Here is a 144,179-nt window from a genome sequence, read left to right as displayed (position 1 = left end):
CATGGAAAATCGACAAACACCATATTTTCGACGACTTCAAAAAAGGCATTCAACATACCTAAAGGTTACCTAAAAGTTACCTACGTGCCGCGATGTCTGAATTAGTTTCCCCGGAAAACTAATACGGCTATGCAAGATGATGTTGCTCAGCGTCGTCAGAATTGGGAAGGACAAGGAGCTCTCCGAGCTGTTTGATTGGCGCTATTGGATTGTTTGGTAGTGCTCTCGAAGAACAGGAGTGAGAGTCGAGAGGCGAATCTTCTCCTCCACTTCAATTGAAAATTGCAACATTCCCGAATTTCTGTGGCAAAAATAAATGAATAAATAATTGGCGCGTACACTGCTGTTAGGTGTTTGGCCGAGCTCCTCCTCCTATTTGTGGTGTGCGTCTTGATGTTGTTCCACAAATGGAGGGACCTACAGTTTCAAGCCGACTTCGAACGGCAGATATTTTTATGAGGAGCTTTTTCATGGCAGAAATACACTCGGAGGTTTGCTATTGCCTGCCGAGGGGCGGCCGCTATTAGAAAAATGTTTTTATTAATTTTGCTTTCACCGAGATTCGAACCAACGACCTCTCTGTGAATTCCGAATGGTAATCACGCACCAACCTATTCGGCTACGGCGGCCGACAACTAGAACTTAGAATATTCCCACCTTCGCTTCCTTATAAGTATTCTCATATTCCTCTTGCTGCTCATTTTGCTAAAATATTTAACTCTTGTGTTGCCACCTAAAAAAATCTACCAACTCTGCCACCCGGGTACCCCGAGGACAATTGTTTGGGTATAAGTCCTCTATATCCCGAAATAGTGGTTTACTTTCGATAAATATTTATTTATTTATGTTGTAAGAACATATTTCTAACTGAATACATCAATAATGCGAGATACAGCAACTTAAGTACTCCTATATCAGGTATCAAACGCAGGCAGCTGCACCCTAAATTTTGTGAAGGCCAGGTGGATTGAGCTTGAAAGGTATGAAAGGATGATCATATTACACGCCGCATACGAGCAGCCACAGACAAAGCTGCACTGATGTATGGAAAATGCTGAATGCAAACCTAGCAACGATGTATAGACCAACTTGACCACTTGACTATTGATGAACAGCTTTTTCCTTATCGAGGAAGAACAAAGTTTACCCAATACATGCCATCAAAAGCTGCTAGGTACGGCCTCAAAGTATTTTGGGTGTGTGATGCAAGTAAGCCTATCCGCTGAAAGAGATTCTCTATGAAGGCAAGCAAGGTAATACTCGATAGGTGAATCAAGGAGAGCGAGTTGTGAAAGAACTTGTCGTCGCTTACAAAGGATCTGGCCGAAACATTAGCATGGACAGATTTTTTACAACGTTACCTCTGGCTAAAAGTCATCTTTCCTGGAACCTTACGATAGTTGGTACTTTGAAAAAAAAAATGAACGTACATTCCTCCAGAAATGAAATCATCGAATTTTAGAGAACTTTTATCAGCTCTTTTTGGCTTTCATGCACAGGTTACCATGTGTTCATACGTACCAAAGAAAAACAAAGGCGTAATCCTTCTTAGTACGATGCATTACGATGCTGTGATCTCTGATTTAGCACATCAAAAACCAGAAATGATTTTGTTTTACAACAAAACCAAGGCCGGCGTTAACACTATGGATCAAACGTGCATGAGGTATTCTACGCAACGGCGAACTTGCAGATGTCCGCTAGCTTTCTTCTACAATATGTTGGATATTGAATGTGTTGCTGCTTACGACATTTATTATGAAAATAATAATATGCTTTCCAACAAAAGCAACCGACGCAGAACCCTTTTGCGCCAGCTTTCAGAAGAGTTAGCTATGCCGGTGATTCAAGAGCGAGCTTCCAACCAGCAGGTTATGCGAAACCACGCAACGAGGCTTGCAATCGAATGTTACTTCGAAAAATCAGTAGCGGTGGTAGCAGCTGCTGACAACCAACGTCGAAACGTCACTGGCAGAAAAGTTGTTGTAGCATGACCCACTACATTTGCAATGAGCAACCTATTCGTACGCGAAGAAAAACAAGGAAGTGTTGTGCCGAGTGCGAGAAGCGCGTTTATGATGAGCACTCAGTAAAGATCAATAAATGTTTACATTGTGATCAGTAATTTTGAATTACGCTAAAGATTATTCATTAAGAATTAATTATTTATATGTGTTTCTCTATTTATTACTTTTATACTTTACATTTATTAATTTTTCACGTATTACTGACTGTGCAAATAGTGCAATGTCGATGTTTGTTTTTTTCGTAACAATCACATTGCAAAATGTAATAATTCTTGTTGTATACAGTATATTTATTCAATAAACAATTTAAAAAGAATATAATTTATAATTAACTAGCTGACCCGGCGAACTTTGTTTCGCCCTAGAGACAATAAAAAAGAGGATTTTTGATTTTATTCAGTAAATGTTTTTATTAATCAAGTATTTCAATGAAGCTTTAATAGATTGCATTAAGCACCTTGTGATACACGACATTTTTTGTTTTATTATCAGGTCACATATAATTGACAATGTGAGAAACATTGATTTTCTAGATGCAGACCACAAACTTTCAAGAATTGGCCTTGTGGTTTGTTAATGGTCATAGCGAATGCAAGACGGAACGGAAATTGAAGTCTATTTAACCTAAACGGAAGATCGATTGGGATCATCGGGATCCTCGGAATGAGAACTTCTTCACCTTCGAATTTTCCTTTGAGTATCGTCGCGTAAATCACATTGTTCATTAATTTATTTACCACCAAACGCGTACCATTGCAAAGTTTTGTTGGGCTTATGTTTCGAAGCATGATTACTACGGAGCCAACTTTTAGGTGTAAACTGTGCGCTGGCAAACCAAGCACATCCAAGGAGTTTAAAAACTCAATTGGATAGTTGGTGGCTTCATCTTCATTTGTTACACAGTCAATGGATTTGAATGAATGCATTGTTCCAATGATATAATTTAGAATTATGTAGTTTAGGTCATCTACATCTTTATTCTTAGCCGCTAAAATTGCTCGCTCACTCAACTATTCATTATTTTTGTAGTTATTAATGATGTTTGGGAATACTTTATTGATAATTTCGTCTTTCGATGAGACAAAGCTGCAGAAATTCTGAGGAAATGAAATCAATCCGCTCGATTCGTCGACAGGTACTCCACCATTACCGATAGTCAGTAATTGCTCAGAGAAATCTTCAGTAGATGTATCATTAAGTAATGCAACTCACATGTTTGTTGTCAGCTGAATTTTCTTCACATAGCGCCATAGATTCGATGATTTGAGGCAAGCGTTTATTTCGTCAGCAGCCGTTGATCTTGGAATTACTGGCAGTGTTTGGCAGAAGTCGCCAGACAGTAAAATCATTGCGCTTCCAAAACATGTCGAGCCATTGCGTATATCTTTCAATGTTCGGTTAAGTGCTTCTAATGCACGTTCATGCGCATTGTGCATTCGTCCCAGATGATGATTTTCGATGCTGATAAAACTTTGGTCATTGCTGAGTTTTTTGAAACATTACATGTTGGATCTTCAATTTTTTGAAGATTTAACGGCAATTTTAATGCTGAATAAGCCGTACGGCATCCTTCTAATAATGTGGCTGCTATTCCAGAAGAAGCAACTGCAAGCGCAATGTTGGATTTCGCACAAACAGTGGCTAAAATTACTGACATGAGGAATGCCTTACTAGTTCCGCCCGGGGCATCAAGGAAATATAAACCACCATTTCCATCATCAATTGCCTTCATTAATGTATCACAAACTTCTTTTTGTTGGCGATTCAACAGTGGTACATTCGTTTGAACTACTAAATCTAATTCCTGGTGATCATATTCACGTTCCCGTTCCAACTCTCGATTAAGTGCACCATTCATTTCACGATTTGGCGCTGGCATTCCTAACCTGACTAATAAACTACCGAACATTAGGTAACACATGGTTTTGATCAAGAGTAAAGCCCGATTATGTATCTCCTCATTCATCTCAAGATCCGGATTTCTGGAACTGACACGAATTTGATAAAAAATATTTTCTGACATATTATCCTTGTATTTATGCCATAGGTTAGATTGGTTCGATGGAAAGCATGCCGAAATGATGTGCATATCTGACTTGGAGATGTAGAGATAATGGCTTCAACGGTTGTCGTATCCCAATGGGTATCGTTTTCTAGTAAATTGTGTTCTTCACATGCAGTACGATATGTTGGGAGTATTGTACCATTAACAATCCATAGTGACTCAAATAACGTTGGCCCACGCACATTTACCAGCAACAACCGCAAATAGAAGCATTCATCATTCTTAGGATGAACTGTATACATACGGCCAAGAGCATCAGTAGAACGCACATCCGCAATGTTTCGTATCCTTCTTGCATTACGCCTTTGTCGGGAAAGACTCGATCGTCTTGGTCGCGGTATTTATAATGGTGATTCAAAGAGAATACAAATTACTGTGATTATATATTTCTGACAAAATTTATATTATCAAATTTTCTACTTAACCATAAACAAAATTACGCAAATGACAGCGTTTTGTTATTCCATATGAGATGCGTTTTTGTTACACCACATTTTATAGTGACTTCACGGAAACGCGTTCGAATGGGATAAAAAGTATCCTATGTCCATCTCCTGGTTCTAAACTACCTCTCCACCAATTTTCAGCCAAATCGGTTGAGCCGTTCCCGAGTTATAAATAGTGTAACTAACACGACTTTCTTTTATATATATAGATTACTAATACTTATTTACTTTTTATTTGTATAAATAAAGATATTTTCATGACAAAATACATGAATCTCGTGTTTTCTCTATAGGGGTACCCGGGTACCCGGATGGCTTATACATTTAATTTTTTTGAAATGCAAACATTTTTAGGCCAAGAATTTTTTCAAAATATATTTAATGCATATTTCGATACAAAATAAGTCAAATCATGGGGATCTATGAGGAGGTTGACCTATCTCTCATAGGAAAAAAGTTATTCAACAAAATGCACGCCGATGGGCACCCGGGTGGCAACACAAGGGTTAAATCGCATTTTCTACGACGTTGAGACAAATTTTAAACACAAGATACTACGTGTCAATCATCTTTCTAATAGATATACCATAATCTACTTTTGCTTAATCCTCTAATCGTCGCATTGCATTGGTGTGTCTATAGATGAGTCGACTTAACTTTCTTACAAAAAAATCAAGTTATAAGCAAATAAATTCTTCATTTTACTACTGGTATCATTTTGGTCCATGGAAGACTAGTATAATTTCTTCTATTAAATAGCAGTATCTGACAGTGAAGATTACATACTAGCATGTCTTTTCCTGCAGGGTATACATGAATGTATGCACCAATACGCCTACAAATGCGCTGTTGATTTCGATGGTAGAAATCATCCTTGTGGCAGCCGCGTTGATTTCATAATTTCCATGGTGTTAACCGCGAATTTAAGTGCAGTCATCGGCAATTATTGCTTTATTAAGTGAGAAATAAATAATTTGTGTCATGATTGAATGTACTGGCTATAAGCCTTTTAAAAACGAGTCTTTTTAAATATTTCATTATTTAAATTATTTATTACTTCCACTTTTCATTCATATTAAATAATTTTAGCTTCAAAGTTACTGGGTTTGTTAAATGTACTGAGCGGCTTAAATAAAATTAATTTCTTGCCTGGCTAAGCAAATAACATAAGTTAAGTTTGCAGTAGAAACGGTATTTAATATAAAAAGGGGGACCGATTGATAAGTAATGTGCCACGCCAAAGCACACTCGACTCTAACGGATGTGAATATTAAGTAATTGAATCGCTAAGTTTGGAAATCGTAAATGTTTCAAATCAGCATTACGAGCAAAAAAGTTGCTTTTTCTAGTGTTCGTCTGGGTAATGTCTTGGGTCCTTTTTTATTTTTTCTGTTTTCTTTTTATTAATGATGTTTCCTCTTGTTTCTCTAACAGCGCTTTCCTCCTGTATGTGGATGACCTGAAGATTCGTCATGAAATGAAATGCCTTAGTCTCCAAGCTGAGCTTGACAGCTTATAGAGTTGGTGTAACCGTTTTCGTCTATTTATGGACATTAGTAAATGTCACTCACTATACCACCTTCGGTAAATAAGTCAGTCCTATTCATACGTTTTAATGTATCTCCAATGAAATCAAGTAGTGAATTTAAATACTTGTATGCATACCATTTTTCAATACGACGTTGAGTTTTAGGTAGGTAGGTAGGTTGGGTAGTTGTCGTAGCGACACACTTAGACCTTTTGCAGGTCTATTCTGATACCACTGGAGCTTATCCTTACCCTACGTGTTCCTTTTCAAACCATCCGGTAGCTTTAATAAACGAGCAGAGCTTCGTTAGTTTTAGATGCGCTATGTCCGCTACATCGGTTAAAAAAGCTGTATCAAGAGTGCGCACCCTCCTCATAGCTAAGCTTTCACACTCACATAACATGTGTTTGACTGTTTCCTCTTCTTCTGTATTAAGACAGCTTCTACAGAAATCGAAGTACGGAAGTCCAAACCTTCTAGCATGGCTGCCTATTAGACAATGACCAGTTAATGCCCCTATCATTTTTTTATAGCTTCTCTGTTAAATCTTAACAAGTTTTTTGATCGACCGCCGTTCCAATTCGGCCATGTCTATCTGCTTAGTTTGCATGTTGTGAGGTTTTGCTAGCTTGTATAGGGTCCGCCATATAACTTTATGGAATTAAAAATGCTATAAAAAAGAAACTACTCAATATTTTTCCAAACTGTTTTTTTTATTCTGAAGTACAATCCTTCCGATTAATGATGGAACACAACTTCATTTATATGGCTGCCTCGGCTAGCCATGCACCATCCCATACGATCGGTCCAATTTTTCAACACATTTTCGATTGTATGCGGCTGTATTTCAGCTATGACATAGCGTATGTTGGTCTTCAGTGCATCAATTGTTGCTGATTTATTGGCATAACACTGGTCTTTGGCGGCACCCGGTTTGTCAATAAGCAACCCAGTTTCTCTTACTTTTTTCGCAAAGTAACGCACATACGGTTCATTCGGTGCTTTTCTTCTTCCCATTGACGTACGTAATTTTCGTACACATTCTGCAACATCTCCATGATTTTCAAAGTAATGTCGCAATATTTCCCAGCGTTCTTTGAGCGTATACACAACCATTCTCGTTCAGCGGAAGAATAAAACTAATTTTCTCTCAAACCAGATGACAGCTAAGTGTTACCATTCTTCAAATCATACCTAGTTCAAATCCGTAACGATAGATGGCGGGCCCTATATTTACCTTTTTGATGGTTTCCCTGTCTATAAGTAATTTACAAGTGGCTATAGGCATATATATCAGCGTCTTATCCGGTTGGAGATGGAGCGTTGTACCGGCTCGAGAAAGTTCATCCGCCTTGCAGTTCCCTGCTATATTTCTATGGTCTGGCATCCAAATAAGGTGCACTTTGTAGCGCTTAGATACGTCATTTAGAAATTAAAACATTCTAAGACTGTTTTTGACGAGTGTGTTTTAGATGCAAGCGCTTTTATTGCCACTTGACTGTCCGAATAAATGAATACTTCATTTGTGGATAATACTCTCGTTTTTATTACCGTAAGTCCCTGTGACTTCCGAGGGGATTCGGCTTTGTCTGCCCGTGGTTTAGTGTTTCGTATTACCACATTTTGTTTAGTGTTTCAAATCTAATTTCTAAGCTCTTCTTTCAGGATGTGCTTTCTAATGCCAATAAGGTATCAGATCCTTTGGTGCTAGTGCTACAACCGCTGTTCCCTCTACTATTTTTCCTAGTTTCTGTAAATGGACTTGTGGTTCGGGAGCCAGATGAGCACTACTTGATTATGCGCTACTAGGGAATTGTATTTCTCTCTGTACTCTAACAGTAACGATTATAAATATTTCATCAACTTTTTGCACTATAGCTCTTTGTGAGCTTTGCACTGCTGCAGGTCCCATACAACTCGATCGTTTGCAACTTTTTTTCCAATATTTAACCTAAGTTTATTGCTGTCCTCCTCTAGTTCGTCGGCCCATCGTGTTCTCGGTCTTCCTCGTGCTCTAGTGGTGAATGCTTTGGCTTCTACAATTTTCTTCTGCGGCCTCGTATCATCCATCCTGTTATATGATCCAGCTATCTTAAACGGTGTGCTTTGAATAAAAGTATAAATTTTCGCCATTTATAAGTTGTTCTAGCTCGTAGTTCCTCCATATACGCAACTCGTTGTGATATTTAATGGCTCCAAAAAATATTCTGAGCAGTTTTCGTTCGAAGGTTTGCAGTTTTGCTTTACCTGCTTCAATTAGCATCCGCGATTCAGCTCCACAGCATAAGGTGGGTCTAATGAGGGTTTTGTACAGAACCAATTTGCATTATCTGTTTAGTAGTTACGATTTGAAGAGTTTCATTAGTGACGCTTACGATTTTTCTCATCGATGGTGAGACTTGATGCATTATTTGTACTCAGTTTGCAGCCTTAGTAGGTTAAGGATTCCACGATTTCAAAAGAGAAATCGCCAATTTTCAGTTTGGCTGAAGTTTGCTTATTTTGTCTGGACCATGTGTATATTTCGTTGATTTTAATTTTTGATAGGGCGTGGATATTTTTACTGACAATTGATAGGTCATCCACGTGTGCGGATGGCTCAACATAGCTTAAGAATACGATACATTTATTATAGTGTTTTCTCCGTACGTTCAACTCTGCTTTCATACTGATAGAAATATATATAGGTAAGTATATGTGAAAAGTGCACATTACAAAGTATTACATAGAAAGCAACACTTCGATTGCAGCGATCGTTAGCGGCTGGGGTGCTTCCGCATACCTGCGACTAAAATCTCTTTGTTTATTTTCCTGCTTCCCCAATTGGACTGTACGTGACGTATGCCCAGCGGGCCGGGCAATAATCACAAATCATAACTCCGCTACAATGAACAGTAACAAAACAGAAAAAAACGACAGCTTGCACTTATCGAGCAGCCATTGTTGACTCCCGCTGACGCGTTCTGTAATGCTGCATGCTTTCCAGCAGCTTCCTTCCGTCTAACGCCACAGTTATCTCCATCAGCGGTGTGCGCATTCATTCATACACACAGATCCCCCCCGGAAAAATGAAAACACGCCCCAAACAAAAGAAAGTGTACGAAGAGTAAATAAATCCATTACGTGATGTTTCCTGTTTCCAGTTTGACCGTTGTTGCTGCTGCTGCTGCTGTTGTTGTCGCTCCCTCATTGCTTCGGGCAATTTTATTTCGTTATGTGTTGCGATAGCTGTTTTTATTGTTATTGCTGCGCAATGATATTTCGTATTATGGTTATTGGGCCAGTCTCATCTGTCCCCGCTTGCTGTGCAAATTTCTTGCTCAATTTGCTATCTCAATTGTTTGCGCTTGTATACATACATATATACCCGGTATGATGTGCATGGTATTCTTACTAAATATTTTTTGTATAGTAAGGTCAATTTGAGGATACTACTCCAAACCGCAAATATCCTTTGAAGAAAGTGTGTGTTCGATTATGGGGCTTGTTGTTGGTTGTTTGCATCAATCAGCAGCAGATACTCCGATGACCACGTAATTCGTATGCAGAAATTGACACTGAATCCAATACAAATAAATATACAGATACATATATATGCACAAAATGGAAAACAAATACATGCATGCAAATGTATGTTTGTATATGCGGCTGTGTGCGAAATTCTTGCGATGCAAAGGCGGAAATTGTGGGACGTTCGTATTTGATTGACTTTGCAAATTGCATCCTAAACACACACACACACACACTCATATAAATACATAAGTAATTACAAATTCTTGTTGCACCCCATTTCTGTCCTCTCAATCGAATCTCCAAAATTTCAGAGTGTACACTGCATTATAAAATCCCCGCAAACAGCTCATACCACTTCAACACCACGCACTTCATATCTATATTTTGTATAATATTTATTCATTTTTATACCCTCGATTATTGCCGATTCATCAATTCTGATCTATTCTGTTTGTAAGACAAATAGGAATAAGTGGCCGTTTTGTTACTTTCCAACAAGTAGAGGATTCCCTTACAGTGACAAGTCGTTGCTGACAGGCTGTGGCGGTCAAGTTTATTTTTAGTCAGTAACATAGGTATAGTCCAGTCAGTGCAGATGCCATGTAAATCGGACACCTCGAATATTAAAATGATGTCGTATTTCATACGCAATGGTCTTTCAAATAAAAATACAGGTCCTCAACCCTTCAACGGTTTAATTGTGTTTCGAAAAACCTTTTTTGACTGCTTAATTACAATATTTTCCAGCGAAGACGAGTTTGCTCGACATTAGCAAAGTAAAATTTTTCTGCCTGTAAAAGTAGCACTAAAAATCAAACGCTGCGTGTTGGTTTTCTGAAAATATAATTATGGCTTTGTTATTTCAGTTTAATACAAGCTATTCTGTATTAAAATAAGTAAGATTGCCAGACTAAAGAATATTAAAAAATTTACATTAAAAAATCTTTATTTGCCGTTTTGCAGGGGCAAAAAATTGCAGTTGATTCGTTGAATACTCGTAATAATACGAATGCGATTTTTAGTATCTTCACGACGAGTATACTCGACATGATGCGACAAATTTTCGTTTCGCTCTGACCAATATACTCGACATATGTAAACAGTTAAAGGGTGAATAATAAATAATAAATGCTTTAAAAATCTATTTTGCATAAAATTTGTTTTGCATTAAATTTTAATTATTGTATTTATTCTACGTTAATATTATAGTTCATTCTTCTACAAAAACTATATAAATTCAATGTCCGAAATTGTTTACTAATAATTTGAAAAATTTGCATCGAAATTTCATATTTTTAATCAGAACTTTTAGAAAAATTTTGGGTGTATAAAATGATAAATGATGTTGTATATAAATTAATTTTTATTTACACAAATAAAAATTCAAAAAAAAGAAAAAATAATAAAAAGATTGTAATTAATTATTTTATAAACAATTTTAAAATTGAAAATGTGGAAATTTCAAAAATAACAAATATTTTTTTTAAATACATTTTTACTAAAAAAATATTGAGCATTTTATAACTGGAATTTTTTATAAAGTGTTTTTGTTTTTTAAATTTTCGAAATTTTTTCAGTGCAATTTTTAAATTAAAAAAAAACAAAACAAAAAATTTCATAAAATTTTAAAATTGAAAATTAGAAAATGTGAAAACTAAAAAAAAAGAAACCATAAATCATTTAAAAAAAATTTTAAATATATTTTTTATAAAAAAAATTTCGAATTTATTTACATTTTTTTCATAAAATGCATATCCTAGAGGTACGTACACTTTAATGTAGAAAACGTCATCTGGGGCAAAACACATCAAATGTCCCCGCCTAAAAACTTGAGCGCTTCTATTGTTATTTTGTGAAGATTCTCTACTACTCTACACTAGTAGAAATTGAAAAAAAAAAAATGTAGGAGGAAGCATTGAGTGGTTGCGAAATTTAGTTTTTAAGTGCAGGTCTATTTTCCTTGAATTGTAAAAGAAGTGTCCACCTAGGAGAAAACGAAATAAATGTTTTCTATAGCATTTTGCCGTGTTTTTGGTTAATAAAAAATTCGAATTTTTTTTATAAAAAATTATTTAAAATTTTTTTTTCCAAATTAAAAATTTAATTAAAAAAAATTCGAAAAAGTAAAAAAAAAAAAATTAATAAAGCATTTAAACATCTTTTCACATTTAAAAATTTAACTGAAAAAATTTCGAAAAATTAAAAAGAAATTTTAATAAATAATTCGAACACGTTTTATAAAAAGCAAAAAGTTCACAACATTTTGTTTTTTTATAAACAATCACTAATTTGTTTTTTTTTTTGATGTTTGAACTTTCCATATTTTCAACCTTAAAATCTTATTAAACATGTTTTTCTTCAGATTTAAAAATTGAATTTAAAAATTTCGAAACATGAAAAACAATAAATCTAACTAAAAAAATCAAAGAATGCTTTCTATAAACAGCTCAAACAATTTTTTTATAAAAAGTTCAAAAAAAAGTTCAAGCCGTGTTTTTGGTTAAAAAAAATTAAAAATTTTAGGAAACTTTTAGCTTCTTCTTCTTGATTTTTAATTCGTTAGTGCATAAAATAAAATGCAAAAATCCAACACACAGAAATAAAATATACTCGTATAAAATAAAATGGATAAAAGAATGAAATAAATTTTTTTTACAATATTTGAAAAAGTACCTCTGTTTCCTATAAAAAATCATTAGAATGCGCATTTAAGGAAAGAAATATACCAAATTTTTATTAAATTACTTAGAGAACTTTTTATGCGTGACAAAAGGCAATTTGTGGGTGTGCGTTTTTTTTTAATAAATGGGTTATGGTTATGCATAATGGTCTGTATTGCAAAAAACAGACTTATAAAAATCTATCCTGGCACTTAAAACTTACATTAAGAGAATTCCTTAAAAAAATGCTGAAAGCACTTTTTTGTTACTTACTCCTTTTTCAAAAATTTCGTATGGTTTCTTCAGTGATTATCTGCTATTTTTTTTATTTATTTTTAATGATGAATACACCTCAGTGGCTTTAATTGGTATTCCGCAAATTCAATGACTTTTTAAAATATATGTAAAAAGGTTTTAAATGTTAAGAAGAGTTGAGAAAAGAAGATCCAATATTCTTGCATAACTTCAAAAGAAGCAAAAAATGAGATTTGCACTTTCAAAACATCAAATTTTACAAGAACCAACAAATTTTCAATAGCACTGAAATTTTTTTAGCTTTAAATGCAAGAATTCCCTTTATTTACCCCTTTTTTATATTAAAAGTTTTTTTTAGTTTACATTTTTGGTAACTCCTAAACAAAAAAACTCGCATTTTGGATATAAAAAAGCACCAAATGTATTGCGAAGCGCAAAAGGTTAGCGACACTGCACAACTAGACTATTGTGACGTCACACACTCTCTGATGGACACAATCTTGCTTCTATCATTCTTGGCTTCGAGCAACATAGGAATATTACTCAATGTAGGCTTTGTGAAAATGAGGCTACATTTCAGACTATACGCTTTTACTCTTAATTTAGACTAAAATCTTTTACTCATTTCAAACTGCGCGTCGTTAAATCTGCGCTGGTCGGTAATGCCATTGGAAACTCAGAACAGTAAAACAAATAAATAAGAACGTAAAACTTAAATTGCTTTATTTTTCATATGTACCCACCGTCTCCTACGCAACGAAATTGTGTTTCGAAGAATTTAATATATTTTTTCTCCTTGAAATACCTACATACGCACGCTCATATATTTCTACGTTTAGCGTAAATCTGCTCCCCCATGAACCACAGTCATGCGTGTGAGGCGGAAATGCTTTCCAATATGTGCCAGCCTTACCATGTGTGTTATGTATGTGTGTCGCCGTGACCTCCTCGTCTATGCTTGCATGTATGCAGAACAAGCATATCTGCATAAATGTCAAGTTAGATGACTTATGCGGTTTCCCAATATGACTTACTGTTGTTGTCATAGATTTTTGTTTCGTACTTGTTTTGCTTATTGTTTGCTGTTTTGCTATTATTTTTATACACGCGTACTTGGGTAGTACAGGGTATTACAATTCTGTTCAAATAATGGGTAAAAAGGAATTGAAATATATGTATATGGGCATATATAGGGTTTTCAAATAACAGGTGTTACCTATCGCTACCGTGAGATAATTATTGATTTTTTATGGCCGGAATTGGATGGTATTGATCTGGACAACGTTTATTTTCAACAAAACGGCGCTACGTGCCACACAAGCAACGAAACCATTGATTTTTTACAGGAAAAGTTTCCGGACTATCGAGGGCATAGGGCATCCACTTTGCAATTCGGTTATGGAAAATTTCATGAAAAGGATATTGTCTTGTAAGCGTGGCCGTGGTGGTCATTTGCCTGATCTTATATTCCATTATTAACGGCATACCTTCCTCTTTATAATGAAATAAACATCCGATCACTTATATTAAAAAATAGCATTTTTCTTTGAATATCAAAATAACACCTCTTATTAGATAACCCTATATATACCAAAATGCTTAGAGTGATTGAAGGAGTTGATTTAGCCATTCGTCCGTTCGTGCCTATCGTGCAAAAATCAATACACCACCTTGATCAAAAAGCTCTCGGAACAACCGCCAGGTGACGGTCTAAGTCAATTAATTTCATCTCGGTTTTTTTGGTAGTTTGCCACATCTAACATTCCTACCAAAATTGTTTACATGGTTTGACATTTGTAAAAGTTACACCGTCTTGAGTAAATCTACCTCTATCTCTGCCACGTTTTCGATTTTTAACAGTTTTAAAAATGTATTTGAACTTGCAACAACGAGTTTGTATTAAATTTTGAGTTCAAAATGGATTCAATGGTGCGAAAGTTTATAAATGTTGGGAAACTATTTCGGTAATGAAACTCTAAAGACAAACTCTAAAACATAAACGCTTCAGAGGAGTTCCTGAGTCCATCGAAGGTGACGAAGGTAGTGGCTGGCCATCGACATCGAAAACTGCTGAAATCATCAATAAAGAGAAAGAAAATTTGATATGCCGCATCAGAGACCTGGCGGATGGCTTAAACATTACTTATGGATCCTCTTAGAACTTTGTAGTTAATGATTCGGGTATGCGCCATGCTGCTGCAAAGTTGGTCACAGAGGACCTGAATTTCATGCAAAAAAGGCACCGCGTAGATATCACCAAAGATATGATTTCCAAGGCTGAGTCCAGTTCAACATTCATCAAACGCATCATTACTGGTGACGAGGCGTGAATTACCGAGTACAACATGCAGCCCAGACATGAGGCGAGGGAGTACAGAGCTCCGAATGAACGAAAACCAAAAAAATCAAGTCGTTTTCAGTCGAAAAAAAAAACTATGCTCACGGCTTTTATGGATTACAACTTTATTGCACATCACGAAGTCGGCTTTGATTATTGAGTTCTACTGATGTACTTCTTCTCTAATAGGTTGATTTTGAAAATAGATAGTGCCTCGCCCACTTTTGAGTAACAGCGCCCAAACTTGGTACGTGTATTTACTCATTCATTTAGATTTGTCACAAATATTCTTTCAGATATTTTTGCGAAACTCGGCAAGGACACTTTCCTTAATGCAAGGTACTTAACCAGTTAACTGTGTCGCTTCATTTAAAAAGTGACCACAAACGATGCGTGTGAGGAGTTCTGCTGAACTACAGGAAGGAACCGGAATCCAGACACTCGCTCGTACCAGCCTTTCTTTGCTTCTCTCAACAAGAATGAACTTGCTTCTTTCGCAGGCTTTAATTTTTGCTATCTCCATTTTCAGCCATTCTCGAGAAAAATCATTAGAACAGTGCACCTTTACGATGCCGTCCACCACGCTTTTACCCTCGAAAATCGGCGCGTCTTTCGAATGACCCTTAGCTTTTCAAAGATAGCTGTCAAGATTGTCTTGAGGCCCTTTAGACAATAGACCGTCTTGTTTGTCGGTATGTATCTCTACCGTTATTACTTTTGTTGCCACTTTCGCGAATGATTCGCCAGACGTTGGCGGAAGAGTGCCATTCGACATTTGATGTCTCTTCGCCTTTGTCTTGTTTGGTAAAGGTTTATCTGCCTTGGACTGGGTCGCGGATGCAGGCATTTCCGACTTCCGTCTTTCGACTTTCCAATTCTTTGCCTATCTCCCCTTCCCGGTCGTTGGCACATACCCCGTTTCGTTTCCGGAATAATGAAACGTTACTGAAAAATCCTCTGTTCTACCGCGCTTTCCCGTTTCCATTGCAGGTGTCAGGGTTGATGGAGCTTGAGTACTTGCCTTAGCTAATGCTTCGGCTTTCTTCGCCTTTTGTTTTCTTCGTTTGATCTGATTTGCGGATAAACCAACACCTGCGTTCGAATCTCCAGTAACTTCAGTCTTTTTACCGGTACTTACCTGATTCGCACCACGACTGACCGTTGCCAAAGACTTACTGGGTACCAGAGATCCATCTGAGTCTACCGACAGATTGTTCGCTATCTCAATATCCTCCACAACTTGCTTAGTTGCTTCGGATCGTTTCGTCGACGGTGTATCGCTCGCACCCACTTGGCTCTCCATTGACATAGCCAATGTGCAATTTTTCATTACTAGTAGTGCGCTTCCCCCGGAACCCTGGGTGTCAGTTCCGTTCATAAGACAATGTGGGGCTCGAAGCTGCACATCTGATGCCCAAGCCGTCGATTGCTCGACGGAAGGGTTTCCCAAAAGTGGGTTACCTCGTGCAGAAATATCCTTGGTTAGTCTCCTCAATAAAGAAAGGAAATGCATTTTGTATCTCCGCCAGGTAGTCGGTACGCTAATCTCCGCATAGAACTTGGGTGGCCACCAATTCCGCCGTTCCATGGATGGGTGGATACCCAATTTCTGTATGGGGCTGCCACTTAAGCCTCATCCCCGCGGCAAGGCTACCGACACGATAAAGTATTCGTCGGATACTATTTATTCAACCCTGGGCGCGGCTTTAGATTCGGATGGCTTTGTAAAAGTTGATTAGTAATATACAATATATAAATTCGTGTGCTCTACTTTAATACTAATGACCTCATCATGGAAATATTACAATATTTTGAAAAAAACTTTCATTTATTTATGAAAACCTTGCTCCGATTTGTTGCAGACCAGGCTTCGCAAAAAATTTAAACGGCTCTCTATTTCCTCCTCTGATATTCCACAGAGCATTTGTACCCAGATCTCTCATTTAATTGTCGTTGTTGTTCTCAGAGTCAGTTATACTGGAATCTGTTAGAATTTCAGAAGCGCTCTCTTCATCAGTAATGTTTTCAGAGGTCGTTGAAATTGCTTGTAAACGTCTTCTCTTCATTGTAGGCGAAATCATCATCGCTGTCGGAATTGTTCACTTTGAGAATAAAAAAAAAAAAAATAAAACCAAAATAGAAATAGTAATTTACAAATATTTTTCGCAGAACTTTATAACATTTCCGCACTAGAAATTCTAACGTTGCACTGCACTCTTTTGATAAGAATCAGTGACATGTGAAATATCCACTGATATAAACTTTTTTGGTACCCTTTAAACAAAAAAAGAAGTACATGACAAGATCCATTCATGATAGCCACATCAGAATCGGAAGTTATGCTTTTGAGTTTATGTAAGAGTTTAAATACTTAGGCGTAGTACTCAGCATAAATAAGGATATGTCCTTATCTATACAAGACCGTATTGAGGCAGCTAACACAGCATACTTTGGCCATATCAAACTTATGAAGTCTTTATTGATATCAAAGGATCAAAAACTCCAAGGGTACACAATTATTATATAATAAGACCGATTTTCACCTACGGCTCCTTAAAGTTAAGGACGTGAATTTACTGATGTGATTTGAAAAAAAAATTCTTAGAAGAATATTCGGCCCTATACGATTAGAAGACGGTATATACCATATACCATATACTTTTGAGAAAAACGCGTTTATAGGTTGAATACATGAAAATTCCTCTCCTAGCGCTCGAACGCAAAGAATAAAGATAAGAATAAGAGATAAGATAAGAAATACCTAAATTTATGTTCTAAACATTTTTTGACATATGCTTAAAGGATTATATTAACATTTTATAAAAAAAAAAAAAAAATTTCGAAATTTTACAGGTATCTGTAAGACCTTCTTTTTTTTTTAAGGAGGTTGAAATCAAAATGTCAGAAACATCTCACATACCAATGGTATGTGTCCGAAGACACAACAGATACCCGCGTCCAGGTTCCTCTCCTGTAGGCGTATGAAGGCTATACACCGTCGAAAGTCTCAATTACTCCCACTATGTTTATACGTGGTCCAAAGTAAAGGAGGCATCGGAAAGATTGCAGTAGTGTTATCATAATTCACTACCGTCTTGTCTTCTGTATGATACTGTATTGAGTGTTTCACTCAAACGTCTGTGCTTGTTGTCGGTTCGTCAGAGACTGTCCGCCTTCTCTGTTGTTGAAACGCTTTGCGTTCCCAATCAATACGGCGGAGTCGCGTCATAATCTTACCTGCAAACGGTTGCGTTGCCTCCCACTTACTGGTTGTGCACATATCTCGTATGAGGGTGCTGGAGGACGGTTGATGACCCAGGGCTTGCTCCAGTATAGCTCGTTCCTCTCTAAAGCGGTCGCAATAAAACATGACGTGTTCTGCGTTTTCGTCTGTATTCGGGCAGTTTGGACAGAAAGGGCTGTCTGCCAGCTTAAAACGGTGCAGGTATTCCTGAAAACAGCCATGTCCGCTGAGCAACTGTGAAAGGTGATAGTCGGTGTCTCCATGTTTTCTCATTAGCCACTCATCAACACGTGGTCTGAGTTTGTAGGTCCATCGTCCGCTTTGTGACTCATCCAACCGCTGCTGTCACCGGCCTATTGTCAGCAGTCGCTCCGCTGCTTTTTCTCCAGGTGTGGGATCTGTAAGACCTTGTCTTATGGTAGTACATCACAAAACAAATAAATTGAATTGAATAAATTGGATAAGCGCGTTTAGTAATTTTTTATTTTTCTATAGTGAGCAGAAATTTGTATTTTCATAGACTAAATTTATACACAAATAATTCAATATAAAGTTATAAAAAAGAAGAAAATACGACGTCAAATTGATGAATGTTAAACACAAGAAAATAAATACGACGCTAAAATTGTAATCGAATAGAAACCACTCCCGTTTTTTATTTGTTAAGATGAAATTTCACTCTGATGCTATGATCTGAAACTCTCATTGTGTGACTTCTCAAATGAACAGCTAGTTCAAATTAAATTTTACTGAAATCTGCGCTGGTATATAAAGCTCGCTTCAGACCGAACCGAATTTAGCATTCTTTACATGTTTCTGATATTTCATTCTTCGTATATTGCACGGGTTACTTATACGCCATGTTGGTTCGGTCTTATACTAGCAAAGTATTTGGTGTCGGTACAGGTCCGTTATTGGCCGTTGTTCGAATTCAATATGTTGTATTTTATGTTATTTGCTATGTCAGCTCCATGTACATATGTTAAGCTTATGTATTTTTATGATTATTAGAAGGCCATTACGCACTGCGACCAGAGCTGATCTATTGTGAAAGTATTTTTATGATAATATTAAGTGACGTGTGTTGAGATTGTGAGGAAAACGAATATAATTATCAGATATTAGCAAGGTAACTATCGCAGTTCAAAGCGGCAGGCTAATCATCTACCCTATCAGAAATTAAATAGATTAACGAAACCAACGCAAGACAAGTCTTGTCGAGGCCCTATGCTCCCGAGAGGAGTGAACAAGGAAAAAAAACTATCGTAGTTGACCATACGTGTGTCTAGTCCTTCTATTGTTAATCTGAAATCCATGACTTCGATTAATCTGCCATGAATACCAAAACAGAACGTTTGCGCGATATTTGGATTCAAAGATTATTACAAAAATTGCGTTTTTTCGCTTATGCGTCTACTTAGTTTAAATGCTACTTCAAAAGGACCGTTTGTTTTTTCTATTCTTAATTAAAGGATATATCAATTAACAAAAATCATCAATAACATTTGAACCAAGTACTGTGAGTTAAAAATGGCTGCTTGGTAAATGGTGAATGCTGAAAAATACCAACATTTTCGATAAAAGTATTGAATTACAGCTCATCACGCGTAGTGTTGCAAAGGCGGCCCTGTTCAAGGGCAACCTTCGTATAAATAACTCGAAATTAGCGCCTCACAAAAATTTCGTCACAATTGAATGAACTGTTTAGGGCTGTAGTCGTATAAAATTTGGTATACATTTTCATATCTAAACAACGAACCCATTTATTTGTTTATTTTCTTATCGTGCGCACAGAATTTGCGTGCATATGTATGTGTGTGCTTAGTTAAATTTGCTAAATTTGGCAATAAAGACCTCGACGATATGTAAATGCGAAGTTTTCATTTTTCCACTTCAAAAGATATCTCATCTACATAGAAAATTGTATAACATTACAACAACAACGCATTTTGCATGACATTTCCTATTTCATGCGGTAATAAAAATTACTTTACGTAGTGGCCTCATTTTTCGACTTTTCTCCCTACAACAGAGTTGTTTTCCTGTGTTCGGCTGTCTGCGCTGTGTCACGCAAAATTAACGCTTCGGCTGCGAATCCTCGCTGACAGAAAGAAAATTTATTTAAAAAAAAACAAGATTTTACAAAGTTTGCATGTAGGCGAGCAGCTGTGCTTACATCGAGTATCTCTGACTATTTCACTGCGTATTTTGGATGTCTCATTCATTGGGCTTGTGACGTACCCATCTATGTATGTATGTATATGTGCAAGTATTTACCCGAAATGCGTTCTTGCGGTAATCGAAAAATGTGACAACTCGAATTCCCCCTTGACACCAATAAAGCTAAAAACGCATTTCCTTTCGAATTGAAATTGGAGAGTAACATCGGTTGGGATATCGAGGCGAACAAGTAATGTCAGCAAGTCATTCAAATGAAAATTTCATTTTTTCGACCTTAATTTTATATGTTAACTGTTGGGGTTGCCGCACTCAACTCAAAGGGGGAATCAATTCGACGGCAAACAAATCGAAAAAGGGTACCTTTGTGCTTATCGACGTGTGCCATTTTACACATAGACGCATTTATTGGCAAAACAAAAATTATATTATCTATGCGGGTGTATTTTGGGTAATCCTCTGAAGGCAGTACTGGGATTTGCTACTTAACTCCATTTTCTCATCATTGTTGTGTTTATTAAGTGAAACAAATATTTCTAACATTTACATACATACATAACTAATGTGTCTGTGTGAGCTAGCTAAGCCCTGACGCGATGTTCCTTAACACATTAAGTGTCAAACGAGTATTAGTAAAGTGAGCATCTTTGTAGGAGATTGCCCTCAATAGACCTACGGGTCGTATACGTGACTATATGCAACGATGGTGAAGCAAGAACTTATCAACTGTTATTGTAAAAACTTTGTTTCCTCATGATTGAATTTGTTCAGTAGTTGAATATTAAATTGACTAAATACAAACTGTATAAGTCTTAGTATACAGGATTGGTTTGTTTTGGGTTATCTTGATTGGCAGTCACAGAAGGCGCTTCTAAATTAGGATAAACGATTGCCTAATTAGTTTTAGTCAATCAAAGGATTACGGAATGACTTCATCGCACCATACGTTATACTAGGGTGTAGTCAGTGCCATCGAGGGCGGCGCCAAACTTAGACTAATGGGTATAAGAGGCTAAGGCCGTCAAATAACCGATGCCACTGACGCATATTTGCAGACCTTCAACATCAGTTCGTTTGTCTTCCTCATTATTAGTATTTAAGCCAAGTATCAAACAGTTCGGATCAGTAATAGGCGGACATGAGAAATCATTTTTTCGCCTTTTTCGTTCTCAAAGTTTCTCCAACTACAGCATGAACAACGGCGCGAACAACAAGGAAACAAGGCCCTTTCGACCAAGTTCACAAACAACTTTGGTGCGTCGTAACAAGCAAGCATATAATAACAAACTAGCCACTAGGCCTCACCAGCTACTACGGTCACCCGTTATCCAAGCTTTCATGCACTTGGTATGATGTCTCTTTGCAAGTGATGAGTTTCTATGGTTAAAAAGAAAACTTAAATACAAAGTTCGGATTCGTCCAGCCATTTCCTTATTTGCTTAAATCCGATTTATTCAAATCTCAGTGCCAACACTCACCATTCTTTTACCGGCAGTCATTTTTTATCCGTGAGTCGAATCGCTCTCACGTCAGTATGAATCATCATTGTGTATAAATATTTTATTAGATTCTAACTGAGATTCCTGCTTGTAATAATGCCAATGTCAGATACTTTCATATATGGATTAGTGTGTTAGTTTATTGATGCCACTGTACGTGCAGAAGATGCATATCCTTGGGTGTTGAACACTAATTTCAGTAGGTTGATTGCTTTTTTATGTTTATGGTGTTATTTTTCGTTAGCTGCTGTGCTCGTTGCAAGCAATTTTATTGTGGTATCTTAATAAAATCATGCTTGTAGGCTTGCTTTTCCTTGAATGCTATTTTGTGCTATGAGTGTTAGTGTTATTGTTAAATTCTGTCCCCTACTTCGTTCTTGTAGTCGCTGAGTGCCATTGTCTATCCAGCGAGGCAAATTAGATAATGAGCAACACCCCCCCAGCCCACAGGGCTATCACTTGCCGTTTACCATCATTTGACACTTGCCCTTTCTCAATGCCCTAGCTTTGTTTCCCTCTGCCCATCAGTCAGTCAGCCAAGCAAAAAAATATAAATGACTTTACTGTTAATGGAAAATTTTTTAAGAACACAAATAGAAAAAATTCACTGATGCGCGTATCGCACAGACGCAAGCCACACCCACACAGCCAAGAAAGCGTTGGCTATAGCAAAGATTTTCACACCCTCAAATCACAAGCATTCAGGAGTTCATTGAATCGATTTATACTCATCAACAAAATATTTAAAATGAAAACAAAGAACAAAAACAAACAAGAAATCAAAAAAAAAAAAAGAAAAATATAGCTCGAAATTGCTCATTATTTGCCATTCCTCTTTAAACTTGAAATGAGTTCGGCAACTTGATGAAAATTATAAAAGAACTACAACAAAAGGAAATAATCGTACATTAAGCACAAAAGGCATTAATGTATGCAGCCATGAGTTTGTAGATGAATGCGTTTTTCAGACGTGATGCAATATGAAGCGCGTTCTCCCGAAAGTATGCTTCTTTTTCACATTTTTCATTGTGTACCACTCATTCTTGTGACATCAAAGTTCATTTAAATGCAAATGTGGATTTCGAGCTAAAAATCCATTCATGAACGATGGAACTAACCAAAGTTCGGCAAGTCGATGGTAGTTTATACTTTAAAATGCTATGAGTTTTTTTATAGTCTTACGATGTTTCATTTAAAATTTGAAAAAAAATCTGTTTGCATAGAAATGAGTAAAGCAATGACAGTAGAAATTCCGCTGGCGATGCAGCAGGAAATTCGTTACTCAATACTTTACGGCTTTTGACGTCAACTCAATGTGGAAATTTTCAATGAATTTCAAACTGCATATAAAACGGACTAGTTGTAAGTGCTATCAAAGATTCCACATTGGACATTTTTTGAGCGTCGAGAAGGATGTCCAAAATCATTGCCCGACGCGATAAATGTGGTGAAGCGAAAAATTAGTGGAGACCCACGAAAGGAACAGGAAGTGATATGTAATTGGAGTTGGATACTATTGCGAATATTGCATAATGACTTGCAATACCTAAAGAAATCTGCTCAATGGGTCACGAATTTTGTATTAGAGTCAAAAAGAATCTAAAGTAAATTTTGCTCAATATTTTTTTAAAAAATTCGAAAACAGGGAATCTAGCCTTTTTAGGTTCGAAACTCGATGAAAGACCAAAATGGAGAAAAAGTTTTCTCTAATAGCAGTCGCGTCTCGGCAGGCAATGGCAAACCTCCGAGTATATTTCTGCCATGAAAAAGCTCCTCATAAAAAAAATATCTGTCATTCGGAGTCGGCTTGAAACTGTAGTACATATATCCACTTTTATGTGATTGTAATAAGTGCTGAAACTTTGATTTTTTTAAGTTTGACCGGGTATATCACTGTATAACACGGAAACCTCAGTGTTTATTCGTCAATGAAACCATTTAGAAGCGCTTATGAAGCGTATAATAGGATAGTTCCGTAAGAGAGAAAAAATAGTATTTTCCTAAAACCTTGCTCCTAACTAAGGCTGGGCAATTACATGGGAAGTGATCTACTGTTTTTTCTTCTTCCTCGTCTCTACAATTTCAGCATTATTTATGCGAAAATACTCCTGTCTAACCTAAGAGAGTGCATACCTAACAGTCAATGACTGGTGACACAAGCCACGACCTTCGTGATGTTCTCTCTTGAGAGGTTGAGCAATTCTGCTAATCATTCCTTGTTCATTTGCGACCAAATTAGGCGGGTTTTAGCACAAGTATTGACTTGTTCGGAAAGAAATTTCATTTTTTCCCTACAGGATTTAATTGTATTTTTTTACACCTAACTTCACACTTAAGTCGCATTGCCATTATATGTTTTGACAGCTGATATAGCAAGACTTGTGTGTGAATAAATTTAATTGATTTTACGCAGTAGTTTTAGGTCGATGTGTATGGAGAAGATGTGTTGATAGTACGCCAGTACCAGAATGATTAATTTTTAAACCGCATCATTACTGGCGACGAAAAATGGGTTGTATAAAATAACGCCAGAATAAATCAACATAAAAGGTATAGGTTCCACCTCATACAAGTTTGGACACTAGCCAAAAGCTTTCACAGCTTGGATGGGATGTACTGCCACACCCGCCTTATTCTCCAGACCTGGCTCTTTCGGATTATTATTTGTTCCAAGCCAAAAAAACAACAAGCCAAAGATCACGTTAACCAATTTTTTACCAGCAAAGATCAAACATTTTATGAGCGTGGACTCATGCTACTACCAGACAGATGGCAAAAGGTGTTTTGCATCAGAATGGACAATATATTTTAATTAAATACAGTTAGTAACAGAAGTAAGTGTACACCGGATACGTTTTCAATTCTCCCCCAATCGATTCCTTCAAATAACCTAAGTTATAACAAAATTGTGTTTTATTTATATGATTGAAATACAAAAATCATATTTCATCCAAATAATGACAAAATTTTAAAAAGGAACAAAATTATAGCTTTTTATATTAAACTTTATAAAAATGCATGCCTCAAAAGTAAGTATACAGTTCATCATATTATTAATTTGTGAAATCAAGAACATAATTAAAATCAAATCCTAGTATTTGGTAGGTTAACCATTAGACTTTACAATCGCTTTAAGTCGTGATGGCATTGATTCCACCAAGTTTTCAGTTACAGCTGGTGGTATTTTATTCCATTCCTCTTGAAGGACGTTTTTCAGTTGTTTCTTGTTTCTAATGGGATGTTAACGTATTTGCCGCTTTAAATGTTTCCATAAATGTTCGATTGGGTTGTTATCCGAGGACTGTGGGGGTAATTTCAGCTGTTTTCGCACATTGTATAACAGCCACTCTCGTACAATGTTGGATGTGTGGTTGGGGTCATTATCCTGCTGGAAGATAAACTTTGCTCCCAGGCCCAATTTCGTAGCGCTTTCTTTTAAAATATTTTTCAAAATATTTAAGTAACCATATCGGTCCATAATATTTTCGATAAATACCAAGTTTCCAACCCCGTTCGCAGCCATACATCCCAAACCATCACAGAGCCCCTCCATGCTTCACAATGCTGCTCATATTGTTTGGATCCAATTCCGCGTTAACTTTTCTCCAAACTTATTCACGACCATTAAATTGGTTCATCATTGGTTCCGAAACGTTTGGTCATATTTTTCATGATCTTTTGCGAATGAAATCCGTTTACACCGATTGACACTACTCACGAAGGACTTTTTCCTAACACTGCACCCATGATAACCAGCACTATGCAAAACCCGGCGAATAGTTTGGGTGCTTAATTGTTTTCCAGTCTCATTTTCAACTTCAGATTTCAATTTGGGGGCACTTATTTTGGGGTTTGTCCCGATTTTCCTTACGACTAAGCGTTTTTCTCTGGGACTTAAGAGCGGCGGACGCCCACAACGCTCTTTATTAGTGGTGCCTCCCGCTCTTTTATATTTATTCACAAACTTTGGAACTGTAGCAAAACTCCTATCTATCAAACAACCGATTTCTCGCAATGATTTATGTTCCTTGTGATATTTTATAATCAGTTGTTTTAAATCATCTGAAAGCTCTTTTCCTCTTGGTGTCATTACTAAAAATGTCGCAAAAATTAATACCAAAAGTACTTCCATAAATTTTGGTACTCACTTTAATTATTTCCTTTTAATAGCCTTAACTTTTTTAATCAATACGTAAAAGTAAATAGCATAACATTTACTTTTACGTATTGAACAATGGTTTGCTGTATACTAACTTTTGTGACATAAATTTCGCTGGCATTAAAGACAAAGCAAAGCGGGGATAACGGTACCTAAAATTTACAGCTAAATTAAGGTGCATATGAAAGCTTATCCCAGTACTAAATTACCATGTGTAAAATATTTTGATTACATATTAAGGAAAGCGTTAGCGTCAAACAATTCCATAAATCAGGCTCCTGTATACTTATTTATGTTACTAACTGTATTTATTAATTCTACGAAGATCATCTATAATTTTCACCACAAAAAAACGATATTTCTTTCTGAACAACCCACTATTTTCTTCTCTCCATGACCATAATATTTTTTATCGTCTCTATGAAGGTTGCCATAGGATTTCCAGTATTTTCGAGCAGTGGAAGATTGTACCCTTTCTGGCTAGCTAACCGATATTGCAATTTCCTTCAATATCTCTAATTCCCGGAATCCATATAAGGCTGGCCTTGTTGATAGTGCTAATATCAATTAGAGCTGCGAGTCATTTGGTCGCCTTGAGGAGATAATAAATGCGGGTAATGCTGAAAATTACTGAAATTAATAGTGCTTATGTAAATAGCATAAAAAATTGTGAAAATTAAAAATAAAAAATTAATTTATCCTTTTATTTCAATTCAATTTACCGAACTTTTGTTAGTCTCCTCCTACTTACGGGCACAAATTTACATGTTGGTTTTGCACAGTGGGAACTTTTGAGAAGGAATAGGAGAGTGTCATACTGATAATGATAATGGTAACTAGCTTAGCTATTTTTCTTGATGGAAATATACTCGTACAAGGTGGTTTGCACTGTGCGCACTAAACTCAGTAAACGCATTATCAGTCTTCTTCATGAGGTTAAGGGGGGAGCCTGGTTTATGAGGTCTAAAAATTGCATCTCTTTGCGATTTTTTTTTAAGGAAAAAATTAATTTAACACTGCAAAGTTTTTTCTATCTTTTAATGAACATTTAAAAAGTATAAACAATTTTTGTACTGGTTAAAATAAGTTGAAAAAAATGTTTAACATAGAAATTAGTAGAGCACTGCAACGCTGGAGTTTCCAACTGGCGTACAAGATACAGCTCGTAATTACTATCTAAAGCAAAAAATTCAAATGGATTTCTAATTATCATGATTTTTTATTCTAGATGAACTAAGAAAACTGAGAGAAATTCCAAAATTTCAAATTTTTGGAGGTTTTGAAGAAAAAAATGCCTTTCTATAAAAAAAAATTTCACTTCAACTTGGTATAAAAATCGTGAAAAATTTTTTGTTATCTGTTTTGTTTGTTCAAATAGAAGAGAATTTAATACTGAAGGGAACAAGCTATGATTCATTTCAAAAGGTTCATTAGTTTTTTTTCATTCATGTACGCCAGTTCAAAGAAGTCATAAAAATGAAAAGTCGAGAAAAGATGATAAGGTTTGTACTATAGCTGTCCGGCCACAGCGTAACTACCTAAAGCTCGCCTGCCTTTGGCTTTGTATCTACGGAAATATTGAGAACTAGGCTCTGTAATTTTTGAATATTCTGAAATATATAAGGAATCGCTTAAAACGCAAAACAAAAAATAGATTTTTTTTACCTTATAAACCAGGCTCCGCCCTTAAATAGCCTCTGTTGAGCAATGGCTGATGTTGTTGGCTGGCGTACGCTGTAGCGTATCCACAAGATAACCACAAATAAACCAATATTTCACTATTTACATCAAATAAATTCTCTTCAATAAGTTCATGATATGACTCACGCAAACTTATAACTAAATATTTTAAAAATATATCAAATCTGATTTGCATGAAAGTATTGGCATGACTGTAGCTTCTATTTATTTCTATCCTTGACTGCTCAAATAGCAGGCTGGGAAGAATAATCATCCTCTGGAAAATCTATTATCATAAACAGCATTTGTAATCAATTATTCGATGCAAACATCTAATCTACCCTTATGTAAAACACACAACACGCATTAAATTTTAATGAAAATAAATCGAGAAAATGAGTTAACTAATTACAATTTTGTTTTTTCAAATTAAATGGCATGATATTTTGTGTACGAGAGGAGCTCCAAAAGTGCCACGAATAAAGAGAAAGTGAAATATAAAATTATTTTGCTCTTTCGAAGTATTTTCCCTTAAGCCCAAAGCACTGCTTTCATAAAGTTTATTATGAAATTAAAACAAACAAAAAAAAAAAATGTTTATCTTCGAATACAGCTTGGAAGCTTCCCTCCGGCCACAGGATAACCTAGTTTGAAGTGAGAACAGAGGGTACTCAAGATGATTCGAGAAGGAACTCCAGAAATATTGACCGAATTGGATTAGGAAGTCTACAGGCATGAATCAAATTGAAAATGAAATTTGAAAGGGTCGAGTCAAGGAGCACCAGGTGATTTGGTGGCTTCTAAAACACTTAAGCTAAAAAGCCCATTGTATTTAGAGCTCTGGAAAGAGGTTAGATAGTCAAGGAGGGAAGCAGAAAATTATCAGAGAAAGAGATAGGAAAGAATAGAGACAGAGATAGAGATAGTTAGTTCTGTGAGAATTTTCCAGATTCTTTGGCAAATCTGTAAATATCCTCAAGTTTTAGAACACGAATATTACTCATTCTCCCGACATCGGAACCCAAAACTCGTAGCCTTGCTCTAGCAATGGTAGAACACTCACAGCGAAAGTGCTTAGTGCTAGCCGCTTCCTCCAAGCACGGCAGGCACATTGGGTACTCAATGATTCCAATGGTGGTCATATGCTGACCCATTGGATTGTGTTCTGTAACCATCAACCGAACGTCTTTCCTTCCAAGTTTTAGCAGAAAGTTTGATAGTTTTCTGTTCGGACTTGTCACAAAACACTTTGCAGTTCTCCAGCTTTCTAGACCGGACCATAGCTCTTTATGTAAATTGCATGCATAATCGTTGATCCAATTCATGATTCCTGCAGAACTGATTCCGATTTTTGGCTCTGGCCCTTGTGGGGGAACCGCTGATCCACGGTTGGCCAATTTATCGGCAATTTCTTTTACTTGAACTGGTCCTGGAATCCATATAAATACACGCTTATTATGTCCTTCGACAGAATTAAGCTTCTTTTTACATTCTTGAACAATCCTTGAGGTTTGGTTCGCCTTCTCAAGGGCCTTCAGTGCAGCCTGACTGTCACTGAAAACTCCAATCTGTTTCCTGTTCCATTTCCTCTCGATTATCTGTTCGGCTACTTTCAGGATGGTAAAAATTTCCGTTTGAAAAACAGTTGACATTTCCCCCATATCATAGTGATACTTATTACTATCGTTTAAGTACCATCTGGCTGCAGACATTATTTCATTCTTGGACCCTTCGGTAAAGAAAAATATTCATCAAACCTCCCTGACTATAGTTAGTAAGCTGTGCGCAGCTAGACTAACTAGGCCGGTTGGAGACACCAAGTAAAGCCAAGTCCTTATCCACCTTTATCTTCATCTGCTGGTAGCGCGTCGAATTTGGATGACATGACCCAACCCATGTTTCCGCTGGATCTTTATTTGATGTGCTATGTCTATGTCGTCGTAAAGCTCATACAGCTTATCGTTCCATCGCCTACGATACTCGTCGTCTTCAACGTACAAAGCTCCAAAAATTTTCCGCAGCATCTTTTCCTCAAACGCTCCAAGCGACGCTTCATCGGATGTTGTCATCGTCCAAGCTTCTGCACCATACGTTAGGACGGGCATATTGAGTGCCTTGTAGAGTATTAGTTTTGATCGTCGAGAGAGAACTTCACTACTTAATTTCCTACTTAGTCCAAAGTATTGCAACAAGTGCTAAGAGATTCTTAGTTTTTTTTTCAGTTAAAATGATTTTGGGCAATAAATGAAATGAAATGAGATTCTTAGTTGGATTTCAAAGTTGGCATTATTATCGGTATCCTTTGCGTAGCTCCCGAACATTTTGTTTAAAGCGAGCTAATGGGAGAAGGCGAATCAACCCAACCTGCGTTATGGTTGTGCGTTGGGTTTGGGATCCGTCACGCAAAATTCATCCCCACTGAGAAACGAAACGAAGCCTCGGATAAGAGAAAACTTATTAATATAAGACCTCACAGATTTTTCATATGCCCCTCTGAGTGGGAGATGATTTTAAAGAGAATTGCTCGCAGCGTAAGTATAGTTCAGAGGTTAGTCTTGACATCGACTTATTTTCTTTCTTACAATAATTTCGATTCCGCCTTCTAATGTGTGGACACTCTTTCGCAAATTGCGTCTCACTTCCCCTTCCAATTTCCACTGTGTCCGCTCTATCCATTTTCGAAAATGTGGTCTTGTAGATGCCATTTTTTCTTTCTGTCTCTCTGCTGTGTCCGGGTATTTCTTATCAAAATTAATCTGGTGTCCTAATTTGTCACACTTCATCAGAAAACGTGCTGGGTATTTAAAGTTTTGCTCGTCGAACCCCCTAATTGTGTGCCTTACACACGATCACATTTTTCTTGTTTTTTGTTCGGGCAACCAAACTAAATGCGTTCGCTCACTTTCAATAAAACTTGTTGAAGATAACGTCAGCAGCGAAGTACTACCACAGAGTTGTATATTTTATCAGCAGCAAAAAGAACACTAACGGGATGTAGCATGCAAACAACAAAGTACAACATGCAACATGCCACAAGTTCTTTGAAATGCAATGAACAAACTGCTAGCGATGTGTGTGCTTACACATGCAAGTAAGTTCACATATATGCATGTATGTGTGTATGTGCATATGTACGAGTGCTTCGTAGTAAGCACCAAGTAGCAAGCAGTAAAGTAGCAAATGTGCGAGAATGTAACAAAATACGAAAAGTAAGTAAAACGCCAACTGCCAAACGAATCAGAAATTCAACCGAGAACTTTGGTGCTGGCGTTACGTGCCCGTTGAAGAAAATACGAAAAATATGTTAGGAAAAATAAAGTGAACAGTAAATGTGTAATCGCAGAGAGAGAATGGCATGCCAAACGGGAGTTTTTGCGAATTTATATGTTTATTCAGCTGGGGTACAACTAGAGAAAATGCTCGGACAGCTTCGAACTTTGTCGTTCATCTTTGGCGAAGAAGTGAATCCATTGTTGGAGTACTCTTCCAAGTGCACTAATATATGCATACATACATACATACACATGTAAGGGGTGATGAAAAATTTGCGAAAACAGTTACTTAAGGACATTGAAAGTTGATAGAGAAAAGTAGTACTGTATATTTTACTGTTTACGTAATGATTTGATACTTTTATTGCTGATTCTCTATTAAACTGAACGCTTTTATTTGGATGATATAAAACGTTTAGGTGAAGCAGCACTCTAAGGATTTATGGGAAAACAACTCGTGGATTCTGCACCTTGATAACGCACCGTCGCACAGTGCCATCATTACCCGTGAATTTGTGACCAAACACAAAAGGAATACCACCCAACAGCCATCGGGTGCACCTGATGTGGCTCTCTATGATTTTTTCTGTTTCATCGAGTAAAAGGGCCACTAAAGCGGAATGCGTTTTAACAGCCGCCAAAAGGAAGTAATGAACAAATTGAAGACGGCTCTGATGGCTATACCGAAAATAGAGTTTCAAAAGTATTTGGAGAGCTGGATCAAAAGCTGGCCTACAGGGTTTGATTGAAAAGTAATGAGTCTTATTTTTTTTAAGTAGTTTTATTAAACCTTTTGACTTATACAACTAATATTCTTCAAAATATTACCTTTGAGCGTCAATAAACCGCTGGTAGTGGTCCTTCCACTGCAGGAAACATTTTTTAAACTCATCCGCCGGAATCGCAAAATTTGATCGAGTAACGTTGCTCCAACGATCGCTGCATTTTCGCCACTGCAAAATCCTAACACACTTTTAAAACAGCTTTCACTCGCGGAGCGATGTTGACTACACCGCTGTTGCCAGCGAACTGGGACCGGTTTCTAGTGGAAGGGGAAGGTCCAACGATCATTTTCTCCCACCAGCTGATTCGGTTGATCGCTTGGCAGACACTCCGCGCGGGAAGGCTCATTACTTTTCAATCAAACCCTGTAAGTGCGTTGCAGTTGATGGGGAATACTCTGAAGGCGATACAGTCACTTGTGAGGAATAAATATGTATTTAAAATTTTCTGAATTTACTCCGGGAACTTTTTGATCAAGGTGGTATAAATGTATATCTACATATATGTAGGATGCTATAATCGCTCTAAATAGATATCTACTGTGGGCAAAAAGTAAGGGGAATTTATTTGTCAAACTTCGCGGGATTAAAATTTCGCTCTAGTTATTTTTTTCATGAGTTGGCAGCACTGTTAATAACATCTGGGCCAACTTTCATGTGAATGTCAGTATCAGTAATATATTTACGCTTGTGTTTACCAAACGACCAAGAGTGCATTTTTCGATTTTTACAATGTCTGATTTGATTGAGCAGAGAAGTGCCATCAAGTTTTGTTTGCGGAATGAAATTTCGACTGCGGAAACGTTTAGAATGTTGCAGAAGGCATTTGGTGATTCGACCATGTCGCAGAAAAATGTTTATAAGTGGTATAAAGACTTCAAAGAGGGTCGAGAACGTGTTGTTGACTTGGAGCGCTCCGGACGATCATCGACGTCAACAGATGACCAACACGTCAATAAAGTGAAGGAGTTAGTGCTCAAAAATTGTCGGTTGACTGTTAAAGACCTTACTGATATGATCGGAATATCAGAAGGATCTGTGAAAACCATTTGGGCCTACGAAAAGTCAAATCTCGTTTGGTACCGAAAATTCTCAATTTCTTGGAAAAAAGTCGTCGCGTTGATGTGTGTGAAACAATGCTTTCAAACTATCAGGACAAGCTCAAATGCATCATTACGAGAGATGAGACTTGGATTTATGCTTACGACCTTGAAACAACCGACCAATCAAGCGATTATCGTGCAAAAGGCGAGGCCAGACCGAAAAGAGCACGTCAAAGTCGTTCAAAAATAAAGGCCATGATGACATGAATTCCTTCCACCAGGCCAAACTGTTAATAAGGAATATTATTTGGCTAATTTCATTTGAGTTAACCACTTCAAGCTGCTGATAAAATTCACCAGTTGTTTGGTATTTAAATCCGCTTTTGTAAAAAACAATGAGAGCCGAGATGACTGAATCTTAGCCCGACGAGAACATCGCAACTGGGGAGAAGGTGATAAGATGATTCCGCCTCATTCTCCAGGCAGCTTACTTCAGCATAAACTTGAATCAATCCCAAGTCTTCCCGCAAGGATACTTAACGGGCATTGCCCGGCAAAGACACCCACCAAATTCGAGAGCTACGGCCTTAGAAGTTAGTTTATGAGCCTGCCATATTTATCTTCTTTTGTGCTTCTCACCCGAGCTAAGTTTTTCATATCAGAAGGTCCTACCTGGCATATAAAAATAAAACATACACTCTTGGCAGCTACGTGGAACATAGATATATTCAATCTTTTACGAACTATTTTCAAAAATCTTCCAATCTGTCAAAACTGTGGTGTCATTGGCTGCCTAGATAGTGTGATTTTACCCAATTTCATTGCTTTGGTAGGGCGCCATTAAGAGTAATTGTTAGGTCCCCTATCTAGAAACGAGCCGATAGTTGAAGCATAAAAGGGAAGGTTGCCAATGGTGACAAAAATGCCGAGACTCGCGAAAATATACTGAAGAATACAGATATAGTTGGCGTTTACCTCTTTTGTTGAGTGTTTGGCCGAGCTGCTCCTTCAATTTGTTGTTCGCGCCTTGATGTTGTTCCACAAATGGTTTACACTTGTATGTCGCCTCCTAACGGTAGATGACTATTTTTTATGAGATGTTTTTTAATGGCAGAGATGCACCTTTTGTTCCATTTGGGGCTATGATATTATACCCCAATTCAAGGGTGTGTTTTGATATAATAAAAAAAATACAATTCTCTTCCAAAATAATTTACGACCCTTTTAAGAAAAAAAAAACACATCATTAGAATCGGTCAATAATTGCCTTCTCTGGGATTTATGAACCACATTTGTGGAAAAATCCTCATGAGCCATGGAAGTTAAAATATTTAAATGGAACTACTTTCCATATTTAATGATAGGGTTTGATCTTTCCAATGAATGTATTTTTTATTTACTTACACCCGAATAAATTCCAAATTCGAGATGGATCACCTTATAGATTTTGGAAGTCATAGCGCGGTGCTGTTAAGGAAACTACAATACATATTTTTCGGGAAATTGAGAAACAGGATATAAATAAGTTTAACTGTTTCATTGCTTCGCTGTAATATGATTATATTCACGGTTGTGAAGGGAGTCGGTTTAGCTATCTCAATCCGACCGTCCGTATACACGGTAACCTGAGTGAAAATTAATGAATTTCAGTGAAACTTGGTACACATATTAGTTTTTGGGCAGTGTACAGGTAGGTAGATAGCTAAAATGGTTGAAGTCTGGCACTCCCTAAGTACCACTAAAAGAGACCCTCAACAGGCAGATATTTATGTACAACCAGCCAGAGCTGCTAATGTAAAGAAAGAAAATTGATGGGACTTAGCATGTAAGTAGCACCGCCCCAAACTGTTAAAGAAAGGAGCACCCAGTGACCTTAACCGTATGGCTCCAAAAGCCAGACATTTGTAGAGCTTCAGCAGTGGGGATTAAATAGAAAATCTCGATTTTCTGGTTGTATGTCGATCGTTCAAAGAGCGGTAAATACAGCTACGATTTAGAAATTGAATGGCGTGGAGTCCCCCCCTCCAGTTGTTCTGCAATTTCCTGAGAAATAAATTGTGCAATTTCTCTTTAACAACACTCAGGGGGATTGCCAGGTGGTAGACCTCTAAGGCTAATCCAGTCGACCCCAGTTCCCGGCAAAGCTGATCAGCCATCATCATTTCCATCTATGTTCTTTTGACCTGGAACCCAGATCAGAGAAATGTTACCTGCACACTAGGGTGTCCGTTATTTACCAATTTGATTATTTTTCTTGCGACGCCCCCTAAACTTTTAGTTTTCCGTCTAAGAAAAATTATCAGATCAAAATCTGCTCTTAATATTCAGAATAAACCTTACCCCAAACACGATATATTTCCCATTTACATAACATGGGATTTTGCTACTTTTTGGAAAAAAATTTTTTTTTCTCTAGTATGCTAATTTACAACTATGAAAAACACATATATTGTTGTAGTAAACTTCTCACTTTTATATTTTAAAATAATCAATGGACCAAAGTCAGTGGCCTTCTATTGAGTTTTTCAGGCAGAGGTTCGTTCGGTTGTTTTTCTGAAAATATATAAATTGGTAGATTTAGAGAAAAGGCACTGTATGCTGGTATAGACAATTTTAATAATTTGATACATTTTAATAATTTTCAATAATTAAGACCATCTGATTAAAAACGGCAATTTTCAAAAAAGGAAGAAGCGCGATATCTCGGTTACATTACAAATTATGCAAAATTACTAAAATTTGGTAAATGGGATAAATTCAACTTTAGTTAATTAGATGTGGTGCTCATCTACGGACGAAAATGATGAATAACACTGAGAAATACTTTTATTGATAGATCGATAACTATATTAAGTTTGGTTACAGATCAGTTCAGTTACTGCAAAGATTATGAAATTGAAAATTGACATATTGAAAATTTACGGCATCGGTAAACAATCAAACCATTAGCAAAAATTATTTAAATTCTCACTGTCTACAAATTTGCTTGATTCCAAAAATTAACATCTAGTACCAAATTGCATTTTACTCAAATGTACGCTGGTATATGAATTTAGTACGATTCAAACCGTAAATTCTAGCGAGTTTGATTACACCGCGTTACACACATTCCGTCCTATGAACCAAATATACAATACTTTTTCGGAAAGGGGATAAAAAATAAAAATGCACGCGTATCGGCGATTTTCAAGTACACGTCACAACTTTTTTTTTGTATTTTATAACTTTAAACGAGCAATTCTTGTATGCATATCTGTATAGCCACACGATTTCAGGATTAGCTTAACGGATTTGAATGAAATTGGGCACACAGATAGTGTATCACATTTCTAGACTTTTCACCTAGGTGTTGCCACTGACAATGTTTCACAGGGTTTGCCACCTGTTCGAAATTAAAAAAAAAAATTGCATGAGATATGCCAATGTGGGTATCAAAAGAAAGGTATTTCACTCCGCATTACAATAGAGGTATAAAACCCCGAATTTTTGACGTGATAACGTCTTATAATTCGATTTAACAGGCTGCACGCACGAAAAAATGTGTCGTTACCTTGCTCATATGTAGTTACCTTGCTCATTAGTGTTACCTTGCTCTTTAGTGTTACCTTGCTCATTAGTGTTACCTTGCTCATATTAGTGTTACCTTGCTCATATGTAGTTACCTTGCTCATTGCATTGAATGAACTGCAAGCGAAAGCGCGGAAGGAACGACAAAGCAAACAAAGCAAACGAACGGCAACGTTCGACATCTTGCTCTCTCCTACTTAAGTGAGCGTATATATGTATGTATATGCGCATATGTACATATATAAATTCACGTATTTGTATTGGCATATGCCTTCTTATTGATTATTATTAATTTGATTTACTTGAGGAATTTAAAATAAAACCAAGTTTGTTAATAATACCTGTTGTTTTAATGTTATTATTATTATTTTTTTATTATATATGAAGGAAAAAATGTATGGTAATATTTACCATATCTATACTAATATTATAAAGAGGAAAACTTTGTTTGTTTGGTTGTAATGAATAGGCTCAAAAACTACTGGACCGATTTTAAAAATTCTTTCACCATTCGAAAGCTACATCACGAGTAACATGGATTATATTTTATTTTGGAAATAGGGCTCGAGATATAGGTCAAAACGTGGACCCGGATAACCTTCGGATGTGTATGTACAATATGGGTATCAAATGAAAGATGTTGATAAGTGCTTTAATACGGGGTAATTTTCATACCTATTGATGACTAGGGTCTGGAAATATATGCCAAAACGTGGACCCGCCGTGTCTTTGCACCGAATTAAACCAAACTTCCACACATTGTTAAGGAGGTATTGAAGATGGTTTCCGTATAGTTTGGGTACCTATTGGTAGATATGGTCTCGAGATATAGGTCAAAACGTGGACCCGGGTAACCTTCGGATGTGTATGTACAATATGGGTATCAAATGGAAGCTGTTGGTGAATGCTTTAGTTCAGAGTATTTCCATCCGTTCCGTGACTAGGGTCTCGAGATAGAGACCAAAACGTGGACCCTAGAATGTGTTTGTACAATATGGATATCGAATGAAAGCTGTTGATAAGTGTTTTAATACGGGGTAATTTTCATACCTATTGATGACTAGGGTCTCGAAATATATGCCAAAACGTGGACCCGCCGTGTCTTTGAACCGAATTAAACCAAACTTACACACATTGTTAAGTAGGTATTGAAGATGATTTCCGTATAGTTTGAATACCTATTGGTAGATAGGGTCTCGAGATATAGGTCAAAACGTGGACCCGGGTAACCTTCGGATGTGTATGTACAATATGGGTATCAAATGAAAGCTGTTGATAAGTGCTTTAATACGGGGTAATTTTCATACCTATATATGACTAGGGTCTGGAAATATATGCCAAAACGTGGACCCGCCGTGTCTTTGCACCGAATTAAACCAAACTTCCACACATTGTTAAGGAGGTATTGAAGATGGTTTCCGTATAGTTTGGGTACCTATTGGTAGATATGGTCTCGAGGTATAGGTCAAAACGTGGACCCGGGTAACCTTCGGATGTGTATGTACGATATGGGTATCAAATGGAAGCTGTTGGTGAATGCTTTAGTTCAGAGTATTTCCATCCGCTCCATGACTAGGATCTCGAGATAGAGACCAAAACGTGGACCCTAGAATGTGTTTGTACAATATGGATATCAAATGAAAGCTGTTGATAAGTGCTTTAATACGGGGTAATTTTCATACCTATTGATGACTAGGGTCTCGAAATATATGCCAAAACGTGGACCCGCCGTGTCTTTGAACCGAATTAAACCGAACTTACACACATTGTTAAGTAGGTATTGAAGATGATTTCCGTATAGTTTGAATACTTATTGGTAGATAGGGTCTCGAGATATAGGTCAAAACGTGGACCCGGGTAACCTTTGGTTGTGTATGTACAATATGGGTATCAAATGAAAGCTGTTGATAAGTGCTTTAATACGGGGTAATTTGTTATGTTATGTTATGTTATGTTATGTTATGTTGTGTTATGTTATGTTATGTTATGTTATGTTATGTTATGTTATGTTATGTTATGTTATGTTATGTTATGTTATGTTATGTTATGTTATGTTATGTTATGTTATGTTATGTTATGTTATGTTATGTTATGTTATGTTATGTTATGTTATGTTATGTTATGTTATGTTATGTTATGTTATGTTATGTTATGTTATGTTATGTTATGTTATGTTATGTTATGTTATGTTATGTTATGTTATGTTATGTTATGTTATGTTATGTTATGTTATGTTATGTTATGTTATGTTATGTTATGTTATGTTATGTTTTGTTATGTTATGTTATGTTATGTTATGTTATGTTATGTTATGTTATGTTATGTTTTGTTATGTTATGTTATGTTTTGTTATGTTATGTTATGTTATGTTATGTTATGTTATGTTATGTTATGTTATGTTATGTTATGTTATGTTATGTTATGTTATGTTATGTTATGTTATGTTATGTTATGTTATGTTATGTTATGTTATGTTATGTTATGTTATGTTATGTTATGTTATGTTATGTTATGTTATGTTATGTTATGTTATGTTATGTTATGTTATGTTATGTTATGTTATGTTATGTTATGTTATGTTATGTTATGTTATGTTATGTTATGTTATGTTAAAGTATATTATGTTATGTTAATGTTAACTCATTCTCTATATCCATACAAAATATCTATCAAACAAATACAATTAAAATTTTCTTTTGAAAAATGCAACCATTCAATCAGTATTTTCTTATGACGTTATCACGTTAAACTACCGACAGTAAACCGACTTTACAGACAACCTCTTTTTTATTAATTTTATTATATTAAAATTAAAAATTGTTACATTAAAAATTTTAATTCTTTTAAGCCTTTTATTTTTGCGTTTGTAAGCATTCGTGTCAGTATCGCGACAAATAGACCAACAGTATTCGCCAAGCATATGAGTAATGTCTTAACCTTTAAACCGCTTTTCAATAGCCGCAATGTCCTGATGGAACCTTTCGCCATGTTCATCGCTACAAGCTCCTAAATCACCAGGGAAACAATCTAAATCATTGTGAAGGAAATGGATCTTTAGCGACATTAATATACCCATTTCGCCATATGCCGAAATCATTTCTGCAACAATATTTTTACAGAACTTAAAACAATTGTCAAAGTATACGTCTCCTAGTAGCGCAACTGTCAGATGATCGGAACTTCCGGAACTGTAACAAACACACAAACGGCACAGAGTGTGTTGTATGAAACAATAAATTAAAGGTTAATAAGTTGTTTAAAAATTTGGAATCCCTTCACGTTATGCCGAAAATTTAGAAACATTTTTTTTTTAGAAAAAAAAATTCAAGAAAATCTGAGAATTGATAAATTTTTTTTTTTTTTAATTTTACATAATAGAAACATTTCCACGAGTCTGCCTGCAGAAATTCAGCGCGATTGGATCACGGAAAAAGGGTTAAAAATTGATCCAAAGTTTTTCACACAGGCGGACTACGAGCTCTATATTTTATACATAAAAAAAAAAAGTTCTGACGTGTACATGAAAATCGCCGATACACGTGTATTTTTATTTTTTCTCCCCTTTCCGAAAAAGTATATTTGGTTCATAGGACAGAAAAAAAGTTCGTTTTTGTAACGCAGTGTTATCAACTGAATAACACGCAAGTTTTCGAGAAAAAGTTTTTTTGTAACAGCGGTCGCTCTTCGGCAGGCAAAGCCAACCCTGCGAGTGTATTTCGACCATGAAAAAAGGTACTCATAAACAAATATTTGCCGTTTGGAATCGGCCATTTGTGGACGAACATTGAGAACCCCACAAATAGGAAGGTGAACTCGGCCAAACATCTAACAGATATTATTTATTTATTTATTAATTATTAAATTATTTATTTATTTTATTTATAAGGTTTCTTCCTAAAGAAGGAGAACACTGTACTTAGAACTTCCTTCCTTGTTTTACCTCGGAATTTTCACGAATGTTATTCCACTCGAATGTTTGTGAAATTTTACAATTACAATTTTATAGGATTTCACCGAGAACACAGAAAATGTTGGCATATGTGACCTTGATTTTTTGATACATTTTTGTTCAATTGAAAGTTAGAACCGCTAAAAATTAATTGAATACTTTTCCGCTTAGTTAAAATGCAATAACTGCATAAAACAAACGGAAATGCATTAACACACATTTCAGTTTAAGTGATGACTTTCTGCAAAATGAATTTCGTTTTAGTGAGAGCCCATTTCACTGCTAAACCTTTTCATTTTAGTGCTAATCCTTGAGTGTTATTGCAATAACTTTGAAGCTGACGAAAAAAAAAAAAAAAATCAGCAGAAGCGCTTGCCATTGTGCTTATTGATTTCCATGTCAATGGCTCAGAGGAAAAATTGAGGCACTTCAAGGTGCTTCAAGTAAGAAATAATAAATGCTTTTTAATTTGTGTATTGGCGTGATGCCAAAACAAAATTTGTTATACGTTTGCGTGTGTAATACCTATGTACGTACTATACATATCTAAATATACACATATGTATGTATGTATGTATGTATGTAAACTTACTTGCGCATGCCAACGAAAATGGTTGGAGAAATCATACGCCAATTGTTGGGGCTTGCCGCACGCATTAACGCAATAATAAAAGAAAACTTTTGTTACATATTTGGCGAATAGTGCGTGCAGGTAGTATCCGTGACCTTGGGCCAAAGCGGCAGTGCACAGTGTAAGGTTGGCCGAAGCAATGAAAAGCAACATTTTGGCAAACTGTTAAGTAATGTTGAATGTTTTTAGCTATAAATTATATGTAGAAAATCAGGGATATTGGAAGTAAATAATTCATAAGCAGCAAATAAAGAGAGTATTTTTTTTTCGATTATCTGAAGGCAATTTCAATTATACCAAAACTTATGCGCCAGTAAGGCTAAAAGATCTTTGTCTTATTTTTCGACCATTTGTGCATCGTGCAGTCTGAACATTTGGACTTTCATGCGGAATTTATAAAATATGTTAATAATTATTCTTTACAAATTATTCTTTTTTGCAAAGGGAAATTGAAAATTTGTGTATTATCTCTTTCTCTATACATTCATATCCTCTAACAAAGTGTCGTCTATTCATCGCTGGTTTATTTTTAAATATATTTTTGCTTTGGTAGGAATTAGGCATAGATTTTTCAGTATAACTACACCTAATTCTCTGTTTACGCGAATTTGATTTATCACGAGTTAAAAAGAAAAAAATATATATTTTTACGCGAATTTTTTTGTTTTAACACGATTTTATGATTTTTTCTTGAATCTCATAGAGCAAATAAAATGACATTATTCGACGTATGTACGAAGCGTTTAAATTAGTTCTAGGAAAAGTCGCTGAGATTTAGTAAATTTTGCTTTCGTCGTTAAGAATTTATTTCTTAAAATATATTTGATATGAGATTAATTTGTAAGCACGAAATAAATTCATAAGTGAATTCTAAAAAGATTGCGGCCTGTCAGAGAATACTCTTAAGACGGAGCTTGTCCTATTTACGAGGAAATATAAAATACCCAAAGCTCAACTTCCCTCATTAGGGGGCGCTCCTCTAATGCTTTCTGACAAGGTGAGGTAACTAGGTATTATCCTTGACAGCAAGCTTACATGGAAGCACAATATTGAGGAAATAGTGAGAAAGGCAACAATCGCCTTGTGTAAGGGCGCAATTGGCAAAAGATGGGGCCTTTCACCTAGTGTTGTTTTTTTGGCTATGTAATACTATTGTAAAGCCTATCTTGTTATATGGAGTCATAGTCTGGTGGAACTCACTAGAGAAAACGACATTGATGAAGAAGCTGATGAGAGTTCAGAGGTCAGCACTAATTGGAATCGGTGGGGCGCTTCGAATGACTTCTACTTTTTGGCGCTCAACGCAACGTTAAATGTGGTACCCGTAGACATCGCAGGCAGAATTGCCGCTGAACGTACCGCAATCAGACTGAGGGGTTCGGGCTATAGGCTTAACCTCACTTATGGGCACTCAGGCATCCTAAGAAACTTCGAGTTCATCCTCCTGTCAACGGATCAATGTATACCCTCGTTTAGTGCAACCGAAACCTTCTGCACTCATATTCCATCATAGGAAGAGTGGACGGGGGGCTACACTTGGGAACAGGGGCTGGTGAACTTGTTCACGGATGGATCGAAGTTGGAAGGAAAGGTTGGCGGAGGAGGTTTTTGTGAGGAGCTCCCCATCACACTCAAATTCAGGTTACCGGACAACTGTAGCGTGTTCCAGGCAGAGGTAGCCGCAATCAAGGAGGCAGCTGATTGGCTGCTCACATGCGTACTAACAGTCAAGAAAGTAAAAATTTACTCCTAAAGTCAAGCGGAGAGAATTGGAATTCCCTTACTACCTGCGGTCTCCTCCTGGGAAGATGGGCTTCGCGTCAGCTCAGCGAGTGTTGGCCAAGTACACAAAATTGTAAGGTCGCGAAATCCTTCTGGTCACTTGTGGACCGGGGGCGCTCGGGCGAGCTTCTGAGATTGACAAAATATCAGCTCTCGAATCTCGTGGATTTTCTCACAGAACACTATGCGCCCTGAATGCATACTGTGAGACTTGGAATTACCTGCAGTCGTTTTTGCGCGGGATGTATGGTGGACCTTTTTTATACAGATGGTTCCAAGCTAGACAATAAGGTTGGCTATAGAGTATTTTCGAAAGAATTAGGATTATTCTCGGGTAGCCGGGCGGCCATTAAACCAATGAATGTGGCTATACTAAGATCGAAGCTTACACACGAATGCTGAGTAGCCCTAAATGATATTAGCGTCATATTCAAGTTCAGCCTTATTTGGGTTCCAGGGCACAGGGAAAACTATAAAGCCGATGAGCTAGCTAGGAACGGTACTGCTCTTTAACTGCTCAGTGACAAAAGTATCATTGGGATACCTATGGCCACGAGTAAATTAATAATGAAAAACAATATTATCCAAGAGGCTAATAGGTCACGGAGAGATGAAGGTTCATGTGTAACAACTCTGGCCGCAAACAAACAAGAAAAGAAAGGAATTGCTTGGCCTTTTAAGAGATGATATCTCGAAGGTCATGGCTTGTGTCACCGGTCACTGGCTATTTAGCAGGCATTCCTCGAAACTAGGGGCTTTCTCCCATGAATATTGTAGAAGTTGAGCAGTTGAGCACTTCCTGTGCAATTCTCCAGCCTTAGCTAAAACCAGCGCAGGTTGTCTAGGTAAACATGTTTTCAATTCTCTTACAGAACTTTCTGGCGTGGGGATTATACCAATCCTGCGCTTCATAAGAGCCTCAAAATTGTTTCATGAAGATAAATAAACAAGGTTCCCGTGTCGCATAGGGATATCACAACGGATTTGTAAAGTCTAAGTGAGTTGGTCATAAGTTCCGACTAGCACCATAACCTAACCTAACCTAAGCCACCATTAACATCATATAGCCAGATGTTTGGAAAAAGTGGTCTAAAACTGCCGGATGTCATTATCATTTAAAGTTCTTAAGCTTTCAATTATTTCTTAGATACAAATAACTACATGCATTCATTTCTATAGCTACGTGAATCCATGTATGTAATGTAACGTGTAAATCATTTATTTTCCAATCATTCGCCTTCCTTCGTTGCATTTGACGCGTCGTAAAAATTCACTGCATGTTAGTCCATGTTTTATTTCTATAGATACAAATCAGCAGGCAATCAACTAAACTCATTACAGTTTGATTTCCTTCTATTTATGGTTGTTACAAGTAGAAAGATGCGGAGTTCCTTAGCTTGTTAAGCTATTGGGATATACACCCACCAGGAAAACCTTAAAATTGGAATAGAAGAACTAAACCAATACATATATATATGTATGTACATACATAGTTGGCGCTTACACCCCTTTTTGTTGGGTGTTTGGCCAAGCTTCAACCCGTCTCCGAACTGTAGATCGTTTTTATGAGGAGCTTTTTCATGGTAGATATACATTTGGAGGTTTGCCTATACCAGTCGAAGGCCGACCGCCATCGGAAAAAAACCTGCTCTATCATTTGATGTTTCATGCCCGAGGTTTTGAACTACCGAGTGAACTACCCATACCATTCTGTTTGTACCGGGCTGTACGGTAGGCGATACGGACATACCATACATTCAACTCTATACTTTTCAAAGCTTCTGTTTTTTATATGCGCTGTTCTGTTCAAAACAAGTGGATTATGGATTACTTCTGTATTATTTGGCCCTTTACCGATGCTTTTGATTTCTTGACCAACACCGCTAAGATTTTAGGGGTGTAAACTTACATACCCTATGAGTAACAGAGTTAAATTTCAGGCGAATTTATTTTATCTCCTTCAAAATAAAGGGTTTTTCAATTGGCGCGGGTCGATTTTGGCACCCTGTGGCAGCCATTTTGTTTTGGTGACATCTGCCAAATCTTTTGTTTATTATTCAGTTGTTTATGCCAAATCATCATGGCAAGTTACACGATTGAACAGCACGTTCAAATGATAAAACTTTATTATCAAAATGAGTGTTCATTAACGCAAACGTTGCGCGCATTGCGCCCATTTTTTGGTAGACGTGGTAGCCCTTCCAATTTCTTATGGCCCATATTGAACCATATGGACCTAGACGACATGTGGTTCTAGCAGGACGGCGCTACGTGCCACACAGCAAACGCCATTTTATTCCAACATCTACCGCCCTTATTGAAAAACCCTTTATGACCCGTCTGAAGCAACACTTATGTGCCAACGCTTAACCCAGTCCTCCGTGCACCCCTGGTAGGCGGACGAAGGGATGGCCTTCAGCTCCTTCGTCGCATTCTCTTTGATCTCCCCTATCGACTGAAATCTCCTTCCACGAAGTGGAAACTTCAACTTGGGAAATAAGAAGAAGTCGCACGGGGCCATATCAGGTGAATACGGTGCTTACACCAAGGTATTTACTTGGTGTTTGGTCAAATAATTCAGCAAAATTTGAGCTCGGTGCGATCGCGCGTTATCATCATGTAAAATCCAAGAATTGTTTGCCCACATTTCCGGCCGGGCAGGTAAATACTAATGATCCGATGATGCTAGAAACTGACAGATGTGTGACTTACAGTACTACCAACTTAAGAAAAAATGTAGGCGGGTTCCCACGTGCTCGGTTCGTTCAAATTAAACATTGCCGATACTTTCTGATCATAGGGTACATACAACATTTGTCAGTGCTTTGAGCCACACCTTTACCTTTGCATTTCAAGTAGTGATCACACCTGGATTTGATCCCTCTAGCATTTTTATGGTTGTAATTTTGAAACTTCTCTTCAAATCTTCTATCACTGCACCTGTGCCATCAGTAGTGGTAGTTCGGCGGATACCCTCAATCAGATTAAGGTCAGATTTCTATTGAACCTCCTCTTTTCAAAGATGCTCTAGGCAAGCCCAATTGCTGAATGGTTTTCTATGCACTTTTAAATTATTCAAATCAGTCCCCAATGGTTGTCATGTATCGCGAGACTCTAACAGCAGCTTTCTATTTAAAAATATGGTTAACCCAAAATGAGTTAATGCTCGACCCTGCTACACTAAGTCAAGTTAAATTTGTTTAAGGCTGCCGTCCCAGAAGGACAAAGAGTACCAACTCGTTGATGGTAGGATCGAGAAGAAAAGGAAGGAAAACGGAAGAGAACGGTATAAATTTAGAAGATTAGTATAAAGTTACTTGCTGCTAAGAGAACCCGGCATGCTGCTATAGGGTGGGCCATGTAAAATTTGCTTTTTGAATCGGCTATATAAAAAAATCTAATAAATATTTTTTCAAACTTTTTTTTTTTATTTTGAAGATTGAACATTGTCATTTATGAATGAAAAATAATATCTTTCAAATGACTGCCTGGACTGGCTTTACAGTAGGCCATTCGATCAACCCAATTTTTAAGCACATTTTCGACTGTTTGGGCTCCAATTTCATAAATGGCAACTTCGATTTCGTGTTTTAAAGCATCAATCGTCTCTGGATGGTTCGCATAGCATTTGTCTTTAACGGCTCCCCACAAAAAATAGTCCAACGGGCTTAAATCACAGCTGCGAGGCGGCCAATTGATATTGGAATTTCGGCTGATTATTCGGTTTTCAAAAACGGTAACCAAAAGTTCGAGTGTAACTTTGGCAGTGTGACAAGTAGCACCGTCCTGTTGAAAACAAATGTCGTCCATGTCATCCTCTTCAATTTTTGGAAACAACTCGTTGAGCATGTCACGGTAACGCTCGCCATTTACTGTAACCGCGGCTCCCCGCTCATTTTCGAAAAAAAAATGGCCGCACCAAACAGTGACTCGTTGTGGATGCATTTGCTTCTCTACAGTAACGTGTGAATTTTCTGAGCCCCAAATCCGACAATTTTGCTTATTGACGTAGCCACCGATGTGAAAATCAGAAAAGAAGAGGAAGACTCACCACTTTGGAAATAGGTTTTCAATATTTCCCCATTTTGTTCAAGCGTATAGCGTCCCATTTCGTAAATGTCAAACCTCTAAGTAAATTATGAACACATTTGACATGTCATTTGTGTTACCGTTCTCAAAAAAAATAGCTGGTTCAAAAAGCAAACGCTATATGGTCCACCCTGTATCTACCACCCTGAAAGATCCTTAAGATCGCTAACAAAGTTGGAAGTAAAATGAGGACATGTTCAGAAGATGATTTCATCTCGTCAATAAAGGAATAGGTAGGTACATAAAAAAAACACCTGTTATTAGTGAAGGTTCTTTAATATGTGGTGATTCTGTGTTTTCCGGTGGTGCAGTTTTTTGTTGAAGAAATTTGTTGGAGTTATATTGCTTGACTCACAAGCAAAATAATATTTTTTGACCAGTTGAATAGAAGTTTTTTGAAAATAATATGTACGTATTTCTTTTCAATTTATTTATTTATTTTTTTATTTTATTTTATAAAGGTTTACATAACAATAAAAGTATTATACAAACTGAAAGTAGTGCAGCGCTTGCATCGGAGGCTTTCGGCTGGTCTTTTCAATTTAGTTGAGGCGAACATAACCGAAACGCTTAATATTTTTCATAGAAGAATCAAATCTAATTAAGGTTGGCTTGAAAAGGAAGTTCCAGGAAGCAACACATTTAGATTCACAAAAGTACTTCCCCTTAGCACTAGCAGAGAAAATTGTGGGTATTAACTTATCATCAGCCAAGGGTGAAGACCCCTAAGAGTTATCCAGCGGTTAACATGAAGTAAAAGGGCAGATTTTTCAATGTCAGTCCCATGAAAGCTGGACTGATGAGGAGGAAAACAATGTACCCGCGACAGTTGATTCTACGTTACCGGAACGACTCGCATTTACTATATATCCGACCAAGGACCGTCATCCAGCAGCACTCGCTGTGCATGCATGGAGAATTTTTTTGCTGCTACAACAACAACAACAAGAAAAAGAGGGATATTGAGTTGATTTGGTCTTTCATTTTTCAAACAATTTTCAAAATTAATCTTAGTATATTAATAAAATTCAACAATGCATTCCCAACTGAACGAATTAAGGCATCAACAACGATGAGGATTAACTTCGACTTTTGTGCGCGTAAGTATGCAAGCACTTTTATTTATGTAAACACTAAGAGTAGTCTGGGCAAATAACCAAATAATAAAGCAGCTTCAAACAGTTATTCGAAAAAACATAATACACATCATTTCTTCCACGTTCCGAGAGCAACAAAATGAGCCATAAACTTTTCTTGGTAAAAAAGCTCAACAGTTCGTTGAGTTGTACGAGTAGTTGTTGGTATTAATGTCTGTACTCGTATGTAGTACTTAAAATGGAACTGTGAATGCGTCACATTTGTTAACTAAACGAGGTTGCCAAGTTTAATGTGTTCGCTAAGTGCCGATGATTGAGTCAAGTGAAGTCATTTGGTTTGCTATCTTAATGTCAAGTCGCTGAACTTTACTTTTTTTTATACAGCAATAGATGACATACTCACACATGCGCATACACAGCACTCTTTTGAAAAGTAAAAAAAGGGGAAACTAGTTTTTTACGGGAATACCCACTATCGCTTGTCTTTTATGGCCACTTTTATTCACGCGCTGCGAATTGCTGCAGGAAAATGACAACAAGGACTGTAATTTCTGCAACTGCACCAAAGTAGTTGAAACGACAACAAACTAGCAAAAGCGCTTGAATCGCTGCAAAGCTCGCAGCGAGAAGAGGATGGCGTCCAACAAGGCAGCTGGCCGTATTTATTTATTTATTTATTTATTATGAAGGCAAAAAGAAGTTGCATTTGTCGGTAGTTAAAAATTAATTGCAAATTGTTGCAATAGTCAGAACTGAGTAATGAGAGAATCAGCAACACCAAATAAAAAGATATGTACCTATGTAATAGTACATAAATATTTCCAGGACGAGTCGAAGGCTACTAGAAAAGGTGTTAAGGGAACGCGCACACGCATGCAGTTACTACAGCTCCAGCTGGCAGGCTACTCTACAGCTTAGCAACAGACAGCGCGACACTGTGATGCGCTTAACGAACCCGAAATAATGCGAATTTTCGCTTAGTTGCATTTGAGGGTTAGTCGCCTCCGCTCTTGTGCGAGTGTTTACTTACATATAAAATTTTAACATTTAAGATTATAATTTGGAATTCAGAATTCAGAATTTTTTAGTCTGCGCTTAGAATTTTATATTTTGAAATCAGAATACGGATTTGGAATTGTGAATGTTGAAATTGAAATAAGAATTTCAAATTATGAGCTTTTAGCTTGATTTTTTTTATTTTGAGTTTTGAATTAGGAATATGAATTTTGAGCTTGCAATATGGATTTTTAATTATGAATGTATGTAGAATTTCGATTCGAATTAAGAGTTTTGATTTCAGAATTTTGAATTTAGTTTCTTATTTTGGGCTTGACTTTTAAATTTTAAATTATGAAAGTTGAATTATTAATTATGAGTTTTGAGCCTTGAATTTCGAATTTTTTATTTTGAGTATTGAATTTTATATTGGGAATTTGGAGTTTTGAATTTGAATTAAGAATATGGGTTTTGAAATACCCATTTTTAATTTTTTAACTTGATTTTATAATTTTATATTTTAAAATTTGAAATCAGAATATGAATTTGGAATCATGAATGGTGAATTTCGGTTTTGGAAGAGTTTTGAATTATGAGTTTTTATCTTTGAATTTCGCATTCGAATTTTTGACGTGATAACGTCTTATCATTCAATGTAGCCGACTGCACGCACCAAAAAATGCGTCGTTATCTTGGTCATGCGTCGTTATCTTGCTCATGCGTCGTTGTCTTCCTCATGTGTCGTTACCTTACTTGAACTGCAAGCGAGAGCGCGGAACGAACGACAAAGAGCACAATCGGGCCCCGCGTTCGGCAACGGCATGGTAATGAACCAGTTCTCTATGAGGATTATTAATTTCATTTACTTGAAGAATTTAAAATAAAACCAATTGTATCATCATCATCCTTACCGTATTTTTAATTAGTGACGACTAGTTGTTAATAATACCTGTTGTTTTAATGTTTTTATTATTAATTTATAGGATAGAATAGGACGATGATATGAAAAGTAGGAAATGAAAGGGAGCGTTTCGAGTGTAATGTGTTTTGAAAAAGGCAAATCGATGATGTTGCCTCTTAGTGTTGTTGACTTATTAACGACTGATGCACAATCGAAATTGAACATATCTTTCATGAATTTGATAAATGTTTCGTCATTTTTCACGTTTGTGTAAATGTAACTTGACCTATTCCATTGCAATTCCATTTACCTCCTCCTCTATATCCATACAAAATATCTATCAAACAAATAAAATTAAAATTTTGATTTGAAAATTGCAACCATTACATCAGTATTTTCGTGTGACGTTGTCACATTAAACTATCGTCTGTACACGGACTTTACAGACAACCTCTTTTTTATTTTGCGCTTGACTTTTAAATTTTAATTTATGATAGTTGAATTATGACTTTTGAGCTTCGAATTTTTAATTTTTTAGTTTGAGTTTAGAATTTCATATTTTGAATTTTGAAATCAGAATACGCATTTCGAATTATAAATGTTGAATTTCGATTTTGGAATAGTTTTGAATTATGAGTTTATAGGTTTGAATTTCGTATTTTAATTTTTCATTTTGGCTTTTGGATTTGGAATATGATTTTTGAATTATGAGATCTGAGTTTTAGATTTTGAATTTAGAATTTTTTATTTGGAGTTTGGAATTTTACATTTTGAATTTTGAATCTTGAAATTGGAATATAGATTTAGAATTATAAATGTTAAATTTTGAATACGGAATAAGAAGTTTAAGTTTTGAATTTTGAATTTGAAATGTTGATTTCGAATTTTGAATTTGGAAATTGTTATTTGAGACACTCATTTTGAGTCTTGAATTTGGATTTTGAAATAGGAGTTTGGGGTTTTGAATTTAAATTATGAGTTTTCTATTTTCTAGTTTGAGTTTTGAAATTTGTGTTTTGAATTTTCAATGTTGTCTTTTGTATTTTGCGGTTTTAATTTTCAATTTGAAAACTGGATTTTGAGTTGTAAATTTTTTGAATTAAGAAATTTAAAATTGAAATATGGATTCTGAATTATGGCTTTTGAATTAGTTTTAAATTTAAATTATGCGTGTGCCATTTTATGGTTGAAGTTTTGAAAATTGAATTTTGAGTTATGAATTTCGAAAGTTTACTTTTGAGTTTCAAATTTTGATTTTGAATTTTCAATTTAGAATAAGGCTTTTTTTGTTTTTTTTTGGTGGCTTTTTTAGAATTAGGCTTTTTTTTGTTTTTTTTTTTTGTTGGTGGGTGAGGTTGGGTTCAAAATGCCTTCGCACTTACAGCGACCGTCGTCTACTGCGTCGTGTGGTGTGGCCACCAAAACGATCCCTCCTCTTCTTCTAGGGAGACACCCTCCCCGGAACTGCTTTCTATATTACTTCGGAAGGGCCCAGAATGGCATCAATAAAGGAACAATCTTATTCTCCCACGTCTTGGTCCACCATACCTATTTGTATTGTAGCCAGCTTTCATGCTATAGGCTCGCCTTCTTGTATCTCTATCTGTGCGGCTTCAGTTTGCTGCACTGTGTCGAGGTCGATCTTTTTTCTGTAGTACGTTCTCGATGAATTTCTTCACCGCGTTCCAGCTGCCCTCGCGGTCGAGCATTTTGCTGATTATGTTGTTCGGCGCGACATCGCCAATCTGCTCCCTCAGAGCATTTCCTTCGGCGAGCCATCTGCCCATAATGCAACGGTAGGACCCCAACTACCCAATTTCAGAGAAATTTTGCAAAATATTAAGAATATTAGTTAAATAAAACTACTTTTTAGTTTTTTTCTTTAGTTATGCATATATGACGCCCGCCTTTCATATAATGGTAATTTTTTCAAGTAAATTGAATAGTTTTTTATATTCTTTTTTATGAACTTAAGAAAGTGAATATGAAATGAGTAAGAAGTAAAATTTTGAAAAATGTGCAGTGCCACGACAATTTTCGGACGAAACCACCCCCGGGTTTTTATGTGTTAAGTCTAATTTTCCGTCCAACCTTCTCTGTAGCTCTCATTTCCTATGAGTTTATGTGGTTCCAAGTATTAACAGCCAGACGAAATAAGATTTTAGTAAAATGTGCGCGGGTACATAAAATGCAGCGCTGACCGAATTTAGCATTTTTTACTTGTTTCTTTTATTATTTTATTTTATATCCCATAATATAACGCGAATGTGGTATAGAGATCTTAGTGGTCTAATAATTTACTGTTGCAGTTAATTTGTTTCGTTGCTTAGCTCTAGCGCGCTTTTACGATCTGTCACTTCTGCAACGACACTCCATTAGGATTTTGTAGCTTTCCGTGGCAGTGTAAGTAATTGCAAAATACTGTTTGACTATAACTTTGTCTATGTATGCAGATATGTAAGGTATATACATATTGAAGAGTGGATATGTAGAATAATTTTAGTAGTAAATAAAGTTTATGAGCTCTCACCAACGACATATCCAGTTAGTGGATTTTCAAAGGAGTGAACTTTTGCATAGCAAGAGGAGTCCCATAAGTAAATCCAAAGCCGTCTAAGGTACTTGTAAGCTAACGAAGTCAGAATTTTCGATTGTGGTGGATACCCTAAGAAATTTATATGATTTTAGTAAAGAATTACATAAAATAAGATCTTCGAGTCTAAATATATAGCACTGGCAACATAATGAACCATAGAGGTCTAAGTGAGATCTTTCTACAAATCAGGCAACACTACTTAACCTAACCTAATAATGAATTAGATGGATTGATATGGTTCAAATTCCTTGTGGTATTCAAAGCTTGCACTGTTTCTAACGAAAATAGAAATAGCGCAACTACTTCCCACATGAATGCGAATCCTGGCATCTCCACAAATACAAATAGTAACACCACCCTTGGGTTGCTCTTTTTGTCGAACAACTCTGAGGGTTTTAATAATCGTCTGTAATGCTTTTGAATGATGCTTATGCAACGTTGAGCTGTAAGAGCCTTACAGCAACAGCAAATAAAGAATCAGCTGGCTAGGTGATATCGGACGAATAGAGAGAAAACCTTGAAAGTATCAGGTCAGTCCATAAGTTCGTGCGTATTTTACCAATAATTTCACTTTGTACGAGTTTTGCATATAAAAAATTATTCGCGGAATATAACGGCACTACAGGGTGAACGATATGAAGTGTTACCCACTTCACAAAAAAGCAAAAAAAAATTGTTCTAATGAAAGGTCAATATATTGTTTAAAAGCCATCAAAAGCATTTGCGTCTCAGTTTTGTTGATTTTTTTTTTCTGTGATGGAATTTAAACGTAATAGTGTGATTGCGTTATATTTGGCTGGAAAATCACAACCAGCCATTGTTCGTGAGCTTACCCACCTCAAAGTGAATAAAATGTTTGTGTATCGCACTATAAAACGTTACAATGATACTGGTAGCATTGCAAAACGCTATGGAGCTGGACCAAAAAAAACCGCAACAACGCCAGAAATGGTTCGGAAAGTGAAGGCTCGACTTGAACGAAATCCATGTCGAAGTGGAAGAAAAATAGCCAAGGAACTGAAAATATTGCAAGACAGCATTCAACGCATATTGAAAAATGTGCCCAGCAAAAAAAAGTTCGGTGCGAAATAGCAAAGGAGTTGTTGCGCTTGCACGAACGTGGCGAATTTCCTAACATTGTGTTTACTGATGAAAAAAATTTCCCAACTGTTTGGGGATCTAGTTCATACAGGGTTTGATTGAAAAGTAATGAGCGTCTGCCAAGCGATCAACCAAATCGGCTGGTGGAGGAAAATGATCGTTGGACCTTTCCCTTTCACTAGAAACCGGTCCCAGTTGGCTGGCAACAGCGGTGCAGTCAACATCGCTCCGGGCGTGGAAGCTGTTTTAATAGTGTGTTAGGATTTTGCAGTGGCGAAAATGCAGCGATCGTTGGAGCAACGTTACTCGATCAAATTTTGCGTAAAGCTAAAGAAAACAAGTACCGAAACCATTGGGCTACTCAAGGAGGCTTACGGGGACCAATCTCTATCCAGTGCCCAGGTAAAACCGTGGCACAAGTCGTTCAATGAACGCCGGGAGTACGTCGAAGACGAACAGCGATCTGGAAGGCCATTGACCGTGGTGCTAGTCTACGTGAGATCAGTGAAGTGCTCCTTCGTCTGAAAAACCGCGTCGCCCGGGTTCGGTCCGACTTCGTCGACAATTGGACCCTTCATGACAACAATGCGCCGGCGCACACCTCCTTCCTCTGCACCTCTGCATTGGCCAAGGTGGGGGTTCCGGTGCTTCCCCACCCTCCCAACTGAGCAGTTCATAAACACTCAAAACGATCGGGTTTACTCTACCGAACGCTCATACGAGAATTTGAGCCTATTTATGGCCACTAAAGGCAATTTCCCACCGCAAGTAATGGTTTGGGCCGCAGTGACCGCTGATGGACGCTCCCCAATCGTTTTTATCGAGCCTGGTGTCAAAGTGAATGCGACTGGAATTTTTGAACGCGTATAAGAGGCATATTTTGTAATTTTTTTATAAAAGTGGTAAAAATGCAACAACTGCTTCTGCAGAAATAAACACTGTTCCCGGAGAGGGTACCGTGAGTGTAAGGACTGCACAAAAGTGGTTTTCCAAATTCCGAAGTGGTAACTGCGACGTGGAGGATGCCCCGCGCGCTGGTCGTCCTGAAGTCTTTAACTCCGACGCCTTGCTCGAACTCGTGGAAGCTGAGCCAAATTTGACAGTCGATATGAGAGCTCAGAGATTAAATTAATCGCATGGAACAGTTCACAGGCACCTGGTTCAGTTGGGAAAGGTTTCAAAGCTGGGAAAATGGGTTCCGCATAGACTTTCCGTCGCCAACCTTCAGCAGAGAGTGAATGTGGGTTCTAAGCTGCTGCAACGGCTTGAAAATGAAAGATTTTTGAACCGTATCGTTACTGGCGATGAAAAATGGGTCCTTTACAATAATCCTGTTCGCAAACGCCAATGGTTAGATAAAGATGAAACACCAGAACCGACCCCTAGAGATGACCTTCACCCCAAAAAGATTCTCCTGTCTATTTGGTGGGATATGCCCGGTATTGTTTATTATGAACTTCTGGAACCAAAGCAGACGATAACTGCTGATTATTATTCCCATCAGCTATCAAACCTGAAAGAGGCACTTAACAAAAATCGACCGTCTTTAGTGAATAGACGCAAAATTTAGTTTCACCACGACAACGCAAGACCTCATACCGCAAGGCAAACATTAGGCAAGCTGTACGAGCTCGGATGGGAGCTAATGCCGCATCCACCATACTCTCCGGATATTGCACCTTGTGATTATCACCTTTTCCGTGGATTTCAATCCCATATGACTAACAAGAACTACTCCTCAAAAGAAGCTATAAGAAGGGATATCGAAGCGTATTTTGGCTCCAAGGACAAACAATTTTTTGCGCAGGGAATTAATAATTTGCCTAAACTATGGGAATACATTGTAAATAATGAGGGAAAATATATTATTGATTAATAAATACTTTAAACATCTTTTTTATTAATTTTAAAACCACCTTTAAAAAACGCACTAACTTATGGACGGATCTGATTTTTAATGCGGTAATTGATCGTGATGGAAGACCAGAAGAAGATCTCCTGTACATTGGGAAGACCAAAACCGGCTGGATGGGAGGGCGCTTTACGAAATCCCAAAAAATTAGTTAAGCGGTTACTGCGGACAAGAAGTATAAAAATAAGAGCGGACTTGGAACTTATAATTCATATTTCAGCCGTCTTCTTGTACAGCCACTTGCAAGAAAATTTCAATGACTTTGTTATCAAACAAGGGCATATACAGCTTTTGCGAACGTCTTTACAATTCGGAAAACAGTTTTCCTGTATTTCTTCTTCATTTCTTGGAGTGCAAGTTTTTTTAATTTCGCGCTTACAACTTATGCCATTTAATGCACCTTGAAATTGTGTTGTATGATGTTGAACAGGACATTCACGAAATCAAAATGTTTACCTATGTACAGAAAATGGTATATAAAATTAATTGAAATTGATTTTTCTAACGATTTGGAAGGAAGATAAAAAAGTGAAAATCAAAGTTTGATAAAATGTTTGGGGATCTAGTTCATACAGGGTTTGATTGAAAAGTAATGAGCCTTCCCATCGGAGCGTCTGCCAAGCGATCAACCAAATCGGCTGGTGGGGGAAAATGATCGTTGGACCTTCCCCTTTCACTAGAAACCGGTCCCAGTTGGCTGGCAACAACGGTGCAGTCAACATCGCTCCGGGCGTGGAAGCTGTTTTAAAAGTGTGTTAGGATTTTGCAGTGGCGAAAATGTAGCGATCGTTGGAGCAACGTTACTCGATCAAGTTTTGCGTAAAGCTAAACAAAACAAGTACCGAAACCATTGGGCTACTCAAGGAGGCTTACGGGGACCAATCTCTATCCAGTGCCCAGGTAAAACCGTGGCACAAGTCGTTCAATGAAGGCCGGGAGTACGTGGAAGACGAACAGCGATCTGGAAGGCCATTGACCGTGGTGCTAGTCTACGTGAGATCAGTGAAGTGCTCCTTCGTCTGAAAAACCGCGTCGCCCGGGTTCGGTCCGACTTCGTCGACAATTGGACCCTTCATGACAACAATGCGCCGGCGCACACCTCCTTCCTCTGCACCTCTGCATTGGCCAAGATGGGGGTTCCGGTGCTTCCCCACCCTCCCTACAGCCCAGACCTGTCCCCTCCGGACTTCTTCTTCTTCCCGCGCCTGAAAAGAAAGCTGAAGGGGGGGGCGTTTCGACTCCATCGAGGCGATCCAAAAAACTGTGACAGCCGAATTGAACGCGATTCCGGCGGATGAGTTTAAAAATGTTTCCTGCAGGGGAAGGACCACTACCAGTGGTGTACTGACGCTCAGGGGTCCTATTTTGAAGAATATTAGTTGTATAAGCCAAAAGGTTTAATAAAACTGCTTAAAAAATAAGGCTCATTACTTTTCAATCAAACCGTGTAGTTGCGGCTGAAGTCTTTCCATGATAAAATGTTAGTGAATACTGAAAAATGATGTATTCAGTTTGACAGTAGTCAAGCGTGGCCTGTCCCTTTACTAGAACAGGACACTCGAGTTCAACAACTTTTGGAACAAACCAAAAGTGTCTTTTCGAGACAAATACATCGATTTATCATACTTTAAGATTCTATGATAAATATCGGATAAAATTTTGTTGAGAGCTTTGAAGCTCTGACCCTTTTTACGGCAATAATAATAAAATAAATTATGCCCGAAACGCGCCAATTGCTTGAGCTCCTAACGAGTTAAACGATATTTCATCTCTTATTGAGCTTGATTTTTATTTTTTTAAAAACTGCAGACTCAGAACTGCAGAAAACTGGTCATGCTAGTCTATTATTGCGACAAACTCAGTTAATCTCGGTGAGAACTGACTACATCGTCCCGACGGTAACTTTCAATAGGAATTTTGCCACTCTCTTTCCAACTAAGGAAGAATGGAATAAGGGACTCTCTCTAAACAACTTCGACACTACAGTCTATACGGATGGAAGTAAAATGGGCTGCGGTGTTGGAGCTGGTATATATTCTCACAGACTTAAAATTGAGAAATCTGTGCGTCTCCCTAATACCAGCAGTGTCTTTCAGGCGGAAGTACTGGCGATTGGGGAAGCTTGTAGGCTACTAATCGCAGATTTCACTTTTAAGGGTAATATCGCTATTCTCTCGGATAGCCAAGCTGCAATCCAGGCACTGGGTTCGGCCACAACAACCTCCAAAGGGGTGGAACAAAGTAGGAATAACCTCACCATCTTGAGTGAAAACCATAAAGTTACCTTAATCTGGGTCCCGGGACATCGGAACATTGAAGGTAACGAAAAAGCAGATGAACTGGCAAGAGGGGGATCTGCCATGAATAACGCTCTTGCAGAATCGGTACTCACACCATTAGGTGCAGTCAAGAGCACAATTTCCCAAAAATACCTCCGAATCGCTGACTGTAGGTAGAAAGTCCAGACGAAATGCAAAAATAGCAGAACGTTATGGCCCACCTACAACCTCAAGCAATCGTCGGCATTAATAAGAATGAAACGATGGGACGCCTGGAGACTAACGGCAGTCATAACTGGCTTTTGGTCTATCGGAGAACAAGCAGCCAAAATGGGTATCCCTCAAAATACATACTGTCACAGTTGTAAGTAACCGGAGAAAAAGGAGACAATCTTCCATTTCCTCTGTGAATGCTCTGCCCTATGGAAGGACAGAATGTTAACCCTGGGCCAACCGCTGTTCGAGAATCTCGAACAACTATCTGGCTTAGACGTTAACAACCTAATAAGGTTCCTTAACCCCACAGACTGGATATAATTATGCTGTGAAAAACCGTTAAACAAGTTGGCAACGAGGATGTGACAACAAAATGGCGCGGAAGCGCTAGTTGTATTCTGGAAGAATCACCACTTTAACCAACCAACCCAACCAAGCAGACTCAGGAATGCACAGAAAATCTTTTTTCGGTATGAAAATAAATAAAAAAAGACTTAAATAAAATGAAATTAAAGTTAGATACTTGATTTCATCTAGTAAAAAGCAGAGTACCCTAATAGCTAGTACCCTTCTCTTTAAATTATGATAATATATTACGACAATAAATAAATGAAATGAAGCTAATTATGCCATTAGTGCCACAATCTACAATCTTTCTTAAACAAACGTTGCCTCGAAGTGCATATATTAAATTATATAGGCCAGATATGATATCTGATGGCTTTGGCTTTTGCTCTGACGCTTCTCTTAAATCATGCGCGGTGTGTATAAAATTCAGTTCCGCCCGAATTAGTGCATTAGACATTGCTTCGCTTTTCAACTCAAATTGCTTTTCCTCTGCTTGATTTTATCCATATAATTACCTTAAATGCGTTGTCAAATAAAACAAGAAATTACTGCCGCATTTGGTGTTGTAATGCACGAGTACATCCGCCTTTTCTTTGTGGAAATAGTCTTTAAATAGAATTCTGGCAATTTGCAGTTGTATTAAAAAGAATATACAAAATCGTTGATAAGTGACAGTTGTTTGTTTTGTAATTTAGTGACTTTGGCACTTCGCTTAGCTCACCATAATTTATTAATTTGGGTTCATTTAAATGACACTTTTTGTCACGTTCCAGGGCAATTAAATTTCCAATTTCCTCTGTTCAGCAAAAGTGTCAGTAGTACGAATTTCACCTTCGGCTATACCCGCATTAAACGCGCAAACTTTAATACATATAAATAAGTACATACTTACAACTTGGCTTTACTTTTCTTGGCATAGCCCAAATGACCCCAAGTGCCAGCAGCTGAGGCAAAAGCAATTAAGAGTCACTAATTACCATTTGAAGGTAAGTTAGTGCTGCATAAAAAGGCAAATAATTTTCACAATCCTTTTCATAGTTGGCAGCCAACTTTCCTTGCAAACCTAAAATAATTTCCACTTAAGGTCAGCTCGGATTACTTGCATTAAAATTTTAAGAATCCACAAAACGCTCCCGGTCAAGGTGGGGTGTGTGTAAAAGGTCATGAGGAATTACATGCATACTTACGCAATATTTACAACACTTATATATTTGATTAATTCATGTCTTCAAAGATAATTAGTAATTTATGTGCTTAAGTCATTGTAGCGTAGTAGTCATATGCTTATTTTGGGAATTTCTTTCAGCAGTACTATGAAATAAATAAAAATTCTGTAAAGGTATTTAATTGCAAATTTCATAAACTACATGAATTATTTGTTTTTTTTTTCAAAGTATAGTAAAAAAACGACGGCTGCATATCTTTTACTTTTCCAAGGGCGCTGCTGGACTAGTCGTACCTGCAGTTTGTAATTTTTACACTAGAACTAACGGCCTGTCAAAATGATCGGTTCTATCAATTTATCCTCTCTCAATAAATGAAGACTTTATTTCTCTAGCTGTTTATTTAGCTGATGCATTTTTTCGCTAACTTGCTTAAAAAACTCCTGTCTTTCTTGGCGCAGCGCCAAGACAAAAACGAAACGAACTGTACCCGTTGCTCGTGTTGCTTCATTTGGTTGGAGGGTAATCGTTGGGCTTAATATTGAATATTTAGTTATGAGTGCGACCGACTTGAAAAATGTACCTATCGTTTCGAGAAAAAAGCTTTGGAGGCTGCCGGTGCGGTGCGCATTGAATGGGAAGGCCTGCGGCCAAAGTCAAAACAGAAAGAAGATACAATTGTTTAATCCCAGCTTTTGAGTATAAGCAATTTTTGGACACTTATTCAGTGGCCTAAGCCCGTGTCTTAGCCATTTTTATATCACCATCATCATTGTTGGCTGGACAACCCTGGTCGGGTCTTCGCCTGCTGTATCATATGCCGGCAATTGTCTCGGTTTCGTGTCTGTGTCCTCCATGGTCGAAATCCCAATGAGTCTGCGTCTTTTTCTGCACCGTCAATCTATCTAAGCTACGGGAGGCCCCTTCTTTTCTGTCTGTGGCATTTACCGAAGAGTATTTGCTGAGGTGGGTAATCCGTATTAGCCCGCAATATGTGACCTGCCTATGTCAATCCGTTGATCATGATTGTGGTTATCACAGATGGGGGCGCATATAGTTTTTCTATAGTTTCTCGAGTTCATGATTTTAGCGTTTCCGCCACTCGTCTTTATCACATATCGCGTCAAAAAATTTTCGCAGAACTCTCCTCTCGGAAATCAGCAGCTTCGGTTCATCCGCATTTCTGAGTGAGTGAGTGTCCATGTTTCACTACCGTATAGCAAGATGGAAATAATAATTGAGCGATACAGTGAAATCTTTGTTTTTCTGTGTAGGAGGCGACGTGTTGACACGAAGAAAAATAGCAGCGGTAGGCCATGAGGATTCTGTGGCTGTTTTTTGCCGAAGTTTTGTTATCATGATTAATGATTACTCCAAGGTATTTAAATTCCTTCAATACTTCGAAACCAAAGCCACCGATTTTTAGTATTTGTCCCATATACTATCTGATGGATTTCGATGTATTTGAAACTAGCGCTTTGGTTTTGGCTTCGTTTATTTCTAAACCCATACATTTTTCTGCTCTTTCAATACCTTCGCTTCGCTTTTTTCGAACTCGGTAGCGAGGATGCGATTACGTCTATGTCGTCCGCGTAAGCCAGCAATTGAACCGATTTAAGCAAACTATTTCCCTTTGTGTTTACGACAGAGTCCTTGATAACCTTTTCAAGGGCAATAATAAAGAGGAGACATTAGAGCCCATCCCCTTACCGAAGTCTGTTCAGGGTGGCCAACTCTCGCGACGGATTGTTCTGAACTTGAGCGTGTTAAACGTATAAACTTATCGGGAATACCGAACTCTTGCATCGCTGAGAAGAGCCTCCTCCTTTTTTTATGCTTCGCTTTAATATCCTCCGAGGATTTTGGAAGTACAAAAACAAGAATTTTCCTATTTGAAAATATCGAGAAGTAAACCACCTTAAAAAATCTATTCTATGATAGTAACGGGTGAAACGATGGCAATGAAAGTTTTTCCAATGGCTAAGTTTCAGCAACTTCAAAGTCGCCAATGAGATCCGCTTACTAATATATTCATTAAGGTTTGCACTTTATCATGCATGATTTCACTTTTGACGAACGTGTGAAAATTATTCGAAGATACTGTTGAACTCTCATCTCAGATGTAAATATGCGGCATGAATTTCGTGGTGCGATCAATTATCATTAAGGCTTCAGTTTTTAGGCTACTCGGCACACCATGGACAAGTTTAAGGTTCAATAGACATACACTTTTGGACTTAAGCCAGCAACGGTTAGTGAAAATATACTCAACGTAGCAGCCAGTATCGAGAAAGTCTAGAAATGTCTACTCCAACGATGCTGCAAGTTTGAAGGGCTACCATAGATAATGACGTTAGCTCACTTTGGTGATCGAAATATTGCGTGAGTTTCATTTTTGGCTCAGCGGGTTTGTCAATGATCAAAATTGCCGCAGCCAAATGTTCGACAAAGCGGCATCATCGGATCGGATCAATTCTGAAGAAAGAAACATCGTTATTTTCAATGGTACTCTATATGGAGCTATGTAAACCAACTTTCTTTGACCCGAGTTCAACAACATTGATATAACTAAGCTGGCTGTCCAACAAGATGGCGTCGAAAGCAAAAAAATATAACGACTGAGGCAGAAATATGAACCCGAAAAAACCACTGGCGTCAAGACTAATAGTCACCCCTAATATCGGTGCCAACAGGGATAAGACAAAGTAACAGCTTTAGGTCTTTACTTTTCAATCTGATTGTGAACACGACAATATCTGCTGTGACAACTTGATGAGTAGGATGTTGGCTGGGAAATAAAATCAAGATCGGCGTAGTAGATGTCACAGTTATAATGTTGGACCACTAAGACGACCTTCCCCGGATGTTGCATACCTTCGAGAATTCTGCATCTACATTTAATATGCAGATATCGGTCAAAGATGAAGAACATCACAATATAAGTATCAGTAAGAGTATCGAGCAGGTTGAAACTTGGGTACGATAATAATAAAGTAGCACGAATCTCTGGGTGTCTATGAGATGTGGCATAGCAAAATAAGCATCTAAGATTGAAACACATAGTCCAAATTTATAAAACATGCGTTCGATCAGTACTCACCTATGCTGTGGCAACCCAAGCCGATACAAAGAAGAGAAGAAAAACTACGTGCTATCTGGCAATAGATGAACTAAATCTATAATGATGGGGAAACCGACTATTGCGAGACCACCTGGATGCCCTACCAAATGCTGGAATGAGTGTTGGTTGTCAAAAAAGTTTTGCGGTATTTTTATTGAATTTTCAATTGTTCATAAAATTGGTTATAATAATGCGATTTAAGTCAAATATGCGCCGTTTTGTTCGATGACGAGTTCCCAACGAGATGAAAACTTCATAACGCCCCTCTTATAGAAGCTCGCTTCCCTATTGTCAAAAAACTCGGAGAGCCAATTTTCACAGGACTCTCTTGTGGACAACTTCCGACTACCAAGCTCGTTCGCCATGGACAGAAATAGGTGGTAATCACTTGGTGCGAGATCCGGACTATACGGTGGATGCAAAAGAACCCATCTGAGCTCCCGGAGCTTCTGGCGCGTCACCAAAGATGTGTGTGGCCTGGCGTTGTTCTGATGGAAGACAATTCGGCCTCTGTTGATCAAAGATGGCCTCTTCTGCATGAGTGCTGCATTCAAGTGGTCCAGTTGTTGGCAGTACAGGTCCGAATTGAGCGTTTGGCCAAAGGGGAGCAGCTCATAGTGGATGATTCCCTGCCAATCCCACCAAACACACAGAAGAGCCTTCCTGGCCGTCAATCCAGGCTTGGCCACCGTCTGGGCAGCTTCACCGCTTTTCGACTACGACCGTTTGCGCTTCACGTTGTCGTAAGTGACCCACTTTTCGTCGCCAGTCACCATCCGCTTCAAAAACGGGTCGATTTAGTTGCGATTCAGAAGCGATTCGCATGCATCCATACGGGCAAAATTGTTTTTTTGCGTCAAGTCGTGTGGCACCCACACATCGAGCTTCTTTTTGAATCCAAGCTTCTTCAAATGGTTTATAACGGTTTGATGATTCATGCCCAGCTCTTGGCCGAAGCTACGGCTGCAACTATGCCGGTCTCTTTCGACGACAGGCCTTCCGGACCGTGGCGCATCTTCGATCACCTCTGCACCAGAACGAAAACGTTGAAACCATCGTTGTGCGGTGGAAATGGAAACTGTATCGGGTCCATAAACTGCACAAATTTTATTGGCAGCATGATATGCATTTTTGCCTTTATCGTAGTAGTACTGTAAAATATGCCGTATTTTCTCTTTATTTTGCTCCATGTTTGCGACACTATAACTCACGAACGAAGCAAACAACAATTAATCAAACACGTGTTAGTTAGTACGTGAAAAGAGCTTTCCAAAAAGCTCTAGCGTGAACCGATGCGACGAATACAACTAGAACTACGCGCTTGCAAAGACAAGCTTGCGGAAATATCGCAAGACTTTTTTGACAACCTATATTATATTTTTCAACAAAATTTTTAAATAAGAGGATTTAATCCTAGTGGGGTCGTTTAGAAAGTTACAGAAATGGCACACAGGGGCGTATCGAGGTTATCATTAGTTAGTAACATCTCTCTTGGAAGAACACACTCCAAATTTCAGCTAGATCGGTCTATTTATTTGTTTTTGGCATTTATTTGAATCGAGGAAGTCGAGTGATTTTTTCCCCCATCACGCGTCAGTTGTGGTCGCAAGATTAGTGAAAATAGGTTCTCAACTAGTTTCAAATCTTGCCTATTCTCCAGAGCTACCTCACTTGGACTACTACTATTGGTTACTCAATATGGAGGAATGACTGGCGCGAAAAAGATTTTATTCAAACGAGGAGGTGATAGCAAAAACGAATTTGTACTTTTTATACTGGGACAAATCCTATTATTCGGAAGGAGTCAACAAACTAGAATAGAGTTAAACGAAGTGTATAAGCCTAGAAAAAAATAAATAAAAGCTTACATTAAACAAATTTAGTAATTTCTGTTTTTGCATTTACTTTCCAAACGACTCTCATATAATTAAGAAGAATCAGACGAAGATTGTGCGATTTTTTCGCCCTAGATTATTTTCGCTGAGGCCATTTCAAGCCCACGCTAATAAGCCAACCACTTAAGACGACCTCGAGGTAAACATTTGATCTTGGAGAAACGCGTAACTCATTGAATTACGTTTTTTTCTCAAATTAACATAGGATAAATTTGAAGGTAGGCGCTTTTATTGACATTCAATGATTACTCGATACGCTTGCTTTATTAGCTGATAAATTTACTCATCCTCATTTTACTTGATTGGTGTTTATTTTTACGTTTGTTTGCCTGTGTCAATACTCCTGCTTTATTTTGTTACGCTACATTTTTTTAATGGCCACTGTTACTCGGTCACTGCCTCGCAATTTCCTGGAATTCCAATCATCTATCACGATTTGTTTTATAACGCGTTGGTTGTACGGCTCCTGCAATTTTTCCCTCTTTATATTGATTTGTTGCTTTATATTTTCACTTACACGTGTTTGATAGGCGTTTTGAGCGAATATATCAATTAATGTTATTGCTGTTTCCCGGTGCAAGTATCTGTATTTTGGCATTACCGTTTTACTCGTGCATGAAGGTTATCAAATTCTGTGCTTTAAGAGTGGGAGAAAGTTAATTATAGTTGTGTATTGGTAATTATTGACTTGCTTTTATGACTGCATTGGATTTTCTTTGATTAGAATGGCCATTTGCTTTGCTCATACACCTGCAAATAAATAATTAATTAATGGCCCTTAAAGGTCAATGATATAATTTTTTGTGAACATTAGCGAACAATTGTGATTGTTGGATAGTTGTGCATACATATTTGTAATGGCATAATTATTGGTGTTGGTGCTAGTAGGCCAATGCCTAGCAGGAACGGCGACGAGGCTGGAAAAGTAGATATATATGCTGTGTTTCTGTTCGATTTGTTATTATTTTAAGATTATTTTCAGGATATTTGAGTTTGCTCATTTTGATGGGAAATCTAACCAATAATGAAAGTGTGGATAAAGGCTTTTACTGACCTGGCCTGTGCACATATATATACACATAAGTATATCACTGGCACTTACACCTTTTGTTTGATATTTCGCCCAGCACCTCCTCATATTTGTGGGGGTGGGAGGATAGGCGAGGTTAGGAAAACTTGCTATTAAAAAAAAAAAATGTATCTATCATTTAGTGCTTCATCGCCCGAAGTTTCAAATCCGGAAACTACCGAATGCTAGTCATGCACCCAGCCATTCGGCTACGGCGGCCGATAGTGGCGGTGATTATGAATCTAAGTTAAAGCAATCGAACACGAAGTTAAACGGGACGATACTTAAAACACTTCCATATTGCTTAAACAGAATCGCTCAGGTCATGAAAAATGTATACGAAGATGATGTGATTTATTACACTCCAAAATGTGGCAACTTTTGCACTAATTTATTAGCAAACTTTGGGAGAAAGTAAACCTAGTAAACCACCGAACGCGTATCCAACGCAGCGCTCAAGCGAACCGGATACTAAGTTAATGGACTATAAAAGTTGCCTAAAGATAGGGTAAAATACTTAGATATTCTGATTATTTACATTGCTGATATTGGATATTGTTATGATTTCTTAAGTCATTTTTAAGGCAATGGAAATTATTATGATTTCTTAAGGCATTTAAGAAATCAATTTCAACAGGGAACCAAAGGTAGTATTAGAAAAAGACGACTGGTGGAGGAGAAAACAGACGGTTCCAAAATGCAAGAGGGGATTAGGCTATGAACAGTCATACAAATTACCGGACTACTGGAGCTGAGATCTACGCAGCAAGGAAAAACGTAGACTTAGCTATAGAAAACACTCTTCCGAACTATCAAATAAATATCTACATTTACAGCCAAGCAGCGATCAAAGCAATAGCAGCTGTATTGATAAACTCTCACTGCGTACGTCAATGCCAGAACAGAATGGATGAGGTAGGAACTGCGACACAAGCCACCATCTATTGGATTTCAGAACACAAGAAAGTGGATATACTACTTCCTATACTTCCTGTAGCTAGCACGGCTGGAATACAACCGCCTCTCTGCAAAGAACGACTGTAGATGCAGTAATGATTCAGGAAGCGAACTCAAGATGTGAAAGTACCAGCTCATGCTAAATGGTGAAACTTATGCCATGCGGGTACAATGTCAGGTTTACAAACTATATTTCATCTTTTTCCAACTTGTAGTTGGAATACTGACGGTCTCACTTCATCGTACGCGGCCAAACTGAATCTAGTGCAGAGCCAAAAATGCTCAATATGTAGCGAAGTCCACGCCATAGGAACTCTGGAACATCTACTCTGCCACCACCCTCCACTTAGCAAAATACAAATAAACTGCTTCGGCTCTGCAACATTTTGAACATTGGAAAGTGTGGCAGATGAAAAAATTACCAGCCTATTTAAGTAAATTATCCAAATTGTGTACTGGTATTAAAGAAAATATGTAAAGTTCTTTAACTCTCCGTATGAATACTTGGTATGACTATGGATCAACTTCTGGTCCATGTGCGATCTAGAGGATCAACGAAGTCTAACCTTAACTAAAAAAGCATTGCACTGCAAACTGGCGCGAGCGAGTTTTGGAGTCACTATTCTTTATTTCTGCGTACAGGTGACACAGAAAAGAAAGAAGCTGCGGAATGTTTATACTACGACTGGTTACAATGCGACCTTTGTACAAAAACTACTGGTTGATGATGAAAGAAGAGAGTTGCATTGTTCGAAGGAAGCACAGAGGGTGCAATCTAAGTGAATACGAGCCGTTTAAGCTGATAGCCGACTTTCTGACAGAAATTGTGGCAGCTTAAATTAAATTTTTTTTGTTGCTTGTAGTTCCGGCCTATGCTCGACTAGGAGCTATAATATGTGCAGAGAGATGCTTATTATTATGGCAGTTTTTCAGTTCTTCTTAAAAATGCCATCTAATAGTATATATTCTTAAGGAATAGTAAAACAAAAAACAAAAATCTCGTCTACCTTACTGTTTGACGCAAACTCTTGGGTGATGACAGTATCCGATGGACTTCAACTTAACTCAAGAAATGAAGAGACATGCAGTTTTCGTCGATTATATGCAAATCACAACGATTTAGAAATCTCTAAATTTCTTACATGCACCCGTTCGATCATTTATAAGGTTTGCCCTGTATTGGGAGCATCAGGCGACGATGCAGAATCTGTTGCAAAACGCAAAAAACAGGCCGAACGTTCTGATACTGTTCGATCTGTAAAATTTATTCCACGGTGCAAGCGATCATTGACGAGAATCTTTTAAAATCAATGAAGGCCCTTGCAAAGAAGCTTAATGTTTCTGAGAATATTTTCTGTCGAATTTTGAAGGAAGATATCCGGTGTAAATCCTACAACCGAGCCTCAGTGCCTCTGAACCTCATGATCTACAAGTTACATAATCTGGGTATTTCAACCATTTCATTGAAAATAATTATATATAACCGTACAAATCCGGTTATATGGATTCGAGATCCAATGTCAAATGAATTATTGTGATATCGTAGGTAAGGTTAGAATAGGTTGAAGTGGTTGTCCACTGTGTGACATACTCAGACCCATGGCTCAATGTGATGCCGCATGTGGAACTTGTCCTTATCTCTCCTAAAACCAGTTTGTACTTTTCAAAAATTGTGTAAGATCCTTAATTACGACAGAGCTGATATCTTCCTCTTCATTAAAGGATTGTCTACCCCAAAATGGCGAGTGTACGTCTAGATAGAGCAAGACAGTGACACGGAAGGTGCGTGAGCGTCTCTTACCTTTCCACGTCTAGAAAACTTCTGCAGAAGTCATGCGTTTGCCCACCCATTCTCTGGGAGTGCCTATCTATTAGGCAATGTCTCGTTATAACTGAAATCAGTATGATAAAAGTGTGCTTATCTCTTCTTAGTAGAAGTTCCGTACGTTTAGCATTGAGAGTCGGCCACAGCTGTCGGGCGATTTTGCAAGTGGCTTTATTATTCCATATTTCATTCTCTGCTCTTACAATTTCTTCAAAGATAAGTAGTTTACATGTTTGCAAGGGTGTACCTATCATTGTCTGCATACTCATCGGTAAATTTGTTGCCGATTTTCGCTAGTTCATCGGCTTTGCAGTTTCTTTTAATGTTACAATGGCCTGGAACCCATTTTATCATTGGGTGAAATGACTCAGCCATCCCGCGGCATTTCATGGCTACCTTGCAGATCGTCGACTGTCCCGCCCTCGACCTTTGATCCGTCTGTGTATACATGGATGGACTCGTCCTGTTTTACTTCGTCTAACTCTTTCCTTGAGGGTAGGAGGGTTGTGATGGTTGTAATGGCAAGTACGGGCAGGACTGTATATTCCACCTATCCGGGGGCTCCAACGTACCATCCAAGATTTTACCGTGGGCGTAGTCTGTGTTTGACCGCTTACGTACTTAAAGTGCTCAGCCTTACTGCCGCACTGCGCGCAATGTATCTTGCCTGCAGGTCTATGGAGGGAAGTTTATGAAATTTTAGGAGGAGGAATTTATATTCAGGAGATTAATGTGCGATTGCTTTTGTATGTGGGTGACAAATTACAAAAAATTATCAATAATTTAGAAGCTTATTTGAATGTCTGGAATATGCAAGTTATCATTGTTAAGTCAGCAATAATGGTTTTTCGACAATGTGGTAGGTTGGCAGAAAGAGAAAAATGGATATTTAGTGGGCAGCAATTAGCAATAACTTTGTTGTAAAAAAGACACCAAAGCTTAGTTTTAAAAATCATGTTGAAAACAGGAAAAATGCTATAAATGCAACTTGGAGGACTTTTCTAACTGCCCCTAGAGCTGAGATGTTTGGAGAAGTTGACAAAATTTAGTTCTATTTTTTAGAGAAGACGCCTCGAATTGTCATTTATATACAAAACAACTACTCCTTAAATACATTTTTAAAACATTATTTGATTATGACGCTACAAGATTGCTAAAAAAAATTCAAAGTTATCGTAGAAAGCAATATCTTTAGGTCAAAAGCAGTTTAAAGTTTAGGGAGAAATCTGTAATTATTGAGTCAAGCTTTGAAATTCAAAATAGGGCAAAGTGGAACGCAAAAGTTGATTTACCTTTACAAAATTTGGATAAGTAAAATAGAGAGACATTATCGGAAAGAAGTTTCAGAGGTTTACGTATGTATATATAAAGAAATAGCTGACAGTATCGGTAAAAGTTATTTAAAAGATAATATTGATAATTATAAAATAATGTGGATTTTGAAGGCCAGGCCTTATACTTCTTGGAGTACACAGAAATTTAAACTGTACAGGGTCCGGCACTCGAAGTGTAACCATTAAACAGGCCATAAATTTAGTTTGGAAAACTACTTTTATTCAATTTAAAGTAAAAAATGTGTGAAAAGAATACAAAATTAAGAATCAGTTTAATTTTGCTCGATATGACCGCCTTTTGCCTTGACTATGACCTTGAGACCGTCCTGAAACGAGTCGCAAGCTGCCCGAATGTGACTTGCAGGTATTTTGGCCCTTCGTGGACAATGGCTTTTTTCAGCGCCTTGAGACTGGTGAATCTTTTAGTTCGGACCTTTCTCTCCAAAATGACCCAAAGAGAATAATCCTTCGGATTCGCGTCTGGTGAATTTGGACGTTATGAAGTTCGGAACGTTGTTCTTTAGCCATTCTTGGTTCACTCGAGCTTTGTGAGGCGGTGCCGAGTTCTGTTGAAACGACCATTGCCACCAAAAGATTTGTCTGCTTACGGCTTAAAATCAACCTCCACAATAATTTTCTAATAATATTTCACATTTGCCTTGACGCCAGGCTCGATGAAACCGATTGGAGAGCGCCCATCTGCGATTACAGCGACCCAAACCAATACCTGTGGCGGATGCTGCCTCCTGGTGGCTAGTCGATGATTCATATTCTCGTATGAACGGTGGGCCAAATAAATCCAATCGTTTTGGGACTTTACGCGTTGGTCAAATTGACAAATTTTCTCGCCGGAAAACACAATGCGCAGAAAGTGACCGTTGTCGGCCAAGCTAAGCATTTACTTCGCTCTCTCAAGTCTGACTTGTTGCTACTTTGGTGTGAGATCAGACGCCTTTTAGATCTTGTAACTCTTGACTTTGAGATCATTTCTCAGTATGCGGCGGCTGCTATGGTCAGATATTTTCAGTTATTTCATTCAATTTGATTGGCACTTCATCGGGGATTGCGCTCAAATCGCTTCTTCACTTTTCACGTGACGTTGAAATCTTCATGACGTTTCGTGATGCCACCGGTATCATTGAAACGAGTAATGGTGGGGTAAATAAAAACTTTCTTTACTTTAAGGTCCTCGAGCTCACTAACAATCGCTGGTAGTGATTTTCCAGCCAAATATCATATAATCAATCACACTATTACATTTGAAGTCCATTACTGATTTTTTTTTCACGTTTACTCTCGGTAAAATGATTCCGTGGGCTGGTAAACAATACTCTGGACTGTCATTTAGCCAAGTAACATCAGTTGCGCTAGCGGTCTGAAGAAGGTTACACTTCGAGTGCCGGACCCTGTAGACTTTGTAATACGAGCGAATTGGAAAAATTTAGTACGTTTTTAAGAAGGTGCCCAATTTATTTAAGTCATAAAGAAATTATTAATACCTTAAATGTAATTGGTGGACTTGGATGGGACTGTCTGTTTGCTATATCACTGAGGCTTTGATGTAAGAAAGTTTAATTGAAATCGAGTACTATTTAAGATAAAAACAAATAATGTTTACGTATATATCTCAATTTGTTGTACACATCATTTTCCGATAGATGACCACAGAGTTATTGTTGTAAATTCCTTATTATTATTATTTTATTATAATCGTTGTTGCTGACAAGCTAAAAGAAAGCAAAGAGTCAATTTATCTCTACTGTTACTTTTCTTTCAATTTACGTATTAAAAAATTCTGCTGTTATCCCCAACGACAACTACTCCGAATGTACACATCGCAAACCTCTTTAAATCCATTAAAATGAAACACAAATGTTTACAAATATAAATTCAGTTTATTTGCACTGGAGAGAGTATTTTTCAGTAACTCAGTTAGTTAGTGAGTCTATTAAATTACAGTGTTTGTTTTTATTTCTTGTTTCTGAAATTTACTATATTAGTTAATTCACATTTCACTTCATTTGCACTTAAGTAATAGTGCAATCATAAGTTATTTTTACATAAATACATACATATTATTTTTATTATGAAGATGTTTGTTAAGTTTATAAGGGCATTTATGCTTAGACACCTAACTGCTTACGGGCTAACTACAGTAAAAGCTTGAAGTTAAAGTTAAACTCAAAAAGGGAAGTTAGGTAAGCAACTACGTGTAGTTGTTTTGTTAAAGGGCTTATATATTTATGTGTGTGTATAATTATGTATGCATGTACATGATTTTATACACATTTATAAGGTAGCTGTACATATACCATTGACTAATTATCGCATTTCAAACAACAACAGGAAAATTAAAACGCATAGTGCAACATATCTTGAAGTGTGCCAATGTAAATGAAAATAAGTACTTGCATACATATACGAGTATGCGGGCATATGGCAACGATAGGCTTGAATTGAGTGAGTCTGTGAAAGAGTGTAAGTGTGTGTGTGTGATGAAGCCACTTGATTGAATTTACACAAATGTATATGCTATGCTATGTATACATGTAGCGCGCTGATTATGTTTCACTGTGTGTCAGTGTTTTAGTTGATTTGCCATTCGCAGTGAGCGCCTGCAGATATGCTACACTAAGCGCTTTTCCTGCTGTGACGATGTCTTAACATAAATTTATTAGACTTTACATGCTCAGAGTTGCTAAGCAACAATGCCAACAACAGTGCCAACACACACGCACACGCACTGCTGCACTTTGTAACTCTCAAAGAACGAGAGGCACCTACATCCGTACACATACTGCGCGTCGTCGACAGAACCAACATGTGCGTGTGGCAGGCTGTTTTGGACATGTGGTTTATATACTCGCAAATTTTAACAGTTTCATTTGTAAGAAGTTACACTTGTTTGCACTCTGAGATATTTACTTACTTAACCGCACTTAAATTTAGGCATTTAAACTGTGCTTATATGTAACAGTTTTAGCCGTGTCAGTGTGTGCTTGAAATTTGCTACGCACTGCCGTCTGCTTAGTGTCTGCATTTGTGTATTTACTTACTAACGCATATGTATGTATGTGTGTTGCTATGAATTGTTTTGTGTGTTGGTTTTCTTTTCTTATTTACATTGGCTATCAGTGTTGTGTTGGCTTACTGTTACTGTGATAGTAGTAAATAAGGGCATCTTTTCTCCCCTTTTTTGTTACTTATTTGCTAGAATTATTTATTTATTTATGTAGTACTCTTCTTTGAAGTGCTTCGAAAGTTGTTATATTATTATAATACTTATTATCTTCACAGTTAGAAGTATGTACTTACAAGAATTGCTTAACTTGAGCTTATTATTTTATGTGAAAAAGTGTGTGTAAAAAAAAAATTTATACAATAAAAAAATGTTATGCAATTGGAGTGATTCCGGTAAAGCTAAGTTTTTCCAACCGTTTCGCTGGAATCAAGCTGTGCATAAAGTATTTTTATTAAAATGTTTCCAAAGCGAAATTCCAATGAGCCGCTGGAAAGTCGCTTTAGTTGTAAGTAGTTTCATTCTAAATTAATATAACCGGAAAATAAATGTAAACGCATTTTAAGCTTTATTTATAAATTTTAACTATTAATTCTTACTCTTAACTATTTAATAAATTTCAAATTGACAGCAAAAATATTATTATTTTTTATATTTTCCTCAGCGCTCTTCTCTCCAAGAACTTTTCGCTCTTCGCTCCTAAACTAATCACGAACGAGCGTAATTAATTCAGCGCATTAACGTCAATCTCATTATTGCGACCTAAATTTAATTAGTTGCTTACAAATATGTACAAATGTAAGACTGCAGCTATTTAATTTATTACATACACGCACATACAAAAACAATTCTATGGGAATAAATAATTATATACCTAAATAGTTATATATCTATAAACATGTATTATGTGTACACACACATGTACTACGTTTTAAATGAAACTATTTATTTCATACGCCATTTACTCGTACATAAACAGTTAAATTATTTGAAATCCTAACATTAATATTTGTTTTGCAATGCCATACAAATGGGTTTTGCTTGAAAACGAATTGTACCCGCATGTATGTATCTACATATGTGTGTGTAAGTGCCCATAGACACTGTAGCTGTTGTTGGTTTAGTAAATATTTAAATACAATGCAAAAGTTGAGTCACATAGTTAAGTTTGTACGACCAACATAATTGAAACTAATTGCCCACAAATGTTACGTATACGCCATGGGCTACATATAAACTTATGACCACTCGGTAAATAAGCATCGGTAGGGTGCATTGTGTGTGTGTGAGTGTGTTAATTAAAATTGAGCTTGTTATGATTTTAGAGTATGTGTGTGTGTTTGCTTATGCACATATATCGTTGGTATGTGTGAATTTTCTACCAGTGTGAAATCAATGAGGCTGATTAAGTGTGTGAAAAGTCGTTAATATTTGCGTTATTCACCCAAATTGCTTGAAAATAAATTAAAGAGCGATTCTTTCTTCAGTAGGTTGTAGTAGTTGCGTTTTAAATTTTTAGTTAAAAATAAAGCGAATTTTATGCCGCCAATGAAGTGTTTGTGGCGAGTTTGGCCGAGTTTGTTTCCCAAAAATTATCTGAGTTGCTTTGCCAGCAAAAATCTGCTTTTGTAAGTAGCAGCTGATACATTGCTTCGAGTAAAGCAGACAAGCTTCAAAAGGTTGACTGACGTGTTTGGTAATCTCACAATCGAACTGCTTTTTTATACTAGCGTGATCAAATAGAAAGGTCTATTATTTATAAATTTAACAATATTTACTTATTCTACTACACTTATTGCTTTTCCACCAAAGTAATTTGCTCGCAAAAGCATTTACGGCTAGGTCTTTCAATTCTCGCAAGTTTTTAAATTCGTTCCCCGAAAAAGTGCACAAAGCGATTAAGGGTGAATTTCTTCAGAATATGAAACGATGTAATCCGTAGTGAAATCAGAAGAAAATGGTTGTTGTGGATCTCAATGGCCCGTGCTTTTATTCAAATTGTCATGACGTTGAAGGTAGTGTGATATTCCGGCCAGATAATATTCCTTGTTAGTAGCTAGACTGAAGGGATTTCTTAGTGCACTACTTTTTGCCTACACTAGTCCACAAATAATGAATGATTTATTTTATCCAAGAACCACACCATACAATTTCTATGTAAAATCAGTCGGTAAGTTCGAAAATCTACATTTTGTTGCATTCTTGCAGTCTTCAAAAAAAATATTGTGAAATTATTACTAATGGAATGATATTACAAACATAAAATCGGTGTTGATAGTTTATTAAAATTTACTTAGGTATGGCCAAGTTCAGTAGGATGTGACCAGAAGCCCAACTCAGCTCGATTTTCAGTTTATTAAGTACAAATCTCAATTCCTTCCATTCATTCATAAGCTTGATCAATGTATAAATGAGTATTTCTATTCTCATGCGAATAGCTTTTATATTTATTCGAGGTTTTTTCTCACTTTTACTTAAATTTTTGTTTAGATATGGGAGGTTTAAAAACGCATAATAACAACGCATTGTTTATTAGAAAATCGTTTTCCTATATTTTTCTTACAATACAAATCGAAAACTTTCAAAATTTTTCAAAAAAGCAGACTGTTTTGTGGCTATCTTGAAAAAGTTAAATTTTAGTATAAAAATAAGCAACAACGAATTTCATTTCCATTAATTAGATTCTTTTGTTATTTATTTATCAAAAATTAGTTGTAAATAAAATTTACAAATAACATATTTATGAGGGAAACTACCGATCTCACTGTCATTGATTTTTTGATTTGGCTGCAAAAGAGAGATTTTGAAATGAAAATGCTAATATGACTTTGATTTTTGGAAGCTTTTGGCGCAACTCGCTCCGGATTGAACGGCTGTTCCAGTGTCGCAGGCATATGTACACAATTGCGCAAAATTAATCACCCTACCATAAGAGTTATAGTTAATGGCGTTGTAAATGAGAATGGACGAAATATTCTTCAGCGAAATATAAGAAAACATCACAAGCATTTGACAAGACTTAAAAGCACTCTAATATACGAAAAAACTTGTAGGCTCTATGCAGTCTTGGCTAAAGCCAATTTTCAAACAAAATATTTTACGAAAAAATCACCATAAAATTTGTATACATTTTAAAGTTTACTTAAACACATGAAATAAGCTTTGAGATCGGCTAACGCTGTATTTTTTTGCTGTAAATATTATTTTTAAATTAAAGTTAGTTTAAATTTATTCAAACCCAGAATTTGCATTTGCGTTTTTTGGAAAGCAATGTAATACCATTTCTTTTGGAATGATGGATCACAGAAAATAAACTGTGAGCCACAGTAGCTGCTCAAGCTTTCGCTCATTTTATATATCACTTGGTTTGGTCGGCGAGCGGATTCGGCTAGGATAGAAATTTTACCTTTTTTCTTTAAATCAAAACCATTATTTGGCGAAAACCATGCAGCAGAAATAAATTATAGAGATTTGCGAACTCATCGACTGATTTTACATAGAAATTGTATGGTAGGGGCGCTTCTTTTTTTGTTTTGGCTGTAAATGGGTGATTTAAAAAAAAAAAAATTGGTAATATGATTATGATTTTTGGAAGATTTTAGCTCGAAGTCGCAAGCATATATAGAGTGGCGCAAAAATAAAGCCCTTATTGTAAAATGCGTCACAGGTCAATTATTATATCTCTGACACTTGTGAACTAGAGCACGTAAAGGTCAAAATAAAGATTTCCATCACTTAAAATTTTTTTATTTATTTAGTAAAAAAGTTATTCAAAAACATGTTTGGATGATCAATTCGGTGTATATAATCTCATATGATAAGTGATAAGCTTCATCTTCAACATCATCAAGTAGCGATTACAGCCCAGGATGAGCTTTAGCTTCATACACAATCCTCTTACACTCTTTACGGTTCGGAACAACACACTTCCAGCTCCTAACTCGTAGCTTTTTCAGGCCGGCTATGACTTTGTTAAGCAAAATTGAATTGAATGAATTTTGGAATAACAAAGTGTGAGTTTCAGGTACATCGAAAAATCACATTGATTTTTGATAGTTTCTTCTTGGTCGCGGTCTTATTAAATTTTTTTTAGATGGAACTTTTTTTAGATGGACTTTTTAGAAAAATTTCATGTATACCGCCTTATAAGTCACTGAATTTTCCTACAATAAATTGCAAGTTTCAGGTAGATTAAAAATCACACTGATTTTTGAGATTTTTTTTTGCCCCAGTCTTGCGCATTTTCTTCATTTCGCATTTCGCCTATTTCGCATCTGGTTTATATGGGGAAAAACACCAAGCACCGTCAGTAAAACAAATTCTCAAAACTTTACGCAATTCCTGAATCACTTGAAAGTTGCACTCTATTATACCAAAATTTCATGATCTATAAAACTGCGTATCCAAAATCCTCGTATAAATTCTAGTAAATTTTGATGAAAATAATTTTCCGAATTTTCACAAATTTTATATTATAAAATGTGGGAAAATTCGATTTGTATGATTTTTCTTGAAGTACGACTTAAATTTTTATAAAAAAATAATTGAAATTACAAAAAGAATAAATAAATAGTCAAAAGTAAATAAATAGTCAGTAAGTGGTGTACACTTTCTTTTTATCCTCAGAGTATGTAACAACTGTGGAGCTGAAACTTAAAGGAGGTCAGCATCTCATTAAATAAATGTTTGACCTGATGTACGAGTATGCAAATGAAGCCTGTGAGAGATTTTTTGTAGTCTGTGCTGTGTGTGTTTGTGTTTATTTATGGAGTGACAGGTACCTGTGCGAAAAGATTGCACTTAAATGAGTAGACGCATCAGTTGCTGCATCACAAATTTACTATGATTATCTTATTTTCCATTATCGCTATGTACATTTAATATCTCATTTTATTTACTAACTACTTAAATAACTTTACTTACATCGAGACAAAATAAAACTTACGCTTAGTAGGAAAAAATGTTTTTGTTTTTGTTTTGGTTTTACAAACGAAACGAACATTAATTGCTCTAATTTTGTAGTTAATTTGTAAAAGAGACATTTTTTACGATTACCTTTAAGTGAGTGTAATGGCTGCTTGGAAGTACTTTAGTCGGAAGCATTGCAGCAGTAGCTGTAGCTTTAGAAAAGTAGTAGTTTTTGGTATGAAATTGGGAAGCCTTGTTTCTCTCTCTTGTTTTCTCAAACATCTCTCCACTATTTGCTACACTCAACCTCAACTCGCACCACCTACCACCGCTCATGATAATTTGCTCAGCATATCAGTATGCCTATGGTCCGTTGCACTCTCCTCCATATCCTCCAAGGTGGTTAATTGACTAAGCGCACTTTGTTGTGCCTCTAGCGGCGCGTGTTTGTTGTGCGCATGCGCCGCGGTTGCGTTTGAGCTTGGCGTGAGTGGCGTGAGCGGTGTTAGTGGCGTCGGTGCTGCATTGCCTGCCGTTTCGATGAGTGATGGCGCTGATGCTGTTGTTGGTGGCACCGGTATTAAACTGGAAGATGTCGTATGCGCCGTCGCTGCCACAGCTGTGGTATCACTGCGTGAATTCGTACGAAAACGCGCCGTTGTTAGATATAATAATTGCCTAGGCGGTGGTGGCGGCGGTATAAGAGGTGTGAGCGCAAAACTGCAATGCTTTGTGTTGCTCGAGCTGTTACTTGTATTGGCCAGTGGTGTTGTGGCTGCGCTTAACGAGTGTCTGGTGGCAGGCGAGGTTGAGGTTGCGCCCAACATAAGCGAGGTTGGCACCGAGGACACGGTCAGCATCGAGCCCGATTCCGAGGGTGGCAAATTCATGGTGGCTGCCCCGCCAACGGACGGTGAAAACGTGACAATCGCTTTAGTGGTATTACTGTTCCTGCCGTTACCATGACCATTACTATTAGCCGTGCCACTGACATTGATGGCCACATTGCTGGTGCCGCAATCATTGCTCGTCACTGGCATACTACTGAAATCCTCACGCAACATAGAGCTGCGTCGACGCTGCCGATGATGGTGACGATGGAAGCTCTGACAGCGCGTGCAATTGCGCTGTAGCTGTTGCAGTTGTTGTTGCTGGTGCATTTGTTGATGCGGATGCGTCTGCGGGTGTGGGTGGAGGTGATGATGATGATGATGCATGGCGTTTCGTCCGCAGCTGCTGCTACCACTACAGGAGCTGCAGCTGCTCAGCTGTCGTCACATGATCGAGCGATTGCCGTCGAACTGCTGCACCGAGGAGTAGTTGAATGGTGTAGAGGCGGCCACCATGGCGGCGGCTACATGGCACTGCAGCGTCCAGTTGGGAAGGGTAAGAAAATGAGAAGAATAGTGAAATATATAATTAGTTTAAAAAATCTTACATTTTCTTATTTTAGGGTTGGGGATGTGAAAGAACACAAAACACGTGGAAATGCAAATGCACGAGAGTGAAAACGTACGAGTTGGCTGTGTGGTTATTGTTGTAGTTGTGGGCAAGTGCGTTTGTGGTTGTGTTACATAGTGGGTTTATGTGCAAACAGTTCTATGATTACATCGGCAAATGCGTGTATGTGTATATACATATGTACAGATGTGAGAATGTATTTACATAACTTTTCATTTACTTGAGTGCAGGCATACAGATCTTCACGTTCGTTTATTAAAACACTTAGAGTTTCTGTGGTGTTTGTGTAAATGTATAGATTTGTGGACACACCTATCTGTGGGTTCGGCGGCTGGTAAATTAAATTAAATTTGTTGCTCAAAACTTAAATTTGTTGCTCAAAAAAAGTTTCTTAGGGGGAAAAGGTCCACCGATAGGCAATTATTTTCACACCATTTTTGTTCCCTGGATGAAAGCATTTACAAACATACTTTGATGATCTGGCAGTTTGGTGCGAATGAGATATTTACTTTTAACTTCGGAACTGAGGATAACTTTAAAAATGCGGTATTTCCTTTTAGTTACAGTAGAAGTTTGATCGAAGGACGAAAGCTCCTTTGGCTTATGTTCCATGCATGTTTTTTGGAAATAACTTTTTAGTTTTATTATTTTCTTATTTAAGTGAAATCAGTCAAAAGAAAATACTCTCGAAAATACTCCGAAAATTACAGAGAATAGGGCATGTCGAATACTTGTGTGTTTGAATAGACGTGAATATATATATATATTAGGGCGGGTCGATTTAAAAATCGCTGATTGCTCTGTGAAAATCGTATTCTAGGGATCAAAATAAGAAACTTTGCCTAAGGAACCATACCTCTAAAACGAATTATGATGTCCCCCAATTTGGGTCGAACGAAAAATCCCACTTTGACCCATTTAGAGTGCTCCAATCGAGTCCAAATGTATGACCGACCCGCACTAACTTTGGACGGCCGATCCACCCATGGCTGTGGCACACCCCCTGGAACTCCTCTGGGGGGTGCCCTATACAATCATTTCAAAATATCACCATTTTTGGCCTTTATATGAGGAAAGAAACTAAAAAGTTCGACCCAAATTGGGGGACATCAGAACTCGTTTTAGAGGTATGGTTCCTTCGGCAAAGTTTCTTATTTTGATCCCTAGAATACGATTTTCATAGAGCAATGGGCGATTTTTTTGCCTCCCCACGAATCGACCCGGCCTAATATATATATATATATGTTTTAATACAAATATAGATACAATATAAAATACATAACAGTGCTTGGTGACACTGCAATTGGTTACAGATAAACTAACGAGGAGAACAATTTTGGTAACATAAAGGGAATTTTGTAAAGATATTTTCATAGTCCCTTCCTGAAGTTAACAGCCATCATGCCAGATCATGTGATTTGATTCGATGGAGCCATCGGGTTAGGCCTGAGGTGTTGAGGAGTTTGTTAGCCTCCTCATTCACGTGCCTTTGAAGCCTAAGGGAGTGGGATTCTGCTTGTTTTTTAATTTTTGCAGCGACTGTAGGGATCTTGAGGTCACAATGAATATCTTTATTCCGAACGAACCAAGGTGAGTTGAGAATATCTCGAACGATTTCATTCTGGAGTCGTTGAAGTATATTTATATTACTTTGACTGACGCATCCCCATAGTTGCGCCCCATAGGACCACACAGGCTTTATAATTTGTTAATATATAGATATTTTGTTACATTTGGATAGCTTTGATCTTCGTCCAATTAGCCATTTCATTTTCATTATCTTGAGATGGATTTCACGTCTTTTAAGTTTTATATGCTCCTTCCATCGAAATTGAGAATCGAGCGTTATGCCAAGGTAGTTTGCAGTGTTCGCATGTGGTGTTGTGGCACCAAGCAATTTTATTGAATACTGATTCACTTTTTTCTGGCTGAAGTTTACATGAACTGACTTGGTGTTGTTCAATTTTATGCGTCAAGCCTTCGTCCATTCGTCAATAGCGTTTGTGGCAATTTGAAGTTTCGTTGCAGCTTGTTCAGTACTTTTCCAATTGTTAAGACAGTGCCGTCCGCAAAAGTGGCAATCAAGCTATTCGGGTAATCGGCAAGTCTCTGGTATATAGAAGGTATAAGAGCGGACCAAGACTGTTTCCTTGCGGTACACCAGCATTTATTTATTTTTTCAAGGTTAGCGTTCACTCAGGTACGACCTTAGGAGGGCGCAAAAATCATTTTAAAGGCAGGTGTTTAGTTTGTTATTTAAGCCGTCATGCCAAACCTTATCGAAAGCTTGTGCGGCGTCTAAGAATACTGCCGAACGCAAGTTATTCTGTTCAAAAGAGTTTTCTATTTCCGTTGTGATTCTGTGCAACTTATCGATATTTGAGTGCATACTGCCAGCCAAATTGAAGCGAAGGTAACAAGTTTTTAGAGCCGATAATTGACGTCAATCGATTGAGGATGAGCTTTTCGAATAGGCTACTGATGCCGAGAGGCAGTAACGAGGTTGGTCGGTATGAGGAAACAAGATATAGATCTTTTCCCGGTTTTTTGAATCATTATCATTTCTGCTACTTTCCACAGGGTCGGAACATAGTGGAGATGTATTGAATGATTAAATAACTTAATTAATTTAACCAAACTTATATAGGGTAACTTTTTTAACACCAGGCGCCTTTTTACCTTTTTTTTTTTTTTTTTTTTGTTTGAGTGATTTTATGGTAATAAATGAAATAAGGTTTTCGTTCACAGTAAGAGTATACCTACAAATTACCCCATTGAATTTTATTAGGTAGGAAAGTTTTTGATAAGTGCTCTGCAAAAGCTATTGCCTTGTCCTTGTTACTGTTTGCCTATGTATTATAATCTTTTTTGATTGGAGGAACTTACCAGTTTGGTCGTTTCAAATATTTAGTACACTTGCAAAGTGAGTAGTCACCTTTTTCCTTATCGTGTCGGTCTCCTTGCCGCGGGGATGAGGCCTAAGTGGAATTTTCAGTGACAGTCAGGCTGAACTGAAGGCCTTGGAGGATTCGAAGCAAACCTCGAAGATTGTTCAGGAATGCAAGAAGAAGCTTATTTCTGTAGCAAGACAAAACAGGCTTTTACTTATATGGGTTCCAGGACACTCCTGTGTTCAATGAAACGAAATTACCGATAAAGTGGTCAACCGTGGATCAGCGGTTCCCTCACAGGGAACAAAGCCAATAATCGGAATCAGTTCCGCAGGAATCATGAATTGAATCAGTGGTTATGCCTTTACATACATAAAGAGCGATGGTCCAGTCTAGAACGCTGTAGAACTGCAAAATGTTTTGTGACAAGTCTGAACAGAAAACTATCAAACTTTCTACTAAAACTTAGAAGGAAAGACGTTCATTTGATGGTCGGTATTATAACAGGACACAATACATGGGTTAAGCATATTACTATTATTGTAATCACTGAGGATCCGATGTGCCTGCCTTGCTTGGAGGAGGCGGATAGGACAGAGCACTTTCTCAGTGAGTGTCCTGCCTTTGGTAAAGCAAGGCCACGAGTTTTGGGGTTCAGGTATGATTCAAGGGATATGTCGGATGTACTCCATACCATACTGGTTTTGAAAATACCGATTAAGTTCTTGCTCATAAGCACTGACGTTTGAAAACAAATTTTACTCTTCTTCCACTTTTATTTACAACATTTCTAGAGTTAGCAAACCAGTAGTTTATTAAGATAGCCGATTTGCTAAGGGGGAACGAGAAAGCTGCTTACTCAGCAAACCTTTTCTTATTTAATCATTATAAAATTCCATACTTTAATTAAAATGTCATGCTGCTGCATGCACATTCAAGGCACCGCGAATAAATGGAACCTTTAAAGAAACTCAAAAAATATTTTTTTGTTTTGAAGTAAAGTACATTTTTATGGGTGTTATAAGCTTTGAGCTTGCTCCTGCTCTATCCAAACGTTGACTCGCCATTTTGGGCGGACATTTCTTTAATGAATTAGAAGATCTCGGCGCTGTCGAAATTAAGGATCTTACGATATTTTTGAAAAGTACACATTGGTTTCAGGAGGAATAAGGGCTAGTTCCCCACGCGGCATCACCATGGGCCATGGTCTGAGTATGTCCTACAATGGACAACAGCTTCAACGTAACCTAACCTTACCTTAGCTTTAAGGCTATATCGAAATTCTGCTACCAGGCACCAAATGTTTTTTTTGTAGCAATAAAGTTTTTTATACCACATTTGGTTGATTGCCAAAAATATGAATTAATAAATTTTTTTCACGTTTGTAAGTTGCGTTGAAAATTACATTATTTGTCGGCGGTTTTAGTTATTTTAAGATTATTTAAAAAAAATGTCTTTTTACTAGTATGATTCGGCATTTCAATCTCTTAAGTTATTTCGGTTTATTGCTTACACCACATTCACAATCAGCCAATGCGTAAATAGCCCACTTAGTTGTGGTTTTGTTTTGCGGTTGATTCAGCCTCCTCTCCTCAATGGCGACTGCTGTAGCTTACAACACATATTTGACTACGATTTGTGGTGTTATTGCGCTGCAGTTTAATTAAAATATCATAGGCAGATAATATTCACACATGCTTGAGCACACACAAGAATTAAAGCTCGGAATTAGTTCTGAATGCTTTGACTTTAGTCGCATGAAAAACCGTAATTAGTAGGATAATGGGTTGAAGATTTATTTTTATTATTTTGCATAAAGGCAAATATGTAAAATGTAATACGTAATATAAATTCTTTTGGCGTAGAGAAATCTTATCGTAATCTTATTATTTTAAGCGATTAATTATTGTACGAGCATATTAATGTTTATTGTTCAAGTAAAACTTCAGAAACATACATTTCTTAGAGTAGCCTGTAAAATTGTCGTTGATATCTGTAGAAATTTTCCAGTCATTATCAACATTGGTTTCATGATTACTCATATGTCGACCTAAATGTGAATTGAGCGAATTTTAGAGTGCTCAATTCTATGGCGGCCGCCGTAGCTGATTGTGTTGATCAGTGACTAACATTTGGCAGTGTGAGAGTTTGAAGCCTTGGACATGAAACACTGCATGATAAACAATTTTTTTTCTAATAGCGGTCGTCCTGGACAAGCGATTGCAAACCTCCGAATGTATTTCTGCCATGGAAAAGATTCTCACAAAAACCAACTGCCGTTCGGAGGAGATATAGAACTGCAATTCTCTTTATATATGGAATCAAGACGCACACCATAACAAAGGCGGTAAGCGCCAATCACATATAAATATATAATTATATAAATAATTGTAATGAGCAATAATAGAAATATATTTGGTTTGTGCGAGGAAAATTCTACAAAAAATGTGTTTAAAGTACTACCTATGAAATGAGACTTTCAGTTATTAGTCCATAGATGTCGCTAGGAGTATTTTTAAACCTTCGAAATGTCTTGTTTTTTTTTGTCTGTCAACAATATTCAGTTCATTGTTTGTTACGTTTCATACAACATTGCATTTTTGTCGCTCTTACAAATGTCGAATTTCGTGCCTTCAAACTACGATTTGCGGACATCGTGAAACCACTTGTGAAATGCTGCTCTCCCGGTTAAAAAGGAAGTCTTTTTTGCATCGAATCGTTACGGGTGATGAAAAATGGGTGTATATCTCCAATCCCAAGCGTAAACGATCGTATGGCCCGCCCGGCCACAAGCCAAAAACAACGGGCAAACAAAATCGCTTCGGCCGCAAGGCAGTGCTGTGTGTTTTCTGGGATCAGCGTGGTATGATTTGGTACGAGCTATTAAAACCAGGTGAAAAAACCAACGACAATTGGCCGATTTGAACAGCGCTATATACCGAAAACGCCCAGAATATGCCGATCGGCGCCAGAAAGTAATTTTTCTTGATGAAAATGCATCGCCACATCGAACAAGAGCGACCCGGGAATTGGTGGAGACGTACGTTTGGCTTACTCACCTGCCTTGGCGCCTTCCGATTATTATTTGTTTGCATCGATGGGACACGCACTTTCCGAGCAGCGCTTTAATTCTCACGAAGAAGCTAAGAAATGGCTCGATGATTGGTTTGCGGCCAAAGACGGCGAATTTTTTTGGCGCAGCATCCACAAATCGCATGAGAGATGGGAAAAATGTGTCGCTAGCGATGGCTATTATTTTGAAGATTAAATTTGAAACCATTTTTTGTTAATAACTGTTTGAAATTGAAAAAAAAGGTATGTACAAAAGGTCTTTTCTAGCCTTGTCGAAAACAGAGCCACCGGCAATTATACAACAAATTCTGAGAAGTCATAATAAGTTTTGAAGAAATGGTTGTTCACATTTTGCCAAAAAGAACAAAAAATATTTCAATAGGGCATTCGAGTTTTTGTTTGAATTGTTGGCATATTTCATGAACCAATGCAAGTAATGTGGAAATATTCTTTTAATCTTAGACGCGTCGCATGCATACTTAATTGCTGTAGAAACGAGCGTGGCATTAACAACTACATATAAGGAAATTATTTTCAACCTTAGGGTGGCTATTTCACTTCTTCTGCTTCTTGAACTGCCTACACATTGCTGGCTGTTGGCGGTAACATTTTTTCATTTAAATACAATGACTCTTTTTACATTTAAATGAATCTACATACCTACATAAATTATAAAAATATACCTACAAATTAAACTACACTAAGATAAGTTTATAAAATAATTTGAAAAGTGTCATAACCTCATATCAAAATTGTAACGAAATTTGCATTTGCGCAAAACTCAAACACTAAAGTAAACCTGTTTGCCTTATTAAGCTCCACGTGTTTAGTTAGAAGTCAGTAAACAAATTTGGAATAAATTCGGAAAATTCATCTACCGTTCATCGATGATGTGGAACATAAATCGCTGCTTGAACTGAATGCCTTTTCGGATGTTGAGTTTTCGGAAGTTCGAAAAGGAAGATGGAGGATTTACTTTGAGGGAAACGAATTAGATTTTGAGGGATTTTTATAGATTATGAAGTTTTTAAGCATAACTAATATACCTTGCGATTAGATTACATTAGTACCATGAGTATGGTAGGTAAGATGGCAAGAGTACCCCAGGTAGACTTCAAGTAGCACTTACGTGCCGTTTTGATACCATAATGTGCCTTAGAATATACAAGCAACGATAAAATTATAGGACCATATAAATTTCTTATATTTTTCTATTATCAATTTTGGCTTAACAATTTATGTTTTTAATATTTAAATTTTTAGCGATAAATGTTTTAAGAATATCCAGAAATAAGCACTTGAATTAATTACTTAGCAGAGAAAAAGGAATGAAATTGCCGATGAATGGCCAACTGTGGGTAAGTGGTTACCCCACAGAGATCAGAGCCAATAATCAAAATCAGTTCTGCAGGAATCTTGAAGTGGATCAGCAATTATGTATTCAATTTAAATACATAAAGAGCGATGGTCCAGTCTAGAACGCTGCAGAACTGCAAAGTGGTTTATGAAAGGCCCGAACAGAAAACTGTCGAACTTTCTTCAAAAACTTGGAAGAAAATACGTTCGGTTGATGGTCGCTATTATTACAAGACACAATACATGGAGTTAGCATATGACCAGCGTTGGAATCACTGAGGATCCTATTTGCCTGTCTTGCTTAAAGGAGGCGGATAGCAGTGATCATTTTCTCTGTGAGTGTCCTGTATTTGATATAACAAGGCTACAAATTTTGGGTTTCGATGCCGAAAGAACGAGTAATATTCATTCTCTCAAACTGAAGAATATTTTTAGATGTGCCAAAGAATCTGAAAATTCTCACAGGTCTAGCTGCCTCTATGTCTCTATTTTAGCCTCTTTTTTTCCTCCCATTATTTATCTCCTTTCCTCCTTGACTATCTACCCCTTCACTTTTCATAGCTTTAAATAAAATAGGCTGTTTAGGCTAGGTGTTTTAGGAGTTACCAAATCTCTCGGTGCTTCTTGGCTCAACTTCTCAAATTTCAAATTTCAATTTCAAGGAAAGTAAAATCTATAGAACGAAAAAAGTATAAGAGCTATGTTATTATTTATTATATTTAAAATAAAGCAAATATAATGCTTAGGGTTAGTTTATTATTTGGCGCCTTGTAATTTATATGGGATCTTGACCTTTGACTACAACTTGTTGAAGTCGTCGAAGTATCGATTTGATTAAGTTGCTTATAATATTTTGATAAATTTAACGACCCTATAAAAATCTCACATCTAAAAGTTTTAGCGCAATCAAACTGTCTTCAATTTTTGAAAATCGTGAAACATATAGGCATTTTGCCTTTGTCACTAATGGCTATCCAACCATGACGGAACTCCCTCTGAAATTACGAGCCATTTTCTGCTTCCGTTTATCATGCCAATACATTTAAGAGTTCTGCTGTTACCACCTTATTCTTTTTGATCCATTCTTTTGAAAATTACAAAAGTAGCGTCACTCTTAGAAAAATAACTCACGAACTAACGAATAGGATATTAGAAAATTTGAAGAGCTGTATTTTTAAGGTTAGCACTAACTGAAAAAGAGATGAATGCAATAAAACTAGTGCCATATATGTGTTAAGCCCCGGTTTTTTCAGCCTATGTGTTATGTAACAGAAATATTGTTGAAACTTTTTTGTTTTTTTATTATCATCTGGTAGATAATTTCATCCCATTTATTTTTTTGAATATATTATTTTTCGTTTGCTCGCCGCAGCTAGGAGTTACATGGCCTATTCCATCAGTCTACCTTTTGACTACTTTTTCTCTTAAATTTGGATAATAAATATAAATGATCCTAATCAGCAAAAATGCAACGCAAGCGATTGTCGTGTGGCTTTAATTCTTGCACGCGCTGTATTTTATAGGCACATAAGCAAATATCCTGACGCACAATTTTCGACTTAATTGAAAGGCAAAGGCCAAAAAGTTGAGAACGACAACTAATCAACATTACACCGTCTTCTTCGTTACTTCCCTCTATGAACTTCGTGCGCGGATTTATTTACCATAGTTATCGAAATCGATAGTTCTCATACAGCTAAAAAACACCTTATATATGTACTTCATATTTTTACTCACAAAAAAAAAAAAAAGAAAAAGTCGTGCACTCGTTACAGAAGAAAATGGGTAACACCGTCAGGAGCAAATACCAAAGTGTTGAGCCTTCAAACTTGCACTTAAAAATAAATAAATAATTGGCACTTGCACTTCCGTTTGTGGTGTCTCTCTTGATGTTATTCCACAAATGGGGGGGCCTACAGTTTTAAGTCGACTTCGAGCGACAAATGCTTTTTTATGAGGAGCTTTTTCATGGCAAAAATACACTCGCAGGTTTGTCATTGTCTGCTATAGAAAACACCTTTTCTTCATTTTGCTGTTTCATGCACGGAGATTCCAATCTACGCACTCCAGCCACGCACCAAATTATACGGCTACGGTGGCGACAGGGTAATACTGCCAGGAAAAGAATGATGACAAGTCAACGCGAATTTTTAGCCACTTCAAACTTACAATTTATTAGACAAATATTGCATGTGCTATGCATCTGGGGGCACTGGTGTTTTTTTGGGTTCGTTGTGAGATCCTGATAAAACAATCTTAAATTTCGATTAAAATTTGTCGAGTTTCCATATATTTTGTACATAGTTCACTTAATATGATATTTGCTGCAAAATGGACTATATTTTTATAAAAAAAAAATTTTTATGAATGTTTATTAAAAAGTTAAAAAACAAAAAAAATTTTGTTAAAACTGGCCAGAATTTCACATTTCTAATTAGCTATTAATGAAACGTCGGTATATAAAGTTGATAACGCATTTTTCAGATATACTTTTATTGAAATTGATGAAATTTATTATTTACAAAAATATTTAAAAAAATAATAAATTTAAACATTTATAATTAAAAAAAAATTCTAAAGATGATAAATTTAAATCACAATTATTTAAAAAATATTAAAAAAATTAATTTAAAACTCGATTTTTTACAAAAATATTTAAAAAAAGAATAAATTTAAATCTTAATTATTTAAAAAAATATTAAAAATAATAATGCATTTAAAAAATTAAATTAAAATAAATAAAAAATATCACATTTTTAATTAGCTATTAACGGACGTCAATATATGAAGTTTATAACGCATTTTTCAGATACACTTTGAGGGAATTTGATAGAATTTATTATTTCAAAAAAATATTAAAAAAAAATAATAAATTTAAATACCTATAATAAAAAAAAAATCTAAAAAATAATAAATTTAAATCAAAATTATTTAAAAAAATATTTAAAAAATAATAAATTTAAATCTTATTTATTAAACAATTTTTTTCTTTTAATTATAAATTTAAATATTTATAATTAAAAAAAAAATAAAAAAAGTAATCAATTTAAATATCGATTTTTTATAAAAATATTCAAAAAATATATTAATAAATTAAAATCTTAATTATTTTAAAATATATATTTAAAAAATAATAAATTTAAATATTTATAATTTAAAAAAAATTTCTAAAAAAGTATTTAAAAAATAATAAATTTAAATCTGAATTATTAAAAACAATATTTAAATAATTATAAATTTGCTTCCCTTCCAGATGATTCCACATCCCCACGCTAACAGCGAAATAAGCTGAGCAAAGCTCGGTCGCTTCCTGCAATTATGTCAGTGACGAAGCATCGGTTCAACGTATGGAAATAAGTATGTACATATGATTTAAATTTATGGTTTATGATGTTTACTAACTATTATGGATGTTTAAAAAAGGGATGGAAGCAATGGAATTCTTGTAGAAAACTTCAGAACTCTTTCCAACACTTTCGCATATTTTTTCACTTTTACATACGCACAGATATACATACACGTGTATTTTTATATACATACATACCTAAATATTATCATTTATTGTACATTATACTTGTGGACAATAAATCACATACAATTGTCCGTTTTACAACTTGCCTTATATGACGATAGTCAGTGTATCGTTTGAAGATCCGTGTCGCCAAAGGACAAGAGTTCAGTTGTCGTACAGACACGTGGCTGTAATATGCGCTGAAATCATTTCGGGTCAGTTAAAGAATTTTTGTTTTTCGTTTTACATTTCTCTTTAAAAATAAAATTTAAGTGTACAATCAAAGGCACAGCACTCAAACACATGCGAACTGAGCAACCAAAAAAAAACAAATTACAAACCCAATTTACGATTCTAATTGAAGTCGATTACATCTTAAATGAGGTTACATTTTCCTACAACAAACGCATGAACGGTGCAGCGCAATAAGTAAGAATTAAATTGACTACTAAACACAAAATTAATGATGTTCATAAGCGAAGGGCCCGTTACCAAACAGGCAACGTCATCCGCATATGCTTGAAAGATACCTTAAAGTTTTGATCCAGCTTGAGCGCTCTAGGAATGACAGCCACTTGAATTTTTTTTATAATTATAATAATAAATAAAAAATATTTACAAGTCATACGGCTACGAAAATAGGCTCATTCGAAAGCCAATAAAATTGTCTACTAGTTTACGTGGAACAGTTTTTATGTTTGTTTTTTATCAGACACTTAAAGCTAGCAAATAAAAAAAAAAATAAAAAAATTAAAATAGTATTATGCCCTCTAACACATTAGCCATATTTAAGAATATTTACAAATCGGAAATTGACGAAATAAGTTGTATTCATTTTAGTTCTTTAATGAAACCTTTAGTTACCTAATCGTAAAAATTCAAGGATATTCATTTGGTTATAAAAAAAACTCACAATCATTTGAATATTTTAATTGCATTCAATTGCAATTCCACTTTTTAGCTTTTGCGGAGTTCCAAAGCAAGTTAAATTATACTAAACCTTGCCAAGGTTTGCGAATATTAAATGCTTTTTAATTTGTTTAACGCGCAAGGATTGCAGTCCATTTTACGTTTTCTACTAAAGCAACTATGTCAATATATTTCCATGTAAATGGAGAAACTTTTTCACGTTCATTACAATTTGCTTTTGTTTTTTTCGTTTTGAGTTTACACCCTTGATTGTGCCTCAGCTGGAGCAGCTTTGTATGATTTCAATATCTTCTGGCAAATATTGTAACTGATCATTTACTCTTTGTGTTGAAAAGTAGGCTGTTTACAAACTTCGCAGATTACCCGGTAAAGCCAATTTTAATTGAGTTTTCTTCTTTGTTTTCTTTCCCAGCCATTTGATGACTTCCGCGTGTCTAAACGCCTGACTTTCGCATTGCTGAATTCCTCAGGCTATTACCACTTGGCATATCGCGAATCTACTCTAAAAAACATACAGAGAAACATCCTCAAGGTCATGGACTCGAGATGTAACTCGATTTTTATCGGCAGCTCTTTAATTGTTTGTTATTTTAAGATTCTAAGGAGCATCAGGACTTGTGGCCTGGATTCGGCGCACTATGGGTACCTGAAACATCAATCATTGGATATTTGGATGCTGTTACAATACCACATTTTCTTTCAGGCTTAAACTTTGATATGTTCCTTAAGCTTCTTAAATTATACTTCATGTAATATATTACAAAGGCTTTTGTCTACAAAAGATGTTGTGTTTTAGAAGCTTGAACGCGGACTACATCCGATGAGGCGTCCATTGAAGTGTTTGAGAAAAGATTCTGTGAAAAATTTTTGAACTTTTGCTCGTGGGCGACGGCAACTATCGTAGGCGATGGTACGATGAGCTGTATGGGCTTTGCACAACGAATAATACTCCAGCGGCTACATTGGCTGGGCTATGTCGTTCGATTGGATACAAACGCTTCGGCTTTTAAAACATTCAATGTGGTACCAACTGGTGGTAATAAAGGAAGAGCAAGGCCTTCTCTGCGCTGGAAAGATCAGACGGAGAGGACTTGGCTTCACTTGGTGCTACCAACTGGTACCAAGAAGAAGAGAAGCCCGATAAAAATTCAATTTACTTTTTTTGCTTTTAACAAAACTATAAAATATTTAATATTATATTTGCCTTCAATTTTGTCTCGCTCAATAAGTTGCAATAACTCATATTTAGGACCACGCATGATATGACCGAAATATGCGGTTTTACGGCGCTTTATCGCTAGTAACAGCTCTCTATTCTTTCGAAGTTTTATTAAGACTTCTTTGTTACCGACTTTGTCTATCCATGATATTTGTATGTATTATCCGCCGATAGCACCATATCTTAATTTGTTCATACTCGTTACCTTTAGTGTCATTTTTCACACCGTACAAAAAAACATACCGAATATGACATTTGACAATAGGGCAAAATTTTAATATCTCTCTCGCTCCCATGTTCCCTAAATATTTTGCATGCCTACAGAAGCGTGAAGACGTCTTCATGAAAAACATTAGCAATATTTGGTAATTTTAAGGAAATACAGGGTGGGCCATATAGCGTTTGCTCTTTGAACCACATATTTGTTTGAGAATGGTATCACAAATGACATGTCAAATGTGTTCGTATTTTACTTAAAGGTTTGACATTTACGAAATGGGACGCTATACGCTTGAACAAAATTGGGAAATATTGAAAACCCATTTCCAAAGTGGTGAGTCTTCTACTCAAACTGTAAGAAATTTCAAAAAAAATTTCATCTTTTCTGATGAAGCTCATTTTCACATCGGTGGCTACGTCAATAAGCAAAATTGTCGGATTTGGGGCTCAGAAAATCCACACGTTACTATAGAGAAGCAAATGCATCCACAACGAGTCACTGTTTGGTGCAGTTCTTGGTCTGGCGGCATCATCGGGCCATTGTCGCACTGCCAAAGTTCCACTCGATCTTTTGGAAGACCGAATAATCAGCCGAAATTCCGATATCAATTGGCCGCCTCGGAGCTGTGATTTAAGCCCGTTGGACTATTTTTTGTGGGGAGCCGATAAAGACAAATGCTATGCGAACCATTCAGAGACGATTGATGCTTTAAAACACGAAATCGAAGTTGCCATTCATTAAATTGGAGCCCAAACAATCGAAAAAGCTTCAGTGCAGATTTTCCGTTGTTCCAATCTACTCGGAAAGATTGTTCCGGCACTGTCTGAAAAGATACTCTGTCCTTGAGAGATCGTCTCCAGAGGCCAACCTCCTTTAACATGATTGAGTTTTGAGTTTGAACATCGCTAGAAATAACGTAAAAATCGATGGAAGTAAGTGCAAAACGACATTAAAAGCAGCACTGGGGCAAGTTTTACATGCAGTCCTTTGCACCCTCCCCATTTTAGTGTTATTATAGCCTTTCCGAAGCACTTTCCACCAAACCAGGCTTCCATACGTTAAATTCGGCAGAGCCAGTAGGTTGTGCATCCAAAGCACGAGCTGTGGGTTGAGTCCCCATTTTTTTCTGAACATAGATTTGCAGAAATAGAAATCCATGCTGCCCTTTTTTATCCGATTTTCAAGATGTTGGTTCGAATGGAATTTGGAGTCAAGTATCACTCCAAGATACCTAACTTCCGATGAGAGCGGGAGAACGCGACTGTTTAATTTGGGAAGTCGAAAGGTTGGAGGTTTATATTTTCTGGTAAATAGCACCAGCTCCGTTTTGTCAGAGTTCACTTGGAGGCCGCAAGTGGCAGCCCAGCGACCGAGTACAGCCAGTGGCCTTTCCAAAATCTCAGCCATGACTGATGGAAACGGTTTCGATACCATCAGGAGCCTCAGAGTTTTTCGACAAAATGAGCAACCCAAGGGTGGTGTCACTATGATTATTTGGGGAGATGCCAGGATTCGTATTCAGGGCGGAAGTAGTTGCGCTATTTCCATTTTCGTTAGAAACAGTGCAAGCTTTGAATACCACAAGGAAGTCGAACCATATCAATCCACCTAATTCATTATTATCCATTCGGACGACATGACTCAGCCAACGTAGCCGCCGGATCTTTATTCGATGTGATATGTCTATTTCGTCGTAAAGCTCATACAGCTCATCGTTCCATGGTCTGCGATACTCACTGGCACCAACGTCCAAAGGACCAAAAATCTTCCGCAGAATCTTTCTGTCACACACTCCAAGAAACGCCTTATCGGATGTTCTCATCGTCCAAGCTTCTGTGGCATTTTTTTTTTTTTTTCTTTTTTTTTTTTTGTCGGGACAACTAGCAAGTGCAGCACTCAGACATTAATTGAGTCCATTGTACTACACGTGGATTCCTTTTTAATTTTCTTTCAATCTACCCGATCTCCGAAGAAATCTGAGTAGATCTTGTGGTGCCAAGGAGCCAAGATGGTCGCTTCTTAACACATCAGTGCCAAAGACCTCAAACCTGATTCGAGCGAAGGCGGGGCAGACACACAGGAAGTGGTCCGCCGTCTCATCCTCCTCTTCACAAGCTGGGCAGAGTACACTGTCTGAGATGCCCAACCTTTCCATGTGCCTTGCCCACAGAAAGTGGCCCGTCATCAGACCTACCAGCCGCCTGCACTCCCCTCTGCTTAATGACAGAAGGGTTTGCGACAGTCGATCGGACTTGACAAGTAACATCAGTTTTGTCCATCTGCAGCCTCTCTCAGCCTGCCAAGCTCGCTTGTGGGTAGTAGTTACCCATTTGCTAACCGTGGCCGTGATGGCCGCAGAGGGGAGTGGCAAAGCGGGCTCTGAGGCCAACTTCTTTGGCCATCTTAGCTAAGGAGTCAGAGGTCTCGTTACCCGCGATACCCACGTGTCCCGGGACCCATGTTAGCATCAGGCTATTATGTCTGCCGACATAGTTCAGCCTGGATTTACAGGACTTCACTACCCCTGATGTGGTTTGAGGGCTGTCTAAGGCCATAAGCGCTGCTTGGCTGTCGCTGCAGACACATATAGATCTGCCTCTCCATCGTTTTTCCACAACAAAGTTCATCGCTTCTTGAACTGCATACACCTCCGCTTGAAACACAGATGCATGCATTCCAAGAGCAAAGTGCAGTTCTGTCCCGCTGGATTCCACGTAGACCCCAGAGCCGGAGCCATGCTCGGTCCTGGAGCCATCCGTAAAAAAGGCGAAAACAGTGTTTGCCGGGCTCATTTTCTGAGTCTCCCCACAACTGAGCCTCTGGTAGCACTACACTGTATCTCTTTTCAAGTACGACCCTTGATGGCATGGAGTCAAGGGGCATGGAGAGAATCGTTGGATCGATGTCCATGCCTTCTCTGTGTTCCAATGCCGGACAAGGGCCGTACCAGTTCCCGCTGTGTTTCAGTCTGCAGATGGCCTTCAAGGCCTCTCCTCGGATGAAAGCATCAAGTGGTGATAAACCAATCAGAGCATCTAGTGCCGGGCCTGAAGTAGTCGGAAAAGCTCCGGTGCAACAGATGGCCACAGTGCGTTGTAGTCTCGATAAAGTCCTCCTGACTCCCACAAGGGAGAGTCTGCTCATCCAGACCACTGATGCATAGGTGATAATGGGTCTTATCATAGCCGTGTAGATCCATAGGACCTTGCTAGGAGAGAGACCCCACGTTTTCCCAAAGACACCTTTGCACTGCCAGAAAGCTGTCAGCGCTTTTGATGCCTTTGTTTCAACGTGTGATTTCCATAGGAGCTTGCTGTCGAGGATTACTCCAAGATATTTGATTTCCTTGGATAGCTGGATTGTGACTCCTTTTAGCTTTGGCAGAACGAGTCCATCAAGCTTCCTCCTTCTGGTAAAGAGGACAATACCAGTCTTGGCGGGATTTGCCGACAGCCCGTTCGCACAGCACCAAGTGTCAATCCGATCCAGAGTTTTCTGCACTTTCCTGCAGATGTTCGTAAGCGAAGAGCCTGTTACCAAACAAGCAACATCGTCCGCATATGCTTGTGCGTAGACTCCCGAATCGTTTAAGGTGGTGAGTAGAGGATCGATTACCATGCACCAGAGCAACGGAGACAGCACACCGCCTTGGGGGCAGCCTCTGTTAACCCCAGATGACACCAGCAGATCTTCCTCTGCTCGCACCGAAATGATTCTTTGGGCCAGCACCGAACGAATCCAATTTACTAGCACCCGGTCTACGCCGTGCCTACTAGCAGAGTTACACATACTATCAAAAGTGGCATTACGTTGGGACGGGCATAAGCCTAGCATTCTCAGTTTTCTTCGTTGAAGGGGCAAGAACTATTAGAAAAAAACACATTTGTATCATTTGCTGTACTATACCCTCAGTGGGTTTCGCATACGAACTCTACCCAATGGTATTCATGCACAAACTCGTTTGATTACGGCGGATGCCTAGTACTGCTGCTTGATAAAGTTATTTAATGTTGCTTACATGGAAGGTGGGAAGAATGTGGTATAGGAACTTAATTTGAAGAAAAGTGCGGAAAATGGTAAGCATTTAAATACAGGGTGGCTGATGAAAGCCGCTACCAAAAAAAAATTGAATAACTTTTTTTCTTTTAAGTTATCTGTTCCATTTTTGTTTTAATTTGCAGATTGATCTTTAAAATTTATTAAAATGGATAACTGGGACACGCAAACAAGAATTTGGATAGTCCGCCGCTATCACTCACTGGAGTCCGTAGTTTTGGTACAGAGAGAGTACAGGCGGATGTTTGGCGGCGATCCCCCGAGCAGATGGACCATAATGAGACTGGTGAATAATTTTGCTGAGCAAGGAACATTCGCAAGAAGGCCTTATCATCGAAACCCACCAGTTCGGACGGAGGAAACGATCGCTGCTGTAGCTGCAGCTATACAAAGCAATCCAAGGGTTTCAACAAGAAGCTTATCTGCTCAACTTGGTGTCAGCCGACAGTCTTTGCAAACAATAATGCACAAAGATTTAGACTTATTTCCCTACAAAATTCAAATGGTTAACAAACTGAATGCAGCAGACTTGCCGATTCGCTTGGAATTTTGCCAGAAGATCCTGCAAATGGTGGAAGAATACCAAAACATGTTAAATTGCCTTTTCATGTCTGATGAGGCCCATTTCGATTTAAACGGCAATGTGAACAAACAAAATTGTCGAATATGGAGTACTTCTAACCCACAGATACTCCACGAGACGGAATTGCATCCTCTTCGCGTGACAGTGTGGTGTGCGGTTTCTTCACGCTGTATTGTCGGACCTTATTTTTTTGAAGAAAATGGTCACACCGTTACGGTTACTGGAGACCGTTATTTGAAAATGCTGAAAGAATTTTTCTATCCAGAACTACGCCGAAAGAGAATTCCTTTGAACTCTGTGTGGTTTCAACAAGATGGGGCAACGTCTCACATAGCCCAGACTGTTATGACAGAGTTGCGACGAAAATTTCCCAATAAACTGATTTCAAGAAACTCCGAATTTCGTTGGCCCCCCAGGTCGCCTGACCTTACTGCACCTGACTTTTTCTTGTGGGGTTTATGTAAACAAGAAGTTTATAAAACAAAGCCAACAAATTTGGATGAACTAAAACAATCCATTCGGGCAACAATTGCGGCTATTCCTGTCGCAACTCTCAAAGCAGCAATGAACAACTTTTTACTAAGATGCCGCACTTGTGTCAACGAGCATGGGGGGCATTTAAATTCAATTATTTTTAAAACTAGTTAAGCTACATTTAATAAAATTTAATGACCTTCAACTTGAAAAAAAATAAATGAATTCCATAAAATAAAAAAAAAGGTATTTGAGTTTCTTAATGTAGCAAAATTCATCAGCCACCCTGTACTTCCCTACTCATCATTGACTGACTTCTTATAAAAACCTTTTTGCTCGAGTTTTGCCTACCTCCATCCCGAGTTACGTGGTAATGACACCGCCGATGGTATAAAGATCTTTCTTAGCAATTTAAAAATTAAATTTGCTTAAAATGCATTTCTTGCATATGAAAGCTGTTAGCAATTTGTGAATCAGACAAACTTCAATACATAAAAAAGTGCGATTCCAAAACTGCTGTTGCATGGTGCAATATAAAATACTTTTTACGGTTACTAAAAGTGCTTGAGTTCGTATTAAAATCACAAAACTATTCAATAACAACTTTTACAGTTATCCATAAAAGTACTTGCGTACCTACTCCGAGTGTTGAGGGGGTGGAGGGCTAAGCAATTGTGGCAGTAGCGCAAATGCGAAGCTAAACTTTTGCATAGCTCTCTAAAAGTTTATGTAGACAAGCAGCGTCAAATAATTGTAGTTCAGCACTTTCAGCTGGTGCCGACGAGGAGCAGCAGCAGCAAGCGAGAGCACTGCAATGCTAGTGGACAAAGCACTCTGCCGTAATTGTAATACGGGCGCCATTAGACTTCGTTCAGCCGTGGTAATCCTACAGAGGCAAGCATTGATGCGCTTTGTATTCGTTAATGCAATACATAATCAACTTGTAGTCCATTTAGAAAGTACCGCAACAACAAAGATAACAATACAAAGTGGGAGTAAGTTTGGTAGAATCAGGTAGCCCAGAGAAATTTATTGTGTCAAAGTTGGATGAAAAACTTTAACTGGCTTGGAATAAGGTACTAATGATCTGCTGAGTTTTACGATGTACAGAAGGATATCACACTCGTATTGTTACGAGGGGGTGGCTTTCACATGTTCACAGTCTATTTACACCATCAGTTCGAGTAGTTGTATAAAATTTTTGCATTCAAGGAAGAAAAATTGTTTTTGGAGTTAAATCTTAACAACTTCAGAATCAGTTTTTTATTTGGAATTACACAAATGTTTATAAACGAAATGTGATAAAAACTGTCGTAAAGGCTAAAATAAAAGGTGCATGGATTTACAGTTTTTGTCTGAATTTTTTCAGTTAAAGTTTATCGTTTATTAGAATACATGTTTACATGTTTACATGTGAGGCATGAAATTTCCTCAGCAATTCACTTCACTGAATTTTTGGCGCTGTTGCAACGCATTGGCATAGAACTGTAACTTTAGAAAATTTTACATGCAAAAGTCTAGAAATAACATATCTGCAAAAGTTAGCCGTGGTTAAATTAGAGGTTCATCCAGAATCCAACAAGCGCTTCCACACCATTTTGTTGCCCTAGCCTCGCTACCAACTTGTTTAATGGCTATTTTCAGCATGACTATATCCAGTCTGTGAAGTTCAGGAACTTTATTGGGTTGTTGACGTCTAAGCCAGTCAGTTGTTCGAAACTCCCGAGCAGTGGCTTGCCCAGGGTTGACATTCGCTTCTTCCATAAGCAGTGTGAGACTATCGTGAGTCTCCAGGCGTCCCATCAATGCTGACGGTTGTTTGAGGTTGTAGGTGGGCCATAACGTTCTGCTAATTTTGCATGTCGTCTGGTCTCTCCATCTACAATCCGCCATACAGATTTTTTTTCAGGAAATTGTAACCTCGATTGCACCCAGTGGTGTGAGTACCCATTTTATAAGAGCGTTATTCATGGCAGATACCCCTGCTGGCAGTTCATCAGCTTTTTCATAACATTCAATGTTCCGATGTTCCGAGACCCAGATTAAGGTAACGTGGTGGCTTACACTCAAGGCAGTAGAGATATTTCTGCTTTTTTCCAGTGCCTGGATTGCAGCCTGGATATCCGAAAGAATAGCGATATTGTCCTTAAAAGAGAAGTCTGCCTGGAAAACACTGCAAGTATTGGGAAGACACACATACTTTCTAATTCTAAGTCTATGAGAACATAGGCACAACACCACTGTAGTGTTGAAGTAGTTTAGTAAAAGTCCCTTACTTTATTCTTCCCGAGATGGAAATACACTGGTAACATTTCTATTGTATGAACTTAGTTTTTCACAATAATAGACTCGTATGAGCAGCGCCCCGCTTCTTTTAATCTAAATGCACTGATAATAGCCATCTTCTTGACATTAAGAGCCTTCCTAGGGCGTGAGCTGACCGTAATTGCACAGGCTGATCTTTGAATTCTACTAAGCTGTTTGAAATTGTAATCTCTTCCAAGATTTTCCACCAAACTACCTATTCTATCTTTATACATCCATAAAGTATATTTAGGTTGAATATCCCATCTTCTTTCAAGTATGTGGTGTTAGGCATGAAGTTTTGCCATACTCTTAAATCTTTAACGCAAAATACCCATCATTGCGTATGCCGTCTAGCACGTGGGGTAATCCTGCTAGAACTACACATCGTCCACATTGACAAATTTACATTTAGAATTTAAAAAATTTATTTAGAGCGATTTGTTCTACTTTTCGTTGACGATGATGGCTTCATTAGTCTAAAATCCTTAACAAAAAGTCACTATTTTGGGTTAAAGTCGTCGCAAATACGACGATTGTGCTTGTTACCAAAGCCATTAATGCAGAACTCGCCTTTTTGGTAAAGTTGATTGTTCAGCCAAAATTGGGCTCCTCTTCTAACAACTTTGAAACAAACAAAGGACACTTTCTATGGTCAACAACTTTGAGCACCACAGTTAGTTAGATCTTACAGGTCTAAAATTCACCAAGCTTAAGTTCATCAAAGACCGAGTTCTCGTGCAAGTTGAGAAATTGACTGCTTCGATCTGTCAGCCCAAATGGCTGTTATGTTCCAGCTGATTGGGCATTCACTTACTTTCAGTAAGTTGGGATGCCTATAGCCTCGAGTAAATTAATAATGAAAAACAAAATTATCCAAGGGGCCAATAGGTCATGGGAAGATGAAGATACATGTGTAACAGCTAGGCTACTATGGCCGCAAATAAACAAAAAAAGGGCAAAGGAATTTCTTAGCCTCTCTAGAGATGATATCTCGAAGGTCGTGGCTTGTGTCACCGGTCGTTGGATTTTTGGCAGACAATCCTTGAGACTAGGAGTATTCCATGAATATTGCAGAAGTTGTATAGATGAGGAAGAGGAAGAAACAGTTGAGCACTTCCGTTGCAATTGTCCAGCCTTAGCTAAAACCAGAGCAGGTTCTCTAGGTAAACACTTTTTCAAATCTTGACAGGTCTATTATGAGTTCTTGTGGTATTCGTAAGATTATTCTGTCATAAGAGAGAAGCATGTCCTTATCTTCATGCACTGGTTCAGAAACATATCTGTAATAGGGTGACTTATCACAGTGAAAATCGTACATTTGACCAAGTCGTAGGTGTGTAATTTTTGCAATATCGTTGTGCCGTTTAAGGTAGAAAGACTTTGTTAATAGAGAACACCCAGCTAGAGCATGGTTTAGAGTTTCGCCGTGGCCGCCACATCTACGACATATGCCTTCCGGAGCATTGGGCTCTCTGATGACGTACTTTACATAATTTCGTGCGAGTACTACTCCATTTTGCTTAGCAAATAAAGCACTTTCTGTTTCCGTGAAAATTCCTTTATTAATTAGCCATATGTGCGAGAGTTTCGCGTCGTTATGCGGGCTTTTCAATTCGTTGTAATATACGTCATATATGGGGGGCATTCGTGGCCATTGTTCAACTTTGTCCATATTTGTTGTAGTGCTCCTGCTGTTAAGCGCATTCATCATTCTGAGAGGTGTAAATTTGTCATCAGCTGCACTGACGGCATGGTGAAGTGCAGAGTTTCCGGCCTTTCCATAGAAGTAATTTCTAAGTTTCAGCATCAGCTTGTCGTGCAGTGCTCCAATGTCAATTGCACCTCTACCTCCTTCTTTCCTAGGCCGTGCAAATCTCAACAGTTGTTCAGTTCAGTTGTTAAACTTTTTACTATACGATACAGGTATTGCAAAGGAGGTTATAGCTCTGATCTCGTTATTGCCATTCAGGTTTGTCTTGCAAAGTACATGGAGGTGCCTTTATTGTTTGTTGTTTATTATTATTTAATATTTACATTATTAAGGTAATCATACGCAATTTGAAGTTCCTCTTGACTCCTATCTTTACTATTACAAAATATTTCACTCCTTTTATCAGCGCGTGGAATAAATTATAAGTTTTTCGATTTAAGGCGGATTGGGTGTGGATTGATTTTATAAATTATGCAAGTTTTCCTTAAAACTTTCTATTTCGCTTAGATTAGTGACGCTATGAGTACATTTATTTCAGTTTTTTACCCAGAGAATTACTCTGTTAATTTAAAAGTATAGTATAGAGCTTCATTTATTTATAAATTCTGATGAATTATAAGTAGATGTTTTATAAGTAAACTGAAATTATAAGTAAACTTGGAAATAGAAAAATTTTATTGTAATCAAATTTTGTAATAAACAAGTTTTTACTGCTTTAAACTCGATATTTGAAGTTTTCGAGATCTCGAAATTATTATAAGCTAGATTATCGGGATTTGAGTATTCCTGTAGCCAATATTTCGGTATTCCGAGATTGAGATCCGTAAAAACCACTGTACAAAAGAATCACCGACAAACTGGAAGGATTAAGAAATAAGTGGAAATTTTACTAGTGATTTCAGTCAGGACGAACTCTGGAACTTTGATGTACTCCCACCTGCACATTTACTCGTATGTGTGTGCAATATGCAGATTAATGGGCTGTGTGGCCAAGTTTGCTGCGGTCGAATAAATTAGAAATATGAGCACACAAGCGATTACTCGCACGTATACATGTGCATGTGTAGGTATGTCCTTGTGTGTAGATATGTATGTATGTATGTGGCTGAAGTACTAGTTACTAGTCACAATGTGAATGCCAATTTTTGTCTCGTATTTGTCTTGTGGTGCATAAAAGTTTTATATCGAATTAATTAAACTTTACACACGAAAAACAGCAAACTTACTCGTCCTACAAACATACATACATACATTTATTATATGTGTGAATGCAAATATTACCCTTATTTGTATACTTATAAATGACTGAGTGATATAGAACATGAAATTCTAAAGTTTTTCTACACAACCTTACAGCAAAGCACGAATGATAGACAAACAAATGTGCAAATGAGTCAACAACAACAACAATACTGTATATATGTAGGTAAACTGATTGTTAACCGCGAGTATTTTAGTTGGTAAACGAGCTAAGTTATGAAAATTTTCTGAATATCAGATTTACATCCTTCAAGTGTAATTTCATAAGTATGTAGTAACCTCGGCCACGCTTTGCTGCGGCTCAGCCAATTTTGGTATTAAATAAAGGGTGGTTAAGCTTCAAGGGCCGGTGTTGATTTTGAATAAAATACAATTTTTTCAGGAAATTATTGTCATTTCTCTTTATTATCATAATATTGGTATGGCTCAATTACGCATGAAACAAAACATGGGCCTCGGCGCACACCTCTATCCGATGGTCTAAATTTTCGATGACGCTGAGGCATAATTGCCGTTAATGTGCCGAATTATTTCATCCTTTAGCTCTTGAATTGTTGCTGGCTTATCGACGTACACCTTTTCTTTCAAATAACCCCAAAGAAAGAAGTCCAACGGTGTCAAATCACATGATCTTGGCGGCCAATTGACATCGCCACAATGTGAGATTATTTGGCCATCAAATTTTTCGCGCAAAAGAGCCATTGTTTCGTTAGCTGTGTGACAAGTGGCACCGTCCTGTTGAAACCACATATCGTCCACATCCATATCTTCCAATTCGGGTCATACAAAGTTCGTTATCATCTCACGATAGCGAACACTATTCACAGTAACTGCCTGACTGGCCTCATTTTGGAAAAAATACGGCCCAATGATGCCGCCGGCCCATAAACCACACCAAACAGTCACTCTTTGTGGGTGAATTGCTTTTTCGGCAAACACTCTTGGATTATCATTCACTCAAATGCGGCAATTCTGCTTATTGACGAATCCACTGAGGTGACCATGTGCCTCATCACTGAAGATGATTTTCTTCGAAAATTGATCATTCACTGTTGCCATTTCCTGCTACCATTCTGGCCATTGACGACGCTTTAGTTCTTGAGTCAAATGTACTAGTGTCTAAAATATTTAGTAGAATATTTTCAAATAAATTTTTTTCTGTAATGATTTGAAGTAGGAAACATTTCCTAAACTCAAAAATTTATCAAGCAGCCATTTTTAACTGTCAGCGCTTATTTGCGCCTTATTGATAGTTTTTGCGAATTAGCTAAAACAGCAACAAAATAAGGCCCTTGAATTAATATTAAAAAAGCAAAATGGACGTTCATATGAAAAAAATATTTTTTCAAAATAATTTTGAAAATTGAATACCTCGAAAGTTCGTAAGTTTTGGACATCATGTCATATGAAGAAATTAATGAGAAATGTAGGAACAAAGGTAGCGATCTGGTGACTGACATCTAGAGCGTCCTTAAATTATGGAGGAAACACTTCTCAAACTTGTTAAAAAGTGACAGCGGCGTATGTCACAGAGAATGTGGCCTATGTCACAACCGTTCATGACGGGACGGTCGTTTCAAGAACAACAAAGTCGCGGGAGCCGGCGGACTGCCGCCTGAGCTATTCAAACATGGCGGCGAGGTTAGATGCATGCATCAGTTTCTATGCAAAATATGGTCGGATGAAAGCATGCCTACCGATTGGAATTTAAGTGTGCTCTGCCCAATCCATTAGAACGGTGATTCTGCAATTTGTGCCGATTACCTCGGGATTAGTCTTCTAAGTATCGCCTATAAGGTTCTAGCGAGCGTAATGTGTGAAAGGCTGAAGCCCACCATCAACCAACTGATTGGACCTTCTCAGTGTGGCTTTAGAATTGGAAAATCCACGATTAATATCGATTAGATATTCACAGTACGCCAAGTCTTGGAAAATACCCATGGAAGGAGAATCGACAACACCATTTTTTTGCCGATTTTAACACTGCATTCACCAGCAAGAGGGTCATGATGTCTGAATTTGGTATCCCCACAAAACTAATACTGATATGCAAGATGACGTTGCTCAATACCAGCAGCGCCTTCAGAAGTGGGAAGGACCTCTCCGAGCCGTTTGAAACCGAACGAGGTTGCAAACAGGATGGCTCGCTATCTTGTTTGACATCATCGGTCTTAACAGCCGCGTTGTTAGATCTGCCTTTTCCAAATTGGATAAAGAAGCAAAGCGAATGGGTCTGGTAGTAACCGAGGACAAATCTCCTGTCATCAAACAAACAATCGGGCAGTCACTGTTGGCAATTATGATTTCGACGTTGTAAGAGACTTCGTTTATCAGGAACCTCACTCACATCGAGAACAATATTAGCCTTCAAATCCAACAGAGAATCTCTCTTACCAACAAATGCTACTTTGGACAGTAGTGACAGTTGACAGCTGAGCAGTAAAGTCCTCTCTCGACGAACAAAATTAACACTCTCCAAGGCTCACATCATGCCCGTCCTAACGTATGGCGTCCCTTTTAGTATTTGAGAGAAAGATTCTGCGGAATTTCTTTGGACCTTTGCACGTTGGCGACAGCAAGTATCTTAGGTGATGGAACGATGAGTTGTATGAGCTACACGGCGACATAAACGTGGCGCAGTGAATAAAGATCTAGCGGCTTTGGATACAAATGGATACATGCGCTCCGGCTCTGAAAGTATTCGATGCGGTACCAGATGGTGGTGGCCGAGAAAGAGGAAGACCTCCTCTACGTTGAAAAAATCAGATGGAGAAGAGCTTGTTTTCACTCGTTCACATATGCAGTGATTGGCAATAAATCCAGAAAAATTAATCTACACGCCCACATATGACAATCAGCTAGGAAGACTGTTTTGAAAGAGTTCATATTTATAGAAATTCGTTTAGTGGAATATTTTATTGTTTCTGGTATGTTTAATTATTATAAACATTATCAAAAGAAGGCTAGTGTAAGCAATTTTGCAATTTTCTGCTAGTAATCGACAATTGGAGAAAATTCGTATACAATGTCAACTGAGGTTGCAAAAAATTACGGCAACAATACGCAATCAAAATTCGATATTGCATTCTATAATAAGTAATAACAGGCCAAAGCGTCTATAGACACATGCTTTTTCCTGAAATAGGAATGCATAATTAGTAATATCTGACAAAACTTTTATTAGAATTAGGTTTAGAAATTTCTTTTCTTTGCCGGCAGTCATTTTACGTTTCTCCTTACATTTGTAATAATTATAAAATAACTACTTAATAATTAATAAAAATAACTATAATTATGAAATAATCTCGGATTTCGGGAGAGGAATTTTGTATGAGTAACTCGCTTTATTCGAAATTCACAGAGAGAACGTTGGTTCGAATCTCGGTGAAACATCAAAATTAAAAAAAAAAACATTTTTCTAATAGCGGTTGTCCCTCGGCAGGCAATGGCAAACCTCCAAGTGTATTTCTGCCATGAAAAAGCTCCTCATAAAAATATCTGCCGTGCGGAGTTGGCTTGAAACTGTAGGTCACTCCATTTGTGAAACAACATCATTGTGGTGTGCGTACAAATAGGAGGAGAAGCTCGGCCAAACATCCAAAAAGGGTGGACGCGCCAATTGTATATGTACATATATATAACTCGCGTTTTAATTAAGTTGTATGTGAACCTATTATAAGGCAAGATGAGAGTGTTTCTGAACTTTAATTTTCTAAAAACTACAGTAAGTAACAGAAAACAAAGTGATGGAAATTTAATCATCTAAATAGCTAAGTAACAGAAAAATGTATGTAGTTTGAGTGCTGAAAATATTTACTTTGACCTTTTCGTTTTCGTTTTCGTTTATTCAATTTTAAAACATAATTATAGCTTTTACAGATCGCTTAGAGCTAATATGAGCTTAAATTACTACGGGTAGTCAAATAGCAAATAATACGCATTGCTTGTCTGTTTGTATAGCGCAGCTCTCTAGTTCGCAAGTGTCAATTATGATTGACGTACGACGCCATATGCAAAAATTTTAAATCTTCCTATAATCTTTGATTAAGGGGACAGATGCCTGTAAAATATCGAAAAAAAATATTTTTTTCATAAAATGTTAATATAATCCTTTAAGAATATGTCAAAAAAAATTGAGATCGTAAATTTAAGTATTTCTTATATGAGTCGCTCAGTGCACACATCGATTAACTCCATAAAACGGAAAGTTGAGAAACGCGATGATGTAATGTATATTGTTTTTAAAAATTCCTCTGATAATATGAATTCAAATATATAATGTGGAATGCATAATTGCAGATATAGCTTTGATCTAACGGTATTTAAAATTAATAAGAAAGAATAGCCAACAAACAATCGTCAGTAATATTACAGTTTTTATGTGACTGATGGAGTTAATCGATTTGGCAACTGAAAAAAGTAATAAAGTTATGTTAAGTTTTTTTATTTTTTAGTTTTTATTACAGAAAAAGTTAGTTATTATACATTTTTATCACAGCTTTTCCATAAAAATGAATGTTGGAAGTTCGGTTATAAAATAATTTTTGTAATTAATTTATATTAGCTTTATGTTAGCGGCACTATTCTTTGGGATGATTCAACAATATTATAAATAATGTCTTCTTCATCAGCTGTATGCGAGGATTCATCATTTCGATTTGTTGACAAGTTCTTATAGTAATCGTGTTTAACAGGAGGAATGAATTTTAGCAGGTCCATCATGTCTCTCCATTTTTCCTTTGTCACAGTTCTACCTTTAGAATATAATAAAGGCTGATCTATATTTTTCAAACTTTGTGGCCTACCCACTAAAGTTTTTTCTTTTTCATCTGGTGAAAAAATGTTTTGAATTTTTTTCGCACATGACTCAATAATGGCAAAATCTGAGACATTGGGCAAATAGCTGTGTCCACTTACGACTTTTTTTTCTTCCAATCAATATGTTTATTGGGTGTGTACTACAGCAATCCGATGAATCGGAGGAAAACGATAAACGTCTTCTTAACCCAGAATTTTTGTTGACAAATCGTATTGAAGAATCATCACTGCTTTCTTCACTCACATTATTAGTCTCACTCATCTTGATTATTTTTTATTATACCGTATTTATTTCTTCAAAAAAATCTGGGAATAATGTTGAAAAGACTAAAAAGTACATAGTAGTAGCATTCAGCGTACGAGATCTAACTAACTACCGCTTGCATTGTGCTTCTTTTTATCTGTTTACCGATGCGATTTTGTTACGAATATTATTGAGAGGGAGAGAGCATCTTCGTCTGTTTAAAAGCAAATAAGCATCGATGCACGACCAGAACACATACGACGTTACTGAAACGATTTATATTAGACTATGGAGTTAATCGAAATGGCTTTTGAAATAAATTACTTATTATTCAGTTGCCAAAAAATTTGCCTTTTGAAGATGCTAATATTTATTATTCAGGAATGTTATTATAAATATAAAAAGTTATGACTATACCAAGGGCTTTGACACTTAAATTTAAGATTCTTCAAAAAGTGAGGTTAATCGATGTGTGCATTGAGCGGCTCATATTATAGATCGTCAACCGTGACGACTCTATTCTTTGCGTTTGAGCGAAGAAGTATAGATTTCATGTATTCAAACTTTAGACGCGTTTTTCTCAAAACTATATTTTTCGAATTGGCATACATGATAACTCGAAAAGTTATTGAGCGATCTCCTGAAATTTTGCATACGTCTTTTTTATGGCATTACTTTCCATGTGAATTTACAAGTTTTCGAAAAAATAATTTTTTCGAAGCAAAAATAGTAGGAAAATTCGCCTCAAAATTCATTTTTTTCAAGCATTTTATTCCGCGAATCTTTTTTTCCATTTTTGTTTAATTCTCATAGAAGACATGACATTAATAAACAAAAAAATGTTTGGTTTTTTGTATTCAGGTCACTGACGCCGATGCTACAATGCGCGCCGATTGAGCAGCCCCGCTGGACCTAACTGGAAGAATTGAGTGTACATCCGCCATTTTAAATGATTAAAATAAAAAAAAAACATTTTTAAGTTATTTTAATGTATAAATAAATTATATGCCAATTTTGAAAAAAATATATTGACTTCTTCATTTTAAATAATTTTAATGAAGATCAGGGAAAATATGGCCGTTTACAGGTATCTGTCCCGTAAATTTACGCCACCCTGTATATAACTACAGTCTTAAATAAACAGCTACAGTCATATATTTACGTACATCAGTTTAAGTTGTATGAGCCAGTTAGCGCTTAGAAACTAAATACAATAAATATCGCAAGTTCGATGTGAATCCAAAAAACACTCTCGTTAATTATAAAACGGTAAAACAGCTCACTAGAATAAATGCGTGCATACATTTGTATTTAACAACAACAAACAACAAAACTTTATTTACAACAAATAGCCGCGCTTTGTATGCGGTTCGTTTGACATTAGAATAATTGTGGACCAGTGGAGTTCTAGACGATTACAGATGGCAAGGTGAAACAGATGTCGAGGTGAGACACGAACACACACATGTACAACTTTTCTTGTTTTGACTTGAGGGCAAGCGTACGTACCTGTTGTAAATTTTGGTTGACGAAATTGTTTAATGACAGTTAAGAGTTTCGAGCAAATTTATTGATTTTAATAACTGTTGCTATGTCCTTGTTAACACACACACAGACATGAAATGTTTATGTATGGGTAATATAAGGAGCCCTACAAAGTGAAGTTATCATTCATTTTTGTTTCTCATGGCTTCTTCACTAATTCAATTGTTATCTCTTGTTTACATTTTTGCGTATGTGTGAATGCCTGTAATTACGGCCCCTTGGCGTTTATCGCACCAGAAGCAGTTCAACTAACACTAGATATATGTCTGTTCGCAGGAGTTGTGCCGCACATGTTGAATGCCATGCAAGGAGCATGTCGAATAGCAACGTCGTGTCGCAAATCTCTGCAAAAACAATAAATAATTTTCGAATTTTCGTATTTTACTGTATGATTTGGTTGTGCTTTTGTTGTGGCGTTGTGATGTGTTGGAGGTGGGTTGTATATTTGTGGGGGTGTGTTGTTGCTGAGCTAAAAATTTTGCATTTCGCATTGTTAGCTGAGGTTGGTAAAGTGTTGGTTAGTCGGCACTCAAGTAGTTGTGCTTGTATGTGTGTGTCTATGCGCTTATCAAGGGTTAAGTGTTTAAAGTTGGAAGTGGATATTCTGTATTATACTCATACATACATAAGTGGTGGTAAATGTTTTTAGGAATTATCGTTGTTTGCATGTTTTCAGTTGATCTTTTAGTTTCTGAGCTTGAAAGTGGTTTCAACAAGCTCACACTTTTTTTTTTTTGGTTTTGTATAAAAGTTTTATATAGTTTTTGTTATTGGAGTTTGCTTAGCTGGCTGAGGTGTTGGTAGAGTTGTTTAAATGGTTTGCATTCAAATTTATGGTATCTTCTTTAAATTATGTAAATCAGTACTTAAGCTAGCAAGTAGGCTTGGATTTGGTAAATAGTTTTGAGAAGTATAAGCGGCATTGGTTTTTGGCTTCAAGAGGCGGTTGGAAATATTTTATCGCTATTTTCAATGCTAATAAGTAAGGCTCAGTTACGTTCAATTAGATTAAATATGATGCTAGATACTTTGCCCCAACTTAGGCTTGGTAAGGCAGATCCATACTGAGGTAACAACTGGGAAAAAGCTAAATGCAGGGTAAATAGTTGGGAGAATAATCAAAGAATTAAGCATTGAGGAGGCACACAGGAACTCCGTCAAACCAAAAAGCTTATTAGATCTTCTGCCTACTATAGGGGATTGCACAACATTCGTAAAGTAGAGATATGGAAAATATTAGGTTTTTTTATAAGTCGCTGGTACTTAAATTAAGATCTCTCAAAAATTCACATTGGGAGTGGCACAAAGTGTGAAACCATTATCTTTTGCTTTGACAAAGACCAGATTGCACATCTTATCTCGAGATCAAAAGGATCCGAATGAAATTAAGTATGCTCCTGTTGCAGATATTCTGGAATTTGTCCGCAAGGCGGAAAATTTTCGGAAAGAATTTGGCCTTCAATCAATTCCCAGCCTGACATCCTTAAATTGCTCCTTTAGACTTCCATATTGGTGTAGCTTCTTTCAAGCTGAGATCTACGCTATTGACCAACCAGCAAAAACGATAAGGTTAATGGACTTACCTCCAGCTAACCTTACCATATTCAACAGCGATCAAGGCACTAGTCTCAACGCGCATCAATTTAGGATGTGTTAAAGAATGCAGGTGATCGCTCTTGCTCATCCAGCAACACAACACTACACTTTGTTTGGTTCCCGGCCACTCTGGAGTGGAGGGAAATGGAATAGTGGATAAGTCTGCAAAGAAATGCTCTGAGCTTGATCTTCAGCGAGTGATAGAGGTCTTAAGAATTCCTCTAAACTAACTATGCACTGCGATTGACTTGAGCGTAATCGTAGTCTCTGACTACTAACTGCAGGACCTAAAAAACGCTCTTGCCAAAACTGAATCTTAAAAGGTCAAAATGTCTGCTTGGATTCAACAGATCAACTACCAGCGTCCTCACAGGTGTTATAGCGGATTACTGCGCTATTGGAACCCGAGCCAGTAGAATGGGTGTATCTCACAATGACTTCTGAAGACCTGGAAAATTTGAAAAATGTCTCATTGGAAAGACTACTTACTTTCTTAAAAAGATCTTAGTGGTTTAAGCAACATAGTTAGGGGATGGAAATCAAATGCAGATATCACAATGGGCCTTAGGACCCCCGAGTGCCCTGTCTTAGACAAGCAGTCTGGCTAACCTAAGCCCTAGATAGGGAACATCTAAGTGCTGCTATTTTCACTGTGGATAAAAACATCGAACAAAGAATTTGTCTAAATTTTGTGTTTTGAAGGGGATTTCGTGAGCCGAATCATTGGAAATGTTGCAGAATGTTGTTGTGCTTTATCAAAAACACGGGTCTATGAGTGGATTTTGGCTTAAGCCTTTTGCAGAGGACCGAGGAGTCGTGACGATTTGCCTCGATCTGGTCGCCCATCAACGTCTTCAACGGATGAAAACGTTCACAAAGTCAAGAAAATGGTGTTGGAAAACAACCATTTAAGTTTGAGGGAGGTAGCTCGTGACCTTAGCGTGTCTCACGAGTCAATTCGCAACATTTTAAACCATCAATTGGGTGTAATTGGGTATGAGACGCGTGGCTGCTTGACTCGTTCCAAGAGAGTTGAACTTCTTTAAAAATATTCATCGGAAGAAGGTGGCTGAAGATATGCTTGAGCAAGTGAATTCGGACCCAACGTTTATCCAGCGCATCATCGCATCATAACAGGTGAAGATACGTGGGTATACGAGTTTGACATGCAAACAAGTCAACAGGTGGATGAATGGCGCTATCCACATGAGCCGAAACGCAAAAAACCACATCAATATCGGTGAAAAGGGTAAGCCATGCTACTCGTTTTCATTGATTATCCTGGTGTTGTGCATTCGGAATTCATTCTAAACGGTTCTACGGTGCGTAGGAAACGGCCCACTTTGTGGAAAGAAAACTCAAGAATCTTGCACCACGATTACACACCGTCTCACGAGGCTCATATTGCGAACACTTTTTTGACCAAAAACTCGTCAAATATCATCGAACAACCACTGTATTCACCGGATTTAGCCCCCTGTGACTTTTTCCTTTTCTCAAAATTTAAATTTCTACTCCGCGGACGCCGCTTTGAGTGGATAGAGGCCATTAACGAGAATTCGCTGAAGGAGCTGAAGAAGATCTCTTCAAACGTTTTTAAAAGGTGCTTTGATGACTGAAATAATCATTGGCATATGTGCATTGCTTCGAATGGAGCCTATTTTGAAGGCGACAAAATAAATTTTGATCATTAAAAAATTATTTTGCGATGTTGAGCAATTTCCGGTGTTTTTTTTCACAGAATGTACTTACATATAATTGAGGACTATTTTCTTTATTGTGTGTTGGCCTGAGCTCCTCCTTCTATTTGTGGTGCGTGTCTTGATAATTCTTCTAAGTTCTATGGCGGTTGAAACTTGAAAAATTTACTAACTACTTGGATCTAAGACATATCTGGGTATATAAAGTAATGTATCCTATCCGATCCTGTGCAAGTATATACGAATATTATGAAAACACACGCTGTTATGGCGTGGAGAAAAATTATGTGCTTATTAAGGAATTCCCCTGTTAACTAATAATCAAGCCTCTTAGATAATCAAGAACTTAGAATTTCTTCAAGCGTACTTAAAAAGAGCGAACAAAGTTGTCTGAACGTTGGCTACGCAACATCAAGAGAGCTGGGAGGTAAATAAAAAAATTATCGCCTCCTCGTTTGACTACCCTTCCGGCAATTACTATAGATGAAACTTGAAATTTGGGGGCGCCACGAATATATGTATAATATACTTATAAGCCCGTCTGTTCCGCTTACTTTATGTACCGGATGGTACAGCTAGAGTGTGTATCTTTTATTTATAGTCAAAATAAATTGGATTCCAAGCGCTGAATGCACCACCCTATATTTGGAGCTAACCCTACTCGGGGGACACATTTTTTTTTTGTTTTTTTTTTTTTGTCGTTTATTTGCAATCTATTTTTAAAATAATAAGCAAATTATCTAACTATTAACAATTTGACTTATATTATTGAGCTCCATTGAGGTCAATAATGATATATATGTATACTACGATTAATGTACACTTATATTCAGACTTATGTGTTAGATTTTAATACATTTTGATGTTAGATTTATCTATTAGGTTCTGAATGGAATGTCTAATACATGATGTCTTTTAAGTCTATTAATTTCATTAGTTTCATCAAGTAATGCAATTGCTAGCGGGTTATCGTGATAACTTAATCTCTGTAAATATTTTGTGGTAATTTTTTTAATTTCATCTTTTATAAAGGGAATTTTTAGATCAGTATGTATGGCTTTATTTGTGACGAACCAGGGTGCACTTGTGATAAGCCTTAAAGTTTTTGACTGATATCTTTGCAGAATTTCTATGTTAGAATTGCAAGCAGTTCCCCACAGTTGTACTGCGTAGGTCCATACTGGCTTTAGTATAGCCTTATATATTAATATTTTGTTATTTAGATTAAGTGTTGATTTTGGTCCTAGTAGCCAGTAAAGTTTGTTTGTTTTTATCTTTAACTGGGTTTTTTTTGCTTGAATATGGCATTTCCAGGTTAGCCGTTTGTCCAAATGTATGCCAAGGTATTTGACCGTATCATGTTTGGGAATTATATTACCATTTAGATAGAGTGAAGGGCATTCTTTCCGTCTCAATGAAAACAAAACATGCACAGATTTGTTTGTGTTAACTTTTAATTTCCATCGGTCCAGCCACTTCTGTATCTCGTTTAGTTCTATCTGAACTAGATTCGTTGCATCAATTGGGGACGGACTTGAAGCTAGTATAGCGGTGTCACCAGCGTATGTAGCCATTAGGACATTTTCGTTTTCGGGTATGTCAGATGTAAAAATCGTATAAAGTATATTATAGGACCGAGTACGCTACCCTGTGGTACTCCAGCTTTTATGTATCTAATATCAGTTATTTCTTCATTTACCTTAACGTAAAATGATCTTCCGGTGAGGTAAGACTTTAGTGTTAGATAAAATGGTGCAGGAAGTATTTTTTTTAATTTATATAACAGGCCTTGATGCCATACTTTGTCAAATGCCTTTTGTACATCCAAAAATACGGCTGAACAATATTCCCTTCGTTCAAAGGAGTCGGTTATGAAATTAACAACACGGTGACATTGTTCAGGTGTACCATGGTATCGGCGAAAACCAAATTGTTGTTCGGGTATGACCTTATTTTCTTTCAGTATTGGGAATACTCTGCGCAAAAATAGTCTTTCGAATATTTTGGAGAATATTGTCAATAAGCTGATTGGTCTGTAAGAGGATATTTGATTTTCAGGTTTTGCCGGTTTAAGGACCATAACTATTTCGGCGCACTTCCACTGTGTAGGAAAATAGTTTAATCTTAATATTGAGTTATATAACAGAGACACATTTACACAAAATATAAATGGGTGCATCCGCCTTGTTAGCTGCTGGGCAAAGATGTGTAAAAATATGTATAAATAAGGATGTATTGTAGCGCAGATGTTTTATTACGTAACCAGAAAAGTTTTGGTTTCAAAAATAAAGATATTTTTTTGAATACTCAAGTTACAAAAATAATTACCGCAAGAACTGAATAAGTATAGGGTGTACCATGGCAGAATTAGGTTTAAAATTTAAAGTATCTCCCTAAGTTAGGTTAAATGGCTGCCCACGCAAGTGAGCTCCTTAGACTAGCGAGATTAGAATAATGGAATTCGTGCACGGTAGTTGGGTTGGTGTGGGGGTTAAGTGTGTTTTGGTTCTATTATAGAGGTAGGGCACACAGAGGCGACTGGCAGGAACTGCCTAAAGCCTAAAGACCGACCATTGTGGTAATATTCCACTCCTGCACGAGGTGCCCCTGCTTTCGACCGAAAATGGCGGATCTAGAGAGGCAAACTCGAAAAAACCCGTAATCACAGGTGTTATTCGTACCGTGCCTAAGTGATGAATGGCACTACGTCAATGTGTCTTTTAACGGTGACCTCCAGATACCGGGCGCCCTCTGGTTGTAATTAGCCTTACCGCAACACCGGGGCACTGTTGCGGCTCGACCTCCATTCCCCTTTACTCGTGGGATTCACTTATGTCTGAAACTAACGATAAAAACGAAAACAAAGAAAAGGCAACAATGCCTTCTACAAACCAGGTCAGCAGTGACCTTTCGGCAGCTACTGTCGAACAACAACAACTGCCGCAGGCAACAAAAGGCAGCGAATGCCCGACCTCTGCCATAGCGCAATTAGAGATGGAAGTAGACGAAATGGACCTAGGGCCCATCGGGAAAACTTCCGCTTTATCACCAGAGGAAGAGGAGAAACTCTTAACTTCTCCCTCAAAAAACACAAGTTCGGCTAAGAATGAAGCGGAAATGGAAGTGAAGCTGCGGCTCAGCGGTGCCGCCAGAAAGCGACTCAGGTACCACCTGGGTAAAGGTCACTCCATTGAAGAAGCGCGACAACTAGCACAGCAGCCAATGAACTTAAAGCGTCAGCGCTCCAGCAGCACCACCCCTAAGCAAAGATCTCCCAAAAGAGCTAACTTAGTGGAAAGGACAACTGACCCATCAGAAGCCGAAAGGGCAAAGGCAGCAGTGCCTAACCTGGAGGTGAAAGAAGGGACGGCTAAAATGTCCTACAAAGATGCTGCATGTAGCACCAAGCTGGGTATCATACCACCTGATTATCCGGCAACGATATGGCCTACGGATAAACTAAAGGCCATTCAACACGCTATCCTGGACAGCATAAGGAAAAAGCAGACTGGTGGTGCCAAGCCAATCTTTAACAGCTGCACCTTCCGCGCAGGATACATAGTTGTCTCATGTGGCAACGATGAAACAACCGACTGGTTAAAGGCAGCAATGCCTAAACTTGAACCATGGAAAGATGCGCAAATTAAGATCGTTTTAGAAGAGGACATACCAAGGCCTTTGATCTTCACATGCCACTTTCCAGAACTGGACAGCACATCCACAGAGGACATCCTCAACCTCCTGGATGGGCAAAACTCTGGCCTGAACGTTCAGGAATGGCGGGTACTACGTAGAGTACAAAAGGGTAAGGTGACGGAGCTAACCATCGCAATCGACCCCATCTCCGCCATTGTGATCAAAAAACATCACTACTGGTTGAACTATGGGTTTAGCACAGTTCAACTTAGAACTAAGGCCAAAACCACGGAGAAGGATGCTGAACCAGAAGCGCCCAAGCCTCCCGCATTGCAGCGGACCGAGGAACAACCCTGCACTTCGGCATCGGCGATCGCAGCAACCGCAGTGAGCGTAACGCAAACTGATGAGCAGCCATGTTGCTCTAAAGATGCGCCACACGCCACCAAGCCTGCACCAATGTCAAGTGCTCAAAGGGTAGAGGAAGGCATAAGAATGCGACCCCCGCTTCGTGCCGACAAGAAAAATAATGGTCCAAAGAGGACCAAAAAAGGCGAGCGTCACTCTGCTGAGGAAGCGGCCTTGCTGGGTAGCAACAGAGGCAAGAGAAAGGCAGCCAGTGCCAATAAACAGAAGCGATAATGCCACACGCTATCCTAAGCAACAATAGAAGGCAACTCGGATGCCTTCAATTAAACCTCCACCATGCAAAGGCTGCCTCGGCTGAACTAGCAAGGAGGTTTAACAAACAAAACTTGGATATAGCTCTAATCCAAGAACCGTGGGTACGTGACAGAGTCATTGAGGGACTCCAAGATGTTAATGGTAAGTTAATCTATGCCAACAATGATCGCCCTAGAGCGGCAATCTTAATTAGCAATAATTTAACTTTCATTCCCATTTCGCAGTTCACTACCACCGATCTCGTTGCGATCTGGACCAAGGTGCCAACAGACAAAGGCGAGCACGAGGTAATCATTGCCTCTGCCTACCTTCCAGGAGATGAGGAAACTGCTCCAACAAGGGAACTTGTAGCCCTAGTCAACTACTGCAAGGAGAACCACCTACGCTGGATAATAGGATGCGATGCGAATGCCCATCATACGATATGGGGCAGCACAAACATCAATGCGAGAGGTGAGTGCCTTCTTGAATTCTTACTTAGATATAATGTATCAATAGTAAACCGAGGCAATGAACCAACATTTAGGAATGCAATAAGGGAGGAAGTACTTGATCTTACCCTATGCAGTCCAAATGTACTATCAGAAGTCTCAAATTGGCATGTGTCCGGGGAAGCATCAATGTCGGACCACAGTCTTATCAGGTTTGACTTAGGTGCTACCTTACCGCACATAACAATTTACAGAAATCCAAGGAATATAAATTGGAATGTCTTTCACTTTAACTTGGAACAAAGTGCTAACTACTCTAAGCATCACCTGGTGCTTAAATCTGAGCTTGAGATGGAGGCAAATGAACTCCACTCAAACATTACGTCTGCATTTCATGAGAGCTGTCAGGAAAAAGTGAAAAAACCACGAAGGGATGTCCCCTGGTGGAATAGTACGCTTTCAAGACTACGCCATGAAACCAGAGTATTATGGAATAGAGCTAAACAAACAGGGGACTGGGTCTCCTACTCAAGAGCTCTAACCAACTTCAACAAAGAATTGAGGAAATCTAAGAGAGCTTCCTGGAGGGATCACTGTGATAAGATTTCAAATCTTCCTAATGCTATCCGCCTCCAGAAAGCCTTATCAAAGGATCACTCAAACGGCATATGTACCCTGAAAAAGCCAGATGGTAGCTACACTAAAAACCCAGAAGAAACTAGCCAACTTCTACTGGACACCCATTTCCCGGGATGCCATGCTTTACATGAGTCCACAATGTTGGTAGAACCTACCACTTATGCTGGCAGGGAGGACCTAAAGCTGGCAAATAAGCTATTCCATGAAAATCGGGTACAATGGGCTATATCTACATTTAGCCCATACAAATCTCCTGGACCTGATGGGATATTCCCTTGCCTTCTGCAAAAGGGAAGCCAATACATTGCCCCTACTTTGTCCAGACTATATAAAGCAAGCCTATTGCTAGGTTATATTCCTACGAAATGGGCTGAGGTAAAGGTCGTATTCATTCCAAAGGTAGGGAAAAACCCGAACAATTGCCTAAGTCATACAGACCGATTAGCCTTAGCTCATTTTTCCTAAAAACAATGGAAAAAATATTGGATCAGCACATACGGGAGAATAACTTGGTTAATTTCCCACTGCACCAACTTCAATTTGCATACCAACAAGGTAAATCTACTGAGACTGCAATACACAGTCTGGTAACCATTATTGAAAAAGCTATTGAGTCAAAACAAATCGCACTTTGCGCTTTTATTGACATAACAGGAGCTTTCGATAATACGTCCTATGAGGCAATCAACAATGCCCTATCTCAAAAGGACGTACCTAAACCCATCAGACGATGGACTATATCGATGCTGAAATCCAGAACGATCAGTACAGAATTAGGAGGAAGAATAAAGTCTATCAAGGCCACAAGAGGTTGCCCGCAAGGGGGAGTACTCTCTCCTCTTCTGTGGACACTAGTAATAGATGAACTTCTCCACAAACTGAACAACCTAGGATTCCACACCCAGGGCTATGCTGATGACCTGGTAGTATATATAATGGGCTGGCATGAAGAGACCATCTCTAACCGCATGCAACAAGCCCTCAACATAATAAACAAATGGTGCACTGACAAAGGGCTCTCTATCAACCCATCTAAAACTGCGCTAGTGCCGTTCACCAGGAAAAGGAATATCAACATCAAATGTCCTGTCCTGAATGGATCGACTCTACAACTCTCCACAGAGGCGAACTACCTTGGTATCAACCTTGACAAAGCGCTTACCTGGAACTCGCATCTTGAGAAAGTTACTGTAAAAGCCACAAGGGCATTCTATGCCTGCACAAGGCTTTTTGGTAAAACATGGGGGCTCAGCCCCAGAATGACCTACTGGACATTCACTACAGTTGTTAAGCCTATAGTCACTTATGCTTCCATAGCATGGTGGCCCAAAGTTAAGCAACGAAAGGCGGCAAGCGATCTTAACAAATTGTACCGCCTCATCTGCATCGGTATAACAGGAGCAATGAAAACATGCCCAACTGAAGCTTTGGGCGTGCTCCTAGGTATACCACCGCTTCCCATCTTAATTGAAAAAGAAGCAAGATTGAGTGCCTTAAGACTAAAACGCAACGCCGATCTTAAAAGTGGAGATATGAGAGGACATCTAAAGATCTTAGAAGACTTTCGACACACTCCTATACTACACAGGGTGGATACAATATCTCCCAAACCCATTCTCTACAGAAACTTCCGAATTATTATTAATGAACGAACAACTTGGAGAACTAATTCTATCAATTTCAAGCCTGGATCTCAATTATGGTTCACTGATGGGTCCAAGCTGGAAGATGGTAGAGCAGGGGCAGGAATCAATGGGCCTAAATTTAAAAAATCGATTCCGACGGGACTCTACCCAACAATTTTCCAGGCAGAAATACATGCCATTGAAATATGTGTGAGAGAATGCCTTCGCAGGAAAATGAGAGGTACTCACATCTACATACTCTCAGATAGTCAAGCGGCTCTAAAAGCCCTTCTATCAACAACTATCACCTCTAAATTGGTAAATGATTGCCTAAACCTTCTCAACATGTTAGGAAACCTCAACACAGTAACTGTAGTCTGGATTCCGGGACATGAAGGGCATGAGGGGAATGAAATGGCTGACGACCTCGCAAAGCAAGGAGCAAATATGCAACTTACTGGCCCTGAGCCTTTCTGTGGACTCACGAAAAGCCACATTAATGAATTCCTCAGGAAATGGGAAGAAAGGAAATTTGCTGCACACTGGCTAAATTGTGCCGGTCAGCGTCAAGCCAAACAATTTCTTAGTCCCAACAAAGGAATATCAGACAAGCTACTCTCACTAAACAGAGTAGATCTGCGTCTTTTAACAGGATACCTCACAGGTCACTGCAGCCTGAGGTATCATTTAAATAACATTGGTCTATCAGAGACCAATGTCTGCCGCTTTTGCGAAATGGATATAGAAAGCTCAGAACATGTGCTTTGTGAATGTCCTGCGCTGGGCAGACAAAGACTTCACCACCTTGGTGGTATCGTAGTATCTCCATGTAATCTTTGGAACAACAAACCCACAATAGTGCTAAAATTTATAAAAAGCCTTAAACTCTAGGGTTACAAAAATAGGTCTTGCACAATAGATCAACTCTGGTCGCAGTGCGTAATGGCCTTCTAATAATAATAATAGTTGGTTTAAATGGTGCTTCACCCAGAATCCAACATTCGCTTCCACACCATTTTGTTGACCCATCCTTGTTACTTCTTTATTATTTATTTATAACATGACTATATCCAGTCTATGCGGTTCAGGAACCTTATCAGGTTGTTGACATCTAAGCCAGACAGTTTTTCGAGACTATCTTGCCCTTAAAAGAGAAATCTGCTATTAGTAACCCACAAGCTTCCCCAATTGCCAGTACTTTTGCCTGAAAGACTCTGCAGGCATTATGGAGACACACAGATTTTTCAATTTTAAGTCTATGGGAATCTATGCTAACTCCAATACTACAATCCGCGTTGTGCCATATGTATAGACTGTAGTGTTGAAGTGGTTTAGTGAGAACCCCTTATTCCTTTCCTCCCTAGATAGAAAGAGAGTGACGTAATTCCTATTGAATGTTACCGTCGGGGCAATGTAGTCAGTCCTCTCCAAGGTGTACTGGGTGTGTCGGGGTAATAGACTGGCATGGCCATGAGTTTTTCCTTCCAGCGACCCGCTTCATTTAACCAAAATGCACTCATTGTTGCCATCTTCTTGATATGCAGATCTACCGGAATAACGTGTGTCAGGGCGTTTAGAGCCTCCCTAAGACATGGTCTGATTGAACCGACTGTTATTGCACAGGCTGATATTTGTATTCTGCCAAATAATTCGATGTTGTATTCTCTCTCTAGAGCTTTCCACCAAACCACCGAGCCATACGTTAAAATTGGTCGTATAACAGCCTTATACAGCCATAATATATGCTTAGGTGGAACGTTTACAGGTAAATAAAGCGATTTATGCTTTCTTTACCCGTTCTTCAATGCTTAATTTCCAGCTAAGTTTGGAGTCCAAAATTACTCCTAAGTACTTTGCACTGGGTGAAAGTGAGAGGGTTTGTCCGTTAATATTTGGTAGCTTAAAAATTGGCACCTTCTATCTGGTCGTGAATAGCATAAGTTCTGTTTTACGTGCGTTTAAATTTAGGCCACTGCCTGTAGCCCGAGAGTTAAGCTTGCCTAGCGCCCTTTGAATGATCCCACTGCTCGTATTGGGACAGACTCCTGAGGCCATAAACACAACATCATCAGCGTACGCAACCAGTTTTACCCCACCTTCATTCAGTTTTATTAAGGTCTTGCTAATCAGACTTAACCAAAGAAGTGTACATAATACTCTTCCTTGTGAAGCCCCCCTATGGACCCTCTTCGTTATGTTGATATTACCCATATTAGCTCTAATGATCCTGATTTCTAGCATAGAGATAATCCAATTGCTGATAAAATTTTCCACCCCTAAGTCTATTAACTTCCGTTGGATAGCATCAGTGCTAATGTTATTAAATGCGCCTTCCATGTCCAGACAAGGTGCCACGGTATAATGTTTCCTCACTAGATACCCCTCTATTGTTCGGACTACCTCGTGAAGCGCTGTGTCCGTAGATTTGCCTAGAGCTCTCTAGCGAGCTTCTAATGTGTATGTCTAAAAATCCTAAAGATTAATGATTAGTTCCCATGCATGGCGACGCAGAGAAAAACAAAAATAGATTGGATGGTAACGAACGGTGCATAATTAAGTTCGTATTACCCGCTTCAAGCTACTGATGAAATGTGTGATATTTAACCCTGCTATAGCAGCAGGTTTGTCTGACGAGAGCAAGGATATGAATCCACCTTATCTTCCAAACAGCTTTTGTAGACAGGACTTGAAGTTACCCCAATTCTCACCGCAGGAATATCTAACGAACAATGACTGCTAAGGATGCCCTCTAAAACTCGAGGGCTGTTACTTTATTAGTCTTTGAAGTACCCTCGCGCACCCACGATCTACGGGTGGCCAGAATGATCTAGCGATTTTGCACGTTTGCTAATGCAAAACCTATCTTTCCACAGATTCTTAAGTGAACCCCAGTCCTTTCATTTCGCCGAACCGAAACCGTCTCCAGGTTACTCTACCTAGCCAGCTCATCTGCCCTGCAGTTTCGTTCTATTTCTGTGACCTGGAGCCCAAGTGAGCCTAATATCGAATTATTCGACTGAAGTCGAGAGAAGTCAGTCATACAAACATGGAGCCCAATGCCCAAATTGCCCCCTTGCTGTCGGAGTAGATATTTACGTTCTTTACAGTATTTACAGAAATGAGCAATCCATTCACTGCTTCCTTAATTGAGTCTATCTCCGCTTGGAAAACTTTACAGTGGTCCGGAAGCCTAAATTTGAGTTTGATTGGGAGCTTCTCGTAGAATACTGCTCCATCAATCTTTCCGACCAGCCACGAGCTATCCATATATTATATATGAAATATGAATGGAAATATGGATGGAAAAAGTACCGGTCGGTTCTAGTGGGGGTGCACATTAATAAGGCACCATGGAGATGAATTCTAAGTTCCTTACGAATACTAGACTTTCCGTAGCTTAAGTCAGGCTTGTAGCGCGAACACCTTAATCTGATTGCGGCGCGTGCAGCGGCAGATTTTTCTGCGATGTTCACAGGTACCACATTCAGCATAGCGTTAAGTGCTACAGTGAGAGCAGATCTTTAGACCCTTTTTAGCTACTTAAGTTTCTCCCCAACCGCTTAGCGTACGAGCGTGAAGGGTTATTTACTAGTCACGATGTCGCATTGGATGAATGAACAAAGTGCAAAAGCCAGATTCTAGGAAAAATATCATAATTAAAAAAATATTAAAAAACGTGTCTTCTTGTAATAGTTATTGAAATAAGCCTTTATCATTAGTAATGATTTTTTGTTTTCAATTTAGCTTTTAGTTCCTAATTCTGCCACTGGACACCCTGTAGATTGCTAAATAAAATGAAATAAATAGAAGAATGCTAAAATCTTACAAAAAAATGTGCGGTTAAAAACTTGAGCTTTTATTCATTCTGAGAATTCGGTTACCTTTTGTTGGAAATTCAATACAACAAATTTTGTAATTGACTCAGTACGAAAAGTATTCAAGTATTCAGTCATGTATTGATAAGGCAAGTTTTGTTGGAATTTATTTTCACTATGGCTTACTTCATTATTCGCTGAAAACCTGCAGCTGAGGGTTGTGGCAGTTTTTATTTTAACGTTTTTTGAGTTACGAATAACTTGGTAATGAATTATAAACTCTTCGTCAGTTCGAGCAATTAAAAAGTTTCAATTTACTCTTATATTCGAACTGCTACCCGAAATGCCGCGGTGAACAGCAATTTACAGGGAAAGTAAAAAAAAAAAAAAATATGTATAAACTTTGAATCCATACAATAAAGGTAAGGTAGATGAGTGAAGTGGAGCGATGGATAGGTTGCGGTAGGGGTTGAGCCGAGCTAAGCTGTTTTCGTTATTTTTTTTATTCAAGTGGTATTTATTGTTATTGTTACTGTGCTTCTTTCCTTTCGTGTTCTATTAAATTTCATTATGCGAGTATACTCGCCGGTGGTGCGGAAGTGATTGAGCACCAAGCCACCAATGGCTATGTTGATATTTTGCTGATTGCTTTTTTTGTATTGTAGAACAATCGGATTCGGATTGTGGTGTACTTTGTGGGTTCTATAGATATTTTGGTTGTATTGTAAATCATTTGTGATCTGGAGGTAGGTGGGTGGATGCTTTTGTTAAATAATACAATATTATTTTGTATATCTTTCTTGGTGAGTGTTTTGATTTAATTATTTTGACTTTTGTTGTTTTGTAGTTGCTTCCAATTTATTTCACTTGTTTGTATTTATATGTTTATCTTATTGGCAAAAAAACTTAAATATTTAGTTAAAAAATATAACTGCGAAATCAAAGAATTTCATAAGCTTTAAAAGCCAAAAACTGCTAAGGCCAAAAATCCACAAAATCGCATTAAACTGAAAGCATAAAAGATTAAAAACAAAATCTTGTACATAAAAATAAATGAAAATAAATCCAAAGTATTTGAAGGCGTCGTAGCTGCCGCATTGGCGTCTTTATGCTGGCGCACCACAAACTTACCTGTGATTTGGAACGCATTGTGGGTTGGTATTTGCGTCGAATTTTGCGTGGACAGCAAACGCACAACAGACGTACGAACGCTCTGAAAGAGAAGAGCAAGCAGATACAAAAAATGTAATAAAGTCAATGAATTTAAGAATCTTAAATCTGCTACAGAGCATAGTTTTTATTTAGGTATATATTTATTTATTTGTTTATTTATTTATTTTACGTATTTATTTATTTATTTATTTAATCAACAAACTAGAGGCTTACAGACTATTACATAGGTAGATACAAAGTAAGACCTTATGACAAGATTCTTATAAGTAACCTCTTAAAAGTAAACTTAGAGTTAGAGAAATTAAAGACTAAGGAAGAAGAATAAGCATTAAATTGAGCTAGCGTCCTTCTAAAAGGAGCATTCATTCCGTAAACAGTTTTAGCAATATCCACAAAAAACAATTCATTACAATGGAAATGCATGAGGGAACATTAAAATTAATTTTATTGAGCAGATACAGACATTCTATTGAGCCCGCACAAATATCGAAGACAAAACACATCGTCAAGAGAACACGCCTAGACTCTGTACCGTGGTACATGTGCACATTTTTAATTTCTTCTAATTTCCATCCTCCTTATTCTCATACACACAAACGAAACACAGGTATGTCTTTTATATACAAATTAAACACAGCGAGAAAATGTCCCACCCGATTATGATTACAATAACGAAAGTAGTGAAAGTTTGCCTTTTTGGCTGTTAAGTTTAAGCCCAACCGACGTATTTTTATTTACTACAAAACCATCAAGGCGTGCACACGTAAAAAAAAAAATAAATTGGAGTTCATCATATAAGGCGTCATAATTTTTGGTAAGATTCTTTTCCACCGAAATTTTTCGTTAATAACCGTAGGCAAAATCGATAAATTTTAAGAAAATTTTAATACAAGTATATGCGTATATACTTTCACCTTACAGAATTTCTTCAAGGCTGTCGGCCGTCACTATCCACTGCACATCCGATTCATCCACACCTATGCGTCTATAAACTCTCATACGTACCATAGGATTATAAAAGTTTTGTTGTTGTTTTGATATTTTTTTAAAAAATCAGCTAACGCTGGTTCTTGCGGTTGTTCGAGCGTACAACAATTGCTATAATACACCTATATATACAGGGCCCGCCATCTATCGTTACGGATTTGAATTAGGTATTATTTGAAGAATGGTAACACTTAGCTGTCATCTGATTTGAAAGAAAATTAGTTTTATTCTTCCGAACGAAAATGGTTGTGTATACGCTCAAAAAACGCTGGGAAATATTGCGACATTACTTTGAAAGTCATGGTAATGTTGCAGAATGTGTACGAAAATTACGTACGGCAATGTGAAGAAGAAAAACACCGAATGAAGCGTATGTGCGTTACTTTGCGAAAAAAGTAAGAGAAACTGCGATTTGACGCCGTTGGATTATTATCTTTGGGGTGCCGTCAAAGACCAGTGTTATGCCAACAATCCAGCAACAATTGATGCACTGAAGACCAACATACGCGATGTCATAGCTGAAATACACCCGCATACAATCGAAAATGTGTTGAAAAACTTGACCGATCGTATGGGATGGTGCATGGCTAGCCGAGGCAGCCATATGAATGAAGTTGTGTTCCATAATTAACCGGAAGGATTGTACTTCAAAATAAAAAAAACAGTTTGGAAAAATATTGAGTAGTTTCTTTTTTATAGCATTTTTAATTCCGTAAAGTTATATGGCGGACCCTATATATGGATGTATATATATATATAATACTTAACAGTTGTTAACTGTTAACAGCCACAGTTAAAGAAAAAAAAAAAAAAAAATGCTTTTGAATTAAATTAATATCGAAACTAGTGAATAGTTATTAAATTTTTATGAATTTTGTGAAAAACTATCAAATCATGATAGTTAAATAATTTTTGTTTCTTAATTTTTTTTGTGTGCATATATATATGCTAACATTAACCTCCCTCAACATAGTTCTTTGCTTTTTTTATTTCCTTTACATCTTTATAAATATTTTATAAATATAATTTTTTTTTCTTAAATGAAACCGAAATCGAATTAAAAGAAAAAAAAAGATTATTTTTTTTAAATAATAAGAAAGCTAAAGTGAATTTTCATTGTAAAGGAATAACCTAATGGAAGTTAAAGCACAAAAATCTAGCAACAACCACACTGCGAGGAGGCCTTCTACGCGTTGTTGGACTGCTATATCACCAATATGTAAGTGCAATTGCTAATTCTTTGTTTTATGTTAATATAATAATAGACGTATGTATGGAAGTATAGTATGTAGCAATTTGCAATGACAGTTTTTTTTTATTTGAGAGCACCTATTTATGCAGAATAATGTACATCCATACGTACGTATACATACTTTGATCTTTTCGGTTATTCCATTTCATTCCTTTTGTTTCCCTATGTACATACATTGAATATTATTTAATATATTTTTTTCGGGTTAATGACCACTTATATATATTATAGAAAATGTTGAGGTAGGGCAGTTTTAGTTAGTTAATGTACACCCACAAAATAATGTTAGTACGCCATTGTTTAAAATATACTTATTTTTGATAATTTTGATAATTTGTTATTAAATATTGTAATGAAAATGATTTACTAGATTTTTTTATAATTTTGGTCTGATTTCGGAGGAAGTGTAGATGATCTAATGGGGCTTTATTTACATCTACAAAACCAAGATAGGGTGGGTATACTGCAGCCATACGACATACACGTGCGCTGCCAGGCTTAAGGATTCCTAGGCCTTTTAGGACTGTGGGTGGAAGTTACGTATGTTGGCAGTTTTTAATTTTCTCCGTGTGCAATTTATTTAGTTTATCTTGTGAGGCGATAGTTATGATGGTAGCTTGGTTCTGCTGCTGCGTTTCCGAACCCACGTACTGAAGCTCAGGAACACAAGCGAGTGCACATTAGATTTATTAAAAAGCAACGAGCCCGATAAGATGGCATGGTATCAACGAATTTCATCGAACGCTAAGCAAAGCGCACAGAAGCTCTCTGAACAGACTCTAATCTACCTGTATTAATATAGACTGCATGAACGGTTTCCAAACGAATACCGCGTATTCTAACCTGGACCAAACTAAGGACGAGTACAACTGCTTGAATGTATAGGGATCAGAAAACGAAGCACCATTTCGACGAATAAAGGCTAACATTGCGAACGATTTAGAAATAATAAAGTTTATGTGGGTGGTGAAGTTGAGCTTTGAGTAAAAATAAACACACAGGTCCTTAATTCACTTATGGACATGATTTAATATTAGTCTAATGCAAACATAGACCAGTGCATAATAGGAAAAAATATTATATTAAAAAACGCGTCTAAATGTTGTTTTAAAATAAAACTAGTAACCTTTAGATTCGTTCCGATTTCACTATGTTCACCCAAAACAAGACTCTTGACAATTATATATGAAAAATGGCATCAATTGATTGTCCACCATGAGTATGGCTGATCTACAAAACAGTTGATTCATGAATGCCTAATTGTTGAGAACGTCAAAATATCGTTGTTCAACAGCAACACTTTGCACTAAATGAAGATTACCATTACTCAAAATTATTGTATATTCGAAATTTTCGACCTTTTGAACAATTTGGGCAGCTAAACCAAAAATGGCCGTTTTATTTGTTAGGATTTCTTTAGTGTTCCAGTGACACGTCGCAACTTCAGCAATAAGTATGAATTTTGTACGAAATTTGTAAAAACTAAAAAAAGTACTGACAACAAATTAAAAAAAAAATTAAAAAAAAGAGGTTGTCTGTAAAGTCGGTTTACTGACGATAGTTTAACGTGACAACGTCATAAGAAAATATTGATGGAATGGTTGCAATTTTCAAAACAAAATTTTAATTTTATTTGTTTGATAGATATTTTGTATGGATATAGAGGAGGAGGTTAATGGAATTGCAATGGAATAGGTCAAGTTACATTTACACAAACGTGAAAAATGACGAAACCTTTATCAAATTCATGAAAGATATGTTCAATTTCGATTGTGCATCAGTCGTTAATAAGTCAACAACACTTAGAGGCATCATCATCGATTTGACTTTCTCAAGACACTTTACACTCGAAACACTCCCTTTCATTTCCTACTTTTTCTATCATCGTCCTATTCTCAACAGAGAAATGGTTCATTACCATGCACACAGGAAGAAGGCATATGCAAATACAAGTATGTGAATTTATATACAAATGCGCATACACATACATATATATGCTCACTCAAGTAGGACAGAGCCAGATGTCGAACGTTGCCGTTCGTTCCGCGCTTTCGCTTGCAGTTCATTCAAGGTAACAGCAATGGGCAAGGTAACGACAGTTCAAGCACATTAGCTTACATTTGCTTGCGTACGGAATAGATTCGTATATTTGATATGTCCATATGATTTGTATGCATCTTTACATAAAGATTTGTTCTTTTTGAAAATTGCGCGAAATTGTATATGTATATGCATGTTTATATACATATATTAGTATACAACATATCTTATAAGGTATATGGTAAATATGACCATACATTTTTTCCTTCATATATAATAAAAAAATTAATAATAATAACATTAAAACAACAGGTATTATTAACAAACTTGGTTTTATTTTAAATTCTTCAACTAAATCAAATTAATAATAATCAATAAGAAGGCATATGCAAATACAAATACGTGAATTTATATATATACATATGCGCATATACATACATATATACGCGCACTTAAGTAGGAGAGAGCAAGATGTCGAACGTTGCCGTTCGTTTGCTTTGTCGTTCGTTCCGCGCTTTCGCTTGCAGTTCATTCAAGGTAACGGCAATGGGCAAGGTAACGACAAATGAGCAAGGTAACGACAAATGAGCAAGGTAACGATAAATGAGCAAGGTAACGACAAATGAGCAAGGTAACGACACATTTTTTCGTGTGTGCAGCCGGCTAAATCGAATTATAAGGCGTTATCACCTCAATAAAATTAAAAATAAAATAATTTATCGAATTACTGAAGAAATTTCGTTACACGCGCTCGAAAACTTTCGAATAATGAGCAACGAATGGGTGTACGGGCATTCGTTGCTCATACGCCCGGGCGGGTCGAAAATGTTTTAACGAAATCGGGGGCTTTATTAAATACTACGTACATTGAGAGAAGAAAGAAAAATACACTTTTTACTAGACTTTATGACAAACTTTATTGAAATAAAAAATATGTACATTAAAAGCGCATTCGTGTCCGCGTTATAATTTTGGTTCTTTCCCTACCGAGCAATGTTAATGTTAAAATGGCTGTTGCGTAAAGTTACATTACGCTGACTTATACTTTAATGCATGGTTGCATTTAATTGGACTAACTTGCAGACAACTTACTTTAAGCCAATAGACTTCCAAAATATTTTATGAAGCTTAGTCCTTTCAGAGCAGGAATATCTGCCTAACCTTTTAAATAAATATTTCTCATATTTTTATAGAGCTTTGTGCCAAAATTTTATGAGTTCAATATTTGCGCTTTTAATTTACTTTTAACATCTGTTTTATCCTTTTTTTCTGCCTTCACTGGAAATTATTGAAGATATTAGTTTGAGTAAAAACAAATCCACTGTTTTTGTGTTAAATTTTTTGCTCAAATTGCTTAAAGCTGCTTTATGGTCGATCTTTGGCTCCTGCGCTAAATGTTACAACATCGGCACCATAAACATCATTCACAATTTCAGCGGCCTGGCTGGCATTTTCACCAGTACCGAATGAGGTGTATCAAATTTACTCTTTGTTAGCTTCCAGTGTTAACACCCGGTAACTCACAACAAACGAAAAACAGCAAAGAATTTCGTATTGTGAAATGTCACCTTGACAACGAGCATATGCTTTAATTTGTTTGATCTATACTTTACGCGATATCGATAACTATAGCCATCTACCACAAAAATAATGAATTTATTTTTACCCAAACTAATATTTCCAGCCTCCGACAAAAGGATCTTTCGATTTCGCATACGATTTTATCGTAATAAACGAAAATTTGTCATTTCAAAAAGAAATGTTGAATAATGTCATTAAGGGTTAGATCACCTACAGCGAAAAGTTCCCGTAATATGTTCAGAGAATTCAATATATAAGTTTATTCCTCAAAAGGGCCATCAAAGTACTCCCCATTAGCTGCAGGTCACTTATGTCTGAAACAATTCTGGAAACTATTCTCGGTACAGGCATCCGAGCCGTATTCGTTTTTTCTAATGCTTTCTTTCGGCTTTTAAAACACATTCTTTCTTAGTCGCTTTTTAACTCAATCAAACAGCGATCCTTTCCAGGTGAATTCGTTTTTTTTTTTTTTGGCGCGTTGTGAATAGCTTCACACAAGCAACTCTTAACGTCCTTATTAACTGGATGACCTTCTGGAAAGAATTCCTGGTGAACAACAATGTTGAAGCCTGCGTCTCATATCCAGCAATGATGCGTTTGATGAAAATGGGGTCGACATCCAATTGGCGACATCCACGCAGTCGCTTTTTTTGCATAAAATTCAGGTTCTTTGGAACCAAATTCGCAGCAACATGACGCAAATCCAAATCAATAAGTGCAATGTTCTGAAGGGATCCACAAGCAATGTTCAAGTCCTCGGCGAGCTATCTGATGCTTAATTTGCGGTTATTGATCAACTTTTCTTTCTCTTTACCGATGATTTCAGCAGTTTTCGATGTCGATGGCCTGCCACTGCGTTCGTCACCGTCGATTGACTCCCGATCTCTTCTGAAGTGCTCTCACCACTCGTCAACTGCTTTTTTGTTTAGAGTATCAGTACCGCAACAGTTTCCCAAAATTTCTAATGTTCTCGCACCATTGAATCCAGTTTGAACCCAAAATTGAATATAAACTCGTTGTTTCAAAATCAGATCTATTTTAAGAACTGTAAAAAATCGAACTGTTGACTAAGAATGTCACCTGGCATTCGTTCCTTGAACTTTTTCATGAAGGTGGGTGTTGTTAAGTGTTTTACAATTTCATGTGACAATTAATTCGGATAAAAGGAATGCGTTGATATGAGATAAAGGTTTTAACCGCAAGATTGAGGGTAACTTCGGTTTAACTAAAAATAACAGAAGGCTTAACTACGCGAATCACATATGAAAGGATTGTAGGTGTATATGTAAGGGTCCAAATTTAAAATCTGTGCCGAAAATTATGCTATTCTTTGGGGCACCTCAATCAATGCCGCTTGTCTTGCAGCTGCCTACCAAGCAGAACATTACCCAATATTGCCCTTCAATATAAATAAGAAACCAACCTACATTCACTAAAACCTCATACGTGTGTGTGTGTGAGTGTAGATGTGCATATATCTATAACTGTATATATTTATGTCTGTAAAATCAAACAAAACTTTCGCTTAACATGTCTTGGCCTCCAAGCATTAACACACAGAATTTTGACTTTGAGTTTTTTTCTTCGGCATTTAACGGCAGAATGCCGCTTAAACGGTTTATGGGTTTAGGTGTCTCCTTCCTTTCTACTTTCTCGTAAGTAATATAAGTACGTATTTACGCACATTACCTACAGCATGAATTATTAAACGTTTGGCTTATTTTCCATTAACAAACAAATCTGACGGCTAGCTAGAAAAAGGGAAACCGAAAAAAGAGAACTGCCAGATTTGTAGTCAGGCTGGCAGGGGAGTTTTCGTATTTTCCCAAAGGAATACTAAAGCTTTTGCTTTAATAAATTGCATTGTAAGTGTTCGATAATTTGGTTGGCTTACTCTCCAGACAACCTTGCTTACATGATTTAACGCCGTTAGATTTCTTTTTTATTAGGCCACGTTAAGGTGTTGGCTTATGTCAGCAAGTCATCAACGTTGGACGAGCTCGGGACTAATATTGAACGCGAAACCGCAAACTTTCTAGTCGATTAACGTTGAAGAGTGGTGGACATTTCGCCCAAGCAATCGATTGCTAGACATATAAATGTGGTGGTGATATGAGTGATTACGAATTTTTTAAATTTGAGGTTCATACAAAAAGCCAATTGAATTTAAGAGGGATAACACAATTATTTAGTGTTTTCTTTAAATAAAACATTGATATGATTCTACAAAAAAATCGTTCAATTTAATATATAAATTACTTTTGGCTATCAGAGCAGATAAAGCAAACACTACGAACAGAACTAGAAGTTAAAATTCTACTTCTGTGTATTTTTTTGTTTTTTTTTTTCGTTGTCGTGTTTGTGTTTTTGAAGCATGCATCGGTGGCAATAATTGACGTTTATACTTATTTAACCTTTTTCTTCAGTTTATTCACAACGTCTTATTGGCATTACTGTCCATGGTGGACTACTGCCTCCTCTACAATACGCCTCCATTCTTCTCGACAGCCCGCTTTCGTTCTATGTTGTGAGATTCTCATTTTTCGTATGTCGCCTTCTATGTTTTGCTACCACTGTCGCCTTGGCCGGCCCTTTGTTCGTACTCATTCAGACTTTGCTTCAAAAACTTTTTGGACGCTCTTTCGCTGCTCATTCATAAAACGTGCCCATAGCACCGTAATCTTTGCAACTTCATTCACCGCGTTACACTTCGTCCCGCGATTAGAAGACTGATTTCGTGGTTATGCGGTAAGCACCGTCTTCTAATCGTATAGGGCCGAATATTTTGCTGTGAATTTTTCTTTCAAATCGCACTGTAAATTCACGTCTCTAACTTTGAGGATCATGTTCTCAGCCGTGGGTGAGAACCGACCATATTATAGTTTTGTTCCTTCGATATCAATGAAAAATTCTTAAGTTTGATTTGACTAAAGTGTACTCTGTTAGTTGCCTGAATACGGTCTTGTATTCATAAAGCCGGATTCTTATTTATGCTGAGCATTACGTCTAAGTATTGAAACTCTCGATGAGTTCAAAAATATAACTTCCGATTCTGAAGTGTCATGTATATTCTGTCAAAAAACTATAGGGAGTTATTCATTTAAAAAGCGCGTGTTACACGTATGTCTAATTTTTTTTTGCTGGAATGTTGGTACAATTGCTCTCTAAAATATCGCAGAGTTTGAGCATGATCTGTCAATTAGTTTGTTTTTGGCATTTAATTACTCGTATATCAGTCAACGGCAGTTCTGCTATGCAATTTCCACTACGGATAAATATATAGAACAAAGAATTTGTCTTAAATTATGTGTTTTGAACGGGATTTCGTGTGTCGAGTTGTTAAATATGTTGCAGAAAGTCTATGACGACTGTGCTTTATCAGAAACACGGGCTTACGAGTGGTATAAGGCTTTTGAAGAGTACCGATGAGTCGTGAAGATTTGCTCGACTTGGTCGCTCATCAACGTCTTCAATGTATGAAAACGTCGACAAAGTTAAGAAAATGGTGCTGTAAAACCATCATTTCAGTTTGAGTGAGGTAGCTGGTGACCTTCGCGTGCCTCACGAATCAATTCGCAACATTTTGCACGTTAGTGGGGCATGAGACGCGTGGCTGTTCGACTTGTTCCAAGAGAGTTGAATTTCTTTCAAAAAATTCATCGGAAGAAGGTGGCTAAAGACATGCTTGAGCAACGTTTATCCAGCGCATCATCGCATCATAACAAGTGAGTTTGACATGCAAACGAGTCAACAGGCGACTAAATGGCGCTATCACCGAAACCCAAAAAACTACGTCAAAGTTGGCTAAAAACGAGAGCCATGCTACTCGTTTTCTTTGATTATCGAGGTGTCGTGCCCGCGGAATTCATTCCAAATGGTTCTAGAGTAAATAAAGAATATTGTTTTGAGTAAATGTGCTTAGAAAATGACCCAATTTTTGGAAAGAAAACTTATGGATCTTGCGCCATGATATCGCACCGTCTCACAAGGTTCATATTGTGAACCATTCTTCGGGCTTATTTTGTGTTCTCCAAATTTGAAGTTTTAGCTCATGTATCTGTTCTCCGCCATCATTTATGAGCTCTGCATTTATACCGTCTTCGCCACCTGTCTTGTACTTTTTCAGCTTCTCTATTACTCTTTTGGTGTCATTAAGATCGGGGTTTTCTATATTGTCTACTGTGCATACGGTGCCATTAGTCGTCTCATCTTCGTTTTTACTTAAAATCTCATTAAAATGTTCCTTCCAGATATTTAGCACTTCATTTGTAGCGCCCACTAAATCACCATTTCAGTTCTTGCAAGCCATCAATCTCGGCTGGAATTGGCCCATGTGTTTCCTTATCCTGCGGTACATAGATCTTGTTTGCTTGCTGTGGAAGTCTTCCTTTATGATTTCAATAGGCAGAATTGCCGTATTTGGGCGAATCATAATCCAAGAGTGACTGCCTAAAAACCAATGCACCCTCAAAGAGTGTCTGTTTGGTGCGGTTTGTGGGCTGGCGGCATCTTTGGGCCGTGTTTTTTCCAAAATGAGGCCGGTCAGGCAGTTACTGTGAATAGTGTTCGCTATCGTGAGATGATAACGAACTTTTTATGGCACGAATTGGAAGATTTGGATGTGGACGATATGTGGTTTCTCTTTTGCGCGAAAAATTTGATGGCCGAATAATCTCACGACGCGGCGATGTCAATTGGCCGCCAAGATAATGTGATTTGACACCGTTGGACTTCTTTCTTTGAGTTTATTTGAAAGAAAAGGTGTACGTCTATAAGCCCGCAAAAATTCAAGAGCCAAAGGATGAGATAATTCGGCACATTAACGGCATCGAAAATTTGGACCATAGGATGGAGGTGTGCCACCGAGGCCGCGGCGGTCGCTTGACCGATATTTTGCTCCACACGTAATTAAGCTATACCAATATTATTATAATAATGAAAAATGGCAATAATTTTCTAAAAAAATTGTAGTTTATTCAAAATCAACACCGGCCCTTGAAACTTAAACACTCTTTACATAATTTTCTTTTAAGGATGTGAAGTGGAAAACATTTAGGAAATACCCAAAATTCAAAGCTATATCAGGCACACATTTTTAATTGTCGAAGCTTTTTCAAATTTTATTGATAATTTTTATTAATTAATTAAAAACAAAGAAAATGGGGACCCTTGAACTAACCTTTAAGAAATAAACGGATCTATAAACAAACAAAAAAACAAATACTTTTAAATAATCTTTGAAATCGAATATATCTAAATCAGTTTGGATATATTTTGTTTTTTTTTTGTTTTTCCTTGTTCACTCCTCTCGGGAGCCTAGGGTCTGGACACGACTTGACTTGCGTTGGTTTCGTTAATCTATTTGATTTCTGACAGGGTAGGTGATTAGCCTGCCACTATCAGTCCCAAGTAACTATAATCTTAGTATTAACTGAACTGACCTAGATAATAGTATTCTTAAATAAAATTTACATTCTCGGTTACCTTAACAACCTCATTTCTACACGTTAACATGGGTTAATCGCCAACGCTATTCAGCGATTTCTGCTTCTCTGCTTTTGAAAAGAAGTCTCAGGTGGATACTACTCCTATCAACATTGACTTCCCGAAAGCTTTCGACAAAGTATTACATCGTTTGCTGCTGCTCCTTTTCGCATTCATTCTACATTCTTATCCTGGATTAAATCCTACTTAAGTGATAGGCGCTCCTTTGTAGCTGTTGTGAACATTGTTTCAACGCACGCCTTAAGGTGTCTCCCAAGGTAGCACCCTCGGAACTCTTTTTTTACTTCTTTTTATGAATGATATTAGCTCATGCTTCAAATTTGCTTTACGTTGATGACAAAAAAATAGTTGCAACCATCACAGAATTCTTTGTCATTTGGAATTCTTTAAAATTGTTTTTTCTGGAAGTAGTTATAGTGTCAACTCTCCCATATTTAGAACATGTGCTAAACTAAACTTAGTCCTCAATGCTTTAGATTTTGATTTCATGACATCAATACATTCTTTAGTTAAATATTTGCCTTAGCTGATGTCCTAGGCGGCCGCCGTAGCCGAATGGGTTGGTGCGGGACTACCATTCTGAATTCACAGAGAGAACGTCGGTGCGAATATCGGAAATTTAGGAAAAACATTTTTTTAATAGCGGTCGCCCCTCGGCAGGCAATGGCAAACCTCCGAGTGTATTTCTGCCATGAAAAATCTCTTCATAAAAATATCTGCCGTTCGGAGTCGGCTTGAAACTGTAGGTCCCTCCATTTGTGGTACAACATCAAGACGCACACCACAAATAGGAGGAGGAGCTCGGCCAAACACCCAGAAAGGGTGTACGCGCCAATTATATATATACCTTTATTTAAAGAGGTATCTAAATTTAGATTAATATTAGCTGTGTGGCTTATAAGAATATTTTGTTTCTACTTTAAGGCCTGAAATAAGTATATGCATCTAGTCTGTAAGGTTTTTCTTATCATAGGCTGAAGTAATACTATTAATATCATAACTAGAGAACGACCAAGCTTCGCCTTCGGCCATCTTCGGCTCCAAAATTTCCGTTCGCTTTCGATTCGACTTCTGCCGAAATTTGACCGAAAATTTCTCAACATTTTTTCTTTAGAAAGTTGATCAATTTTTAATTTTCTCAAAATGTTTGATACTCGTATCAAAGCTTATTTTTTTTTAAATTATTTTTTAAATATCATCAGTTTTTGTGGCTAGTGGGTAATTGCTCAGATGTGTAAGGCAGATGGCGCCGCTAGCAACTTGAAAATGCTTACACATTTCAATATAAAATTATTAAACTAAATATGAGTATTAAATAATTACTACACCTAATGTCTTTGTAGTTATTTTTAAAGAGCTAAGTAAATATTATAAGTCATCCTTTTTACTTTTGTATTAATAAAAGTACTTGATTTAAAAAAACCGTTGCTTGTTTAGTACTTGGATGCTTTAAAATGTTCGGCTCGATTTCGGTTCGGCTTCGGTTGAAATGGGCCGAAACTCAGTATCGCTTCAAAAATAATTGCTTGACCGTTCCCTAATTATAATTACAGTACAAATCTGTACTCACCTTCTAAAATCCCTGCTCCAACAGGCATAGATTACGGGATTCATGCAGGAATTTATCCAGCCCAGCCACGTCACAATCGCCGATACAATTTCCTCGTGCTCGATGCATTCTACACAGAAACCCGAAAGTAGATTCACAACAAAGAACGGCAGCCAGCACACGATGAATACACCCATCACTATACCCAGTGTCTTGGCTGCCTTCTTCTCCTTGGCGAATTTCGCCAATTTGCGCGACAATGAGAAATTCTTTCCCATATGTCTATGTCGCGCCAGACCATTATTATGTAGCGCCGATAGCGGCTCGTCGTCAGGTTCTTCGGGCGTTGATGACGTCGTACCCGACGCGCTGTGATTGTGATGCGCCGAATGTAGATGCGAATGATGGCGATGGTGTTGCGAACCATCGCTACCGCCACTAGGAGCGCCACCCAGCGAGCCGTGAATTGTCGGATGATGTGAAGCGCTCGTCGAAGGTTCACGTGTCGTTCCACCACGATGGATGCGTAACGTTAATTGCAATTCACCAGACGCCATTAGCACTTGCTTGGTTCCGATTTTCAGTGAACGCGTTTGAATCACCGCAGCACGATAAATACGGCAATAGGTGAATACCATGACTAGCAGTGGCAGGTAAAATGAGATCGTCGATGAGAAGACTAAATAACCGAGGTGTTCTGTAAAGGTGCACTTGTAAGCGGGCATCTCACCGTCGCGCGCCGCACGCCACCACACTATCGCCGGAAAGCTGATGGCACTCGAACACACCCACACTGCACAGATGAGAGCTGCGGAGCGTTTCACCGTCATGCGCATCGGATAGGTGAAAGGGTCGGTGATGGCCCAATAACGATCCAATGATATCACACATAAATTCAATATGGAGGCGGTGCTGAAGAGTACGTCCAGCGAGCGCCAGATGTCACACCAATCGGTACCGAAGAACCACGTATTCTCGAGCACTTCGTATAGTGCCGAAAAAGGCATCACAACCAAACCCACCAGGCAATCAGCTACCGCCAGACTTGTGATGAAGTAATTTGTGGCCGTGTGCAGATAACGTTCACGTATAACGGCCAATATCACCAGCGTATTGCCAAATACGGTGGCGAAGGAAAAGAGAAAGAGAAATGATAACAGCGAAATGCGATCATTGGGAAGTAGGCCGAGAAACTCGCCCAAACGCAGATCGCGTGTACCATTACTCACATCGTGTATGTACGATGTCAGCGAGGCATTCGCAGCGACGACGGTGGATGTGGATGTGGTCAAGATCTCGGCGCTGGTGGTGGTCAACAACTGCTGTTGTTGTTGCTCGGCGCTTTCCAGAAATCCATTGAAGTAATCGAAGATATCGTCAGAGATGTTGAAGCTCGTATAGAAAGCAGGTGGTGGTTCCGCTTGAGCCTCCGTTGTGTGATTGTCAGTGCGGGTATTCGATTGGTGATATGAAAATCCTGACGCGGGTTGCTGTTGAGCGGAGAGTTGTTGCATGGAAGGCTCCAACTCCGGTGCGACCAGTGAGAACTCGGATAACTCTTCGGATGTATATTTCCAGTAGTAAAGTGTGTCGTTAACTCTGGCGGCGGTATCAGTTGAGGCACCATCTCGACTGCTTGTCGCATTGGCATTGCTATTATTGTTGTTGTTGTTGTTTGTAGCGGCGATGATGCTATTCGTGCTAGTGAAATTGCTTGCGACACCTTGACTATTCGCATTATTCATTATCGTCATTGGCGCATGCGTACGATGCTCAAGCAACGCCAAAGCCTATTGTTTCTGGTAATGTCTGATAATTTGCTGCACTATCTGCCAGTCGTTTATACTATTAAACATATCACAGGTGCGCGTGAATAGCTGCGTAACTCAAAGGCCTCCCTTCCACGGTAAGCCGCTTCGAAGTGTTTGCATCTTTAGCGGGGCATTGGCGCATATTTACGTTTGTCATTGTTGCTGTGCGAATTTTCATTTGTTAGCCTTCAAAGAGCGAGAGGGAAGAAAGAGAAAGAAAAGTAAGAGATAAAACACGTGAGTAGCGTTGACAAATTGACATTTAATTCAATCTTGATTTGTTTAATTGCTTAATTTAATTTAATTGTGTGAAATCTCAAACGTATCCTGCTTTGTCACTTCCTGCAGCTAACATTTTATGCAGCCTTTATTCTGTATCTCAGGCGGTAGAAGCGAGCAGGTTATTAATTAGATTAGTGAAGAGAAAGCACCCGGCAAACAGCGGGTGGCACACTTCCTGCTCTTCTTCAATCTACAAAGGCATCCTTTTGAATACACAAACAAATTATTTAAATTACGTCAAACAGGAAATTTTGTACCTTCTGGCTATGTTGGCACATCGGCAAGTCAGAAATGGCAAAAATAACCTTTCCACCTTTTCACCTTACCACCCCTCAGCTAGCCTTACTCTGATTACTAATCCTCAAAGTGAACGCACTTGATAAATTCTACTGAACCCTCTGGCATATCCTTTCATCACCTTTGACTCGATGACAGACAACTTTTCCACTGTGAATTTTACGTTTGCTTGGCCGTTGAGGGGATTGGAAATGGCAGGTGGCAGGTGAGTAGTGAACGCGTCAAGTAATTAAGGAATGCACATATTTTATGAAATCAGCAGCAACAATTCAAACAAATGTCAGCGTTGACAAATGCGCTAATTAATAAAGAAATAAAAGCGCGGCGGGAAACAAAAATAGTAGTTTATGAATGAAGAGTAACTCGAAAATCTGCTATAAACAAAAAGTTCCAACACCCTCGTTCATACTTTTATGCAAGTAAATTAAACAACTCACAAATTGAAAATAGACAATTTTTTTTTCAATTTTAAATTTTTTGTGAGTGAAAGGTGTTGACGGATACAAAATTTGTTGACTTGAAAAAATTAGATAATTATCAGCAGAATAAAATTGAAAGGTGGACAAGAAGATAACGAAGTTTTTGCTTCTTAAAATACGCGGTAGAAATGGAAAATTCAAATAAGCTCAGTCATTTATGTATTGAGATGTGGATGTATAGTAGATACATAGGACCGTTCGATATTGCGTCTGCAAATGCCCTTTTTGATGAAATATTTTTAGGTACGCGTGGTACTTCCTAATTTGGAGGAGACCAGATCGGATCAATAGGATTTCTTTTGTTAGAATAATAAGTCCATCTTGACAATATCCGATGAGGCGCCCCTTGTAGTGTTTGAGAGAAAATTTCTGCGGAAGATTTTTGGACCTTTGCACGTTGGCGACGGCGAGTATCGTAGGTGATGGAACGGCGAATAGAGATTCAGCGGCTACGGGCCTTGGCACCTACGCTTCGGTTCTGAAAGTACTCGATGCGGTAGCAACTGGTGGTAGCAGAGGAAGAGGAGGGCTTCCTTTGCGTTGGAAAGATTAGGTTGGGAAGGTGTTGGATTCACTTGGTGTGTCCTACTGGCGCCTGTTAACACGAGAAAGAAATGGCTGGCGCGCTTTGTTAAACTCGGCCAAAATCGCTTAAGCGATTATCGCACTAATCAAGAAGAATAAGAGGAAGAACAAGACGAAAAAGAAGAAAACCACTTTATCTTTATTATTCATATACAGTTCTACTTTCTTTGCGCAATTGTAGCTCTTTTTTGTTGATTCCTCGAGTGTTTTTTTTTATATTGGGAGGTTGAATTAGTTTTAAAGGTTTTTTTCGAAGATTTGGGGCTTTATTGTGAAAAAAACGGTACAAAATATTTTATTTGAAGTATTGGCCATCGCTAGCTACAACTTTCGCCCATCTTTCGGGCAATTTCCGGATGCCGTTTCTCCAAAATTCTGGCCGCTGCTTGGCTATCCATGACTCAACCCATATTTTGGTAGCCTCGTACGAGGAGAACAACTGGTCCGCCAAATCGAGACTCATATGCCGGAACAAATGATAATCGGAGGGAGCTATGTCTGGACTATACGGCGGGTGGGGTAACACTTCCCAGCCAAGCGTTCCAAGGTATTTTTTGACAGGTTGAGCAACATGCGGCCGAGCGTTGTCATGTTGCAAAATAACCTTGTTGTGCCTTTTTACCGTTTCCGGCCGTTTTACTTCAATGCCCGGCTTAAACGCATCAATTGCAGTCGGTAACGATCCCCCGTGATTGTTTCGCCCGGTTGGAGCAGCTCAAAATATACGACGCCGACCTGATCCCACGAAATGCAGAGCATGATTTTCTTGCCGTGAATATTCTGCTTGGCCGTCGACGTTGATGCGTGGCCGGGCAAACCCCAAGATTTTTTGCGTTTTGGGTTATCGTAGTGGATCCATTTTTCGGCGCCAGTCACCACCCGATGCAAAAACCCTTCCGATTTTGTCGCTCGATCAGCAATTCGCACGTAAAAAATCGCCGTTCGACGTCGCGCAGCTTCAACTCGTACGGGACCCAATGTCCTTGCTTTTGGATCATTCCCATCGCTTTTAGACGCTTGCAAACGGTTGATTTATCAACGCCCAATGATTCAGCAAGCTCTTCTTGGGTGTGGCACGAGTCCTCGTTTACCAATTCCCCCAATTCCGCGTCCTCGAACTTTTTGGGCTGGCCAAGACGCTCCTTGTCTTCGGTGTGAAAATCACCACTTTTGAATCGTCGAAACCAGTACTCACATGTTGAAATCGGCGGAGTATGGTCTGGGTAGGCCTCCTGCAGCAATTCACGAGCTTGGGCTGTATTTGTTTTCAAATTGAAGCAGAAAAGCAAAGCTTCCCGCAAATTGCGTTTCGACGGCACGAAAGTTGACATACTCGGAGCACGAAAACACTGCGTTGTTTATACTTCAGCGAAATGACAGATACTGATAAACAAAGCCCAGGGATGAGGCTTTGTCATGAATATATATTCAGTATTGCCAACGCGATAAAGTGATAAATAGCGCCATCTGTGTGTCACCTTTAAAACTAATTCAACCTCCCAATATAAACCTCACAAATGTACAAACCTTCTCATTTAGACTTTCTATATTAAGCAATCTCACTTAAAGTTTTAAAAACCCTTGTGTTACTATATTAAGTACGTTCCCGCCGGCGACCGAATTTGTTGTTCTCGGCATCTGGCGGCTCTGTAACTCCAAGATTGTTTCATCGGACAGCGCTGTTGTAACCGTAATTGCATATCGCTCAGTGAGAGCTGCCGACTATGCCTGCGTTAGATGTAAACTATTTCTCTCTTTTTTGCTCAGAAAACCGTTATCAGGTATTCATTTATTCGGTAGAAATTGTCAATGAGCGATATGGAATTACGTTCCGAACAAAGCCATTGGTGAAACCTGCCACATGTAATGTGAAAGTCATCAAGCTAATATTTGATGTTTTGAGTCGTATATTTCCCGTTATAGTTGTTGTGCTCCTTATTGTGAGATTTTTATGAAAGTAATATAATATATAAGTTTTTACGAAATTTTGTTTAAATTATTTCTTGTTTTTATTTACAACTAACTAGTACCAACAAAGGGTTTAGAAATGAATGACACATCAGATGAATTCACAGACATATTTTATGTAAGGAATAGGAGCCAACCTATCAATTACACTTCAGATGATGATATAGTAGAACTGAAAGCTAATTCTGGCGATTGACCATGCAACGCGAGTAATTTATGTACATTTTGATATGACATGAATTTACAAAGTCCAGTTCAAAGAATAGGAATAGAACGCACCGTTCCACAACATGAAATAATGCAAGAGGCAGACCTTCTACTACGAAATATTGATTGCGATCATCCTTTTGAACTCTACAAATTATTTGTAAGTGATAATATTCTTCAAGTAATGATTGAGGAAACAAATAAATATACCATACAATGTGGATTTAGAGCAAATAGAAGAAAAGATGAGCTATCGTGGGAACTGTTACAATAAGTGAGATGAAAGCTTTTATTACGATATTATTAATTATGGGCATAGTACAGATGCCAGACATTAGATTATACTGGTCCGAAAATACTATGTATGGAAACGAACGCATAAAAAGTGTTATATAACCAGATCGCTTTTTAGCTATTTTGAAATGCTTACATTTCAGTGATAATACCACATGTATAACCGAGGACCCGTTGAACAAAATTAGCAGAATCGTGACAGAATTTAAAAATACATTCAAAAATGTCCTAAAACCTACAAAAACTGTTGGTATAGACATAACCAGGGCCAAAAAATATTTTTTGGAAAAATTTGTGAGCCCAGCAAAAAACACCCGCAAACGTTGTATGAAATGTTGTAAACAGTTATCTAAAGAAATGGGTGCGTCTATAGCTGCAAAAAAGAGCTAAAAGAGTAACAACATTTTGTGGTGCTTGTGAACCACCTCTGTGCTTACTTTGTTTCAAGAAAACTCATGAAAACAAATAATTTTTTTTAATCTAATGAACAATACCTTCTAATATACAGGGTTTGATTGAAAAGTAATGAGCCTTATTTATTCTAAGCAGTTTTATTAAACCTTTTGCCTTATAGAACTAATATTCTTCAAAATAGGACCCTTGAGCGTCAATACACCGCAGGTAGCGGTCCATCCACTGCAGGAAACATTTTTTAAACTCATCCGCCGGAATCGCGTTCAATTCGGTTGTCACAGTTTTTTGGAACGCCTCCTCCTCAGCTTCCTTTTCAGGCGCGGGAAAGAACCGAAACCCCCATCTTGGCCAATGCAGAGGTGCAGAGGAAGGCGGTGTGCGCTGGCGCATTGTCGTGATGAAGGGTCGAATTGTTGACGAGGTCGGGCCGAACCCGGGCGACGCGGTTTTTCAGCCGAAGGAACACTTCTTTGAAAAATGCCGCGTTTACAGTGCTTCCTGGAGGTACAAACTCCTTGTGGACGATT

The 144,179-nt window shown here is 37.7% G+C and overlaps 2 protein-coding genes across 3 annotated transcripts; both read right to left on the bottom strand.

Moving 5' to 3' along the window:
• Window positions 1–77,061: 77,061 nt before the first annotated feature.
• On the bottom strand, window positions 77,062–78,661 carry LOC128855344 (uncharacterized). The gene has a single exon (XM_054090193.1). It carries the CDS (start codon window positions 78,659–78,661, stop codon window positions 77,777–77,779), a length of 885 nt encoding a protein of 294 aa, XP_053946168.1. The 3' UTR covers window positions 77,062–77,776.
• A 57-nt stretch (window positions 78,662–78,718) lies between these two features.
• Window positions 78,719–139,284, bottom strand: LOC128855343 (dopamine receptor 2-like). Of its 2 annotated transcripts, XM_054090192.1 has the most exons (3): window positions 137,337–139,284; window positions 124,360–124,441; window positions 78,719–78,808 (listed from the first exon to the last, which is right to left on the bottom strand). In XM_054090192.1, exons 1-3 carry the CDS (start codon window positions 139,067–139,069, stop codon window positions 78,719–78,721), a joined length of 1,905 nt encoding a protein of 634 aa, XP_053946167.1. In that variant the 5' UTR covers window positions 139,070–139,284. The 2 variants fall into 2 exon arrangements, with proteins under 2 accessions (XP_053946167.1, XP_053946166.1); XM_054090191.1 differs by lacking the exon at window positions 78,719–78,808 and having other exon boundaries at window positions 124,231–124,441.
• Between the last annotated feature and the right edge of the window lie 4,895 nt (window positions 139,285–144,179).

Source organism: Anastrepha ludens, chromosome 2 (genome assembly GCF_028408465.1).
Source record: "Anastrepha ludens isolate Willacy chromosome 2, idAnaLude1.1, whole genome shotgun sequence".
NCBI classification, from domain to species: Eukaryota; Metazoa; Arthropoda; class Insecta; order Diptera; family Tephritidae; genus Anastrepha; species Anastrepha ludens.
The sequence above is the reverse complement of the archived record's forward strand: the minus strand, read 5'-3'. Positions and strand labels throughout refer to the sequence as shown.

What these genes read in the sequence shown, in the direction of transcription:
- LOC128855344 (XM_054090193.1), bottom strand. Translation starts at nt 78,661, where the DNA reads ATGCATCATCATCATCATCACCTCCACCCACACCCGCAGACGCATCCG.
- LOC128855343 (XM_054090191.1), bottom strand. Translation starts at nt 139,069, where the DNA reads ATGACGATAATGAATAATGCGAATAGTCAAGGTGTCGCAAGCAATTTC. An exon ending in TGGAGCAGGGATTTTAGAAG is followed by an intron (nt 124,442 to 137,336) that starts GTGAGTACAGAT and finishes CTTCTCTTTCAG; the next exon opens with AGCGTTCGTACGTCTGTTGT.